The 144,179-nt window shown below is 32.2% G+C and overlaps 3 protein-coding genes and 1 long non-coding RNA gene across 8 annotated transcripts; 2 read left to right on the top strand and 2 right to left on the bottom strand.

Moving 5' to 3' along the window:
* The first annotated feature begins 28,422 nt into the window (after positions 1 to 28,422).
* LOC141902299 (transmembrane protein 42-like) lies at positions 28,423 to 83,804 on the top strand. Of its 5 annotated transcripts, none has more exons than XM_074789960.1 (4): positions 28,423 to 28,561; positions 39,797 to 40,001; positions 62,287 to 62,433; positions 80,402 to 83,804. In XM_074789960.1, the coding sequence occupies exons 2-4, from the start codon at positions 39,825 to 39,827 to the stop codon at positions 80,573 to 80,575; spliced, it is 498 nt and encodes a 165-aa protein (XP_074646061.1). In that variant the 5' UTR covers positions 28,423 to 28,561; positions 39,797 to 39,824; the 3' UTR covers positions 80,576 to 83,804. The 5 variants fall into 5 exon arrangements, with proteins under 5 accessions (XP_074646061.1, XP_074646062.1, XP_074646063.1 ...); XM_074789961.1 differs by lacking the exon at positions 28,423 to 28,561 and adding an exon at positions 28,682 to 28,721; XM_074789962.1 differs by lacking the exon at positions 28,423 to 28,561 and adding an exon at positions 30,203 to 30,222.
* LOC141902301 (uncharacterized) lies at positions 82,517 to 83,092 on the bottom strand. The gene is made up of 2 exons (XM_074789966.1): positions 82,789 to 83,092; positions 82,517 to 82,647 (listed from the first exon to the last, which is right to left on the bottom strand). The coding sequence occupies exons 1-2, from the start codon at positions 83,090 to 83,092 to the stop codon at positions 82,610 to 82,612; spliced, it is 342 nt and encodes a 113-aa protein (XP_074646067.1). The 3' UTR covers positions 82,517 to 82,609.
* Positions 83,805 to 87,938: 4,134 nt separating the features above from the next.
* LOC141902120 (uncharacterized) lies at positions 87,939 to 91,231 on the top strand. The gene is made up of 3 exons (XM_074789760.1): positions 87,939 to 87,995; positions 88,977 to 89,171; positions 90,476 to 91,231. The coding sequence occupies exons 1-3, from the start codon at positions 87,939 to 87,941 to the stop codon at positions 91,229 to 91,231; spliced, it is 1,008 nt and encodes a 335-aa protein (XP_074645861.1).
* Positions 91,232 to 121,382: 30,151 nt separating this feature from the next.
* On the bottom strand, positions 121,383 to 122,671 carry LOC141901208 (uncharacterized). Its single transcript, XR_012618815.1, has 3 exons — positions 122,594 to 122,671; positions 121,526 to 121,595; positions 121,383 to 121,450 (listed from the first exon to the last, which is right to left on the bottom strand). It is a non-coding gene; the product is annotated as an uncharacterized LOC141901208 (long non-coding RNA).
* Between the last annotated feature and the right edge of the window lie 21,508 nt (positions 122,672 to 144,179).

The following is a 144,179-nucleotide window of genomic DNA, read 5'->3' on the forward strand; positions in this document are numbered from 1 at the left end:
TATCTAATATTCACAGCTATTCACTCGGAAAATATCACGAGATTTCAATTTAATTACAAAAGGAAAACGCCGATTATCTGAAGCGTGACGAATGAGGACATGGGAATGATTGACAGGGTTACGTCACATTCATAAACAACTCGCACGTGGCATTCGGTTCGGCGCAACCTGATACTAAATGATACTAGACTCCACAAATCAGCACTCCCCAAATCCGACCCGACGCATAGGAGAATGGGTGAGAATGCCACGAATCGCACGTCTACTAACTCGATTTTCCTCATGACTCCGAAAAAGAAGGCAACTCACTGTTTATTGTCAAGGTAGGGATTTCAGGTTGAAAATTTCTATGTGTCCTATGTGTCTTTCTAATAGCTTAAAATGTAGAAGGGGATAGCATAAGCATACAGCACTTTACAGAATCAAAATTGGTCAAGCGGTTCAAAAGTTATAAGCAATCTAAGCGTGGAAATTTGGGGTATTTTTGTCATTCGAATACACTTTAGTTCATTTCCAATGAAAGTATCAGACAGGAAGTGTCTAGTTTTTGCTGCTTTTTAGCCAGATAAAGGAATTAAATTCGACATTAAAACCAATATAACTCCGAGAATTTGTATCTGTTTAAAACCAAACTTGTTGGTCAGTATGTTGTCTATACAAAGTTTGTTTAGATTCATGTAAGTAATTGCACAAATATGTAAATTAGGCTAATTTGCATACTTATTATCTAATCAATACCCACTTCTATAACCATTAACACGCAATACTATAGTTTATTTCTCAAGATAAATGATACTTAAGACATGGAATATCAATTTTGAGATAATACACCGAAGATATCACGCATCAGGGTGATACCGATTACCACAGTAACCATAAGGTAAGTATCAAGGCGGCCATCTTGAATCTAATTAACTACATCTTTAATGTATTTAGTTGATTCGATATGGCCTTATAGACCTTTATTATTTGAAATAACTAATCTTAGTGGATGAGTTCAATGTTTTAAAGCCTTCTGAATTAAAAGATACTAATAATATCATTATATTTCAGATACTCACTTGCCGCAGAAGAATAGGATAAAGCATTGAAGAGATTACTACATGGTTTTCCGAAATTAAATCAAATTGAAATGAAAAAGCCTTTGTTTTTCTTTAGATCCCTAGGCCCTAACAGATTTACCCATGAAATATCTATATCATGATATCTCAAATTGAGGCTCGAGGAATGGCGGCCATCTTGTTTTGCGTCGATATTTCATCGGAAAGTCAATTTTAAAAAAGTATGTCATGTTTGGTATCTAATTAAAGGTCTTTCTTTCTTGGCAAGTCATTCGAATGAAAAAGAAATATAATCCTATATAATCCTCTAGATAATATAATCCTCTAGAATCTATTTGATTAACCATTGGTTGGTGGGTATTTTAGGCCTAGCAGCGGCAGTTATTTAGCGAAAGGGTCAATTGGAATTGAAAAATCATGAACAAATGAATAACAACTGCTTTTCAGAGGGATATCCTAGTATTCAAGATGAGATGATTACCTAAAGGTGAAGCAGATAGGAAAAATAAAATTTCTTTTTAGCAAAAAATGAGCTAAAATTTAGACAAAACTTGGATTCTTGTGCAAAAAACTCAAATTTTTAAATTGGGTAGGCCTAACCATTATTCGTCTTATATATTGCCGATTTCGTAATAAAGTATGAGTTTATTGAGTGAAAGTAGTGTTTTACTTGCTAAATTGACATTTAGAGTGGTAGAAATGAACCAGGAAGTGTTTTGATTGATCAGCTGACAGCCGGTGTGGAGCCGGTAGTGACCCGGATGTAAACAATTTGAAGCGCTTGCCGACTTTAGGTCAAAATCCGCGAAAGACTACTAAATCAATCTTAAAAGTAATAATTGAAAACAATATATAAAGTATCTTATTTTATTATGTAGTAGTGTGCAAGTTGTTAAAATTATTAATTTTAGCGTATGAGCACTTTGAATTATGTTCACGAGTTTTTCCGAGTGATACAGGGCCTACCAAAACTTGCACGCACCGACATGCTCTACTTGAAACATGTTCTTATAATATTCTGAGGTCAAATATCCAGCCAATCAGCAGCCGGCTCGCGGATTTGACCCAAAAAATTGCATGCGTTTTTCACGTGTTTGAAAAATGCATGAACAAACATGGCCGCCATCTTGCGTCCTAGAAATGAACTACGACTTATTGCTCCGTAACTGTAGCGTTTCGTAGTTAGTATACATTAAAACTCTGGCATGTCTCTGCATCTACATGGTACCTGAAAAATACTCACCGGACGAGCGTGTGCACTCGCTCGTACCAGGTTTAATCATCGTGGTAGCGTGATCCTCTTTTGTATCCTCAGAGTATATATGTGTAAACGTGTACGTATGTAATAATGTATATAAAATGGCGTCGCTACTAAGGGTTCGCCTGCGTCGCGTAAACAACGGGAAAGATATTTATGAAGGGGTATACGACCACCACAGGAAGATATGTTAGTGTGTAGAATAACAAATGGCTCTCAGGCTTAACTCGACCTAGCACACGAGTAAGCATTTCCCGCAACCCCGGGTGTAGATTGCTGATAGATCCAAGAACGCAACGACTGGGCCGACTCGAAAACTACCCTCCGGGAACTAAGGATCGGGCCCAACCCTATATTAGAACCTACAGATAGCGATGCGCACCCTTCTGTCCACCCAATAACTCACGATCTCGTGGTTATACATGGACCCGAGTCGACCGTAAAACACACCACGTCACCCACCCCCCGACGTGGAATTTCCTCGCTTGAGCCTAGATTGGATAGCGGAATAAACGGACACCGCCCGTCACCCGAACGGGATTGCACTACGTTCCGCTGGACTCTATCCGTTCCGAGAGCGAGCCTCTACGCAGACCATGGACGCTCAGACCAAATCCACGGTTTTACTAGTTGACATACTCGTACGAAATCGTTAATATAATTTCACGTACTGCGACAGCAGCTTTTATTTAACCACAAGAAATCAACATACGTCATGCTCAAAGACAAGATAGGTTCATACTCTGCAAATTCTTACATACTTACAAAAAGGGAAAAGACTATGCGATTGACACTTGCTATTAAACTTTAACCTCACGCAACGAACACATATAGACCGCGGACATTACATAACCTTAAGGGTTGCCTATATGAATTTCATTTAAACTTAAGTACGCGCACATAGAAACCGGCCTTAGAGGCCTATAATAAAAACGACAACGAAGACGATAATAGCTTATAATGATATCAAAAGCAATAAATATTAGACCCGTGTTAAATACTTAAGTATGAACGGGGAGAGAAGATAAGACTTAATACATAACGATACGAATCAATCCGTCTCTAATACATGGTTGTAACTGACTAAAACAAAGCTATTTGTCACGTGACTTGTGATGCCCTTAAGAATATTTGCTAAACCACATCTCAGTTGCTGTCGATGTGTGCGCTATGGACCTAGCGACCGGCATGAGCCACGCAGTTGCTGGTTTTTACTAAATTTTCGATGTGCGCGGGGTACTCGCTCACTAGCAACTAGTTGTCTCCAGTCGCTTTGTCGATGTGCGCTAGGCTTAAAGCTTATATACGGCCATATATATACACAATAAACAGTAATTGAATTCGCCGTAATACATAAGTATTAGCGAATAATAACGCGTAGGCCAACAACGTATTTACAACAGGAGGGATTCTGTGGGCTTAAGGCCCTTGATTTTCAACTCGGAAAGAAGGAATAGAGACGAACGGGTGCAAGAACCGAAACGCCGCCAGGCAGCGCTGTCCCCGGCCCGACTTCCATCCATCGTTAAAGGATGATCTCCGAGTAACTGACTAAACTAAAAAACCGCACGTCTTATATTCACGCATTGCCGACTCCGATGTGTTGCATCACTCCGCGTCGCTTCGCTGGTCGCTCAACAATGGCCGTCGAGGTAGATGTGCTTCTTCGCATTCTTCCATGTCGCTCTGCTGCCGGACTACGTCGTCTACTTGTCGATGCCGTATATCATTAAAAAGCTTAGAACTTTTCTAACGGTGTGAAATGTGTGCAGGATCGTCCATTCGTAAAGATTAATAAGGTCTCGAAGGCGGTCGTCATGCGTGACCGCGTTCAGGACCGTCGATTCAATCGTCGAATTCTCGGTATTTTTAGGATATGAAGGTGCCGAAATCATCTACTGGATTTGTAATATTGAGGATTATATAAGGACGTTAACTTCGTGACTAGAAATTAGGGTGATAACTTATAATGATAGCCGTAAGACGTCGGTGTAGAAACTTAAACTCTCCCGCTAGTCGAGCGGGCCATGTGCTCGTACCGGAAGTAAACAAACCGGCGAAATCGTCTCAACTAATAAACTACAGCTCGTGTCGCCTAAAAATGATGAAATTCGTAGATGCTTTCACCGAGTCAAGACTTTATAATCCTCTTTCAAACGGTATCGTACATGATAGCTTTCGATAATTATTTCGTGTGTAAAAGGCGAGATAAATGCTGCGGCGGTACTATTTACCACCGGGAACAATTTCGGGATTAAGGAGTCGCGGGTTATCGTCGGCGCCGGAGTAAGGGGAAGGTATCTTCTGCAAGGTCGCTAATAAACAAGGGGAAGGAGGTCTTGAGAAATGAAATTTTGTTACATAACTATGCAAGATACACTCATGAAATTTACACCACAACAAATAACCGGTAAATTGAGTATACTGAGCAAGTTTGGCTTTAATCGGATATAGACTACGTTTTTTATGAGCGATTGAAGATTTGAAGCGTGGAAAACGCTAATTATGACACATTTTGATCACGTGACCTGAAATCCCTAGTCAAGGCACTGTTTATTTTGAGCCGTATTCCCGGTACTCGAGATTCCCGGAGGATCAGAAACAAATAAATATTTTTCGCAAGAGAAATCAATTTTTGTATTGACATATCGATTTATTTCTGGCAGAAAAAAATTGTTCGATTGATGTTCAACGCGTTCCATTTTTCACGGTACCGTAATTAGAAAATTCGTAGTAATCTTCTCGTCTTCCAATTTTTCAAATGGAGCTAATCTCTAAATTAACAACCAGGTCAAAATTGTTCAATCTTGCAAAATTACCGTACCGGTATCAGTTTCACCATGTCCATAAGGTCGAAGGGTCGAGTACACTCTCCCCTTCAACCTTTGACTTGAACCCCTATTATCCCTATTACTCTTAAAATATTCATATAAATGAACATTATTTACATGAATTTCATATATTTTAAAATCATTTATATGTTAATTACAAAAGTGTGAGTAAAGTGTGAGTAATAATTCATATTTTAACAGATTTCGAATAAAAATATAAGTAAAATAAATGGATAACTAAAAGAATATAAAAGTGTGAGTAAAGTGTGAGTGAAATAGTTTATATTTTAAACATATTTCAATATTTACATTTGAATGAGTTTTAATGGAAGTTTTGTTATAAAAATGAAAACAGAAGAAGAAGAACCCAAATTCAAAATCGAAATAAAAGAAACCAATAAATTATTTTCACAGTTTAACATTAAAAATTATATATCAGCAACAAATTTAGTGTCCGCAAGATATTATAAAATTGTAAATATTACTGGAATTAATCAAATATCATCAAATGAAACATATTTAATTACTGAACTAATTGATACTTTTGATAATGGCGTTAAAAATCCTAAACTGTTGAATACAGTTTTAAAATTAAAAGGAACTTTAGATGAAAACATAATTAATATTCTTCCAATTCCTTGCAATGAAAGAAAAAGTGATATAATACTTTCTAAAGATTACAATGATTTGATTAACTTAAGAATTGAAAAAAGACAATTATATTATTTCAATTTTGATAATAAACAAATCATCTATAATGAAAATTCATCAAATATTGGTATTCAATGTGAATTAGATAATGAAAAATCATTCAAAGATGTTGCAGTTCAATGTTATTTAGATGATGAATTTAGAAAATTCAATCCTAATGAGAAAGTGTATTGTTATTGTGGTGGCAAATATTTAAAATCACATAAATCAAAGCATTATCAAACAGTTAAACATATCAATTATGAAAAGAATAATAATTCTATATTGAAATAAGATTAAACTGTATGAGTAATTGGAAAATTTCAAGTATCATAACTCAAAAATAATAATTCAACTCTAAATATTCATATTCAAAATAAGATATTTCAAATTACTTTTAATTTTTTTCTTTAAATAAATGGACGATTTCAGCATTCCAACTGGGAAAAGTGATTTGAAGCATTATCTTGTAGCAGGAGGTTTAATATTGGCAGCATTATATTTTTACTATGAAATTATCAGTAAGGATCTAATGAATGAAAATAATAAATTGAGCAAGAAATTAAAGAAGCTAAATGGGAACAATCACAGAAAGAATAACAATAAAAAAGTTAATGATTTAAAAGAATTAGAGGATTTAAACAGCACCTTTTAATTTAATTTATTCTATATTTTTTGACTATAAAAATGAGTGAAAATAAGGTATTAGAAATATTACATCTAATATATAAAATTCAACAGAATATTAAATCAATTATTATGATTTCAGTTTTATTTTCATTCTCAGTTTATACTATAAAACAGTTGTTTTATGATAGCTGTAAAATTAGATATACAGAATTAAAAGATAACATAAATTATATTTCAGATAGAATTAATAATATTAAGTGTTGTGAAATATGTAATAAAAGATATAAAAGTAAAAAGAGTTTGAGAAATCACATGTTTATTCATGAACTTGATGAAAAATCATATGAATCAAAATAAGAAATCGACTGTTAAATTAGCTGAAAATGTAAGGCAACAAAAAGATGTCTTGTTTCTCATGATTTTGAAATCCCGCCCGCATCGGAAAAATCATCGGCAAATTAGCGATACAAATAAAGTCCGCCCTCCCGCATCATAGCTCGAAAATAAATTTGTTTTTTTTTCTTAAATTAAAATCTGCCCGCCCGCATTGATATATAACGCATATCGTCATCTTTTTATCATTTTATTTCTCTATGAACGTATCAAGAAAAGTTGATCGTATAAATATCATCGGCACCACACTGGTGACTCGAACCCATATCAACGGAGTCGGTTACCGTAGGCCTAAATGTCAAATGCCAAGGTCGCTGTGGTGCTTGATTTCTGGCGTGATTCTTATTTCGAAGCGATTTCTCTTGGTAAAATGTGGTGCTAATAGCGTCCAAGATGTTGCTATTTGTTCAAATAATATTCCAAAAGAAGCCAATACTACGTTGGCCAATTCTACAAGTATCTCCAGAGTCAACAGTGATGGAGTTGGCCGGTTCTTACTCAAACTTGACAGTTAGTAAAGAAATGCGTGACGTTCACGAGAAGTATATAGAGTGTCCAGATTTACTGAAAGCCGATATTTCTAGGACCGTAGGAGGTCACTTTCAGTCAATACCTGTGACATCTGTAATCAGTGATTTAAAAGACATCGGTATATATGTAAAATATACTTTGGAGACAAAAAAGGCCAGTAGCAGTACAGTACCAGAGCGGAATGCATTCCAGACGTTAATGGCTGCAGCTGCAAGAAAATCCTGGCCCCCGATAATTGATCCAATAAGAAACAAAAAAGATGAACTGTTTAATCATGTGTTGCTAGTCTTTAAAACCATGGGTGGACCAGGCTGGCCAGCATCATCATTGACGATTGGGAATAACTTCGTCACATTATTGACCGATGTCATGTGGATGTTAGACGGCAATCATGTAAGTAGCTGACTTATACATGTCTGTTTTTCCTTAAAACTTGCTGATTTTTATTTAAGGCCAAAACAAAAACGTGTGGTTACGGTCTCCCAATCGATTCAAATGAATTACGCCAAGTCATTTTATTTTATTGACTTAATTTTCGTCATCTAAAATTTTGGAGTAACCGTTTTTCATTGTTCATGTTCAAACATCCGGAAAATGCACAACACATATAAAAGTCAGCGATAAAACTTTTTCAAAATCGACATTTAATATGAATATTGCAAGTTAATTTTCTTGCTATAGTATGTCGTAAGTTTACCCCATTAGCGCGTTCCCAATTCATTTTCAAATAAAAGGTTTTTGAAAAAATAAAACAATTTTCCTACCTACCTACCCAAAAAAAAAATTGGAGGCGATAGTAACCACACATATATTTTGTTTTGGCCTAAGCTGTACATAAAATTCTACAAGGTCAGAGAATACATGTTGTTATATGCCTATTAACCAAAATGTTGCTCAATTTAGAATTGACGGCTGTCTGCCCAGTACCCCCTCCCCATTTTAGGAATTTTTCAATCAACGAGAAATTGTATTAAATCGTCTTCCAGCATCTCATTTTTAGCACACTTGGGACTTTAGTCCCAGCGGGCTATTGCGTTCACTTTTCGTCCGTCGTCCGTTCGTTCGTCCGTCCGCCCGTAGACGGAATCCAGTTATTTTGGAAAGTTTTGAAGACGCTTCAATGGATTGTCTTCGATCTTTAATTTATACATGTATCTACCCTAGATACACCTTCTGCCCGAAAACTGGTCCGATTAGAATAAAGAGTGCTGACTGGCGGCCATTATTGTTCGCCAAAATCAGCACTTACACATTTTTGAAGTTTTCAAGGGAAATTTTAAAGATGCTTTGATCAATTATCTTGATCTTTCGTATGTATTTGTATCCCCCAAGGGCCTATCAGCATAAGACAAATTGGGTCGATCACACTCAAGATGGCCGTCCTGTGACCTTTTTTGTGCCCAAAAATGTCAATTTTCCTGTAGCTTCCTACTGGTAGCTGAGTCCTGTAGCTTCCTACTGGTTTGCCATTTTTCATTGAAATTTGCGATGGCTATTCTCTGAAAAGGAATCTTTAATATCTAGACAGGTATTTCTGATCAGCCAATTATCATGCAATTGGCGGTTATCTTGGTGTCATCAGTACTCATTCCTAGGTGGAAAATACCTAAGCATATTTTGTTACCACAATCAATTGGAAAGTTGTAGCTCATAACATGTTCTATGATTGTGGTGAGTTTCAAGGTCATTGGTTTTTGTATATGGCCACCAGGGGTGCTGAATTATACAATAACTTAGTATTTCTATATTATATTCATACCTATGCATATTTTGTTACCACCATCTATTGCAAAGTTGTAGCTCATGACATGTTCTATGATTGTGGTGAGTTTCAAGGTCATTAGTTTTTCTATATGGTCACCAGGGGCGTTGAATAGTAGAATAACTTAGTATTTCCTTATTATATTGGTACCTAGGCATATTTTGTTACCATAATCAATTGCAAAATTGTAGGTCATGACATGTTCTATGATTGTGGGGAGTTTCAAGGTCATTGGTTTTTGTATATGGTCACCAGCAGGCGTTGAATATTGAAATTGTTAGATTGTTGAGCATTTGAAACCACTTCCCAAGAGGGCATGGTGTCCCTGGACCCCTATTTGTTTCTCTTCGGATATTAAAATTCATTGTGATCAATTTGCGGAAAATGTTTTAATGCGTTTTTTCCGGAAAGCATAAAATTTCCACTAACTTTTCGCACAAGACTTTGAATGGAAGCTATATGCATGTTTAAAATGTTTCATATCTATTTTCAGGATAAATTAGCTACTCGGAGCTGCGAAATCCCAACAGCACTCAAGCCACTAAATGGGTATAATCGCCCGGAGCTCCACAAACATAAACGTACGCAACTATCTGAAACGGAGATGTCATCATTTAGAGATATGTTATTTACTGTTTTACAACAGGTAAGCCCCCTTGAATTTTCATACTTTAAAATTATGTTTTACCGAGTTAGAGAAAATTAATTATACTTTAGCGAATATATTCACAAACAAGATTGTAAATGTAAAATATATTCTACACAAGAACACGTCATGGGCATTATTTCAAGGATGTCTGTATTGCATTTTTATTTTCTTTAACTGACTATGAACTATATCAATAGTTTAAATTCAATGGTGGACAGCAGACTTTGTATTTCTATGTATTACTTTGACGGACTGATCTGTGGGCAAGTCATGTATTCCACAAACAAAATTTTGACAAGGGATTATCAAATGCAAATACTTTTATATTCTAGAAATGGATTTCTACAGATGACCAATGGAAGCACATGAAGGAGATGGTAAAGAACCTAGCTATGGCATTAGACAAGTATATCGATTATCTGAATAAGAAAACAGCAGAAATGAATCGGATACACAGTTTACAGGAACCAGTACGGAGTGTTGATGACGCTTATAGTACTATAGACTTGCCATATGGTATGCCATTTCCCAAAATCCATGCTGAATATATGACATACATTTATGAAGCTTTAACTGTATTGGGTGACAATGAACCTCTATTTCTGAACCAATACCTACCTGAAAATCCTCAACAAAGGTACAAAGTTATAAATAGCATAAAAATTATGGTGTTGGATTTAGGTCTGTCTTGTACACTTACAGTACTGGAAACAACCTTGGTTCCTTGCATTTTGTATGGAAATGGTCAGAAAATGAAGATACAATAGATTCAAATAGCCATGTTATCCTTAAACTGTCGGCCGACATGCCAAAATTCCATACACGTGAAATGCGCTAAGTTGTTGAAAAAATGGTCGGTTCTGTAGTAAAATTAAAACCTCTGGTATTCAGAAATATCAATAAACTTATTTCGGGTGATATGTCTGTTGGAGAAACTGCAGAGCAGGCCATAATTGATTCACGTGTCAGGCTTATTATGGAATCTGGGGACGTAGATCTGGTGGCAGATATGAGAACCTTAAATCAAGGCCGGGAAGCCAAGTTTGAGCCGTTTTGGGTTGAGGTGGAGAAGTATTTAAATGAAATTTGTGGCGAGGTTATAGATGATCGTCGTCATGATGCTGTGTGCCATATTGCCATGTCCATCCACCACCTACACAAAGAAGTTTCCAGCCGTTGTCCAGAATGGCTTAGACTTCAATTTTGGCCGAAGGACCCATATTCAAAATCTGCCTACCAATACACGGGTAGGTTAAAATTGAAGTATATGGTGCAGAAAAGGCAGGCGAGGCACTCACACATTGATTCTCACTATGTATCAGCATTGTACAAGTACGAACGTGAGATGGCCATTAGGTTTAGAGATAAATGTGTCTTTATTTCAATAGATGATAAACATAAAATCAAATTAGGTGAACCGGGATATCCTGTGGCAGCGTGTGATCATGGTAAGCAGGTAATTGTAGACAATGATAAGCTATTTTCAGTTTGCGATCGTGATTTCACAGTTTGGGTTGACTCCAAGTGTGACATTGCTCATTGATGTGCCAGACTCAATCACTGGGAGTTTCTATTCTGGGCAAGTCTTTGTAAATCTCAAAGATAGTATATTAGAACCGTCTAGCCCAATTCGACATGCCACTGAAATTATCAAGATATTGGATACTCAGGTTAGAAAGCCAATTCTGTTTATTTATTCCTGTGGGCAGACTGGTCAATACAGTTTCTGCCATAAAAAATGTGGTGCATTCGATTGCCAGCTCTGCTCCCTTTCAACTATACCGGCAGACGACTTCAAGGAAATACATTTCCTCCCATTGCCTGTGGTGGATGATTCTGGGGAACATTACAAACCATTTACTGAGGTTTATGGTACAAAAACCACCGACAAGCCCCCATCTAGCACCCGGAAAACAGGTGGGCATGAAATTCCCTTCAATCCTACAGCACAAACTGCTAAAAATGTTGGTGAAATTGCTATTTGTAGCGAGTGTGACAAATCCCGTGTTTTATATTCGGCTAAAATGCTATCGCCTAAAGAACGGGAAAATCTTATGGTCTTGATGGAGTCTGTGCTCTATGTGTGTGGTACCACTATAAAAGAAATAGTGTTTGAATCTGAAAATGAAGATGGGAAGTTGTTAGGCGATGAGGTATACATACGCAAAAATCTAAACTGCTTATCGCCTATTGAAGTCCCGTATTACTCCAGTCAACTGTTTGTCAATATCTGCACCAATTGTGGGGGTCAGGAGGATTTTCCACTGCAGCTGGTTCGGTTGACTTGTACCCCATCTGTGAACCCTGCTTTGACACAAAATTAGGTCGTGTTCTCAAGCGTAAAAGGAAAGTATTTGACAAGTAAATTTTGGCACACTTCATATGTACGTATTGCCTTGAATTAGATTCTAATTTGCAGCCTGTAGAACATTGGGCTTCAAGTAAATTTGCATTTTTACATATTGTATTTTTATACATTTTTGTTGGTTGAAAAGTTTATACTCCATATTGGGCTTTGGCTCTAGATGGTCTCAAATCATATGAACATTATTATGTTAAAATTCTGTAATTCATTTTTATCAAGTTTGTAATTTCATTTTATAAACCAAGCCAATGTCTAGTATAAATTCCGACAAGGTCCCTTAAGTGTAAGGCCAAATTGTATGTTTCCCATCAATATTGGGCGTTGCTTCTCGATGGTCTCAAATCGTATCTATATTAATATTACGTTAAAACTGTAATTCATTTTTATTAAGTTTGTAATTTCATTTTATAAATCAAGTTTGTTAATCATTCAATTAAGTTTTGTAACATTTTATGGTTAATAGAATGTTTTTATTGTTTAATTTTGAAGTTTACTCTTTTTTTATTTGATGTGTTGCAATGGATTTTCAGGATTCACCAATCATTTTCAGGATTAAGCAGTGATTTTCCAGTTAAATAAAAATAAAAAACTACCTCCCGCATCTGTAGAGAATATGTCAGAAGGGATATTTTTATTGATATAATAAAAATAAAAAAACACCTCCCGCATCTCCAAAAAAAATTCAAACAGTTCTTTTTATTTCTACTTTTTTTAAGTACATAAAAATAAAAACCGCCCGCCCTCGTCATGGTAAAAAACAAAAGTGTGATGAGAAACAGGGCATCTTTTTTTTTTTAAATATATTAGTTGAAATGTATGAAAATGAGAAAAAAAATAAAAACATATATAATAAATCTGTGAGATGAATAAATATTATTACTGAAAAAGTAATATGTAATAAATCTATGATATTTATCATTATTGAAACAGTAATATATAATAAATCTGTGAGATAAATAAATATTATATTTATCATTACTGAATCAAATTTATATAATAAATCTATGATATTTATTACTGAATCAAATATATATGATGACTCTATGTGTGTTGGTTGGTTGTGTCTTTATTGTCCTTAGTAGTTTTAGTACTTTTAGTACATAAAGAATAAATATTTATATTATTCTTACTGAATAAAATTATTTTTAAAACTACTAAACTACTAAAGACAATAAAGACACAGATTTATCATTACTGAAACAGTAATATTTAATAAATCTATGATATTTATTATTTTGAAACAGTAATATATAATAAATCTATGTGATAAATAAATATTATTATTGAAACTGGGTCTTTATCTCCTTAGTAGTTTAGTAGTTCTATTTTATTTTTCAACTACTAATAAAATAAATATTTATTCTTTATGTACTAAAAGTACTAAGACAATAAAGACATAAGGGGTATTATTTGAAATATCATATATCTTAATTTGAATTATACAGTTTATTGTTAAGCTCATGAATAAAAAAGTGATTCCTTAATGATTTTTTATTTTTATATCTTTTATTGCATATTTCACTGCATTTGATATTATTTATTCGATCTGATGGATAATTTACGTTATCTTTTAATTCTGTATATTTAATTTTACAGCTATCATAGAATTCTAACAACTGTTTTATAGTATAAACTGAGAATGAAAATAAACCTGAAATCATAATAATTGATTGAATATTCTGTTGATTTTTATATATTAGATGTAATATTTCTAATACCTTATTTTCACTCATTTTTATAGTTAAAATATATAGAATGAATTAAATTAAAAGATGCTGTTTTAATCCTCTAATTCTTTTAAATCATTAACTTTTTTATTGTTATTCTTTCTGTGATTGTTCCCATTTAGCTTCTTTAATTTCTTGCTCAATTTATTATTTTCATTCATTAGATCCTTACTGATATTTTCATAGTAAAAATATAATGCTGCCAATATTAAACCTCCTGCTACAAGATAATGCTTCAAATCACTTTTCCCAGTTGGAATGCTGAAATCATCCATTTATTTAAAGAAAAAAAATTAAAAGTAATTTGTAATATCTTATTTTGAATATGAATATTTAGAGTTGAATTTTTATTTTTGAGTTATGATACTTGAAATTTTCCAATTACTCATACAGCTTAATCTTATTTCAATATAGAATTATTATTCTTTTCATAATTGATATGTTTAACTGTTTGATAATGCTTTGATTAATGTGATTTTAAATATTTGCCACCACAATAACAATACACTTTCTCATTAGGATTGAATTTTCTAAATTCATCATCTAAATTACATTGAACTGCAACATCTTTGAATGATTTTTCATTATCTAATTCGCATTGAATACCAATATTTGATGAATTTTCAATTTTAGATGATTTGTTTATTATCAAAATTGAAATAATATAATTGTCTTTTTTCAATTCTTAAGTTAATCAAATCATTGTAATCTTTAGAAAGTATTATATCACTTTTTCTTTCATTGAAAGGAATTTGAAGAATATTAATTATGTTTTCATCTAAAGTTCCTTTTTTAAAACTGTATTGAACATTTTAGGATTTTTAACGCCATTATCAAAAGTATCAATTAGTTCAATAATTAAATATGTTTCATTTGATGATATTTGATTAATAACAGTAATATTTTCAATTTTATAATGTCTTGGGGACACTAAATCTGTTGCTGAAATATAATTTTTAATGTTAAACTGTGAAAATAATTTATTGGTTTCTTTTATTTCGATTTTGAATTTGAGTTCTTCTTCTTCTGTCTTCATTTTAATAACAAAACTTCCATTAAAACTCATTCAAATATAAATATTGAAATATGTTTAAAATATAAACTATTTCACTCACACTTTACTCACACTTTTATATTATTTTAGTTATCCATTTATTTTACTTATATTTTTATTCGAAATCTGTTAAAATATGAATTATTACTCACACTTTAGTAATTAACATATAAATGATTTTAAAATATATGAAATTCGTGTAAATAATGTTCATTTATATGAATATTTTAAGAGTAATAGGGATAATAGGGGTTCAAGTCAAAGGGGAGAGTGTGCTCGACCCTTCGACCCTTGGCTTGAACCCCTATTATCCCTACTACTTCCATAGTACATTATGGTTTTACAAAGTTTAAACCATAAAAAATTCTTGCAGAAAATCTAATTTCATTTGATCTGTTTCCTCATAATTTTCGAATCTTATGAGCCCAAATTTCAGGTATGAATCAAACCTTAGAGTTACAGTTTTATTTTCTTTCCATCCTTCCCTTAACTCTGTGGCATAAGTTTTCAATTTTCTAAGTTTTAACTAAACATTGATTTAATTTCTTCATTAATTTAATGCTTTGGGCCCAAATCTACAGTACGATTTCAATATGAAACAAAATTGGAGTTATTTTCTATCCTGTTTCATTGACAACATTAAATGTGTTCCCGGTCACCGACAATATTTTGAGTGTTTTCGTTACACCCGTTAGTGTCCAGTGTCACATTCAGAATAATCAATCAATCATCTTCAGTGAACAGACAAATTGCCGGTGTCGTGGCCTCTGTTGCATGGCTGTCAGTGGAGATTGGTTTTTCCATCTCAAGTTCGTTGTTGTTGTCGATTGACGACCGTTCATTTACAGAACAAAGTAATATTTCGAAACCAAAACTATCAGGTAACGCTTCTGCGGGCACCTGTACTACGTGTGGCTTCGAAAATATCGATATACAATTCAAGATGTCTCCGTTACAGCGCCGTCAAAATCTACCCTGCTCGAAGGAACGGTCGTCAATCGACAACAACAACGAACTTGATGAGACGGAAAAACCAATCTCCACTGTCTGACGTACTGAAATGAACCAGCCATGCAGCAGAGGCCACGACACCGGCAATTTGTCAGTTCACTTAAGATGATTGATTGATTATTCTGAATGTGACACTGGACATTAGCAGTCAATTTCAGTGTCCCCCAGTTGACAGTGAGTAATTAGGAAATGGCGTTTTCATACCAGAGGTCGAGAGGTCGAGACACCACTCATCACAGCTAGGCTCTAGTGAGAACGGACGATTGCTCTGTGATACACATATACAGTGAGTGCGCGTAACAACAACTGCGCGTGGATAGATAGATACAGTGAGTCGCTACTGAGAACGGTTATTAACGCGTGTGCTATTACTGTAGTACAGTGATTGCGTGTCAACTGTGCCCGGATAAATAGATGCTGTGAGGCTTGGGTGAGAACGGTTAATAGCGTGCTTGTTATATACAAGGGGAAGTACTCCCCACTCATTACCACAAGTAATTTGTTTTCCTTATAAATGGGAGATTGAGTACAGAGGAATTAAAAGATTTAGAAGGATTTAAAATAATCTATCATGGAAAAAATGAAGTTGGTCATCATGATTTAGAAATTGTTGATTAAATTTTAAAAAAATAAATTAATAAAAATAATGAATATCTAGAATCCTAAATGACTTATCTGGACAATTTAATTGCTCCGCATAGATAGACAAAAGTAGTGAGATATTCAATTAATTTAGAAAAATTATTTTTTTGCTTTTTTTCTAAAATATTAATCCATTTTTTTATTATCAATTTTGGAATTTCAGAAGTATTTTCATTTTTGATAGCAGTTGTTTAAGATTTATAAATATCATGAATTTTATTTGATTTCTTATACCAATTACACCCAATCAAAGTGAATACAATTACAAATCCAACTGTAAAATATAGACATTTATCAAATATTCTATTATTAGAAGGAGTAGAAATAACAATATTTTACCATTTTTATTAACATTTTTATTACTTATTTTTTCTTTTACAGCTTTTTTATATTCTTGTGATTTAATTCCTAATTGCCGAGACCATTCAATTTGTTTCGGACTTCTCGGTTTTTTCTTCACTTCTTCCACCTCGCTCATTTAATATAGAAATATTTTTACTTTCAATATTTGAAAATGTTATAACTCCAGTTGATAATAATGTCATAAATCCACCTAATTGAAATGATAAATATCCAATCCATTTATTTAATTCGGTCATAACTAAATAATCATTTTTTAAATCAGCATATAATCTATTTTCATCTTGAATTGGCAGCATATAATTACATAATTTACTATAACCTTTTACTACATTTTCTGATATCGCGTCATTAATTCTAGCTGTTCTCGCGGTTTCATAAATCTTAAATAATCTAATAATTTCATCTGATTTCATTGTATCTAATTCATTATAAGTTAAATTTTTACCGATAAAATTTTTACATTTTCCAGATGCTATTAATATTTCTAATTGATGTTTACAATAAAGATAATATTCATAATTATTATGTGTTGTAACATAATTTAAAGCACCATCATCTGGAGTTAATTTTGTTTCTGTTATTCCTAAATCATCTAAAGTTTTTTCAATTGGAACATCACCATTTTTAGATTTTATTTTCTTTTCACCCGCCATTTATATAACAAAAAAATTAGTTCTGTTGTTGCAACTAGAATTCAACTAGAATGTAACTAGAATTCAACTAGATTAACAAGCTAGTTGAAATATTGTTGTTTTTATTTATTTCTTATTGAATTTTATTTGATTTTTGTTTCAACTACCAATAACTAGAATTCAACTAGAATGTAACTAAAAATATACTAGATTAACAAGCTAGTAAAATATTGTTGAATTTTATTTGATTTTTGTTTCAAATACCAATAACTAGAATTCAACTAGAATGTAACTAAAAATATACTAGAGTAACAAGCTAGTTGAATTTAAATAAATTCATATTTAAATGGGTGTTGTAATCTAAATAGTAATTTTGATCTTTTAATATTTTTCAATTTATCCATATATTCATTATGTAAATCATGCGGAATAATATCATTTTCCTCAAGCGCATTTTTCATAGATTTTCTATCTTTATTGTAGAATAAAACTAAAAATCTAATGTTTTCTCTAAAATCTTTAATAATTGAATTATATTTTTGATTCAAAACCCATGTTGTTATCCCGAAATGTCTACCAGAAAAAGCTAAATAACATAACTCACTCTCTCTAATTTTTGAATCATGTAAATTTGCACAATCATCTATGATAAATAATGTATTTGATCCTTTATAAATATCTATTGCTATTTTTATACAATTATCTAAATTTTCTTTTACTGTTTTAGGATCTAATATAATAAATTTATTATTTCTAGTAATATTTCTGTCATAAGTTTGATTAAATTCATATGTTGGACAAAATAATACTATATTATCAAAATAGTTTTTATAAACAGTTTCTAATAAATTTCATATGAAATAAGTTTTTCCACAATTTGTTACGCCAGAAATTAACATATTATGAGGCTCAAATATAAATAATTCCTTATTCATTTATATATTTTTAATTTTACTTGATAATATCCATTCATTGAATTTATCTGGCCATCCAACCCATTTTACTAAAGAATATTTTTTTCTTTTAACAGTTTTTGTTTTTAATCCTTTTTCAATTTTATATTCTTGTTCTAGATTTTCAGTAGTTAAACTTAATTCTTCTTCGTAAAAGTAGCCATCAACTTCTTCACCATCTAAATCTTCTAATTTATAGACACATGGTTTTTTTGTTGTTATTACCTTTTTTATATTATATATTTCCCTAGTAAAATTTCGATCGTATCCCTTGTCAAATATCTTTTTATACTTAGAAATTCTAACATTTTGACCAATTTTAAATTTAGGTTCACCAAAATCATCTACAAGAAATGCTCCATATAAATTATTCCAAACAATTTCAGCATTTTCAGGTTTTCTAGCATCAATAGGTTTCATTCCAATAGAAGAATGATAAGAATTATTATATCCTTCTATCATTTTTGGTAAAACATCAATCCATTTAAAAGTATTATTTGCTGTAAAATATTTCCACATTCTTGTTCTTAATGTTCTATTAAATCGTTCAACAACTGCTGCTTTTTTATCCGATTTTGTTGAAAAATATTTAATATTATGATTATCTAAGAGTTCATGAACTAGTGAATTATCAAATTCTTTTCCATCATCAAATTGTATTTTTTCTGGTTTCATTATATCATCCGAAAGAAATTTTCTTAAAACATTTGATGTTTGTACAGCATATTTTCTATAAAGTGGGAAGCTCCATACATAACGACTAAAAATATCAATTATATTCAATATCCACCAATAATCATCATTATCTTTCTTAACATTTTTCATATCAATTAAATCTCCTTGCCACTGTTGATCTACATAACTTACCATAGTTTTACGAGTTTTATATTTTCTAACAATTTTTTTATGTGTTGTATATGTTGGTTGTTCTAACATAAATTCATTTATATCTTTATATTTAACTAAATTTTGTTGGATTATCTTATCTAATTTATCTTGTTTTACTTGACGCCATATATTTTTGTTAGAAAAATAAGCAACCGAACTCTCAGGGTTGTAATATAAATTTCTTAAATATTGTTCTTTAGTATTAGGGGTTTTTTTACCGCCCATTTATATATCCTTAATTTTAACTTTATATTTCTAATATTGAATACTATCTAATTGTCAATTTACAATATTTAATTGTGCGTCAGATATAATATAAATGTGCATTTTAAAATTTAAGCTTCCTTTTTTCTTTTTCATGAATAATTGTATTCCATCTTTAGTGTTCTGTAATTTTTTTCCAGAACCATGTAATGAATTATCCTCTGTTGTTCTAAAATCTAACCATAATTCATATTTATTGCCGGTATAATAATCAATTTGATTAATATTACAATTTTCAGATGATTTTACTTTTTCATTCATAAAATGTTTTCTAATTTCTGGCCATTGAAATATCATTCTCATTCCTTGACAAAATATTTTATTTGCTATTCCTTCGATAGTTATTTCTACTTTTGTTATTTCAGGATTATAATAATTATCTACCTTTATTGCGCCATTAGAATATGTTGCAATGGTAAAAAATATTAATATACCTTTAATAGATCTTCTTGGGAAGTTAATATTCTCATTAATTATTTCATCATTTGCATTAATAGTTACAGTTTTAAATTTATCAATATAAACATATAATAATGAAAATCCTTGATTGTATTGAGTTTGAATTGTATTAGCAATATTTTCATTAGTTACTGTATTATATTCTAAACATATATTCGATAATTTATAACCCATATCTTTAACAACGTTAGATAATACAATTTCATTTAAAGGAGCAAATGTTATCTCAAATATAATATCTTCTTGAATTGCATATTTATATAAAGGTGCATTATTATTTATCAATTCAAAGTCAAATGGAATTTTATATTTGCTTCCATAAATCTTTTTAATCAAATTATCTACGTCATTAGGTACTACTGCATTATTGGCTTCAGATCTTAATTTATTTTGGTTTTCCGATTGAATGCCTTGAAATATCATATTATTTCTATTTTCTTTAGTTAACCATAAATCTTTATAATGCATAAATAAATTATAATTATCTAATGAGAAAAAGGTTTCTGGTCCAATCTTTAAAGTTAATTTTTTAATCAAATACCTTCCAACATTATCAACAACATAATTATTATTATTACCAGTTACTTTTATATCGGCTGATAAATAAATACTATTTGGAACATAAAAAGTATTTTGTGTTAATCTAGGGATTCTAACATATAAAGTTTCATCGGGATTAATATTTGAAGGATTATGAGTAATTATATGATCTTTCTGCTTTAATAGCATTAGATATTCTAGAAATCTTAGAAGGACTTATATAACTCCCACTCATTTATTTAACAAAAAAATTAATTATTTATTTTTTATTATTTTTTCTTGATATCTTTTTGATATCATGTTTACTAACCCAAAAATAATTGCACTTACAACTGTAATTAAAAATTAAATAATATGTTCAGCAGCAAAGTTAATAATGTTTCCTGCAGATTTCAATATAAAACCAACAATTGATGCAATAATTCCTGGCAATGCTGCAGCAGATTTTTTAGATAGTTCCCATAAATATTTTGCTAATTTCTTTAAACCATCTTTAACTTTATCTTGTATAGAATTATTATCATTCGGGGGTTTATCCGGTTTATTGGGAGTGGGAGTAGATTTCAAATAATTTGATATTGCTAAACCAATTGTTGTAAATAACATAGTTACAGCTGTTAGAATTGAAAGAATTGTTATTCCTTCTAATTTAAATAATAACTTTATTCTATCTTTTAAGAGTAATAGGGGTAATGGGCTTTCAGGTTAAAGGTTGAATGGTCGAGTTCATTAAAAACAAATATTAAAAGTAATTTAAAACTATAATATATTTTCATAACCGTGTGTATTTCAGTTGAATAATAGAATAACTATTATTATTTGAATATATTTGATTATATGAATTTGTGTATTGTAAATAAATCAATTGGTCGCGGAGCGTAGCGGTAGCGAAGTGGAGCGACCAATTGATTTAATACAATATGCATCTAAAATTTAAATTATTGATATCTTAGAATAAATATTTAGTTATAATATAAAATGCACACGGTTATGAAAATATATTATAGTTTTAAATTACTTTTAATGTTTTGTTTTTTAATGAGCTCGACCGTTCGACCTTTGGCCTGAAAGCCCATTACCCCTATTACTATTATCATTGCTAAATAGTTCATGATCTTTGGGATAATTGCTAAAATCAAAATGATGTTTTAAGGTTTTTAAGTCTTTTGTTATGTCATTTGTCTGGATTTTTAGTATGTAACTGTCAGTATTGAAGCAAATTAATGGAAATCCACAGTTGAATGTGCCATCTTCGGTTGATAAATCATAAACATTATCTGTTGGGTTATATATGTCAAATAAATCTTTAACTTCTTCAGTTAAATCTTCTTCTGTGTGGCTTAAATTAAAGCAATTTGGTTTAGATTTAATCAATCCAATATTCATATTGAAGCCTAATGAATTACATAATATATTTAACCCTGATATTGCAACTTTTCCTTTCTGTGCAAAGGTTAACTTTTTATCCTTTGTAAATTTTTTAGCACCATCTGCTGCGTAGAATCCAATGAAGAACCATTTTCTTAAATCATTTTTTGCATTTACTACATAATCTGGAACTATCTTTTCTTTAGTTGAAGTATTACTTTTCACTATTGCATGAATATAGAATTCATCATTATATTTTATAGCAAAATCTTTAGGGTTATTAACAAGTATTCTATAAACTGCTGATGATTTCATAACATCCATGATTTTAAATGTTTTATTTGGATAAACTTCTTCACAATATTTCTTTATTCTTTCTAATAATATCAAATCTTGATTGCACAAATACCAACAATATTTATTACCCCAAACATATTTATACACACCTGCTGAACCATCTCCCATAAAAAAATCCTTTGATAAAATATTCTTTTTCTTCCAATGTTTCGGGTTCTATATTATAAATATTATCAATAATTTCATCGGATGACATAGGATTCATTCTTGGGTAAAATCTTTTATGTAATAATTCATCTCCAATTTTTATATCAGTTGGTTTTATTTCATCACCATTTTGTTTAATTAAACTATGATCTTCAGTAACATCAACAAATCCTAATTTAGTTCTAACTCTATAGAATTTCTTATTTGTTTTATGCCTAATAATATTCTTTAATTTTTTCCATCCATTTCTTGTCCAAACATCCATTAATCCATTTATTTGTATTAATTCTTTTTCACCATACGAAATATAACATTCATTTTGTTTTGGAATTATTTCTGAAATTCTTCTTATCAATATTTTATCATTACATTTTAATAATATTGGGGTGTCAGCTGTTACAGAATCAAAATATAATATTTCAATATGCTTTTCCCCAAAAAGTGGTTGTAAAACATTATAATAAAAATCATACATTAATAATTTTGATACTTCTAAAACCGTTGAACCAATGAATATAGGTTTATTAAATTTCATTGACGTTCTTTTTAATTTAACTGCTGTTAAATAATCTTCAAATCTTTTATTTCCTAAATGTCTAGGACTTGATTGTAAATGTCTTAATCGTTCAGAATTATTTACTAATTCAATATCATTTCTATTTCTAATATTTTCACATGTTTTACCATAAAAACTATTATTCATTAATTTGAAGAAATCTTTTTCAAAATCTGTTTTCGATATGGTTCTCTGTTGAGTATTAAAATCTATATATTTTTCTAACCACTTCGATTGATTAAATTTAATATATCTATGTACTTTCTTTAATTTCATTCCTTGTTTTAGATAAAATTTTAACATTCTATAATGAACAATATAATTGTATTTATTATTTTGAGTAAGTATTAATTTTTCTGTAAAAACATGATCTTTCGGTTTTATTTTCTTCTGGTATTCACTTAAATAACTATCATCTACGGTTAAATGTTCTGGGCAATAAGGTAAGTTTCTTGTTTTAAACTTTATATTTTCAGGATATTCTAAATCAACTACAAAGAAATAACCGATTGGTGCTTCATCTTTTAAACTCGCAATTGCGCTTTCCCAATCAGTTTTATCATCATTTTCAACTTCTGTTAATATAAAATTTTTATTTGGTTGAGGTTGCATCATTGCCCAACCATATAGATTATTGGCGTCAATATATAATAATTTATATTCATCATTTGCTTTAAAATACCTATCTCCCATAACACCACTAATTCCACCTCTAATTGATTTTTCAAATAATAAAACCATGTCTGGTTCTTTTAATAAATCTAATTCTACATTTGTATATTTTAAACCACATTGCCAGGTTAAACCAGGACTTGAATAACAATAACAAGGATCAACATTAAAATGATTTAAATTTACTTCTCTAAATTTTTCAAATATGTCAGCCAATATCATAACATCTGATTTTAAATATAAATCAACTAATTCACCATGATTTTTCATCTTAAAATGGTTCCAAATATTTAATGTTCTATTAAACACTTCATCTTTCACATACTCCTCTTTTAATTGATCATAAAATTGATCTTTTAATAATTCTGTTACATTAAAATCATTGTGTGTTTTATAAAATGAATAAGGAATTGCACCTTTATATCTCAATAATTTAAAATCTTGTTCATTTGGATAATAATATCGAGTTATAACAAAATCATTATCAACTAAACTTTTTGATAAATTATCTAATGAACTTGCTAGAAATCTATAAGAATCTAAAAATCTAACGCAACCAAATTGAAATGAAATATAATTTTCAGATGTTTTAGCTAATAGTTTAAAATCATATTTTCTTACATTTACACCATTCGTAGCATTATATTCTTCTATTTCTTGATTAATTGTGCCCAATTTCCTTGATAATTGTTTTATAAATAGATGGGTATCATAGCCTGATAAATTATGAAATAATATTGGTACGAAATTAACTTTCTTAGCTTGTAAATTACAATCTTCAGAGGCAGCTCCACGATATTTTGAATTTAAATGATCATGATCTCTAACTTTTTTATCAAATGAATAAAAACGTTTTTCACAATAACAACAATGAGTTGCATAATTAAAATCAATTTCATCTTCTTATGTCATAACTATTCTTTTATTTTTGTTTAATAATTTTGCAAAATCACTTTCTAATTCAATCATTTTGTCACAAAAATCATTAACTACATCTTCACCTCTAAAAGAAATATATTGACTTTCATATAATTCGGGATAATTTGATTTGATGTAAATTCCATAAGCAGCAGCTCTTTGATGAACTTTTTAAATTGTATTTATAATTGGCGGGTCTTGTGTTGTGTCTTCATTTAATTCATTTCCTTTATCCATTGATTTTAATAATTGCTTTTTTTATATATTTCTTTTCTATCTTGATCAGTTAATTCTTTATTCAACGATTCAAAATCCCCATAAATTACAAATGGAACAATATTCTTAAATTTATGATTAGTAAATTTCAATTTATAATCTTTTTCTGTTGGCATTATTAATTTACAAAAATCTTTATTATCACATAATTCTTTATGTTTTAGTAACGCATTCTCAGTTCTAGATTTAGATAAACATTTTCTACATAGATAAATTTTATGACTGTTAAAATCACTTTCTGTTCTAAAGAATGAATCAATTTGTTTTAACCACATATAATGTCCATTTTCATCTTTTTTGTAATATAACAAATCTATAGCATTTTCATCATCATAATATTCTGTTAAATATAAAGCTTCCAAAGTATAATCTTTAATATTTTCACCTTTTGTATTTGGTAATTGCATTAATTCGAATACATTTATTTTTAACTTATTAATTTTTTCTATTTTGGGTATCATTTTTATAGTTACTGGATATTGATCAATTTTATATAATTTTTCATATTTCCGGTAATTTGTTATTCTAAAACTATGCGTAATATCTTCTGTTGGGTGTAAGCAACTAATAATTGACCATAGAAAACATTTATTATCTTCATTTGAACATTTATTACTGCTTTTGTTGTAAATGGTAATTTAATATAAGACGATGCTTTAATATCCTTTTCTGTTGTAAAGTTTGAATCATTTTTAAACATTGTTTTACTTTTTGATGTTTTATTCCTTTTTGTATTATAAACATTTAAATCTAAAAATATAATTTCATTTAATGATAAACCAGAACCCTCAAAATATCTTTCTTCAATATGACGTTCAAATTCATTAAATATTTTTTCTAACTTCTCTTTTATTTGCGTTTTTTGAAATTATTTCTTCAGAGAGTGTTTGAATATTATAATCCATTTTCTCTTCTGACTTTAAAAAACTTACTTTCCCAGAGATACTATTTTTTGGATATTCAACATCTGTTATCAAATCTAGTATTTTTTCTATTATTTCATTAAATTTACTATAATCTTCTATTGTTGTACCTTTAAAAAATCTAAATATAATAGCTGCAGGACCAATTTTACTACGTAATGTTTCTAATATTTCAATTGTATCTTTTATTTCTAGTGAATCAATATAATTTCTAACATTTTCCATGTAAGGTTTATTTGAAATGGATTTAGTTTTTGAAGTTGGATTTTTTACTTTTTGAGGTTTATCATCGAAATAATCTTTTCCTAAAACATTATTACTCAAATTTTGATGGTGTTTTTGTGATTCGAGATGTCTATTATAATTCCTCTTTACTATAAATTCATTACAAACTTCACATTTTATTTCATCCACATTCATATTTTCTAATCGTTCTTTTCTTTCATTGGAATTTTCTGAAGTTTCAAAATCTATAACATTTTTTATATGATTTGAAGATTTTTCATGACGCGATTTTTGAGATTTATCAATGTATTTTTTACAATATGGACAATAATATTGATTTTCATTAACATCAATTTGTTCTGTCTTATTCTCTCCCATTTATAAGGAAAAAAAATTACTTGTGGTGATGAGTGGGGATTACTTCCCCTTGTATATAACAAGCGCGCTATTAACCGTTCTCACCCAAGCCTCAAAGCATCTATTTATCCGAGCACAGTTGACACGCAATCACTGTACTACAGTAATAGCACACGCGTTAATAACCGTTCTCAGTAGCGACTCACTGTATCGATCTATCCACGCGCAGTTGTTGTTACGCGCACTCACTGTATATGTGTATCACAGAGCAATTGTCCGTTCTCACTAGAGCCTAGCTGTGATGAGTGGTGTCTCGACCTCTCGACCTCTGGTATGAAAACGCCATTTACTAATTACTACAGTGTGGTGAAAATATTATACGACAGGTAACTTCACTTCAATGACAATGTCTTTTAAAACTTATGAACAGTAAATGAATACTTATTTACAAATATTCTGTTGATTGTCTATTTGTAGGTCATTGTGTGTGTTCTGATGAAGATTTTCTGAGATACAACTCAATATTAAATTGAATGAGCTCAACGTGCACATAATGAATTGTCGTTGTATCATGGTAAGTTTTAAAAATGGATGAGACATGAATTGAAGTCAATCCAGGTTTAATTGTTGGTGATTTGTGTATTGATTCAATTTCAGAAAGTAACGTCAATCACGAATCAAAGAGATTAACAAATCCAGCACTAATCGTCATGAAATTAGATTCCAAATAACGATGAAACTTCTTGATTCTGAGATGATGAGGTTTAAAGAGCTGGAATTTATGAATAACTACACGAGCGAGCATGGATTTAGGCCTTCTGTCTGGTTAAGACTTGGTCTTTGTGATTCGAGTTAAGTTAGAGATATCAGTGTCATTCTGTTGTCACACAATTTGCAATGTCACAAAATACGTATCGTCTTGTCAGGCTGTCTTAATGTTGAATAAGATTTTGTACTAGAAGTGGACAATAAATATAGAATGGCAGTAAAAAAGAGTTTTTCTTGGTGGATTTTATACTCAATTTCTAGCAAAAATCATTGGTCCATGAGGAGAGGAAAATATTGCGAATATCCAGATGATCTGAATCATTGGTCTTACCCAAGTCTGTCCCAACTCACTGTCTGTGTCCAGAATATAAGTAGAGATGCTGCAGTGGATCCAAATATCCGATCTCGCAAAACACTGACAAAGGAGTTCAACTATTGTCAACTTTATTCAGACTTAAGTGATTTTCACATCATAAACACAACAATTCACTGAATATATTTCACCTACGGTTTATAAAGAAAGCATGTCCCCCTTCGACCAAGTTCCTTCAGAATAACAATCGCGGCTGAGCCCTTTTTCTTACCTACAAAATGAATAAGTATCAATTCTCAGTTGTCTGTTTGAATTCCGAGTAAATATCAGCGGATTATTTCGATACTTACAGCAATTAATGCCTATTCTTCGGTCTTTGAATCTCCTTTTGTTTGCGGTTTACATTTATGATTCATAGATAATCAGCTGATTTACTGTAATCAATCATTCCAGCTCGATTTTGATATTACTCCTAGTTTCGCTTATTCGATGAGACGCCATTTTAACCCGGAAGTAACTCGATACTGACATGTTTGACATGCATGGAAAATGTAAAATGGAGGATGGGATCAACCAGGTGATCAACCGGTCTCTAACTGAGGGTAGAGACCGGCAACCAGTCTAGTTTCTTAATTTCGTAGTTTCGTACTTTAGAAGTACCCGGCTTGAGTTGATTTCTCAAATTGTGAATAAACAACATTTTAGTATTTTCAAGAGTCGTTTCAAATTTGCTTTCCTTTTCTGCCTTCAAGATTCACTCTTCATGACGGTGTCTGACGGTGTCTGGCGGCTCCTGGCGGTGTCTGACGGTTTCTGGCGGTTCCTGACGGTGTCTGACGGCTCCTGACGGTGTTTAGTATGACCGGTATTGGAAATCCCGATAGTGGCAATCAATTCAAATCAAATCAATAAATTCTCCGGTTCGCGATTTAAATCATCAAAGATTTTACTATAAAACACGTTTTCAAAGTCAACAAGGTAATTAATTTATTCATTTTAGTACAAAGGTTTGATTTGACACTAAAATCAGTTGTTGCATTGCACTTAACAGGAGTTAACCTCTAGGCCCTATATGATACTTTAGCGTCAGACAGACGTTGTTGTTGTACGGAACCGAACGACGACTGGTATTCAGACTGTAAATGTCTATTTCAACCTGACTTGAGAGCATTCCAGGTGGCCTAGCTCAGTCAGTTTAAGTAGTACATACCTGATAAAAGTCTTATTAGGACCAGAAAGCACTGGCAGCTGACCAAAAATATCGTTTTTTTATCCACTTTAATTTAAAGTGGATAATTTTAGACTAATGTCTATTTATTAATTGATGAGACCTGTTTTTCTGGGATATTTTGCTTACTTTTTGGGGTACATACCTCATTTATGTCTTAACAGAATGCCAAAAATCGCGGACAACAACTGAATATCCGATATATTTCCAGTTCTGTACCAATTAGATGGATTGGCAAAAAGACTCCTCAAGTCCAGTTGAATGAGAGAGAAAATCCTCCATTTTGTCAAATTTGTTGGTTTTGAACATTGTTACCATGCCTACGCCACCCTGATTTAGTTGTTGAGACCCCACAAGAAAAATTACTTTTCGTAGGCATGGTGACAATGTAAAAATTCAAGAAATTTCACAAAATGGAGGATTTTCTCTCTCATTCAATTGGACTTAAGGAGTCTTTTTGCCAATCCATCTAATTGGTACAGAACTGGAAATATATTGGATATTCAGTTGTTGTCCGCGATTTTTGGCATTCTGTTAAGACATAAATGAGGTATGTACCCCAAAAAGTAAGCAAAATATCCCAGAAAAACAGGTCTCATCCATTAATAAATAGACATTAAATAATCCAACGAGAATTGAGATGTTCCATTATTGTATGAATCCGACCTATAGCCCTACTACAGACGAAACGAAAAATAGGATCCTGGCTTTGAGCCATCTGAAAGAGTTAGCCTAGTTCCGGGTCTGGAGAATTCCCTTGTCAGTAGGCCTAACCTGTCTGTCGTTTAGTTTCACGATCGGTAGTCTAGTACCTAGCCGTTGTTCCGGAAACAACGTCTAGGGCAAAAGTGCTCATACAAGGTTAATTTTCGTCCCTCATTTTGAGGGACGAGGCTTTGAGTGTCTATTTCACCCCTTAAAACACTATCAACTTAGGCCTACCTCAAACTGACTGTCCTGTAATCAGATGGAAGTTAACTATTGTTTGTGCATAAATTTGTAATCCTAAGTAGCTTTTGACGATTGAAGTAGCTCAAAACTTTTGACTAGTCGCCTCAAAAAATAGTTGAAGTGAAGCAACATAACAAATATGGCGGCTTTTCGTGGTGCATGATGGGAGTGTAAATTACGGATTCGAACTTAAACTCATCGAACTTGGTGCCAATGCAGATATTATTCTTGTTTCAACTTCTTAAGGTGAAAATTGACCAAAATTTATGCGTTTTATCAACAAAAAATAACATTTAGAGTAATTTTAGAGAGATATATTGAATTTTCACATTTTATTGATTTAGTCCGTATTGGAAATCCCGATAGTGGCAATCAATTCAAATCAAATCAATAAATTCTCCGATTCGCGATTTAAATCATCAAAATCTTTATTTTAAAACACGTTTTCAAAGTCAACAAGGCAACTAATTAATTTATTTTAGTACAAAGGTTTGATTTGACACTTAAATCAATTGTTGCATTGCAATTAAGTGGAGTTAACTTCTATATGATACTTTAGCGTCAGACGTTGTACGGAACCGTAACAACGACTGGTATTCAGACTACACGATCGGATATTTTCACGTTGGTATAAGCTTATCCGATTATAAAAAGCTTACCACCAACGATTAGGTAACTAACTAGAGAATTCCCTGGTGACAACGAGACGGAACCAAAATCCAAGAATTGGATCCCAGATATTATAAGTTGAACCGCACGGGTACGGGTATGTGAAGTATAAGAATCGAAGTGGCTACTCGTACGGACCCGTACGAATAATTCCGTAGGCTATTCGTACGCACCCGTACGGATTACTCTGGTTTGTACGGGAAGGGATAGGGTTAGGGTAAGGTGAGGCTATAGGCCTATGTAGTTAAAACATTCGGTCGACTGTCAGCGAGCTCGGTGGTCTAGTGGCATGATGCTGCGCTAGTAATTTACTGGCCCGATTTCGAGTCTCGCTCGATCCGCTCTATTTTTCTCTAACTCTATTCTCCACACTTTCCTTGAATTTTCTTAGTCGCGCACCTCTGTCGCATGCGCGGCGTTCATCAGCCAATCAGCGACAGTTATTAGCGTACAGATCCTAGTTCCGTACGAATAGCCTCCAGAGTAATCCTTTTGAGTCCGTACGAGTCGCCACAGTGTATAAGAATGGCCTGGACAGGCGCCAAAAAATCACTATTATCAAAGCAATGTGGTGCAGCCAACATGGAAATGGAGCCCAAAAGATAGGCCTACCGAAACATTGCCAAAGAACACCCGGCCCCATCCCAGAATACGAAGACCGGGGTACCTAAATAGGCCTAATGAGAATAGAATGGCTTAATGCTTAAAGTCAAAGTGTAGATCAAGTGTTCTCGCTGGTTCAAAATTAAAGCATGGCAGCAGAGTCCTCCTTATTACGGAGACGACACAATTTACCGAGATGAACCAAGATGACATGAAATCCTATAGGCCTAGCAGTTGTTCTACAAACAACATCTAGGGTGAAAGTGCTCATATAAGGTTAATTTTCGTCCCTCATTTTGAGGGACTACTGTCTGTCACACCTACTCTCCGTGCGATGTTTGGTCTGTAATTTCGTTAATAATCGGTTTATCTCTAAATATTATGCATCAATTTGTTCCGTAAGGAATTTGCATTCAGAAATAAATCCTGAAGTGGCATAGATTTGTTTGTATTTTCATCTATCAGCGATAGTTTACCTAGCATAAGCTCGCGTAATGCTGAAAAACGGCTTTTATGGCCCATCACATGACTGTATTTTGATATGCTAATGAGCAGGTGATGACGTCTCTGTAACGTTTCCAAGCGTCCGCGTAGCGGATTTTTTCAGCATTACGTGAGCGTATGTTAAGTAAACTATCGCTCAAATGAAAACTAAAACAACTTCAGTAAAAATTGTTGTTTATTTCTGAATGCAAAGTCCTCACTGAACAAATTGATGCGTAATAAAGGTAGATAAACTGTTTATTCATGAAATTACGGACCAAAACGTCGCACGCAGAGCATGTGTGACAGCCAGTAGGCTTTGAGCGTCTATTTCACCCCTTAAAACACCATCAACCTACCTCAAATTGACTGTTCTGTAATCAGATGGAAGTTAACTATTGTTTGTGCTTAAATTAGTTATCCTAAGTAGCTTTTGACGATCGTAGTAGCTTAAAACTTTTGACTAGACGCCTCAAAAAATAGTTGAAATGAAGCAACATAACAAATATGGCGGCATTTCGTGGTGCATGATGGGAGTGTAAATTACGGATTGGGACTTGAACTTGGACTGACATTGATGCCAATGCAGATATTATTCTGGTTTCAAATTCTTAAGGTTAAATTGATCAAAAGTTATGCATTTTATCAACAAAAAAATAACATTTAGAGTCATTTAAGAGAGACGTATTGAATTTTTATTAATTTAGTCCGTAGGCCTACTTGAAATCCTGATTGTGGCAATCAAATCAAATCAATAAATTCTCCGGTTCGCGATTTAAATCATCAAAAATATTATTATAAAACACGTTTTCGAATGGGTGAGTGCAAAAAATGGCCTGGCCCTTTGGCTTGGCCTGGCCCTTCTATTTGTTTGTTTTGGCCTACGGATTATAACCTTGGCCTTCAATCGGGAGTTCAAAACATGGCCTGGCCAAAATATTTGGGTTCGAATCCCAAATTATCAGGTCTGCTACCGTTTTTCTATGAGGCAAGTGAGGCGGCCACTTCCAAGGCATCTGCTCGGGTTTTAACGACAAAACAGAATAAACGCCCATTTATTGGAATCGATTTCAAAATATTAGGCCTATTTGTTGTTTACTTTTGTCATAATTACAAATGTAAATAGGCCTACATGTAATTATTTTTAATAGAAACCATCAGTAAAGCATCCAGGTCTTAAAGCCACGTTATTTCAAATTCAAATTTATTCATAGTAAATTTTGCTCAAATCTCAGTAATCACAACAATTATACTATGCTTCCTTGAAACAGTAAAGCTCAGTAGGCCTACAGGTCGCGTCCAACTCAATAAACACTTCAAGCGACCTAGGAAGGATCTCCTATCCACTGCGGCATCCGAGACGCTCACTCCGAATATGAAGCTTGAGTCCAGCTTACGTATAAGAATGTGTAATAAACAGGCATTTAGTGAATATCCCGTGGATTTGGTAAAGATCGGTATGTACTGTAGGAAAAATAGAATATTGATAAATGGTTGGGACCAGCAGCCGAATCACTGGTAATAGTAATAAATCTATTTATTGATACCTCGTCACCACAACAGCTTTTCTCCGCTGCATCAGTTTGGCATGTTTAGTTCAGGCCTATACGACTCGGTACTCTAATGATTTATCATAGTTAATATCCGATAAAGAAACTAACCCGCGGCCAGATCACTGGCAGTAATAAATTTATTTTTGTACCTGCTTTCATTCTCATGGCGAGGAGAACTCGCAGTGGATCCGCAGAACGATATAGACACAAGTTGATTCATCGATCTTTACCGCTCCACAGTGCTTGTAATATTAAGAGTAGTAAATTATATCCTGTGGATCGGTAAATGTACTGATGAAGAAAATGGGTAATTGTTAGAATTTACTGTTTGAAGACCGCTGCTGAATGTGACGTCTTGCGGCAATAAATTTGTTTATTTACACTTGAATTGGTAATCGAAGTGACAAGCAGCCTCCGATGGATTTCAGGATGACAACTCAGAAAAACATGTTGCCTCATGGAATGGGGCCCAATTTTCGATGTTTACGGCCCGGCCCGACAGTTCTTTTGTAACGTTGATTCATGATAATGCGAGTATTTGTAGATCGAAGTGGGCTGAAGGATATCATACGGTGTCACACCCCTCTAACTATCAATTGGTATACTGGTGTGTTCCTTCAACCAAAATGTTTAATCTACTGTAACGTCATGTATATATGAAATACTGTAACACAAATTCAGTTCTCAAACTGCTGAATAAAGCATACGAATGTCTGTACTCTGCTGCTCAGTCTTTGGTATATTTCGCTGTGGATCTCAACTGGTCATTTCTGTCCAAGCCATAACATACGGATTGTATCAGCAACAGTGGCAAGGTAATGAAGCCTATGTTTTTTTAGTGAAAATAGTGTGACATAAAATAATGATAATAAGAAACATGCGAATCTCAATAGGGCTTTCTGTGAAGTAACAGAAAACCCTAATAATGATAGGCCTAATGCGAATATCAATAGGGTTTTCTGTGAAGAAACAGAAAACCCAAATAATCAGTGCAATTGCAATAGGGTTTCTGCTTGCAGCAGAAACCCTAATAATAAATAAACAGAAGACCTAACATTATGTTCAAACATTACACACATGGCATTTGTTTTGTAAATAGACTGTATTGGCCAATCGCGGAACAGGAATAGGGTCACGTGATCTAATCAACATTTTCTCATTCTGTCTGCCTCGTTTTCATCACATTTTTATCTGCAATCATCGGCCCATATTGGCACCTAGGCATATTTTGTTACTATGATCAATTGAAAAGTTGTAGCTCATGACGTGTTCTATGATTATGGTTAGTTTCAAAGTCATTGGGCTTTGCATACGGTCACCAGGGGGCATTGTAGAGTAGAATAACTTTGTATTTCCATATTATAGTGGTAACTTGGCATATGTTGTTAGCACAATCGATTTCAAAATGCTGCTGACATCTTCTACAATTGTGGTGAGTTTCAAGGTCATTGAATTTTTCAAGGTCATTGGATAGGGGCGTTGAATATTGAAATTGTTAGATTGTTGAGCATTTGAAACCATTTCCAAGTGGGCATGGTGTCCCTGGACCCCTAGTTTTCGTAGTTGATAGAATGCCATGACATTTCACAAACTACACATTAAGATGTAGGAGAATATGCCACATGATGGAGTCTGTCACCTGAATAGTCACAGTGACAGTCTACTGAAAAGCTGCAATTCTGCTGAAATAACTTTCTTATTCGGAATGCTTTGAAAGATGTGTGTTATCCTTTTACTATGACTTTTCTCATATTAACCGATTAGCACTCGGGAATTGCACTAGGTAGTGTCAATTACTCCTCAGAAATTTCAAGGTAAAATCTAAGTTCATCGCGATACCAGATACCAAATAGGAGGATGTTGATTTCTGGTTGGTATTTGGTATTTCGAGGACTTGGGTGTGTAGTTTATCATAAGCTATTGGGTTCGAATCCCACTATAACCGTTTTTGTGCAGCATACGAAAAAAGTGCCAGGGCGGATTCGGGCGGCTTGAGGAGTAATAGGCAGGGCGGATACGGGCGGCTTGAGTGCTAATGGGTAAAGAAGTTCAAGATGATATTCTCTATCAAGATGATATTCTCTATGTCAACGGTCTGGCTGATCAATTATCATTCGTATCCTTAATAGCCTACACTATGCTCAAATCTATTTTTAGCACACTCAAATGCAATTTCAGTAGCCTGTAATTTCACTACTATTAGGCGAATTGAACGGATTAAGCAAAAATATATTGTTTTTCTTTATGGTGTGCAAAGTTGATAGCCGTGGGTTTCATAGAAATTTACCAAAAAGTTTCAAAAATTCGATTTATTTGAGCACGTTTTTTTATGCAGCATCTTTAACTTTCCAAAATAACACATGTGAAAATTCAATGCTATTTACGTCGGAAGAACTTTATATCGCCAAGATCCGATGCTTTTTTCGGTAGTTATGGGCTTTCAAAGACGAAACCCCTCGAAATCTTGGTTATATAAAATTTGTGTTGACCCGGTTTTGACTTCAATCATGACGTCATAACATTGAAAGAGGTGGATCAGCTGGTGCGTGTTATTTCACAAACAAAATGGCGGCACGATTGATTAGGTTGATATTCATCATTTCTAGCTCGAATACTGATACTCGAGGTGTATGATAAAACGATTTATTGTGTGCGATGTGTTCAATGATTCATCTAGTTTTTATTCCTGTGCGTGAGGTAACGTTGCATCAAGATATCTGACGAAAATGTGGTTCCAAAATAGGGAAATTTACTTCCGTGTTCGTCACACGGCTGATTTACTGATAGCATCGGATTTTAGAGATGAGTTAGCTATATACACGACTGGAACACGACTGGAACTTGTTTTATCATCATTATTTAAAGCATAAGGGAGTGTTATGGAGTCTGATTATTAGTATTAGTTTGTTAACTGTGGCACAGAAAACAGTCGTTTTTTGTGCCGTCGTTTTCAGGCAATATAGCCTTATACTCTTGTGTTCACTGCGTGTATGTATCAGTTATAGAGTATGCATGCCACGGCATAGATCGCACATAACAACGATATGTCTGAGTGAAGATGTAAGCTACTTAAAGAAATCCTATCGTGAAATAATTAAAAACCATGTCAGTCGATAGACTTTGTTCCGTCAGTAACCGGCGCTGACTGGCCTCAAATTTGAAGAACTTCGGAGCATCTGTCCGTATTGGTCGGCATATGATAATGAAGAACCTCTGATGAAACCCAGGCTCTCACCAAGTTTGTACCGTATCTTAACAGGTCACTCATAGTTTTAAATGTTTTACATCATTCAAGGGATACATTAGAATTATGAAAATTTGTTCAGACAAAAGGCCCATAATCAATTTTTCGAAGATTTCATTCTCGTAAAGTCAGTTATCACTAAAAGTTCACACTGACCAAAATTGAGTCCTTTTCATATATTTTTTCTTGTTTAATTTTCAATGAAATTAATTTTTTGCATACCAGTAGCCTACGTCACAGAGTTTTTACTTCCCCACACCAGTTTGGCAAGCCACTAGACCATTGGTCCTTTATTGGTATTATTGAGTGAATCGCGATATTCACTGGTTTTGTTAGTTTTTATGTTTATCATATTTGTTTAGCGTGAAATCAAATGATGTAACAGTTATTTTCATGTGTTGCTACAATCAAAAGTGTAAGATATTGTCTTTCATTTGGTTTTTAGCCCACTTGGGACTTTAGTCCCAGCGGGCTATTGCGTTCACTTTTCGTCCGTCGTCCGTCCGTCCATAGACGGAATCCAGTTATTTTGGGAAGTTTTGAAGACGCTTTAATGTAATGTCTTGATATTTGGGTTACACATGTATCTACCCTAGACACATCTTCTGCCCAAAAACTGGCCCTGTCACAATCAAGATGGCCGACTGGCAGCCATTGTTGTTCGCCAAAATCGACACTTTTTACACATTTTTGAACTTTCTGAGGGAAGTTTTGAAGACGCTTTGATCTATTACCTTGATCTTTCGGATGTATGTGAATCCCCCATGGCCCATCAGCATAACAAAAATTGGGTCAATCAGACTCAAGATGACCGTCCTATGACCTTTTTTAGTGCCCAAAAATGTCAATTTTGGCCCAAATTCTAAGTCCGGTAGCTCCCTACTGGTTTGCCATTTCTCATTGCAATTTGTGATGGGTATTCTTTGAAACGGGATGTTTTATACCTGAGACAGGTATTTTTGATCAGCCAATTATGACGCAATTGGCGGCCATCTTGGTGTCATCAGTACTCATTCGTAGGTGGGAAAAAGTTTTTCCACATTGTATTGATACCTAAGCCTATTTTGTTACCACAATCAATAAGAAACTTGTAGCTCTAAACGTGTTCTATGATTGTGGTGAGTTTCAAGGTCATTGGTGTTTGTATATGGCCACCAGGGGGCGTTGAATAATACAATATCTTTGTATTTCTAAATTATATTCGTATCAATGCATATTTTGTAACCACAAACAATTGCAAAGTTGTAGCTCATGACATCATCTATGATTGTGGCAAGTTTTAAGGCCATTAGTTATTCTATATGGTCACCAGGGGGCGTTGAATAGTAGAATAACTTAGTATTTCCTTATTATATTGGTACCTAGGCATATTTTGTAACCATGATCAATTACAAAGTTATAGTTTGTGACATGTTCTATGTGGTGAGTTTCAAGATCATTGGTTTTTGTATATGGTCACCAGGGGGCGTTGAATATTGAAATTGTTAGATTGTTGAGCATTTGGAACCACTTCCCAAGTGGGCATGGTGTCCCTGGACCCCTAGTTATAGATGAAATTATTTTTGCGTATAGTTAAGGAAACAACATGTACTTATTTTTCATGAAAATTACCAGTTGAAAGGTTGGTTCCTTTCGGGAAATACTTAAAATTTCAATATGTGTTACTGTATTTTCCGGCCAATAAGCCGACTCGGCCAATAAGCCGAGGGCAGTTTTTTAGCCTAAAATACATGGATTTCATAAAGCTTCGCCCAATAAGCCGAGGCCCTTCATCAGAGATTTTAATTCACTGATTTGTCAATTAGTTTGTCTTAATTGACGATTTAAGAGGCTGACAGTAGCGCCCGAGTGCTGTGTATACTATCATCGCCGAGTGACTGTGCTATATATAGACTCACTCAGCTGATTACTATACACACAGCCATACACGCAGTACGCGGCTCACTGCTGATTTGCATATATACTAATGAATGAACTGACACGTGGTAGTACGATGAACTTGCGCGTTATATAAATGTATACCATTGCCGCTGTGCGGTGATGGAACAATCAAAGTAAAAATAAAATAGTTCAAAATAGATTATAATTGGAAGTAAATAAATATCGACCACTTTTCTTGATTTTGACGATCATTGAGAGCATTAGAGTGGCATAGATCAGGAAGTGATTTTTTATGTCAGATCGTATCCGCCCAATAAGCCGATCACGATATTTTGGGTAAAAATCTGAGGCTAGAAAATCGGCTTATTGGCCGGAAAATACGGTACTAGGGAAAAAAATTTAGGGTGATGAAATCATGATTAAAAAATTTAACAAAGTGACCTAGGTTAGAATTGTTTTCAACACACTTAGTCGATCTGTTACATCTGAAGTCCAGAAATTGGTCCACCTTATTCGAAAATTGTGGTCAGTGCCAGGTTGGCCATCCATTTTGAATTTCTTATCAGCATGATACAGCCTTCTATTTTCGATGGATTTTTTTTAGTCCACTTGGGACTTAAGTCCCAGCAGGATATTGCGTTCACTTTTCATCAGTCGTCTGTCTGTTCGTCCGTAGACAGAATCCAGTTGTTTTGAGAAGTTTTAAAGACACTTGAATGTAATCTACACTAGACTCATCTTCAACCCAAAAACTGGCCAGGTCAGATTCAAGATTGCCGAATTTGAAGACATTAAATGATCTTGATCTTTCTTATGTATTTGCATCCCTCAAGATGACCATCCTGTCACCTTTTTTGTACCCAAAAATGTCAACTTCTGTCAATATTTTCATCTGAGTTCTGTACCTTTCTACTGGTTTGCCATTTCCATTGAAATTCATGATGACTATATTCTTTAGAAAGGGTTCTTCAATAATGTGACAGGTATTTTTGATCAGCCAATTATCATGCAATTGTTGGCCATCTTGGTGTCATCAGTACTCATTCGTAGGTGGAAAAGTTTTTCCACATTAAATTGATACCTAAGCATATTTTGTTAACACAATCAATTGAAAAAATGTAGTTCATGACATGATTTGATGATTGAGGTGAGTTTCAAGGGCATCGGTTTTGTAGGCCGATATGGCTACTAGGGGTCGAATAATACAATACATTTAGTATTTCTTTATTATACTCATACCTATGCATATTTTGTTACCACAATCAATTGCAGAGTTGTAGCTCATAACATGGTCTATGATTTTGGCGAGTTTTGTGGTCATTAGTTATTCTACATGGTCACCAGGAGGCGTTGAATATTGAAATTGTTAGATTGTTGAGCATTTGAAACTACTTTCTGAGTGGGCATGGTGTCCCTAAACCCCTAGTTTAACTTAATGTGAGGCTTTGGGCAGGTGTCCACCTGTGTAAAAAATAGAGGTTATCGACCATGAAATAAGGTGCCAGGTCAGCTAATTGAATTCCTTGTTAGCACGAAACAACCTGCAATTGATGGATTTTGTCAAAACCATGTTTAATTGTTTTAACTGATGTATCTTGTAGGAATGTAAAAAAGACGAAGTAAATAACTATGGTTGTTGGGCAAGGACTGTCTATATTAGCTGGAACTTTTGCTGCACTATCTGCTCTCTTTGGAAAACTTGCAGTTGCTGGACAATTGACAAATCAAGTATGCATGGCTTTTGGTTATTATATGCAAGAAGAATGGTCCTGGACAGGATTTCTCAGCAAAACTAAGTGCAATTCGGTAAGTTTTCTTATTAACTGGACGATACGTTATCAAATAAGATAAAAAATCATTGTTGCATATGACAAAAGAAGTCGAAATTTCTCATTTATGCGTTAATTTTCTTTGAAACCACGACACGATAACGGCGAATATTTACACGTTTCTACAAAATACAAGTATTATAAGGGTAGGAAATATTCTAATGAAGTAGATTTGTATATAGCGCACTGACCAAGCACTGATACTCCGAAGAGCTCCAACGACCAAGTGCCAAAAATATAACAAAAAAGCGGGCGTAAACTGGAAACGGATAAGCCAATAAACTTTGAGGCAGGAAAATAATAATAGGGGCCTACCAGAATACAACACAAACTACATAGAATACTGACAACAGAACAAACAAAAGAACAACCATCAACCGGTTTACGTCATATAAACAAATAACTTAACATTTAACTTGACTTCACAATCATTTTATCATGGACTTTCGCTTTAACGAAGTCCATTTTTGCGATGCATATGATACTTGTTTTCTTAGATACAAAATAACTTGCAAAAAGGCTTTGTTTCTCTTAGTAACTTCCGAAACAGTCGATGTAGTTATAAAATCTCTAACCGTATTAAATTGCGTTGGAAAGCGTTGATTATTTGTTGATTTAGTTAAATTTATTTGTGATTACTACTACATTTCTTTTTCGTAAGAACATATAGGTTGTTATTTATATTCATGCACCACATAAATGTGCGTCATTCAGACTCACTGTTATTGTAGCTATGTACATGCATATGAAAAGCATGCCTCGCGTGTGGATTAGTTAAAGTTTTCCAAGGAACTGCAAATGATTTTAGAAAGCAGCCAGTATATTCTAGCACTTACGCCCCACCGTGGTAAATACTAATGACAAGCGCGCATATTCTAAATCTTTAAAGTAACGGGTAATGAAATCTTTCTAAATCATAAAGGTCCAGTCTGTGAACAGCTTTAAAAAGATTTAGTGTTGACAATCAGAAAGCAACAGACATGAGAATTCCCCATAGATCAGTATTGAAAAAAAACAACCTTTTTTCCAAACATTCCAAAAATGATATAAAAGTATAGGGGGAGGGGGGTGATGATGGTCTCACCCAGCTGGTCCGGCGTGATTGGTAATCGGGTGAAACGTAAAAGCGTTCAGTGCCTGTCACAGCATAGTGATCTTCTTAGCGTTTCAATGCGTATTCATTGCAACACTGATTTTGTATCTACTACGATGTGTACATATTTTATCGATTGGTTGCAGGCACGCGTGACTGTAGTCATGTATATATGATATATAAAGGTGCTAGAAATTTAATAAGCGATTTAAAAATTTTAAAAGGTAAATATTATTATCATTTGGATGGTGATTATTATATTGATATAACTATTAAAAGTACAAAACTAAATAAACTATTAGCAGAGTCATCTTTGAGAAAATTAGAAACATTTAGAATTAAAAGAATTAGTAATAGTAATGAAATAAAAAACAGATACATAGTACTTTAGATACATCTCGTACTGGAACAAATCAAATGTAACTTTTATCAGAAAAAGGATTTCTTGGTTTATCTGATGAAGATTTAGAAACATTTCCTGAACGAGCATGTAGAGAAATTAAAGGTGTACAAATATCAGCTGATAAATTTGCACATGATATAATGATTAGAGATTTAAAAATTAATACTTTAGAAAAAGAAAAAACTGATAAAATGAAGAATTAAAACAATTAATGTCTGATTAAGCTCAGCAAGTTATTGATGAAATTGAATATAGACAAAAAGAATTACGTTTAGAAAATGAAATTAATGATTTAAAGGATAATCTAGAAAAAGAGAAAAAAAGAAAAAACAATGAACAAATATGCTAATAATATTAAAAGATTAAAAGTTATTTTTAAAGAATTATTAATAAAACCAGATTCTAAACTATCGTTAAAAGATAGAATAAAATTATTATTTAAATTAGAAGGTATCACAATTCCTTCAATTCTAACAGCTGTTCCTATGGTATTTACCACAATAGGTTTAGCTTTATCAAATTCACTAAATTCTACACCAAATCCTAAACCATGATAATCCACCGAGTAATAATTCAATACAAGATAAAGTGAAGGAAGGTATAACGAAATTAGCAAAATATCTATGGGAACTATCTAAAACATCTGCTGCAGCCTTACCCGGAGTTGTAGCATAATTGTTGGTTTTGTTTTAAAATCTGCTGGAAATATTCTCAACTTTGCCGCTGAACATATAATTTTATTGATGGGTTTCGTCGTCAGACGAACCCATCTATGGCATCGTCGTCATGTCTGTCTGTCTGTCTGTCTGTCCGTCTGTGGATGTTTCTTTATGACACGATTTAAGCTGTTTGTGTGGACCGACAATTCTGTAATTTCACACAGGTATTCTCTACTTGATGTAGATGGTGCAGCTTGGTTTATATTTGATTCTGATGGTTATAAGTGCTCTAATTTGGTTAAAAGATAATTAACGTTACTCGCTAGTTCAAGCCGCTGTATAGCGCGTTGCTACGACGACGCTCGATCAACATACTGGTACTCGCTGTGTAATACTGAACACGTATATACCTGTAGTTATTGATCGTACTAGCACCGGTTTTAGATAGCGCGCGCGCTGATCGGTCTTAACACTTCTCGGAACAACTGTGCTAAATGCTGAGAGGCCGAATCTATGCGCAATCATTTATTGGGCTCGTCACATTTGATAGTGAATGGATAAATAACCGGTGTCAATGACGGTCGCTACTCCCCATCAGTATAACTCATCAGTATAAGAAATAATTCTTTCGAGTTTTTTTTTCAATCCCCGAAGTTGTTGTTACTATGTTGACCTCGCCGTTTTATAAGCTTACCGATGATTCTTCTAGTATTTTCAGGGTCACAAGACATGACGAAGTCGCAAAGTTTTGTACAAATTTCACGAAACAAACAATTATTTAGGCGGCACCTGATCTATTGATTAATTATGATAAATAATGTTTATTTCATTAAAAATTTGTTTTATTCAAACACTACTTTCATCGCACTAGCGTGATCGGTAGGCCCTACTATTCTACGGTAGGCCATGGACTCTTTCATGTGGTAGGCCTATTACAAATGATACAATCCGCGTGTCCGTGAATAAGTGTGAGGAGCATCGAAACTAATCTGTCACAAATAATAGATAGAAAACAATACCTTAAGAGGTTAACTTTTATTAACATCATTACCAAATCAAAACCTGCACATCCTATCATAAATAGAAATTCTAAGAATTTATTTCAAAGAATAATGAATTACGTCTAAATATTGGGATTCGAACTCGTAGCATCGATTCAGGTGCCTTTCCCAAAGCGGTTATCCCGCGGGGAAAACCCATTACTATTAATATCGAGAATCGCCTTTTTGACAGCGAGTTCGGTGAATGAAACAGAAACAATTACACAGAAACCCATCATGGAAAGTTTCTTTCTGGTTTTTAATAACAGTTGTTAGTGCTATTATTTTTGGGTTAGTAAACATAATCCAAAATGAATAATTAATTTTTCTCTTAAATAAATGAGTGGGAGTTATATAAATCCTTCTAAGAATTCTAGAATATCAAATGCTATAAAAGCAGAGAGATCTCATCATATAATTACTCATAATCCTTCTAATATTAATCCCGATGAAACTTTATAAGTTAGAATCCCTCGATTAACACAAAATACATTTTATGTTCCAGATAGTATTTATTTATCAGCTGATATAAAAGTAACTGGCCATGATAATAATTATGTTGTCGATAATGTTGGAAGATATTTAATTAAAAAAATTAACTATAAAGATTGGTCCGGAGACTATTTTTTCATTAGATGATTATAATTTATTTATGCATTATAAAGATTTATGGTTAACTAAAGAAAATAGAAAAAATATGATATTTCAAGGCATCCAATCCTTAAATCAAAATGAATTAAGATCAGACGCTAATGATAAAATAGATAATGCTGCAGATAATTTGATTAAAAAGATTTATGGAAGCAAATATAAAATTCCATTAGACTTTGAATTGATAAATAATAATGCACCTTTATATAAATATGCTATACAAGAAGATATTATATTCGAAATAACATTTGCTCCTGTTAATGAAATTGTATTATCAAGTGTAGTTAAAGATATGGGCTATAAATTGTCAAATATATGTTTAGAATATGATACAGTAACTGATGAAAATATTTCAAGTATAGTTCAAACTCAATATAATTAAGGATTTTCATTATAATATGATTATATTGATAAATTTAAAATGATGAAATATTTATGAGAATATTAACTTCCCAATAAGATCTATTAAAGGTATATTAATATTTTTTACCATTGCAACATATTCTAATGGTGCAATAAATGTTGATAATTATTATGATCCTGCAATATCAAAAGTAGAAATAACTATCAAAGGTATAGCAAATACAATATTTTGTCAGGGAATGAGAATGATTGATCAGTGGCCAGAAATTAAAAAACATTTTATGAATGAAAAAAATAAACTCTGAAGATTGTAATATTAATCAAGCAATAAATATGCATTATGGTTAGATTTTAGAACAACGGAGGATAACTTATTACATGGATCTGGGAAAAAATTACAAAACACAAAAGATGGAATACAATTATTCATGAAAAAGAAAAAGGGCTTAAATTATAAAATGTAAATTTTATTATATCTGACGCGCAATTAATTATTTTGAATTCTCAATTAGATAGTGTTATGTATTAAAATTTTAATTTTAATAAAACTTTTTATAATAAATAGAAGGTGGAATATATGAAATACAAACTCCAAGTGAAATGATATCGGATATATATTATGTAATACCTTATGTATAAAGTAAGTATTTTGGAGAATTCTTTAATCAACTCAAATATAGAATAAGTAAAATAGAAAAGAATATTGAAACTGAAATAGAAGATACTAATAAAATTGAATCTAATAATTATGAAAATATAGATGTTATTCCTTCTACATCAAATAATGATAATTATAATACAAGGATCGAACCTGATAACAAAACCAAAAAGACAAATGAAAATATTGTGACGTATGTAAAGAATATAAAAGTTATAAGAATTGGGCAACTTATGTTAATTCACTCAAGCATAAGAAAAATAAGAATATAAATGAATTGAATAATAATATGATTCAATTGAATGATAATTATGATAATGCTAAAGAAGATAATAATAATGATAAATATTGTGAAGAATGTGATAAATATATAAGTCGTAGTATTTTTTCAAAACATAAATTAACTCCAATACATTTAGATAATGTAGAAAGAAATATATGTGAAAAGTGTAATGTTGTTGTATTACCTAAAGATAAAATTAAACATGATAATTCTATTGAACATAAAATAAAAGCGATTGCTTCAAAACACCTTTATAGAGTACCATCTGTATTTTTTCATATCGAAAATAATAATCATAGGAAATTATATAGATTAATTTCTAATCGATTTTGTAAGAAATAATCAAAATGTAGTATTATCAGATATTACATCTGATAATACTACATTTGGATTATTTCTTACAAAATCGATTAAAAATTAATCTATATAATCGTTGGACAAATGTAAATAAATATCCAGATGATTGTTCAGGTATACTTTATTTAATCAAATTTGAAAAGAGAGATTTTTTAACAGAATTGAAAAAAGTTGCTGCTAATGATGATAAAAGTGATAACTTTGATAACATAATTCAATATTACAGTTATGAAGATTTTTCACAAGATTTTATAAATGAAATTAAAAATGATGCAAAAAATGAATATAAAAATATAAGTGAAGATCAATTAAATCAATATATCTATTTAAATTATGAATTGTTTGCTAAAGGTTTGATGGCTACCGATAGTTATCATACCAAACAATTAGGTGAAGTTGAAGGCAATAGAAAATAAGAAGAATTAAGAGATGCATGGCACAAATTGTGGTTAGAATTAGAATCAGAAAAGTAATTTAAAGGGCACATGCCCACTAAATAGAATATCATATAAAAGTTATTCTTTAAAGTAATATGTTCACAAATTATAAATATGCTACTGATTTCAATTTTAGTTTAGCCTTCTCTGAGAAATAAGACTTTTAAATCGGCAACTTCAGCACATGCACACTGTTATTGTTTATGTGTGCAGGTGCGTGTTTCTGACGTCATCTTTGTTGAACGCTAACTGTTTCCAGTCATTTCACTAGACATTGCAAAGGTCATTTTATCGTCTCGGAAGATTTTTAGAATTAATGAATTCTAAACTATTGTATATGTTGGTGCCGTCATATATGACATGATTAACATATATTAGTGGGTGTACTATATAGCTGTGATTAAAGCAAACAAATGATGTTGATTTTATAGATTTTATATAGGCTACTGCGCACTGTGAGCATACACGTGCTTTTGTTTATAACAAAGATACCGTCAAAAATAGCGCCAACTGCGGGATGTAGGTGAACTACGTAAACAAAGTCAAGAATAATTAAATGTCTAATTTAGAGCTAATCTGTCATCTTTTTTCGATCAGTCACATCTCAGGTTGTTATTTGTATACAAAAGTAGCATTTGGTTTACTAATCACGAAAGTACAATTTATTGGGCATGTGCCCTTTAAAATATGAATATAATACCCTTCTATGTCTTTATGTCTTTAGTTCTTTTAGTACATAAACAATAAATCTTTATATTATTAGTACTTTTGGGTTAGTAAACAAGATCCAAAATGAATAATTAATTTTTCTCTTAAATCAATGAGTGGGAGTTATATAAATCCTTCTAAGAATTCTAGAATATTTAATGCTATAAAAGCAGAGAGATCTCATCATATAATTACTCATAATCCTTCTAATATTAATCCCGATGAAACTTTATAAGTTAGAATCCCTCGATTAACACAAATTGATAATTATTATAATCCTGCAATATCAAAAGTAGAAATAACTATCGAAGGTATAGCAAATAAAATATTTTGTCAGGGAATGAGAATGATTGATCAGTGGCCAGAAATTAAAAAACATTTATGAATGAAAAAAATAAACTCTGAAGATTGTAATATTAATCAAGCAATAAATATGCATTATGGTTAGATTTTAGAACAACGGAGGATAACTTATTACATGGATCTGGGAAAAAATTACAAAACACAAAAGATGGAATACAATTATTCATCAGGGATGAGAATTCCCCGCGGATCCGCGGTTTCCCGCGGATTTCAGTATTGAAAAATATCAATTTTCCAAATAGTCCAAAAATGATGTAAAAGTATGGGGGGGGGGGGTGATGATCTCACTCAATTGGTCCGGCGCGATCGGTAATCAGGTGAACCGTAAAAGCGTTCAGTGCCTGTTTTACTTATCGTCACGTAAAAGTATCGCATTTCAATGCATATTCATTGCAACACAGTGATTTTGTATGTACATTTGTACTACGATGAGTGTGTATGTATTTTATCGATCGGTTGCAGACACGCACGCACAGCAACAGTAGTAACGTATATAGGTCTACTTACTGTTGCTGCGTGTGTGTGGCGAACGCTTTCGGATATTATACACTACTTGGTGATGATTTTTAGTGAGCATTCATCGGCGCATTTTTACTGCAATAATTCAGGGCTCGACCCGTAATGCATGAGATGCTGAATGTCATCAAATGAGGATGTACCACATTGGAACTAGCCATTACCTTCCAAAATATAATAGTCGTTCATGGGTTCAAGATCGCTCTAAGTGCTCGGAAAACGTATTTAATTTCTAAAATTTTCTTGGGGCAGGGCCCCCAAACCCCCCCGAAATAGCTTCGCGCCTTCGGCGCTCGCTAGTGCTGACGGCTACGCCGTCAGCTTGTTCGCGTATGTCACTCAAGAAAAATAACCCGCGGATTTTACAGGTCGGCGTTCTCATCCCTGATTCATGAAAAAGAAAAAGGGTTTAAATTATAAAATGTAAATTTTATCATATCTGACGCGCAATTAATTATTTTAAATTCTCAATCAGATAGTGTTATGTATTAAAATTTTAATTTTAATAAAACTTTATAATAAATAGAAGGTGGAATATATGAAATACAAACTCCAAAACGTTGTTTTTCAATTCTGTTAAATTCTGTTATTAGTAAAATGAAATAGAACTACTAAACTACTAAGGAGATAAAGACACACACACATATATATATATATATTACTGTTTCAATAATAATATTTATTCTTCTGATAGATTTATTTTATATTAATCATCAATAATATTTATTTATATCACAGATTTATTATATATATTTGATTCAGTAATGATAAATCTATGTGTCTTTATTGTCTTCAGTAGTTTTGTAGTTTTAAAAATAATTTAAATCAGGATGAATAAAATTAAGATTCATTCTTTATGTACTAAAAGTACTAACGACATAAAGACACAAGGGGGTATTAATTTAAATTATGTAATATTTATTCATATATTGGTTGAAAATTGTATAAATAATATTTATTTAAAAAAGAGGGTTTTAAGTATTGAGGTATCTAATACGTATCTAATACATAAATGCTTAAATTATGATTTTATTTTATAAATTTATATTCATATGGAAAATGAAGCCTCACCCTTATGATTTAGAACCTTTATTACTTTTTAATTTATTCATATATTCATCATGTGTTTCGTAGGTATAATTTGATTTTCTTCCAATGATTTTTGCATAGATTTTCTAGTTTTATTGTAGAATAATACTAAAAATTTTATATTCTCCCTAAAATCTTTAACAATTGAATTATATTTTTGATTTAAAACCCATGTTGTTATCCCAAAATATCTCCCAGAAAAATCTAGATAACATAATTCACTTGCTCTAACTTGTAAATTTGCACAATCATCTATAATGAATAATGTATTTGAACCTTTATAAATATCTAATGCAATTTTAATACGATTAGCTAAATTTTCTTTTACTGTTTTAGGATCTAATATAATAAACTTTTTTATCTTAACTATCCCTATTATACGTTTTATTCATTTCATAAGTAGGGCAGAATAATATTATATTATCAAAATGATTCTTATAAACAGTTTCTAACAAATCTAATATAAAATGTGTTTTACCACGGTTTGTTACTCCAGTTACTAACATATTACGTGGTTCAAATATAAATAAATCTTTATTCATTTATTCTTTTAATTTTACTAGATAAAATCCATTCATTAGATTTATGATGGAACAGAAATACCAATAAAAAAACCAAAACATTCGACCTATTCGACCTATAAAAACAGGAATACTGTTAAAATTCTAGTTGGTGTGACACCAGGTGGACTCGTTAGTTATTTATCTGATGCGTAGGGAGGCTCGGCAAGTGACCGTCAAATCTGTGAAAGAAGCAACCTGGCAAATATGTGTGACCCAGGTGTTCAATTATGTCCGATAAAGGATTTAATGTCCAAGACTTGTCCATACCTTCAAATGTTACTATAAATATACCCAAATTTTTCAAGAAAAAAAATAGGATGTCTGCCAAGTCTGTAGTTAGTGATAGAAGAATAGCAAGCAAACGTGTCCATGTTGAAAGGATTATTGGACTAGCCAAAACCTTCAAAATTTTAACTACTCCTCTTAACAATACTGAATCAGGATTGGCTGATGCAATAGTAACTGTGTTTTTCTTTTTGTGCAATTTCAAAAAATCTTTTGTTCCTCTGGATGCATAATTAAAGATATAAATAAATTTGAAATGCAAAATGTATGTCACTAAAGAGTTTATAGAGTTTAAAGAGTTTATATAAAGTTTATTCAAAAATTGTACATTCTTGTGTTCTTGTAAAAATATTTTTTTATAAGAGCATTTCGGAAATATTTGAGATAAAATCGATCGATATGGGACATCTATGAACTGGATGTCTTTGAATGTGTATACAACAAATTTCGTCAGCGTTTTGTCAGAGCAATACATTTGTCCTTGTACCTGATAGTAATACGGATGAGTTTTACTCAGGTTGAAAAAAGTTCCTGACTTCGAAAGATACGGCACTGTTGTTTCATCGATGTGATAATTGCGAGCTGAGTATGGACATTTCACCTCGATTAGAGTGTCCCCATCAATAACGCCATCCGGACTAGCTGCAAGCATCGGTTTCTGTTTCGATACAAACAAGCCACATTTATCAACATTGAGTCCGGTCATTTTTTCGAATTTCCGAATAGCTATTTTTTCAAATTTCTTTCCATGCTGTAAAGCATTGCTATTTATATCAGTTGAAGACATCATATTTTTCAATAATGCCTCCACGTCTCTCCGCTCAGTAATCTTACAAATAGTTCCGAAATTCGACGCAGTAATCCTCTTTTGGTGCTTGGCTTTCCATAATTTAGAATCACTCTGAGCCCTTGTATTCGTTTCGATTTCTGCAATTTCACAGTCCGTGATGGATGAAACCTGAAAAAAAACAAAATTATGTTACATGTGCATGTTCAATGTTTTAACAATGAAAAGCTGTAATTGAATGAAATATCACCTTGGATTTAACAAGAAAGTCTTCTTCCATTGATAATTTGGAGTAGTCGTGATCCATCGTTATAGATTCGATATCAGCTGGTGGAAAAAGTTGCATTATAGGCCTCCTAGTTCCATCCTGAAATCAACAAAAGGATTAACGTAAAAACAAACCTGAATATTTATAACCAAATTTCTCAATCGGTCAGTTTTTCCTGGAATACTTCTCCGTTTAATGGGGCATGGGTCATATATCAGGGTTTTCGACTTTCCTCTGACTTCTCCCAACTGTCTTGTTTTCACTGGACTGCCTTTATGCGGTTTAGACTGATGAAATTTCTGAAGCACCTTGAACATAATAAATGATAATTAGATTTCAAAACTCATAAGGCACACACTGTTTCAGGGTATCTATGTCTGAACTCACTTGAGAACAGGTTACTTCAGTCAATATAGTCCCAGTTTTCTTAAAGGACGCTACACCGTATAAAACAGTCACAACATGTTTACAGTGTGCTGTAGGGCCTTGGCCTACAGCACACTCACATTGGTACTCCAATATCACACCGTCACTATTCAGACTGATGTCCACAACATAGGATGTAGCTTTCCCCATTTCCGCCCAAATGTTGCCTTTCACAAAGTTCTGGTTTCATCATTATCATCGGCAGACCTGACATAGCCTAAATATCTGAAATATAATATGTAACCTTTTACATATGATATCACTTATTTCAATACTTTCTTTTGGCCTCGGCCTATCATAGATACTAACATTCAACATTACCTTTCGTTGTACAATTGTTCAACCTTTTCATCAATAACTTTGTCCCAGCAGGTTAAGTAATCGGTCAGTCGCTCAGTTGAAATCGGAGGGAATTTAACTCTTATTCCATCGTGAATATCCTTAAACTCCGATACATCAGGAATCTGCATATGGTATTCCACGGCAGGTTCAGCTGGCCTTGAATTTCTATCAGCAAATATCAAACTGAAATATTAAATACGAATATTAATTCAACATAAAAGGCTACATGCAGTTTTATTTACTGTATTGAAAGAACGAGGAACGGCCTGGCTCTGTCTGGCGCAGAGCCAAGACAATTTTGCTTCCAATATACTCTGATATACTACACGTATTAATTCGAACAAGTTTGTTTTTTCTAATCATTCATGTAGAAATAGGCCTTTCACGTGATACATAATTCCTAATCATGAACATCATAGTCATTAACGAGCAATATCGGACCCGATATTAACCTCAAAGCAAACCCGGAAGTAAATTCAAAACTTAAAATATTACCGATCAACGAGACTTTTTTTCTTGCCTGACACCATCAATCCTCTCTCACGACATTTATTTTTCAATTCTTGAAGTGTTAATGAACTATGTGGTGAAGTTTGACCACTTTCCATTGCTATTTAGCGTAGTTTTAGTGTAATTTAATTTGCCTTTGAACTAGTGATAACTCGCTAGACAAAGCAACCGGATGTCTCCCTTGACAGTGGCGCCGCGAGTGGTAGTAGTTCTACTGGTTCCTCATTCCGCTGCTACTAAAATAATTAAGGGAAAGCCATAGAATGGCGTACGTTTCATTGGACTAGGTGCCATATACGTGCCGATTTCAAATGCTCATTGCTGGTGAGGATGTAATTATTTCACTCATCCGCCATAATTATTGTTTCATTTTAATACCTGGTAATTGTTTTGATTGACATTGATTGAGGTGTAAGCGAATATTCACTTACACGAGGCCTCCATGTGCGCGTGGAGTGCAACACACACGCACACAAGCTCGTGCAGTACACTACTAATAAGGTTGATGCTGTAACGCGTGCACGTTTGACATGAAAATAGGCTGAATAATCGTAGCAGATGAGCGCTGTGTTTTCTGTTCGATATAATTTGTAATAAATTGTAATTTCTTGTGACCTGAAATACTAAGCAGCAACGTATAAGGTCTGTCGAGGTAAATTTCTGTATAACCCGACCAACCTTGAAAACCTTTTTCTGGGATTCATTGAAATAAATTTTATTATTGATATAAACGGCCGACCGACCCACTGCTGACTATGAGCCACGTATGTTTGAATTCAAGTGTGCATCGTGTGAAAACATGCCTTGACATGTGGCCTAGTTTAAGTTTTCCAGGGAACTGGCAGTGTTCCAATAAGCTGCCATTCATTCTAATAGTGACTATGTTAAAGCTGGTAACGTAAAAGCGCGCACATATTCAATGTAATGTTTCAATTTTAACTCAGAGATGACGCTCTGGACGAAGTTATAATTTTAGAATAATTCTTGAAATCTACGCTATTAGACAAATTTCCCGTGCACAACCTAAATGAATTTATTTTTGCGATTTTGTTTCCATGTAAAAAAGCCCAAAGGTGAAAATTTTTTTTTTTGCCCAAAAATTTGGCAAAAAAAATTTCTACCTACCTACCGACTCATCCTGACAAGTTCAGTCGGTGGTGCGGCAAAAAGACAATTATTTTAGGATGGCCTTATTTGAATATTTTTTCATTTTGTGAAACATATTTTTTTGAAAATATAAGATAGTTTCCCTGCTGCGCCTACCTGTACCCTACAAAATTTTGGACGTGGACCGTAAACAAATGTATATCTTTGGTCTTATTTGACTACAAAATAATTCTTTAAGAAAGATAACATACAATATAAACTTGTGGAACTTTGAAGTCATGAATTAAAAAGATTTTCCAAGCAATGCCCTTATTCCAAACAACCTCTAGCTTTCAAGGTAAACCACACTTTGCCCATGGGCAATTTATTTTAATTCTGCAGATCTTTTTCCCAACTCCTTTGCCCACTGTATTTGTTTTTCGGATCTAGGCTTCTTCTTAACATCATCACTCATTTAATTTACCTAATTTTTGTTCTGATTCAATATCTGTTTCGATATCTGATTTTATATCTTTATATACTATAGTTTTGATATTAGAAAATGTTATTACTCCAGTAGAAATTAATGTCATTATTCCGCCTAATTGAAATGAAGCATATCCAACCCATTTTTGCAGTTCTGTCATAACTAATATAATTTATGATTTATATAATTTATTTTCATCATCAACTGGTACTACCCGGTAACTTAATTTAGAATAACATTTTATAATACCATCCCAAATAGAGTCATTTATTCTAGCTAATCTTGCTTCTTCATATATTTTGAAATGTTTGATTACTTTATCTGGTTTCATACTACTTTTGTCTATATAGGAGCAATTAAATTGTCCAGATAAGTCATTTCGGATCCTCGATAATAAATCCTCAAACTGAAAATTAATCTAACAAAAAAAAACCAGTTGATTTCATAAACACATATATTTATTATGCAAATTGTAGCGATCGAAGATATATTAATTGAGAACAATAGAAAAGCGGTCCAGTAGGACCGCTTATTGCGCAATACAGTTATATATTTATTCTGAAAACTACAACATTCAAACACAGAACTGTAACCAATCAATACAGAACAGTCGTTTCCATCAACAACGACCAAAGATAGAATAATTGAGAACAATAGAAAAGCTGTCCTATAAGACCGCTTACTGCGCAATACACAGTTAACAGTAACCAATCAATACAGTATAGCTGCCACCATTAACAACGACCGAACGACGAATGTACGTGCAACTGCAATTCCGGCAAATATCATACATTGGAAGTCTATACAGTATGAGAAAACAGCTTCATTCTCTTGAGATGAAACATCCATAATTTCTGATTCCACATCCATCTTCACTATCTTGATTCAATGGTCTTCATTTTTTTATCTAAAAGATATCTAGCGTAGAATATAATTAACTTGAAGTTGAACCAGGTTTATGCTTAAATTTAGCACGAGTCAAATCATTGCTCGTGAGTTTGAGAAGTGGCTCCACTTTATAACAGCTCGGAGTACTCCAAACTCACAGCGTTTTTGTTAAATATAGATTAATACACTTAAACTTATTTAAAGTAACCCCTTTCGGATTTCTTATACTCACAGCGTTGTTGTTAAATATGAATTACTGCATTTAAACATATTTGAAGGTTTTATATTTAGTAACCCCCCTTTCCCTACTTCATAATATCAACAAAAAACGGTACTTACATTTAGAACTGTAAACTGTTACTCCTAATTGTGTTTCGAGAGAGAAATCCTATGCGTCCTGTATATGCCGTCTGTTCGGTGTGGGTGCCGCGATCCAGTATGATGTAATGCGTCCGCGGTGTTTCATTATGTCTCAATACATCCAGGCACTGTCTGGTGCTATGGCAACGCTGGCAACAGGCGTTCTTTTATAATGAAATCAATTAATTCTTTACAATTGAATGCAAGCATCTGACAGATGTTTCGGTAAACAAACTACAGCTATGCAATTGTATACAGGGAGTTATAGGCCAAGTGTTATCGGGCTCTTAATCTAAGCGCTTAAGATTCAACGTATTTTTCATTCTGTGTTGAATTCCGTAATTCAACAAATGTCTTTGCTTTACACAGCTGATCTTAATATAACTGTAAATCTCATTTTTCAGATTTAATCATATTTTCCTTCTTTTCAAGAGGTCTTAAATTCTTCCAATTCCAAATTAACTTTTTATTTTAATCATCATCCATATCAAATTTAGATATTGGTAACACATGATCAATGTGAAAATAATCACTGTAATTATTTAGATTCATTTTATCGTCAAACTGATATACAATCCATGATTTTAAGAATTCATCTGAACAACCCAACAAATTAGATAGTGTTTCTGAGTGTTTATCTTAACTGAATAAATGTGATAATCTAGAACCTATACATTTTCTCATTTTGATAATTTTTGTTATACTCATTATAATATTCTCTATTATTTGCTTGATATTGCTTAACCCTTTCACACTTTCATACATAATAATACGTACCATTTTTATTTTCTGTTCATGCTTTCATACGTGATATTACGTACCTACACAGGGAAGCGAGGTTTTTGGTGGTAAAGTGTCATATCTACCTCGCGCGATGTTTCAAGGTCGTTGTTTTTATAAGATTGACATTTTTTCGTTTCTTCGGAGTTTACAGCGAGGTTACGAGTAGTTTTTTGTGAAAATAATGTCGAAAAGAACAGTTTCCCAAATACTGAACGATTCTATGTTTTGGGACGATTCTTCTTGTGATGACAATCAGGCTAGAAGCAGTGACGACGATGGTTTTTCTGATGAAAATGTGAGTGAAACTGATAAACATTCTGTCAGTTCTGCTATTTCTGCTGCTGATGATACTTTGGAAGATGATGATGATGATGGGGACCAGAACAGTGATGATGGGTTTTCGTCAAGTGATGATGAACCATTACGTAGACTCGTTCCTGCAGTTAGGCCTAGGGCTAGAAACAACAAGCAATATCTTGCAAATATAGTCTGGGGAACAGACCTTCATGACCCTAAAGACATAAATTTTACAGTACCACAGCCAGGTGTTTAAACGCAGCAACTGTTTCACGAAATACAGCTGTTGAAATCTTTCAACTGTTTTTCACGGAGTATTTGCTTGGTAATATTGTTACGGAAACTAATCGATATGCTACCCAGTGTATGGCAAAGCCCCCCAAAGGTCAGAAACATTGCGAATGGCACGATCTTACTATTCCAGGACTCAAAACCTGGCTTGGACTATTGTTGAATATGGGTATTGTACAAAAAAGAGGTCAACTGAAAACGTACTGGTCGAGTGAATTTGTTACAATGATCCCTATGTTCTCAAAAACAATGTCTGGTAAGCGTTTTATGAATATTCTCCGCTTCCTACACTTAGTCAATAATGAATCGGTTGAAATAGACAAAACAAATAAATTGTGGAAATGTGAACCTTTATTGAAATACCTGGTGAAACAATTCCAGAAAGCGTATATCCCACGTCGGGAGTTGGCAATGGATGAAACTATGGTCAAATTCAAAGGGAGATTAGGAATAAAACAATATATAAAAAATAAACCAACAAAATGGGGAATGAAGTTTTTCACCTTGGCTGAATCTACTAATGCATATGTATTGAATGTTGTACCGTACAGTGGTCAACGGGACGAGACTGATGTTGGGAAAACTACACAAGCTGTAATCGACGTATATGAACCATACTGGCATAAAGGGTATTGGTTGTTTACTGACAATTACTAAACCAGTATTGAGCTTATGCTTGAACTAGAACCAAAAAGAATACTGTTATGTGGCACAGTGAATGCCAATAGAAAGGGTTTGCCTATAAATATGTCAAAAACGTGTGCCGCAGTAAAAAAACTTGATCGTGGGGAAAGCATTACCCGTATGAGTGGTGAAATGATAGTTATTACCTGGAAGGACAAACGAGTTGTAAACCTATTATCAAATATCCCTGGCAGTAATGACAATACTAACATAGAGAGGGTGGGAAAAGGTGGAGATGCGAAAAATATTACCAAACCAAATGCCATCATTTTGTACAACAAATTCATGGGCGGGGTGGATCTCTCAGATCAACGGGATCTCTCAAATCATTGACGTGGTACCTGCAAATATTCTATCACATGTTTAGGCTGTCAGCAGTTCAGGCCTTTATTATTCATAGAGAATTGCACCCTGATTCAAAGAAATCACAACTTGAATTCTTTATTGAACTTGTCAAGGTTTGGTTGATGGACGTACTTATACTGGCAGGCAAGGTCGTCCATCCCAACAGTTCGAGGCTGCTAGATTCAATAGAAATCTTGTTCATGCCCCACTACGCCTAAACTCACAGTCAAAATGCAAGGTACATGTACGTCGGGTTAACACCCAGTTCATCTGCGAGGCTTGTGAAGTTAGAATGTGTCCATTCTCTTGTTTTCATAGATATCACTACATGGGCAAATATGAGTTTGATGATCCTGATAAAGTAGGTGCCAAAGTAGCAAGAAAGAAGCAGAGAAAGGTTTAGATATATATAAGTACATATATTTAGGTTTTTATTCAGTAATACAAGTATGTGAACAAGAATTTTCAACATATTCTAATGTTTAAGCTTTTTACTACAGTTTCACTATTCTGAGGTAGCACCCGCTACAGCCTGATAAAATCTGAATATATATTGAATTGATATATTATGTAATTGTATGTGTTATTTGAGGTTATAAGTCGAATAAAAAACAATAAACTTGTAAATTAAATGAATTCATACATTCAAAATAAACATTTTCAAATATGATCAAATATTTTGTTAAAAATTTTGATATTTTCACTTGGTTTCCATGGTAACTGAGGTGACTTTATTCCAAAATAAAACGGCTGAACCAAATATTCTGAGATGCATCTTGTAATTATCGACCAGAAAATATGTACTTTTATGGGACTATCTCTTCAAAGTTGTGAGTTATCCAACTTTTCCTATCAGTGGTTTTAATTATTATCGCATACAAAAAACAATAGGAATCACAAAGGGGTCATTATGAAAAAAATATTTGAGTGAGAAAGGGTTAATCTTATCTTTGCGTGTTTCAGTATTATTTCTATAATTTTTTTTGTCACTTGTTTACTACAAGTTTTACAATAACTTTGCTTACCATCTTTCTGAGTTTTATGATTTTTATGATATATTCTGATAATGATTTATTTATTTTACACTTCCAACATTTCTTATAGTATATATTTATCGTTTGTGATTGTTCCTCCATTTATTATACATATTTTTATTAAAATTGTTTAACATATTTCCCTTTCTCTAAGTGAGATTTAGTTTTATTATGTCTTGCTTTTTTAGATTTATCTATAATGATTTTACATGTTGGACAGTAGTACTTCTTATTTGCTTCCATTTTAATATCAAATTTTTTATTAAAATTGATTTTACGTATTTTATTCATATAGAAAATATTCATTTATAAAAATATTTAAGTAATTGGGAATGTGTTTGTTCAGGTCAAAGGGTCGAAAAAATAAATTCGAGCGTGCCTGAACAAACACATTCCCGATTACTCCCGCTTAAAATGTGTGGCACTTGGTGACTGGTGATCAGAATTGCCTAGCATATAAATAACATTCAATAAGCTCTTTGGTTTACCTTTGTCAGCGATATGATGTTGGCATTGAGCCAATTCATGTAAAATCGCGGTACGTTTTTTTATGTGAGCATTTGTTTCATTGGTTCTTGGCTTAAAAGACGTATAATCGATGCGATTGAAGACATGGCGAACCTCCGTCGATGACATGGTCAACTGAGTTAAAATTCTACGAAAAACTGTTTTTGGCGGGAAAATTCTTAGCTCTCGCGTATAAAATTGCAATGACCTCGATTGGGGGGGCGTTGTCTCTACGAACAAATGGGATTGTTTTTTGGATATACGGGGAATTCCGGCGCTACTAAAATTATGGGAAAGCCATAGAATGGTGTACGTTTCATTGGACTAGGTGCCGTATACGTGCCGATTTCAAATGCTCATTGCTGGTGAGGATGTAATTATTTCACTCATCTGCCATAGGTATTGTTTCATTTTAATACCCGGTGATTGTTTTGATTGACATTGAGGTGTAAGCGAATATTCACTTACACGAGGCCTCCACATGCACGCGGAGTGCTACACCACACACACACACACACACACAAGCTCGTACAGTACACTACGGTGATGCTGTAACGCGTGAACGTTTGATATGAAAATAGGCTGAATAATCATAGCAGAAGATGAGCGCTGTGTTTTCTGTTCGATAGAATTTGTAATAAATTGTAATTTCTTGTGACCTGAAAATACTAAGCAGCAAACTAAAAGGTCTGTCGAGGTCTGAATATTGTCACTTTCCAAAAACGGCTTATTCTGCCAATTTCGGCGTTTTCCGCCAATTATGGCAGAATCAGCCGTTTATGGATCACTCAGTTTTGAAACTTTCACAGTCGTTTATGGCTTAATCAGCCAGTTTCAGCTCACTGAGTTTCGAGTTTTGCTTTAAAGTTTTTTGCGCACTTCCGGTTCAATTAGCGCATGTTGCCGATGACGTCATAATCTCGAGCAGACGATTAGCTTTCATATGACGCTAGGATGGAAATTTTTGAGCTAGGTAAAGTGGTCAAATTTACGTTTTTCTAAATGATTACGTCATATGAAGCCCAAAAACTCCGGGAAAACTCTCAAAACTACTACAGCATGAAACAAGTTTATTAATCATGATTTTTGTTAAAAATAAATTTGGGAACTAGTTTTAAAAACTATTATAAAGTTTTCAAGTAAACGTTGCCATGGGTACACATAAAAACATTCGCCATTTCTGGCGTATTCCGCCGTTTTTGGCGTAGTTAGTTTTATAATCATAAACTATTAAGCCATTATTGGCAGTCCCCTTGTTACATATGAGGATTCCCCCACCCACTTAGACGTTTCCCCTAGTGTCTACGCGGTACTTTTTTCGGAATAAAATAATTAATTTGCTGAGGTGAACGGATGTGTAAATATTATATGTTAAAAATAAAAATAAAATTATTATTATTATAATTATCATTCTCATAAGACAAATCAATCATGGATGTATAAACTAGTGTATCAAAAATCTAGTTTTAAGTTTTGCCCATGGTCTTATCTTGCCTAATAAAGCATAGAATGGTTGAGGGATATATTGGACTGCATATGATGTTGGTTAATTGAAGGTAATTAACATCTTCGATGCCTCCAAGCTAATTGATGGATTCTTGTGATGGATAGTGATTGAATGAATTGGTGGCCGATGACGTTACAACTCAAAATCGATACAGCTGTATCTAGACTCATTTCAAAATACAACAAACATTTTCGAAACAATTTGGGATACATGTATGTATATATTTATTTCATAGAATACAGGTATACAGAAAGAACAGAATTCAAATACATTTGCCATCGGAAACCCATACATTTATATTTAATTCTTTCTTGAAGCCTGGAACGGATCAATGAGATTAATTTTTCGGCGCAAATATACAAATGTATGCCAGCAGAAAAGCGATGATGTCATAATAGGGACTCCCATCGAACTAAGCATTATAAATAGCACCTGTAAAACTATCTAAGCTAAAAACGCCGTTTCTGGCGATGTAGTTTTAAAAACTGTAACAGCTGAAAACGGCGGAAATGGCGTTTTTTAAGAACAAGCCAAAAATGGCAGAAAACGCCGATTTCGGCTAAATTGGCAGAAGCAGTTTAAAACTGAGTAATCCATAAATGGCTGATTCTGCCGTTATTGGCGGAAAACGCCGAAATTGGCAGAATAAGCCGTTTTTGGAAAGTGTTCCTGACTGGTAGTGGTAAATTCCAGGACTTAAAACGATCTAATAGCCGATTTCTTCTGTACCACCGATATTTTAGCTTCCGTGGCCAACATTGGAAGAGGTTTCCAAGACCCAATATTCAGCCACCCTCTGATATGTGATGAATTTTAGGCCATCCCAAAATAATGGTCTGTTTGCCGTAACCCGACCAACCTGACTTCAGAGGTACCGAGTGAAAACTTTTTTCTAGGATTCATTGAAATAAATTTTATTTTTGATAAAAACAGCCGACCGACTATGAGCTACGTATGTTTGAATTCTAGTGTGCATGGTGTGAAAACATGCCTTGACATGTGGCCTAGTTTAAGTTTCCAGGAAACTGGCAGTGTTCCAATAAGCTGCCATTCATTCTAATAGTGACTAAAGTGACTGAATAGCTGGTAACGTGAAAGCGCGCACATATTCAATGTACCGTTTCATTTTTAAGACAGAGATGACGCTCTGGACGAAGTTATAATTTTAGAATAATTCTTGAAATCTACGCTATTAGACAAATTTCCTGTGCGCAACGTAGATGATTTTTTGCGATATTGTTTCCATGTAAAAAAGCCCAAAGGTGAAAAATTTGGTTTTTTTTTGCCCAAAAATTTTGCAAAAAAAAAATTCTACCTACCTACCGACTCATCCTGAAAAGTTGAGTCGGTGTTGCAGCAAACAGACAATTATTTTGGGATGGCCTTATTTGAATATTTTTTCATATATTAAACATATTTTTTTGAAAATATAAAATAGTTTCCCTGCCGTGCCTACCTGTACCCTACAAACTTTTAGACGTGGACCGCAAACAAATGTATATCTTTGGTCTTATTTGACTACAAAATAATTCTTTAGGAAAGATAAAATACAATATAAACTGTGGATCTTTGAAGTCACGAATTAAAAAGATTTTTCAAGCAATGCCCTTACTCCAAACAACCTCTAGCTTTCAAGGTAAACCACACTTTGCCCATGGGCAATTTATTTGTATCTACATCCATACCGTCGAAATGCCAGGTCTTCGTCACGTATACAGTGAATGCCATAGAATGGTATTGTGTTCAGTGTTGCCATCTTCCTGATTTTACTACTTATAGTAATATTTTCTAATGAGAAAATCTGATTTGATTTTTTGGATGCGTACAGCAATATGATAGATGTTACTGTGAGTGTAACTGTTGATTACTGATTAATTTGAATATAATACAAAGGTATACAAACAGACAAATCAGATGTATGCCGGATGCTACATGTATATCATTAGCTAGCAACTTCTCATTTGCCATCTACCAGTTAAGTTTGGGGTACAGGCGGAAGGCTTCTGCTTGCCATCTGTATCCTCGATCACGTGCATCAATGATGGTCTAGCATCACTCACCTTGATGTTGTTAAATCTATAAATCACAAAATTTAGAGTAGGCCTTTAGGAACATATTTGTATTCGAAAAAATATTTGCAACATGCATTTAAGAATATCTTTTTAGTTGTACTGTTATGCTGTTTTTTGTAGTTTGTGACTTATGCTCGAGTTGGGAGTTTTTTCGCTGTACTTTTGTGTAATACGATTATGTGGACGTGCTTTGTGAAAGCATTGCGACGTTGTACTTCAACTGCAGAGGCAACAATTGTTAACACAGCTACAAACTTTCTTCTCACGGTAAGTGTATCGACTTCTTTCTCCTTTAGATTTCAAGGATTAAAGAGTCCATAGACGAATTTGTGACCTTTGCTTTATTTCCATCACTCTAGAGAAAAGTTTTAATCTAAATAAATTTTCAAATTTTTTTAGGGTTATTTAAACTTGGTTCACATAATTTGAAGTGTTCATAAAAGGCGTTCATAAAAGCGTTCATAAAGCGTTCATTGTATGTTTTTTCCCGATCTCCTTTGTACGTATAACACAGGAAAATCCAGTGTCCAGTATAGATGGGCGGTTGCTACTGCAACCCCGGTGTCCGAAGTCTGGGCAGGGCTGTGGCTGTATTCAGATGGTACCAGTATATTATCACGAAATAGCATACATGGTCTGTGTAGCTTACCTTCTTAAGTGTGATGTTTTTTTTGCTCAACCCATTAGACCGCAGAACATATGTTGACAATGTCCACTGTATAATACCGCCACCTATATGAAAAGTAGTGAAGGACATTGCCTCGGATTGTGTCAGCATAGAGAGATGAACTGCTGCAACCTATCAGACATTCCAAAAATGGGTATTCCTATTCCACATATCGGAGTTACAACAACCAGAAGTTTGTGAGCTGCATTTTTCTGTCCGTGGTTTAGTGGCTAGCTCAGAACACTTAATGCACTTATCATGACAATGAATTCTCCTCCTCACTGAGTGAATGTGGATCAAGCTAAACAGCTTTTACTCGGGTCTCATGGCGGAGAAAGTGATCGGGATGATAATGCATCGGACATCGCCGTGAATGAGCAGGTATGAGTAAAAATATCTGATGAATAAAATGTGGCCCGGCTAATTGGTTTTTTTTGTTTACATCGGTGTTCTATTCTGACTCGTGCTGGAGATCTGTGTTTTCGCTGTCACTGATTATGATCTCCTATCTACTGATATTTCTAGAGTCAGAGAGACTTCTCTGAACCTGCATTGTTAACATAGTGAGATACACATTTTTAACTTAAAAGTTATGATCGGCCTGTGAAAATTGTCTAATAAAGTAGTAAGTTGTAGTACTGTAAAAGAATGGCTGACTGGTAGTTACTGTTTCTGGCGATGTGGCAATATCTGTCTCCATAGAGGAAGCTAGGATGGCTCGGCAATCAACAGGTTTTGGGCCCAGGACAGGAGTGAGAGTGTTTGACGAAATGTTTGACGGGGACAAAAGAATTCGAGATATGGCTGACGAAATTTATGGGATACATACGTATTCAGAAACTTATTTATGTTTTTACGGAAAATGAAGTAACCACGCCCACAGAATATAAAGTAACCAGAGTGACAGGAGTAGAAAAGCAGAAGCCTACATGGAACTTGCGGTGCCCGGACGATCAGTCCATAAGCCGTGTAATGAGACACGCTTCGGATGACGGTCCAGCTGCATTGGGTATTTCGAAGTCACATTATCTGTCAAGAGGTAAGCCAAAAGAAATTAGCCCATATAGCAAATTAACGACAATCAGTAAAAGGGACAACAAAAATGTTACAGATTGCACGATTCGTGGAGAAAAGGTGGCTGCCGTGCTAAAAAGTGCCGGAGAAAGCGTGAGTGATAGCCTACTAGTAGCCATGTTGATTGAAGGGCTCCCGGAGATGTACAAGCCATTCTCAACTGTCATCAATAGAGAGATATAATGTCATTTAGCAACTTAAAAATAGCTCTTAGGAACTACAATGAAACTTACAGAAGCATTACGACTGAGGGTAACGATGACACAGTTGAGAACATTGATTATAGGGTTGATCGTGGACTGGGTAGAGCCTGTTTCCATAATGGCAACAGTGGTGGTTGGATTGATAGCAACAGCCGCAATCATGGAAGTTACACTCAACCTACTATGAATAATGGTAGTAGGTCATCAATAATACATTGAGTGTCGAGATTCAATGAATCATATTCAGGATCGAGGCAAAGGCGAGGAATCGTCATTCTTCTTCAAAGTCAATTCCGGCAGTGCAAATGATATGCACAACAAAACACTCAACACTGATCAGTCGACTGTGGAACAACAGCCTATATAATCACTGACGAGTCGAAGTTTATCTCGTTCGATGGAACATTTGATAGTTCACAGCATTATATCGAACTAGCAGATGGTTCAAGGAGAATTAATCTAGCCTTAAACGGTGGCGATGCAGTGGTTCGTTTACCCAACTCTAATGGGATTATACATAATATTACCCTGACAAAAACTCTGTACGTTCCGTCGTTCAAACAGGATATAGTTTCCGTTCAAGCCGGTACCGTACAAGGTGTTGAAGTCGAATTTCTAAGTGATCGCGGTAGCATAACCACACTGAGGGGCCATACGTTTAATTTTCACAGACACTACAGATTGTACTACATGTGCAACTTAATATCCAAGAATAAAGAAGGCCAGTCATTGGAAGACTGGCATAGAATTCTAGGGCACTGCAACCAAGAGGATGTTCTGAAATTGGAGTCTGCCACTAAAAGGATCAAAATAACATACATTTCAACACAAAATTTCAAGCGTGAACCTGATACCTGAGCTTAAGCTCCATTCGATCTTGTGCACTGCGATTTGGCAGTCTGTCAATGCAAGTAATAGGGATAATAGGCTTTCATACCAAAGGTCGAAGGGTCGAGCTCGTAAAAAAATGAAAATAATAATTTACAGTTGAATTAGTCGCGCACACTCCTAATTCAACTGTAAATTATTATTATTTTCATTTTTTTACTCACTCGCCCCTTCAACCTTTGATACGAAAGCCTATTATCCCTATTACTCTTAAAATATTCACATAAATGAATAACATTTAAATCATTGAACTTCTAAAATCAATTTTAATAAAAAATATAGTATTAAAATGGAAGCAAATAAATACTACTGCCCAACATGTAATATCGATATAGATAAATCCCAAAAAGCAAGACACAATAAAACTAGAACACATTTAGAGAATAAATTGAAACTAGAGTATGAAGATGATATATTAGAAACTAAATTAGAAGAATTAAAGAATGAAAAAGAAACATATAAATGTGATATATGTAATCAATCATTCAGTGATAAAAGATATTATAAAGAACATTTAAAATCTATAAGTCATATTAGAAATAAGAATAATGATATTTTAGGTGAAGATTATTTTGATAATGATAACGATAAGAAACAGAAGACAATTAAAAGAATAAAAAATAAATTAAACAATAAAAGACCATACATGGAAGATGTAAGAAATTATATTAATTCATTAGATAAAAAAAAAGATATAGAGATAACCGAAGCATTTAAAAGTGATATTGGTCCAGCAGCTATCGAGTTTAAATTTCATAAAGGTAAAACATTAGAAGAAAATAAAAAACATTTAGAAAATATGAAAGAAATAATAAAAATAATTACAGATGTTGAATATCCTAAAATTAGTATATCAGTTAAAGTAAAGTTTATAAAATCTGAAGATAAACCAATATATAATATAAATTCTCATTCACAACATATTATATCTAAACAACATATAGATGATAAATTAGAAAAATGTTATAATGAAATAAAAACTAAAATAGAAGAAAAATATTTTGAAGGATCTGGTTTAATATTTGATGAGATAATATTTATAACTTTACATGTTTATAACACAAAATATAATAAGTTAACTAAATCAAAACCAATTGATGAAAATAATTTATCATATTATAAAGATGATAGTATAAATGGAACAAGTTATATTAAACTACCATTTAAAACTAATGCTGTAATAAATATACAAAATGAAGACGAAAAATGTTTTCTATGGGCTATAATAAGTTGTTTACATCCAACAGAAGATATTACACATAGTTTTAGATTAACTCATTATAAACCATTTGAAAATAATTATAAGATAGATAAGTATCCTGTTAGAATTAAAAACATCCCCAAAATAGAAAGAGATAATAATCTTAAAATAAATGTATTTGATTTAATTAAATTACCAAATACAAAAGGAAATAATATTAAACATTATACATTAGAACCTTTATACCTATCAAAAGATTATGATTCAAACGATGTTATAGATATATTATATTATGAGAATCATTATATGTGGATTAAACAAATAGATTTATTTTTTAGAACAGAAAGTGATCACCATAATAAAATATATCTATGTAGAAAATGTTTACATAGATTTAGTAATGAAAGTACATTATTAAATCATAAACAACTATGTGATAATCATGATTATTGTAAATTAGTTTTACCAAATGAAAAAGATAAAATATTAGAATTCAAAAAATATGATTACAAAAATAAAGTACCATTTGTAATATATGGAGATTTTGAATCATTAAATAAAGAATTAACAGATAAAGATAGAAAAGATATATATTATAAAAGAAAGAAATTAAATTCTAATGAAAGTGATTATTCAGATGAACCACCAATAACAAATACAATTAAAAAGATTCATCAATCAGCTGCTGCTTTCGGGTTATATATTAAATCTAATTATCCAGAACTAATCGAAAGTGAATATTATAATTATAGAAATGAAAATGTTATCAATCATTTTTGTGACTTATTAATTGAATATGAAATAAGATTTAATGAAAAGTTAAATAAAAATATAGAAATTATAATGACAGAAGAAGATAAAGAAGAATTTGAGTTTGCAGATAAATGTTATTATTGTGAAAAGATATTTAATTGTAAAGATAAAAAAGTAAGAGACCATGATCATTTGAATGGAAAGTTTAGAGGCGCAGCGCATGAGAATTGTAACTTACAAGCTAAGAAAATTAACTTTGTACCAGTTATATTTCATAATCTATCAGGATATGATGCACATTTATTTATCAAACAGTTATGTCATAAAATAGAAGAAATCAATAATGAAATAGAAATATTAAATTCAAATAGATCAAAAGATAAAATACCAACTTATAAATTTAGAATGTTAGCTAAAACATCTGAGAATTATATATCATTCCAATTTGGTTGTCTAAGATTTATAGATTCATATAGATTTTTAAGTAGTTCATTAGACAATCTATCAAAATCATTAGTTGATTATGAATTAAAGATATTAAAAGAATATTACCCAAATTATGATGATTTTAAATTAATGAGATATAAAGGAGCGATTCCATATTCTTTCTATAAAAATCATAATGATTTTAATATAACTGAATTATTAAAAGAACAATTTTATGATGAATTAAAAAATGAATATGTTAAAGATGAAGTTTATAATAGAACATTGAATATTTGGAATCATTTCAAAATAGAAAATCATGGTCAATTAGTAGATTTATATTTAAAATCAGATGTATTATTATTAACCGATATATTCGAAAGGTTTAGAGATGTAAACCTAAAATATTTTAACATTGATCCTTGTCATTGTTATTCATCACCAGGATTAACATGGGATTGTGGATTAAAATTTACAGATATAAAAATGGATTTGTTAACAAATATAGATCAATTACTATTATTTGAAAAATCTATAAGAGGAGGTGTTTCAGGTGTATTGGGTGATAGATATTTCAATGTAAATGATAATCCTGGATATAAATTATTATACATAGATGCAAATAATCTTTATGGTTGGGCAATGATGGAACCACAACCTTATGGGATGTTTGAAATAACTGAAGTTTTACAAATTGATAAATTTGATTGGAAGAAAAGAATCCTAGATATTGCAGATGATTCAGATACTGGTTACTTCTTTGTTGTAGACTTGGAATACCCTGAAAACATTAAATTCAAATCTAGAAATCTAGCATATTGTCCCGAACATAAAACTGTTAAACATGAAGAATTATCAAATTATCAAAAAAGAATTAAACCCGATAATCATATTCATACTGAAAAGTTAATGGTAACTCAAGAAGATAAATATAATTACGTTGTGCATTATAGAATGTTGAAGTTTTATTTGAATCAAGGAATGATATTAAAAAAAGTACATAGATATATTTCATTTAATCAATCTAAATGGTTAGAAAAATATATAGATTTTAATACTACACAGAGAACTAAATCTAAAACTGATTTTGAAAAAGATTTCTTCAAGTTAATGAATAATGCATTCTATGGTAAGACTTGTGAAAATATTAGAAATAGAAATGATATTGAGTTAGTTAGTAATGGTAAAAGAATTAGGCATTTACAATCATATCCTAAGTTTATAGGTAACAGAATATTTGATGAAAATTTAGCAGCAGTTAAAATGAAAAGAACTTCAATGAAGTTCAATAAACCTATTTATGTTGGTGCATCAGTTCTAGAAATTTCAAAGTTATTAATGTATCAATTTTATTATAACATATTACAACCTCATTTTGGAGAAAAACATATAGAAATCTTATATTTTGATACAGATTCTTACATATTAAAGATAAAAACTGATAACATAACAGATGATTTAAAAACATTAAAACATCATTTTGATTTTAGTAACTATCCTAAAGATCATGAATTGTTTAGCAATGATAATAAAAAAGTTCCAGGGAAGTTTAAGGATGAATTAGGTGGTGAAGAAATGATAGAGTTTATTGGTATTAGATCTAAAATGTATTCATATAAAACTAAAGAACATGAAGCTAAAAAGTTAAAAGGAATAACCAAAAGCGTTGTTGAAAAGAATATTCATTTTAAAGATTACATCAATTGTATATTTAATGAAGAAGTTAGAAAACATAAGATGAAATGTTTAAGATCTGAGTACCACGAAATGTTTATTGAAGAGATAGAGAAGATAAGTCTAAACCCATTTGATGATAAAAGATATATTTTAGATGATGGAATCCACACAGTCGCCTATGGTTGCAATTTAGATGAATATATAAAATTCAAAAGAGAAGAAACAAAAGAAAATGAAATTATGAAAAGGATTCTAACGTGTTAATCAATTTCAATAAAAATTTGTATAATAAATGGAGAGTAAACAAGTACACAGTGAATTCTTAGATAGAATTAAAGATACCACAAATGTAAAATCTGTAGATTATAAATTCAAAAAGTTAACAGAATTAACAATTCACAAGAAATATTTAATTACAAATATTGTTACAGTTACTAACAAATATGGAGATAAATTAGTAATTCATTTAGAATATGAAGGATTAAAAGGAAATAAATATAAATTCAGAACTTATTTACCAGATAGATTTCATAGATTATCAAGTGAAGATCTAGAAGAATTATGTTCTGGAGATTTCTATTTCGTATACAAAGGTAAGAATGAAAAAGGGCACCATGAAATAGATTTCGAATGAGAAAATATGTAAAATAAATGGTGGAATTAAAAGAATACAGAATATTTGTTGATTCTAGAAAACTTACAAATTATAAATCTCATAATTTATTAGTACAATTAGATAGAGAATTTAAGAATTGTGTAGATTTAAAATTAGTAAATATAAGTTTATGTAATTCTTTTTATAATATATCGGATAAAACTATTGAACATAGATTGTTTATGATTTTTGATAGAAATACTGATAAATGGTATCATATATTTATAAGACCAGGATTATATAATTTAGAAACATTAGCGCAGGAAATTAATAGAAGAGCTAGGGCAAAAATAGGCGCTGCTGCTGGATTTGTAATTAAATTTTTAAAAAGTGATATCAATAATAAAGTAAGAATAAAGTTAGATAAAAGTGAACAATATAAATTTTTAGTTAAAAAACCTATGGCTAAACTGTTAGGAATTAATCTAGATAAACTTTATTCAAATGTTGACATTACACCAAACTTAATACCTTACACACATTTTTATATTTATTGCAATTTAATTGACCCAACAAAAACATTTGAAGCAACTAAAGATACAACATGTAATTCTAGTATATTAAATATTTTACCATTGAAGAATGTTAAAGAATTTGGAACGCAAATAAATTATAATTTAACAGAATGTGATTTCAAACCTTGCATTCCTCATTTTAATAATTTTAGATTAGAAATTAGAAATCATAATGGATACTTAATTGATTTAAATAATTTTCCTGTAATTTATGAATTAGTTATAAGATGTAAAGAGTAATTTTTTCATTATATAAATGAATATAACTGTTGGACCGAGTATATGTTTTGGGTTTGATTTTAAACATGGTAAAGAAATGAGAATTAAACTAAATGATGTAATTACTGATATAAAAAGTAAATCATTTAACAATGCATCAATGATTGATAAAGAAAAGTATAATATAGAAAAAGTAATTGATTTAATTAAATCACCTTTAGAATATTATGAATTAAATGAAGATGGAATTATTGAAGATATTAAAAACATATTATCCAAAATATATGATAATCATAAAACTAGTAATGAAATAAATGTTGAATTAATCATAAATAAGTTAACTAAATATTTTGATGATAGTAATTTACTATCAGTAACTTACAGTTATTACTATCAGTTGGAACTGTTGGTTATTCAATGGTATTAAAAAAAGTATTCAAAATGGGAAGTGTTAATGTTGATAGATTTGATATAAATGATATTTTAAAGTTAACATTAGCAGTTACTTTATCTAATTTAACAATTGATTATTTGGAAAAACAAAAATATATTCCTCCCATATAAATGCATAATTTTTTTGCTAAATAAATGGCTTCTGCAATTATAACTATTATAGGATCGGCAATTGTTAAGTTAGATAAATTTAAAACTGTAACTATTAATGCAAATGATGAAATAATAAATGAGAATATTAACTTCCCAAGAAGATCTATTAAAGGTATATTAATATTTTTTACCATTGGAACGTATACTAATGGTGCAATAAATGTTGATAATTATTATAATCCTGAAATAACAAAAGTAGAAATAACTATCGAAGGAATAGCAAATAAAATATTTTGTCAAGGAATGAGAATGATAGATCAATGGGTAGAAATTAAAAAACATTTTATGAATGAAAAAGTAAAATCATTTGAAAATTGTAACATTAATCAAATTGATTATTATACCGGCAATAAATATGCATTATGGTTAGATTTTAGAACAACTGAAGATAACTTATTACATGGTTCTGGAAAAAAACTACAGAACACTAAAGATGGAATACAATTATTCATGACAAAGAAAAAGGGAATCAAAAATTTTAAAATGCATATTTATATTATATCTGACGCACAATTAAATATTATAAATTCACAATTAGATAGTGTTATGTATTAAAATTTTAACTTTAATAAAAATGTATATAATAAATGGAAGGAGGTAAAGTATATAAACATATTCCATACATCGATACACATGAAAATAATGATGGTTTATATTATGTAATACCTTGTAATATAGCTTTGATATTTGATCCTATTTTTAAAAATTATAAAACTAAACTGATAGAAATCGATAATAATAAAAGTGGTGTTGTTGATAATTTAAGTAATGTAATTGATAATAATGAAATACCTTCTACATCAAATAATATAATACCTTCTACATCTGTAATACCTTCTACATCTAATAACGTAATACCTTCTACATCAAATAATATAATACCTTCTACATCTAATAACATAATACCTTCTACATCTAATAATGCAATAATATTAAATGTTAGTGAAAATAGAAATTATTGTGGTTATTGTAATGGTGAATTTTCAAACGCTCCATCAAATTGGAATAAACATATGAATACAAATTCACATATTACTAATGTTATAGAACGTGTTGGTAAAAAAGAATTTATAGAACACCCATTTAGATATGTTACAAAGTTTGTTTCAAATAAAAAAGTAAATGGTGAAAAAATGTATGAAGATTTATTATCAGCAACACCTAATAAAGATGAATTAGATTTAACCAATGCTAATGAAATATTAGGATCAAACACTGTAAATGAAATATTAGGAGCAAACACTAATAAAGATGATAATGAAAATGATGCCATAAAGCACCCACATGATGATATAGTTACAGTTAAACATATTGATATTAAAGATTCTATGAAACATAAAGTAGAAACTTTTGATGATATGATAGAAAGGATAAAAAAGGAAAAAAAGGCGAAAAAGGTGAAAAAGGTGAAAAAAAATTATAAAGATGTTAATGTAGATTCGGTAGAGCATTTAAATATGTTGTTAGAGTCATCTGATAGTGAAAGTGATTCAGAAATTGATTATCTAACACTCAAAAAGTAATAAAGGTTAAAAATTGTATAAAATAATAGTAAATAAAAAAAGGGTTTAAATTATTTAAGGTATCTAATAGGGTAACAGGTATTAGGGTATCAGGTATTAGGGTATCAGGTATTAGGGTATCTAATACATAGGTATACAAATAGTTATTTTATAAATTTGTATTCATATGGAAATTGTAATCTCAGTAATAATTTTGAACCTTTATTATTCTTTAATTTATTCATATATTCATCATGTAATTCAGTAGGTATAATTTGATTTTCTTCCAATGATTGTTGCATAGATTTTCTATCTTTGTTATAAAATAAAACTAGAAATCTTATATTCTCTCTAAAATCTTTCACAATTGAATTATATTTCTGATTTAAAACCCAAGTTGTTATCCCAAAATGTCTACCAGAGAAAGCTAAATAACATAACTCACTTTCTCTCACTTTTGAATCATGTAAATTTGCGCAATCATCTACAATGAATAATGTATTTGATCCTTTATAAGTATCAATCGCTATTTTTATACAATTATCTAAATTTTCTTTTACTGTTTTAGGATTTAATATAATAAACTTTTTTATCTTAACTATATCTCTATTATATGTTTTATTCATTTCATAAGTAGGACAGAATAATATTATATTATCAAAATGATTTTTATAAATAGTTTCTAATAAATATAATATGAAGTGTGTTTTACCACAATTTGTAACTCCAGTAACTAACATATTATGTGGTTCAAATATAAATAAATCTTTATTCATTTATTCTTTTAATTTTACTAGATAAAATCCATTCATTAAATTTATCATCATATCCTTTATATTTCACCAAAGAATACTTTTTTCCTTTAAGAGTTTTAGTTTTTAATACCTTTTCTATTTTGTATTCTATTTCATCTGGATTTGGTACTAATGATAATTCTTGTTCATAAAAATAACCTAATATTTCTTCATCTTTTAAATCAAACAATTTATAAACAAATGGTTTAGTTAATATTATCTTTTTAATTTTAAATATTTCTTCTGTAAAATTAGGGGTATAACCTTTATAAAATGTTTTTCTATATTTAGAAATTCTAACATGTTGTCCAATTTTAAATTTAGGTTCTCCAAAATCATGTGTAACAAACGCTCCATATAAATTATTCCAAACTATTTCTGAATTTTCTTCTTTTCTAGCTTGTATAGGTTTCATATTTATAGAACTATGTTTAGAATTATTATAACCTTTAACTAAATCATCTAACACATTGATATATTTGTATGTTTCATTAGCGGTGAAATATTTCCACATTCTAGTTTTCAATGTTTTATTAAATCTTTCTATAACGGATGCTTTTTTATCTGAATGTGTTGAAAAATATTCTACATCGTTATCAGATAATAGTTTTTTGAAATGTTTGTTATAAAATTCCTTACCTTCATCAAATTGTATCTTATCTGGAATAGCTTCTTTAAATATTAATTTGAAAGAATTTGTAACTTCTATACCAGTTTTATTTTTAATCGGGATACTCCATGCGTATCTACTGAATATATCTATAACATTTAATATCCAAAAATATCCTTTGTTATATTCTTCTAAGTTTTTCATATCAATTAAATCAGCTTGCCATTGTTGGTCAATATATGAAACCATTACTTTTCTTGTTAAATATTTTTTATCCATCTTTTTATGAATTTGATATGTGGGTTGATTTTGTAACCATGATTTTAATTCACCATATTTTATACCACCATGTGGGTGCCATACGGCACCATCACTATTATCAGATTTAATTTTATTCCATAATTCTGAAACGTTAGAATATGATACTTCACTTTCTGGGTTATAATATAACGCTCTTAAATATTGTTCTTTTTTCATCATATTTTAATCCATTAATAATATTTTAGATTTATTTTCATTTGATTTATGATTTGACTTATTTTCTGGTATAATAGGTTTATTGTCTGTACACGGATAACTAAGTTTCCGTTCATCATTGGAATCATCTTTATCATCAGATTTGAATTTTGATTTATATATTACACCGGATAATATAATAACTGTTACTAATCCAATTGTAATATATAATTTATAATTACTTCCAGCATTAGAAGAATTAGATGGATTATTATTTGAATCAATACCACCGTGTGGGTGCCGTACGGCATCATCAGGTGATTCATTTATATCAGTTAATTTCTTTTTCTTAGCTTTTTTTAATTCTGAAGATCTTTTACCTAATTCTCTTGCCCATTTAATTTGTTTCTCGGATCTAGCCTTTTTCTTAACTCCATCACTCATTTATTTTAGTTAATTTTTGTTCTGATTCATTTTCTGTTTCAACGTTTTGTTGTAGTACATCTGTTTCGTTCTTACCTGATTTATATTCCATAGGTTTGATATTCGAAAATGTTATAACTCCAGTAGAAATTAATGTCATAACCGATCCTAATTGAAATGAAGCATAACCAACCCATTTTTGTAATTCAGTCATAACTAAATAGTCATTTTTCAAATCATTATATAGTTTATTTTCATCATCAATTGGTATTAACTGGTTACATAATTTTGAATAACATTTAACAATACCATCTGAAATAGAATCATTTATTCTAGCTAATCGAGCTTCTTCATAAATCTTAAAATATTTTATTACTTTATCGGGTTTCATAGAGTCTAGTTCTTTAAAAGTTATTATTTTTCCTAAGAAGTCCTTAGATTTCCCGCCAGCAATTAATAATTCAAGATGATGCTTACAATATAAGTAGTATTCATAATCTATATTGTTATTAACTTGAGCACAATTAGTTGCAACTGTATCTTTATTATCACTAATACCTAAATCATCTAATGTCTTTTCAATATCAATATTATTCTTATTAGATTTCTTTGACATTTATATTAGAGAAAAAAAGCAAAAAAAATATTATAAGTATTCTTCAAATGATACTAGATAGTTAAAGTTAAAGAACTCTAGTATTGACTACTGATACTAGCTATTTGAATTTAAAGAATTTCTATTTGAATCTATTCAAAATATAAAGTATTCTCTTTTTGAAAAGAAAATATTAAAAATATAACAGAATTCACTAGCAGTTGAAGTTATTGTTTTTTTAATATATTTTATTTGAATTCTATTTGATATCACCATGTGGGTGCCGTACGGCACCATCTCACTACTTTTGTTTATCTATTAGGAGCAGTAGTTATAACTGTCCAGATAAGTCATTTCGGATCCTTGATATCAAATTCCTCAACATATTGTTCATTCTGTGGGTTACTATTCCACCAATCAATAAATTTCCTTGCTTTATTCAACTGTTCCAAATATAATTGTAAATCTAGATTATTAGATTTGGTTTGATTTTCTTTCTTTTCTAAAGGCCTTAAATTTTTCCAACCCCAAATAAGTTTTTTATTGTATTCATCATTCATGTTAAATTTAGATATTGGTAACACGTGATCAATATGGTAATAATCCCCATAATTATCTATATTCATTTTATCATCGAATTGAAATATTATCCATGATTTGAGAAATTCATCTGAACAACCCAATAAATTAGATAGTGTTTCTGAATGTGTTTCTTTGTTGAATAATTGTGTTAATCTAGACCGTAAACATTGTTTCAATCTAAAATTAAGATCTGTTTGATATCTTTCTCTCATATATTCTGTCATATAATCATTATAAGATTCTCTATTATCTTCTCGGTATTGTTTGGTATATAGTTTAAAACAAGTTTTGCAGCAATATTGAAAACCATCTTTGCTAATCTTACGCTTACTAAATTCTGTTAATGATTTATCTAATTCACATTTAGAACACTTTTTGTAATATATGTTTATAACGCCAGTGTTATTTGTAATATTGATAGTTTGTGGTTGTTCTGGTTCCATTTATTATACGTATTTTTTTACTAAATTGGTTAACATTTTAGAATCCTCTTCCATTTCTCCGACTAACGTCATCCTTTTTCATTCCTCGCTGCTTTTGATAAGTTGTTTCGATTCCTTGATATCTAAATAATACCACTGGGCAAAACCGCTCTTATAGGAGCGCTTTTGCTTAATGCGCATGCGCTAATTATAATTATATATTCATTCTGTAAATTCTGTAAAATAGAAACGACTGACATAAAATATCAAAACGTGTTCGCACTAAGCAAAACCGCTCTTATAGGAGCGTTTTTGATCAATGCGCATGCGCTAATCATAATTATATTTACATAATGAATATATAATTATGTAAATAGAAACAACTGAACATAGAAAATTCAAACACATATGCATGAGGCAAAACCGCTCTTATAGGAGCGCTTTTGCTTAATGCGCATGCGCTAATTATAATTATATATTCATTCTAGAAATAGAAACGACCGAACATAAAAATTCATCAATCAGATTTACACAATATATTATACAAGTTGTTCGGTCGTTTCTTCCAATACATCATTTGATTTCTATAAATACAATTTATAATTACAAACATTTTTTCAATTGCTGGTAAATATTTAACTACATCAACAAATGTTAAACTTAATCATTGGAGTCTTAATGTTTTTGAAATTCTTATATAGTTTCTTCAACGATCTTTGGTGATTCTTGTGTTTCTTGTGCTAATTTCTATTGGTTTGATATCCATTGCTGTTGATTCCTCAGTCAGAAAGAGTATCTTGAGTTTCTCTATCACTTCTTGATGCGTATGGCGTTTTATTAATCTAAAAGATATTAGCGGTAACTCTAGCAATCTAAAAGATATTCTAAATACGCTTAAATATATCTAAAGGTTTCATATTTAATAGCTCTAATAACTACAACAAACAGTACTTACATTTAGATTTATAATTGTAAACTATAAACTCCTTATTTCGTTTCGAAAGATAGAATATCCTGAGCACAATATTACTGCGTATATCCATTTCCGGGGCGATTTCTAGAATGAACACGTTGATTATGCCACGTCATCTAGTTCCGGTTCTAGAGTGTTCTCTCTCTACACCTGAATGATGAGTCATAATGTCTCGTTGTTATAGTAACAACTGTAACAGCTGTGAATTTATAGATTTATTCTATAGCGGCTCTGTACATTGAATGTATATAGGCGGCTCAAATAGAATCATGTTCTAGTATAAACATCTAGAACAAGCGTGTTGAGACTTGTAAATTATGAGATTTGTGATTCACTACGTTCACTGTATACACAACGTGTTGAAGTTGAAAAAAACAATAATAAAAGCATTTAGATTAATGAAATTAATTAACTCTTTACAATTGAAATATAAGCTGGTAACATATGTTTATTAGAGCTAATACAACCAACTATATAGCTGAGTATTATCAGGTGTTTATAACGATTCAACATATTTTTCACTATGTGTTGAGTTCCTTAATTCGATAAATGTCTTTGCTTTAACCAACTGGACTAAAAACAAATGTGTTCTAGTTTTATTGTGTCTTGCTTTTTGGGATTTATCTATATCGATATTACATGTTGGGCAGTAGTATTTATTTGCTTCCATTTTAATACTATATTTTTTATTAAAATTGATTTTAGAAGTTCAATGATTTAAATGTTATTCATTTATGTGAATATTTTAAGAGTAATAGGGATAATAGGCTTTCGTATCAAAGGTTGAAGGGGCGAGTGAGTAAAAAAATGAAAATAATAATAATTTACAGTTGAATTAGGAGTGTGCGCGACTAATTCAACTGTAAATTATTATTTTCATTTTTTTACGAGCTCGACCCTTCGACCTTTGGTATGAAAGCCTATTATCCCTATTACTAATGCATTTTATTCTATGTATAGGTATTTAAATTTTCTACAATTCCCATCACCCTGAATGGCTTTGCAGAAAACCTGTCATCGCTGCTTTGCAGCTCTATTTTTACCTTCATGACGTAGTCATGAAGGTTATAAGATGGTAGTGAGTCAATGACGTCATTTTTGTGTCGCCGCTTATAACTTGTTGGTTGGAGTTCAGAGGATGATTTTTCAAACGAATAAATACTTCAATCTTATTAATGCAGAGTGTGAAATTTCGCTTTTTTAAGATATTTCCCTAAATTATTAGCAAATGCCGATAGTAAGACCGTGGGAAAGTTTTTATCGTTGAATGGGCGAATCACGGCGGCAGAGTGCACGTGTGATAAGGTGGAAATATTTCCATGTGAAGGCGAAGCTTTTAAATGATTAGACAGTCGGAGGTGGTTTATCAACTTTTTTCAACTATAGTGCTGCTATTTTCCCAATCAACTTGCTAGATTTTGATCGTTTCTCACAAGTCAACACTTGTAATTCAAGTGTGATTTTGATGTGTGTAGAGATACATCGTAACTAGTGTATTGAATGGCGGCGCCATGTTTAAGCTGCGCGTCGTATGTCGATCGTTGAATAGTGGAATTATAGGGTGGAATTATCTTGATTGTACCCATACGAAGCTTATTAAAGGTTAGTGTCAACAAATGGTCCATTACACTCCCTCTAATTTATGTGGAGAGACTCTTAACCGGCAAAACCGTGGTCTGTTTCGTATTATCGTTGGCCTACGTGACTGACCTTGCTTGAGCGTTCGCTGCCGGCGCGCCGCTTCAAAATTATGAATAAAGAACTGTATAACTGATTGTTAATGACATACAACAAATAAACCTTTAAAGAAAGGTACCTAGCGTCTGACATTCTACTGAAAAATCCCGGATTGATCCACCGCATAGTTTTTTGATAGTGAGCATTTTAGTATATGAATCAATTTAGATGATTGACAGACACGGGTGCGGTCGTATCAGCTGTTGAAGACGTTCGATGTAAACAATAATTTTAAGCACGTGCGCGATGAAAACAGGGACATCAAACTAAGAAGCACTTTTTAATTACATGTGATTTCAATAGGCATCTGTGCTATTTTAAAAAAAAAGTTGAATCTTAATTGACTCCTATTACATAGGCCTAAGCCAGGACCTCTGGAATTAAATTGAATTCGACACAGTAATTTGCCTGTAATTTGCGATGAATCTTTTTGAAAACTAGCATGAAGATTGGGTCTGGCGAGATGTCCACTCATATTGTAAAAAAAGGTCATTGGTGATCAAATATGGCTGCCATTGGGGTGGCCATGTTAAATTTCTTGTTTGCACGATGCAGCCCGTAATTCTTGATGGATTTCCACAAAATTTGGTGTGAGGATCAGGGTCAAGCTGTCCATGCCTTTTGTATATGGAGGTCATCGGCCTTCAAATATGGTCGCCAAGTCAGCCATCTTGAATTGCTAGCACGAAACGGCCTGCAATTCTTGATGCATTTACAAGATACTAGGTGTAAGAATTTTGGTAGGTGAAATGTCTACCCCTTGTGTCCACCAGGGTTGCCATCCATCTTGGATTCATTTTTTCAGCACGATGCCTACACCAATTCTTGATGCATTTTTTCATGTAGTGTGATCTTTGGGGCAGCTAAAATGGGCTTATCTTTTCATGTAAGGATATATTAACAGAAAATGAACATAATCGCCACATAGCCTATACCTCTTAACTATTTTAAAACTAGTTAAATCGTTACAATGTAAATGATTCTGTAAAACTTTGAATACTGAATCATTCTTCTTCTACTGCGTCATGAAGGTACAAGGCCCGTGGGCCTCTTGTTCTATGATTCCTTTAATTTCGGCCGCATAGACGGTCAGAAAACCGGTTTTCGCTGCTTTGCAGCTATATTATGCTTTTATTATTTGTAGGAAATCATATTGTCGTGGACGAAGTGAATGTTCATTCCACTAGGCACTACACATTGGTTGGGGCCAATGATGCCACCTTACTTTACCTAACCTTGTGATCTTTCTAATTTTAGGCTGTGTTTGGTCAAATAGTGTATGGAGAGACGTTATCAGTGTTATGGTGGCTAGGTGTTTGTCTTATTTTATCGGGACTGGTTGTCATTAGCCTTGGTGGCACTGATCTTGTGGACCAGGAAAAAGTTGAGGAAAATGAGAACAGCTATATCCGCTTTAAGAAAGAACAATAGTTCTGAGCAATTTATTTTCATCCGCGTGAATAAGTACTTCAGAATGTGTTTGTGATTCAGGTGCACATGTGTTGAGTAATGAAATGACAATCTCATGCAGTCCAATTTCCTCTAATTAATTAAAAAGAGTGTTTAACCCTTTGTTGCATGAAGCACTTTTAGTACTCATATTGGCTTGCCTTTGCATGAGTGGGGTTGTTAGGAGTCCTTTAGGCAATATATCACAATTTTTTTTCCAAATTTGCCAAATTCTACTCTGTGGCCCATGGTTACTCTAGTAACCATCATGCATCAGTAATGTTTGGCAACTTGAGTAACCAAAATAGGATACATGCATTCACAACAATTTTTCTCCTTTTTTTCAGTTAGAATAGCTCCATAAAAGATATAAAGGAAATAAAACTAACTTTTTTCTAAATGAACTCAACAAATTCTTTTATTTCTTATTAGAAAATTTCACGAAACAGTAATTTCACATTTTACAGGACATTCTGATGCTCACAAATTTACTCTCCATAACAGTGGTCCCTTGAACATTTTTATTTCCCATGAAAATTATAGAAACAGTTAGTCAGTCTGTCAATGCATAAATAGATTCTACATTTCATGCACAAATACTTTGTACGTCTGTGGCAACCAGGAAATTTGCACCGTTTTGGGATTGAAGCTTCCTGTTTGGGAAGGTGCATTCCGTGAAAGCGTACATAATCGGGGATATCAATAGCCCTAACAGAAGCGGTGCGGTGTCAGCAGGATTATCAGGACCTTGATTTCCATTCTCCTCATTCAAATTACATGTACCTTCATCAGAAGTCATCAGGCAATTAGCTACATCTATTTTGAAGTACGCCAGCTGGTTTACTTTTGGGACTTTAGCTCGAAGCAATGTCCAGGCATTACAAATACAGGGATCTACTAGATGGAATATAATCCTCTTATACCACTTTCTTGTTTTGAGTTTCGTCCTATACAATGACATGAGCATATCACATTGATCAACCCCACCCATACATTTGTTGTAAGCTTTTATTATTTTAGGACAGGGTATTTCAATATACTTCTTGTTCTTCTTATCCCATCTCTTAGAAACTTTCATCACCTCTACAGAATGTTTGTTTGAGCCAACTGTTACCACTTTATTATCAAACCACTTGCAAATTATAACTCCATCACTGCTTTTATAATCTACAGAGCCATGACCTTATTTTCGTAATTCTTTCTCAGATTTCAAAGGGCATTTCCCATCTCTACCTTTTCTGAGAGTACATGTACCATATGCGTTATGCGAACTCAACTCTAAAAGTAATTGCCGAGACGCAAAGTAGTTGTCAAATTAGAAATAGGTTTCTGCTGGTAACCCATTCACCAGATACAATACCACAGCTCCGCTTTTACCTACACCAGGTTGTGTCTCTAATTCAGGTACCTGATTATCCCCATAAAAGTAGAACTTATGTATGAAACCGGATTGCCCGGCCAGGGCCCAGAATTTGTAACCTTATTTATTTGGTTTGTTGTTATTGTATGTCTTCAATGTGCTTTGGCCCTTGAAGGGTACAACCTGCTCATCTATCGTATAATGTGCCTCAAATTTTGCATATCTAGCAAATGATTTTGAACAAATGTCAAGTAATGGCCGCACTTTGTAAAGCCTATCGTAACCTCGCTCACCTTTTTGCTTCTGCAGCTCGTCGTCGCTGACATGTAAAAGATACATTATCTGGTCAAACCTGTTTACGGACATTGAATTTGAAACTACGGGTTGTTTGGTGTTTTTGGACCAATACATCCTCCTAGGGGGGAGGTGAACCACGGACATATATAAAACTATTCCAAAAAATCTTTTCATTTCTATTGGTGTAATACTTTTTATTTTCTGTTTGTCTAACTGAAACTTCAGACGGTTTGCCTCCTGAGCCAACAGTTCAAATGTTTTATCACCGCCGACCATCAATAAGAACATTTCAATGGCCGTAACTGTAGTTGCTGCTTCATTTCTCGGTTCTAATTTGTTCTCAGTTGACACGTGTACACTCAAGTCAGCGTGCACCCATTTCCATTCTTTTCTACCACTGAAATCCATAAAAAAAGACATTTAGTATTTGGTCAACCCCTTCAGTCTATGGGAGAAGCATCTACACAAGTTTCCAATACTTTTGCCAGCAACAGTAATTCATGGAGCCACTCAAATCCTGAAACCTGTAATATCTTACCTTTTTTCGGAGTTTGTCTTTGCTTTTCCTTTCTTATCATTAGGGCGACTCTTTTATTTTGTGGCGGCCCGTCTCCATGACTGTCGGGATCAATTTCATCCTCCGAGTCTGTTTCAGGTGCGTCCTCTGATTCTGTTCCATTACCACTAGCGGCGCCTGGTTCATACTCTGACTCATCATCACCGTCTGATGCTGAAAATCTATTATCGTCACTTCCAGAAGGATAGTTGTCATCTTCCATATCGTCACCAGAAACACTTTCAATCTCAAATAATTCATTATCATCCTCTAGAACCCTCTCCATCACCTCAGAAACATTTAGGAGTGTTCTTTTACTCCTGAAATAAAAATGACATTTCATCCGTGAATGCATGACGGTTACTCAAGTGACCAGACAAGATTTACCATTGATGCGCGATGTTCACTTGAGTTCACTTTTCCATGACAACTCTTTGATGTTAGCATGTTCTATGCAACATATATCATATATCTAACACTTAGTTTCATGAATGCAAGGCCTCACTGAGGTATACTGACTGTCTTTCTAAAAAAAATTGAAAACTCACCTTGCTGGCCTGGAGGCCGCCATCTTGGAACTATGAAACTCTCACGTAGAGCCACCTATCCAACATATATTGTACTAAGCTAGGTAAATAAAGTGTACATCTATGCATTGGTGGAAAATATTAAGCCATTGGTTATTAAGGCTAGATTTATCCTATGGTTACTTCAGTAACCAATATGCAACATAGGGTTTTAAGAGAGACATGGGATCTTTATATACAGTTACTAAAACTTGCTTCCTTTCGTAGACTAGTAATATTGGTCACTTAGTCTTTAAAGAAATTGTAACATCACTTTTGAGCTGAAATGACCAATAAATCATTGGCCAATGTGTATTTGTATCAATGTCTTTGCTGTCAAATACCACTTGACTGTTAGAATGAATTTTTTAATGTGGGATTTAACGTGTTATGTAAGAATTTTATGAGGAATTACAGCGCAATGTTTATGGATATTGATTTAGTTGTTGATCTACTGTCGTGAAATTTCCAATTAATTATGCTACGAGGTCTGGATCTGACTATGCCAAATCTGCACAGTGAGTGGAAGATAAGATTACTTCTGTTAAATACAATTCTGCAACTTTGGACCTAATGTGATCCTTATTCGTCAATCCTAGGTTATACATGTACATGTATCATACATTTGTAACGTGTAACGACTGAAACTCATGAGTGTAGAGCAAAGCAGGGATTCTCATAGTGTCAAATTACCACGATAAAACTGGAAATTTTTCATTTTATTGCCACGTTAAAACGAAAAATTGCGCGATAAAACAAAAATTACCGCTATAAAACGAGAAAAGTCATTTTATCGCGTAATGAAACGAGAAAAAGTTGTTTTATTGCGTGATAAAACTTTCTCGTATTAAATTATTAAAAAAATTAGCGCGATAAAATGAGAAAACTATCGCAATGAAATGATTTTTGTATTCGGTTTACATCATGATAAAAGGAAAGAACATATTCCGTTTTTTCCACCTTTCGTTTTTTCGCCTAAATCAGGGGGTCAAAGGATTTGGGGGTTTTCTGGCACACACTCCCCACCATGAACAATAAAGGGGGACTCTTTTTGTTTCTACCCCACCATGAAACATTTCTGGAAGTCAGCGATATGGACCCCCTTCAAAGTATTAATTGACATAAGATTGTTAAAAATGAGTAACCATTAAAAGCTGATCTAGCCTTTTTTTTTGGGGGGGGGGGTAGGTAAATACCCCTAGTACCCTTATCCCCTTGGGGTACCTGCCAGAAATGGGTTTCCATAACCCAGGCCATATTGGCCTTTGTATGGTTATACTAGAAATTGGTAGCCTTCCCAGCTACCCTCATGCCCCAGGGCTTTTGGTCTATGGTAAGGCCTTGATAACGAGTGAACCAGAAGGCACACTTAATGTGTATGATCCGGTCAGTAACGCCCTACATGTTAAAGATTGTTTCATTTAGAGCCTTTTTAATACTTTCTTCTGTTCTCGAATACGGTACAACAGATTAAATAGCTCGTGGTTTGATAACAACATGATGTTCCTCGCTTTCAAATTTATATGAAATAAAAACAATTGGAATCTGATTATGGTTATCATATTAAGTGCTAATACGCCTAGTAAGATCTCGACTGGAGGAATTATATTTGGCATCGTGATGAAGTAAGTCAAAGCATATAGACGATCTCTGTCCAACCTCAGAAGGAACAATCGGCAAGTTCTTGTTTCCATGCAAATATCTTATACCATGTTGAGTAGAACTGGAACACTGAAAAAAATTAACGTTTGCACATGTCCTATTCATATTGAGTTATTATTAAGAAAACTGATAACAAATCTGTCACATATGTTTTAGATCCTTATGGTATGGCCTGCCTACCCATCACAAATTCCAAAGCTACGGGTCTCGGAGTGCAGTGCAAAAATAACTATTTTGGCGCAAAAAAAAGGTCACACGACTGCCATCTTGTGTCCAAATGACTCAATTTTTGGTTCGAAGAATGAGAACCTAGGCTATCGTCAAGTTGCAGTCATGAAGTCACGTGACAGGATCGGAAGATTTTTTTTTTAGATTGCGTGATACGCCTCAATGAAATAGGTCCACAGACGTAATTCGCTTGTCTTAAGAATATTATAATTATTGTGATAAGAATATTTAAATAAATAATAAATATCATTTTTTTAAAGCATGCGTTATGAACGCCGATTTAGCGGTTAAAACAAATCATTACATCTACTCGCGCATAAAAACACCATCAATGCTGGCTGTTCGAATATCACGGATACCGGATACCGGACACCTAAATACCGGATACCGGATACTCGAGATTGCGGAGTATATAGCGCATCGGGTCTAAGGAGTCGTTTCCATGCTGTTGTAAGTAGTACTGCCGCGACATACAATTTATTTATGTCAAATTGTTACAGCGGCTAACCACTTATTTGTCTTAATGCTAGCCTGATTACAGCCTCCTTTCACGTTTTTAGTGTCATCATCGATCTCAATCTTCATTTTCCGGCAAGTAGGCCGTTAAAGTCAATACTATGCAACAGATCAAATATATGTTGGCCTATTCAACGACGAAGCAGCCGCGACTGCTGAGAGAAAGTTATGAGTGGGTTTTTTAAGAGTAGAGTGAGCGAGGGAGCGGCTCACTTCTTTTTGACGGACAGACAAGTACCACCGGTACTAACAGTTACTAACAGGCTAACTAATAGTAGAGCTAATACTAAGTATTAGCCCTACTATTAGTTAGCCTATCGTCGTCGGCCTATCGTATCTCGTAATAATATTAAATGCTGATCTGATTAGGCCTTTAAACATAGGCCTAGTAGACCTATCTCATAACAATTGATAAACAAATGCTGCTATTTGGATAGGCCTACCGCTGCTTATATTTGAGCAATACATCTTTTGTTATTATGAAGGTTTAACTATGGTGCCTTCCGGTCTGCCTAACTTAAACCACAGTTGCTGTTATTTGAATGTTGTCGTTCAAGTGCTGAAATCGGTGCCAGATTTTTTATCAAAAATCGAACAACATGCCACAACAGTCGAATGTAAGTATTTCAGCTGGAAAAATATGATTCTGAGTGAAAGGGAAGAGTTATGCCCACAGGGGTTTGGCGATAGGCTTGGATTTTATTTCTGGGTTGTTGATAATCTCACGAGAATGGCGCTAAATATGAACTGCGAATAAACTCAAAATATCACGGAAATACCTTGTGTTTATATTGTTTATTTATCCGCTATGAAGTTTCGATAAACAATTGGTCGTTAAGAATCATTATCAGACGGTCGTCGCGTTTTACTATATAGAATAACAAGGGATGAAACGCAGTTCAAGTCGTGCCAGCCAGAAAGTTGGGACAGTCACGTGACTTAAACGCTTCTTATTTGACTGAATGCAAACCCGAAGCATCTAAGATGGAAACTATAATACGAAAAATATTTGAGAATAAGTCACATTCAAATGCATTTTTTTACTATGAATTATTTATTTCATCATAATTTATTCTTTATATGTTATTTATTTCACATGAATCATAATCTGACAATTGATATCGGTCTGTGAATATCTTAACTTTTCATGTTGAAGTTTTAAATCCGATGATGTCATCAGAATGTCACGTGACTGTCCCAACTTTCTGGCTGGCACGACTTGAACTGCGTTTCATCCCTTGTTATTTTATATACATAGTAAAGGTTGTTTATATGGTAAAGCGTTGTGAAGTACGCTTAGCCGTCTTCCGAAACCATAAAGGATTACAGGTAAAGCGTTGTGAAGTACGCTTAGTCGTTTTCCGAAATTGTAAAAGATTACAGGTAAAGCGTTATGAGGTACGCCTAACCTTCCGAAATCTTAGGTAGGCGTTAACAAGCCTAACTACATCTTTCATCAGAAACTCGGGGTACACTGAAAATAACCACCCAGATAATTCTGGAAAATGCCAGGACGGAATTTGGTAGAACTGTATTTCAAACGTATTTCATTATTTTCTGATATAATTCTAATTGAAGGTTATAACAAATCAATACGCAAATATATAAAAATAATATAATATATGTTAATACGTCATCATGTTACATCCCAAAATTTTTACAGTTTTGAGTTAGTGTAATAAGCTTTGAATTAATGTTCTAAAATTCTGTCCTGGCATTATTTAGGTCTGGGATTTTCATGGCTGTTATTTTCTAGCGACCTGCACTACACTGTAAAAAAAAGTTCGGAGAGTCCCGTTTTTTAGCGGCAAATTCTGACAATAAACGGTAAATTACCGATAAATCACGGACTTAATGAAATTTTTCTGTCGGCACATTTTCGAATTTGATCAAATCATTAATCGGACAAAATTCCGTCACACGACGGAAATTTTGCGATCTGATACGGAATTAAGACGCAAAATAACGGACGTGATACCGATTTTCAAAACGTCGGCGCGTGCTCCACTTTTTTAGGGGATCTGAATGAAAATCTCGGTAAATCACCGGCACTTGACGGAACGCTCCGACTATCTACGGCGAGTCGCCGGCTTTTAGCCTCGTTTTGAAATTTTGGTCTAGCACGCATGCGCAAGGCCTATAGATTGCTCGTGTGTCAAGATGGCGGACGCAGATAGAGAAATCGGAGACGCTGCAAGAAATCCTAATAGTTTTGAGGTAAGAGGGTTCAATTGAACTAGGTCTAATAAATCCTTATGCAAAGGCCTCACAGAAGAAGTGAAGGCCGAATCCCCTATTACTAAAGGCCTACGTCGACTTGTATTTGTGGTGGCTGGTTACTCTGGATCCTCGCCTCGCTTGCCAGGGTTTGATTGATTGCCGCCCGTTGACACAAACCCTGGCCGCAAACCCTTCATTGGTCTATTATTATTACATCGCCCAAGATTTGAACAGGTTAACCCTCAGTGCCCACCAGTCTATTATAGCGAATCAGATGCATTGATTTTACCGGCACATTGATTGGCACTCTATAATCACCACGCATCTGATTGGTTAGACAAACTGGTGGGCGCTGACCGGGAACCCGTAATTCTGGGCGATGTAATAGACCAATGAACGGTTTGAGGCTAGGGTTTGTGTTGGCGTGAGATCCAGCGGGTGGTAATCAAACCCTGGCAAGTGAGGATGTGGTTACTTACTGTTTTTACTACTAACTATATAAATAAACCATCATCTCGGGAGTTTTCGGGTGGTTGGGTGATTTTCTTTGACCATTAGAAAGGTGCATCATCTAAAATTAGCCTACATTTGAAAATCATCTCACTATAGGGGCCTAGTTGCGATGCTTTTTGGTATTATTTTCCTCGGCTGCATTTGTCGATCGCTAATGGAATCTTTCTTCCAGGAAAACTCTAATGGACTTGGTGCAAAATACCTCTGTAAATTGTGTAGAGTTCAAGTGACATCTTTAAAATCATATGTAAGACACCGCTCACCGTAAGACAAGCTCAGCACAGAAACAGGCCTAACTCAGATTTCGATTGCCCCCTTCAAAATTGTCTCGTGACTTGTCGTACATATGAAGCATTGAATATGCATTTTAGTCGTTTCCATAAAATTGAACGAACTGCCGTAAGACTGTCAAGATTGCCAACTTTACTCACAAATGTGAAATGTTCAGTGGATTCATGTACTCAGGAATTTGATAGTTTGAATGATCTTATTGTGCATTTGAAAAACCACATCAATTTCGGCACAGAAATTATGTGTCCATTTAATAATTGCGCGCAGATATATAGCAACAAATCGTCTTTTAGCAGTCATATGTCGAGAAAACATACACGTCCATGGGGCCTTGATGCAGGGAGATCCGATTTGATGACATCAGTTAATGTGAATAGTTTTGACTCGGGTAGTTTTGAGCAGAATATAACTTTAGATAGTTCTCCAAATGAAGAGGAAGATATGGATATGGATATTGATGAATCAATACAAAATGATTTTTTGACGCCTTATAAAACGTTACCATTATGAAACCTAAACAATGCTAACCATTCAGCGTCATTTTACAAACGACAGCCGTAAATCGATGTGCAAAACGTCACAGGTTTATGTGTACACAAACAAGCTATCTGGCAAAATATTATTGACATAGATGTAGAATGGCTTCCTGTGATTATATAATGACCTATATTTGAACGTCGAAATGTTATATTGCATTGAATATCATTAGAAGACGTATTGTAATAGTAAAGGATGTATGATTATATCAGAAGCAGGCATAAATAGAAATGATAAGTAAATCGGATTATTCGGTTAAATGGCGGATGTATACACGATGCGGAAGTCTGATATAAAAGTCAGACCCTGACGTGGGCATGCCGGTGGAATGACGAAGCTATCTACGATGTGTGTAGGGCCGGCGTGAATTTCATCAGCGGCTACAAGCGGTTAATATGAAAATGTGTAAACATATAATTTCAATATTTAATCGTTTGTGAAAATATGTTTGATATTAGGAGTATGCAAGTTTCGTGAGATTAGCAATTTATAATAGCATAGCTGTCATATACGGCTCCGTGTCCTCTGATGGCATGTGTATTAGGTGACAATTCAATTCAATTCTTTATTGATCCTTATTACATTGAAATTCCGGGATAAAATTCCCAAATTCAATAAATACAAATTTTAAAATAAATTAATACAACATACATGACACACGGGTAATTCATACAGAACAACATAAGCATGTTATTTTAAATGACAATGTCTACTTCAACCCACCCAGACTCAAGACTCTAGGAAATCGAGTTGCAGCCAAACGCGTGGCCCGGGCCTGGGGACCGGGCCGGCTGGCTAGGCCACACGATATGCTCGAAGTCATAATGAAGCAGACATCAGAAGAGCTCTTTCTTCATCCATGGAGGCAATGAAGTTGCAGACCAGCTTAGAGGCATAAGTAAATGAAGTCGGTCGCAAGTTCGCGATCAATTATTGAGAATTTTCAATAAAAAAATTCAAACCACTACTAGAGTCGAAGACCTGTATCATCTACCCAATCGCCAAATCTCATCATTCCCCAAATTTCTTAAAACTTCGATTTCAAATTTGCAATTCCACATTAGCTTAGCCCAGAAATTCTACATTTTTTTCCCAGGCGTCAAATAATTTTCTAAAATTAATTTTCTTGTTCTCAGTGTTTTGATGCCAAAGTATTTGAAACAGACTTGGCATTACTTTATCTAAGATTACAGAGTAAACTTCTTGTTCCAGCTTCTACCATTCAGATTATAGTTGAAGAACTTGCTAATTTATTTGATATTGAAAAGAAGTTTATCAAGGCATACTTATTAGAAAAATTTAAAAACCATGGTTTGGATGATAATGTTTCAGAAAGAATAGTTGAAGAGTTGGAACGTGATAATGTATTGTATGATATTGTCGATAAAGATAAGGGAATTTTCCGGTCAATTTATTCAAGAAATAAGTATTACAAAGACAGGATGAATTATGTAGCCCCAGAGAAGATTTTGATTGGGAACTATGGTGATATTCAACACTACATGTATTATGTGCCTATTCAGAAAGTCATCTCTGGTTTAGTTAATGATTCCACATTTGCTTCTCAGATAATGAATGCTATTCCTGTTAATGAATCTATACTTGATGATATACATGGTAGTTCTATTTATAGAGAATTGAAAATTCAGATGGAAAATGACAGATTTCTTGAACTGATATTTTATCAAGACGAGTTTGAAATTGTCAATCCTCTGGGAAGCGCTAAAAAAACTCACAAAATTTTAGCATGTTATTATACATTTGGTAATATATATCCTTGGCATAGGTCAAAAATAGATCAGATTCAGTTAGCATTTGTGTGTAAAAGTGATAGTGTAAAAAAATTTGGAATACAATGTGTTTTCAAGAAGATTTCTGCCACTTATTCTTGAGAATGATATTTCTGACCCAGACGACTATGTTTGGAAATTAGTTGTTTTACTAAGAGAACTGATTGAAATTGTATGTGCCCCACGATTCAACCGAGGAATGATATCAGTCATGGATTCCCTAATTGTTGAATACCTCCAGCTGCGATGCAAGTTTTTTCCTAATGATTCCTTGAAGCCAAAACACCATTTTTTGACTCACTACCCTGCTCTGACTTTAGATTTCGGACCACTTATTAGATTGTGGACAATGCGAATGGAAAGTAAGCATTCGTATTTTTAAAAAGGGTGGTTCGAAGTATTCAAAACTTTAAAAATATTCTGCTATCCCTTGCGGAAAAACACCAATACTTGCAAGCATATTACTCCTCGGGTCATCTGTATGGGCCTGACTTGGTTTATGATAAGGAAAAAACTGTAAAATATAATGAAAACTTGTATTGTAAAGAAATTATTGACTGCATTCAAAGTTCTATTGGCAACACATCAAAATGCTTTACTGTAAATGTTATCACCTTAAGAAACATTGCTTATAAAAGTAACTGTGATACGTTTGTTGTAATAAGAGACTGCGAAGAAGGCTTAGTTTTAGGAAAAATTATCCTTTTGATTATTTACGAAGAAAAACCGTTTTGTGTAACTGAAAATTTTAATGCGGTGTATGATCGGGACTATGGAGTCTGGAAACTGTTGGGCACAAATGAGAAAAGATGTCTACCATTCTCATCTTTACTGGACATTTATCCATTGTATCCATACAAAATGGTCGAGGCATCATTATTATTATTCACATGAGAGAATTGAATTGAATAATACTCGAGTTGTGCAAATGAAGAAAATCACTGAGTATCGAAAGGTGTTGGGTTTATGTAGGTGCACACTTTCACAGTATCTATTGGATACTATCCGGATACAGCGCTCTTGATTCTGTCTCAATAAAGCTCAACCAATGACCATTGTTCATCAGTCGAGCTTTTCGGGACTACCAGGTATCGGTAGTAGAAACATGGTCTATGATACCTATATAGTTCGTGCAAAAACATATTAGAAAAATATGTTGGCGAAAAACTGGAAGGCGAAATGAGAAGTTTCGGTTTTTGTGGACTCTATGAAAGGAGTTGATTTCGAAGTGTGAAAAAAAGGGAAAAAGCCTGGACTACCAGGTAGCGGTAGTAAAAATATGATCTTATGGTCTACGATACCTATATAGTTCGTTCAAAAACATATTAGATAATGGTGAATAACTGGAAGGCGAAACGAGAAGTTTCGGTTTTTGTGGACTCTATGAAAGGAGTTGATTTTGAAGTGTGAAAAAAAGGGAAAAAGCCTGGACTACCAGGTAGCAGTAGTAAAAATATGATCTCATGGTCTACGATACCTATATAGTTCGTTCAAAAACATATTAGATAATGGTGAAAAACTGGAAGGCGAAATGAGAAGTTTCGGTTTTTGTTGACTCTATGAAAGGAGTTGATTTCGAAGTGTGAAATAAAGGGAAAAAGCCTGGTGGCGATGAATTTCATTTGGTAGCCACAAATTTGGTTACAAGGTCTCATTGTTCATAGGGTTCCTCCGGATCAGGCGATTTTCTCATGGATATCGGAATATCATTTTTTGGTTTTTCAGGGGGGTCAAAAGGGGTGGGGTGAATACGGAGGCTTCCCAATTTTTGCAGGATCGTGGACGTAAAAAAGCGGAGGATCTCCGATTTTTGCCGGGACCTTCCCGATTAAAAGGAACCGAGGTGCCGTTATTTATCGTCGATATTCCGACATTTATCGGGAGTTGGCCGTTTATCTACGGCTCGTTTACGAAGGTGACCTTCGGAAATTTTCCGTACACAATCGGTGAATATCCGGCTATTTTCGGATACGGATTTTTCGGAATTTATTTTCGGAAATCGCGCCGGTTCAACTGCTGCCGGAAATTTTCCGTGATTTTTCGGAATTATTTTTTACAGTGTAGATTTCATGCACTGTTGTACTTCATACTTTCTCAATATTATACATATTTCTTTCTGAATACTGTTTTCTTTGGTTAGTTCAAATTATTTGAAACATTTTTGATCCGATTAACACCAAATAAACCTTTAAAGCAAGGTATTTAGCATCGGATATTGTGCCGAAAATTCCAGATTGATACACAACATAGTTTTTCAAGTAAGCGCATTTTTAGTGTAAACCAATTATGTTGATTGACAGGCAGGCTCAGCTGCGTACCTCATTTTATCGATGACGTCAGATGTAAACAATAACATTACCACGTGCGCAATGCAAACGGCAAACAAATTGAATTTTTTCAAGCAAACTTATCTAATGGAATATTAATTTCTTTTTCATAATTTGCCTTTCTTTTATGTGGTTTATAATTTATACATCATACTTTGCTTCTTCGAACCTCAGGACTTTCAAGTCCTCTTGTTCTTATGCTGATACCCAAGGGCGATACAAACGTAAAGGATCAAGATTGAAGACTGAAGCAGTTTCCCTTGAAAAATTGTAAAAAGCAGTTCCTTTGGCAAATAGAAATGGTGGCCAATTGTCCCTGACACTAACTACAAAAAGAAACTATTATCTGCGGATGTAATAATTACACGATACCAAAAATACATAGAGAGGAAAAATGTACGACTTTTAAAAGCCTGTAATTCACCCATCTTCGGTGGCAAATAGCTCACAAACAAATAGTCGTAAAAATGTGATCTTGGTATCACTGGTTTCAGCTAGCCTTCCTTTATTGAATGAATAAGTTCAGAAAACCTGTTATGCGATATTATTCCACCAGATGGCGAATGAGTTTGAGTATTTTCTGGCCAGCCGTGGGCTGAGCCTATTTCTATACAAATGGAGCGAATTTAAATGACATGGTTTCCAGAGCAAAGGCTCTTTTACTGTGCAACTGAGCATATATTCATACAAATCATTCATTAAATCATTATCCATTCTCCAAACTCGACGTAGCTGAATTCTGAAAGAGGGTCTCGTTAAAATTTATATGAGCTTTTTTGCGAATATCTGATCGCAAAAATATTGGTTTTGAAAAGACAATCAGAAAGCAAAGACCGCAGAAATGAGGTGTTCACGTGAACCCGCTGTATCGTCTACCGTTTTACTTCCGGGTTTTATTTTAAGATCTAAAACTGTATTTCAAGATCGATTTCTGTGAAAGCTTTAGTTGATTTGGTTTTTGGGAGGAATATTTTTATTAGCACTACAGAAAATATCATTGACCATTGTGCAAAGTCCGGAAAAAATAGCTTTTTCTTAAATGAATCGTATAGATGACCTTGATATGATAATTAGCCATGTGCTCAAACTACAAATTCAAATTTTATTCCGCAAAAAACATCAATTCAATTTTACTTTATTGAACAAATACAAACATCAACTCCAATTCAATTTGTTTTATTGAGCAAAGTTCAGAAAATTCAATTCTATTCCGCATTAAAATCAATAAGACCAATGGAAAAGATTTATCTGAGGTATTTGTTCCTGCCAGATCCAGTCGCTGTCTGCTACTTTTGTATTCTACGATTGTATTGTGTAAATTATTAGGTATTGACTCTGAGCTGGGAGTGTATTTTGACGAATTTAACCCACAGAATGCATCATCATTTGCCATTTTATGAAAAGCTGACAGGCTGGCCATAGTGCACGTTGGGGCTCTTGTTCACTCTCGAGGGGTGTTCACATGCATTGTAGTGGGCTCTTTGGTTGTTCACAGATGGCTCTGGTAGTAGCACCCATCGTATTAGCATATGGATGCAAGAGGTTACAGCACAACAGAGGATTGGCTGATAAATTAAGACTCACGATATCGCTATTTCAGCATGACCTGAATTTTGGTAATGCGACACTCAATACATGAGCATAGGGCAAAGGCAAATTAGAGGGAACATATTCGGATTTGTTCTACAAACATGATCGCACTCCGATTGGAGTATACCAAATGGAAATAGAAAATTTAAGATTTTGCTGGTTTCACTGAAATCTCATTTCACTTTCTTTTCGATAATATGAATTTGAGAGTCTGAAGTTAAATAAATTCTGAAATTATAAATAAATTTTTAAGCCATAACAGGCCTGAAAACTAAAGGGTAGATATTGAAAAAAATGAAATATATACAGACATTATGATAATAATCTCTTACTTCAGATTAAAGATTTGTATTGTTCGTGGCAATCTTAGAACATTATTGAAAAACCCATATGAATAACATCATAAATTGATAAAGACTTTTTTAGTTTATTGAAAAATATAAACCCAACACCAGGTTTTTAGGGAATTCATGTTGCCGTCGATAAATAAACATCTAGCAATTTATTTTCTCAATCCTAACAACATGAAATTCTGTCACACTATGATAACCAACAAGAGTTCACAAATCATTGATCGATTAGTTACATCACAGACTCTTGAGCATTTTGTGGTTACATTATGGATGTATAAATGAGTCAGAAATACGTAAGGATAATCCATTTATTTTGCTAGAGTGTATAGGTCCATGGTTACAATTGTGGTGTCACTCAAAGGTCACCTCAAAAAGGCCTAACCCCAATAAAAGAATGGCAATTACCGTCTATAAAGATGACACATTACAGATGGGAGGCCTATCTTGTAGGAATATAAACCCAGGAGTTCATACATTTCTTTGCATTTGCTCGACAAAGTCACAAAGCTTACAACTGAATCTTATTTGAAAATGTCATTGCCTGTACCGTATGTTCCGATAGTAATTCAGAAGGAAAGTTCTGATAACTCGTCACAAACCGGCGGTACCAAAGTTTTTGTTAATACTGGATCAACAATTCTGACTGAAATTTTGAACTACATTAATCGAGTTCATCCTCTGATTCAATCGCGAATTTATCTTGTGGAAAAGATATATTTCTAGAATTGAGTCGTGGAATGTGATTGGTATCAACCGTGGCGGACCGCTAACTGTGTCGCGGACGGTGATATATTCATCTGGGGACGAAAGTTCTTTAGAAAATGGCAATGGATTTGAGTGGAATGAAATAGAAAAAGCTTTATCAAGATTGTCAACAGACTACGCGTTTTGTTCTGGAATTTCGAAAAGCAATAGCGATATTTGTAGTTCGGTCCATTATAAACCATCATGAAAAATGAAAAATAAATTCTCGCACACTCGAATTTATTTTTCATTTTTTACTCACTCGACCTCTCAAGCTTTAATCTAGAACAACTTATTCCATATTACTCTTAAAATATTCATCGAATAACTTCTAAAATCAATTTTAATAAAAAAATATGTTATTAAAATGGAGAATAAACAAATACACAGTGAATTCTTAGATAGAATAAAAGATACTACAAATGTCAAATCTGTAGATTATAAATTTAAGAAGTTAACAGAATTAACAATTCATAAGAAATATTTAATTACAAATATTGATACAGTTACTAACAAATATGGAGATAAATTAGTTATTCACTTAGAATATGAAGGATTAAAAGGAAATAAATATAAATTCAGAACATATTTACCAGATAGATTTCATAGATTATCAAGTGAAGATCTAGAAGAATTATGTTCAGGTGATTTCTATTTCATATATAAAGGTAAAAATGAAAAAGGGCACCATGAAATAGATTTCGAATAACTTCTAAAATCAATTTTAATAAAAAATTGGATATTAAAATGGAAGCAAATAAGTACTACTGTTCAAAACTGTAAAATTGATATAGATAAATCTCAAAAAGCAAGACATAATAAAACTAAAACACATTTAGAGAATAAATTGAAATTAGAATATAAAGATGATATATTAGAAACTAAATTAGATGAATTGAAGAATGAAAAAGAAACATACAAATGTGACACATGTAATCAATCATTCAGTAACAAAAGATATTATAAAGAACATTTAAAATCTAAAAGTCATATTAGAAATATGAATAATGATATTTTAGGTGAAGATTATTTTGATAATGATAATGATAAGAAACAGAAGACAATTAAAAGAATAAGAAATAAAATAAACAATAAAAGGCCATACAAGGAAGATGTAAGAAATTATATTAATTCATTAGATAATTAAAAAGAAATAGAAATAACCGAAGCATTTAAAAGCGATATTGGACCAGCTGCTATTGAATTTAAATTTCATAAAGGTAAAACATTAGAAGAAAATAAAGAAACATTTAGAAAATATGAAAAGTATCATAAAAATAATTACTGGTGTTGAATACCCTAAGATTAGTATATCAGTTAAAGTTAAATTTTTAAAATCTGAAGATAAACCAATATATAATATAAGTTCTCATTCACAACATATTATTTCAAAACAACACATAGATGATAATAGATGATTAGATAAATATTATAATGAAATAAAAAGTAAAATAGAAGAGAAATATTTTGAAGGATCTGGTTTAATATTCGATGAAATAATATGACTTTACATGTTTATAACACAAAATATAATAAGCTAACTAAATCAAAACCAATTGATGAAAATAATTTATCATATTATAAAGATGATAATATTAATAGATCAAGTTATATCAAATTACCATTTAAAACTAATGCTGTTATAAATGTACAAAATTCTGATGATAAATGTTTTCTATGGTCAATAATTAGTTGCTTACATCCTGCAACTGATAATATTTGTAGAGTATCAAATTATAAACCATTTGAAAATAATTATAAGATAATTATCCTGTTGGAATTAAAAATATCCCAAAAATAGAAAGAGATAATAATATAAAGATAAATGTATTTGATTTGGTCAAATTACCAAGAACAAAAGGTAATAATATTAAACATTATACATTAGAACCTCTATACTTATCAAAAGATTATGATTCAAATGATGTTATAGATATATTATATTATGAGAATCATTATATGTGGATTAAAAGAATTGATTTATTTTTCAAATCAGAAAATGATTTTGATAATAAAATATATCTATGTAGAAAATATATAACTAAATTCAGAACCGAAAGTGCATTATTAAATCATAAACAATTATGTGAAAATCATGATTATTGTAAAATAGTTTTACCAAATGAAAAGGATAAAGTATTAGAATTCAAATAGTATGATTACAAGAATAAAGTGCCATTTGTAATATATGGAGATTTTGAATCACTCATTAAAGAATTAACTGATCAAGATAGAAAAGAAATATATTAGTTGACGATGAATTAAAGATATTAAAACAACATTATCCAAACAAAAATCAGTTAATGCTGCACGCTGCAGTACAGCCCATTCTATGTGTTGTTATTCCAGGGAGATTAATGTTAAATTTTTTCTACTATGAATTATCATTTGTTTAAAAAACCAGTGCCAATATGAAAGGTCAACATGTGCTGAAGAGAACTGTGAAATAAAATTTCTGATTGGCCCACTACTTTTCCCGTAATTTGCTAATTACTTTACCTATAAATCCGAATAGAATCGACAAAATCCACGCCCACCATTAAAAACTTGCATACATGAATATTAACATGGCTTACTATAGGTTAGTATTTAACTGAAAAGTATATGGTTATAGCTTGGGTCTGTCTATTTGGTCTGCTTGGTCAACTTTTACGATTTTTTGGTACCAAAAACCGTAATCAAAAACCGTATATCATGTATACACATTTTTATAAAATGGAATAACTACTTGAAGATGACCATATACTCTGCTATTAAGCCTAGCGCACATCGACACTGCGATTGGAGACAACTAGTTGCCAGGCAGTTTTCGGCGCATGAGAGCAACTGGCTGGATACAATCAGTTGCTCGAATTTGTCGATGTGAGCGAGCTTACGACTGGTTAGCGTCCATCTATCTCCAGTTCCACCCAGTTGCTCATGTTCTACTTTTGAGCAACTAGGTACTCAGTTGCTCTCATATCCGTTGATGTGAGCGCTCCATAATCAACAACACATGGTTGTAACTGACTAAAACAAAGCTATTTGTCACGTGACGTGTGATGCCCTCAAGAATATTTGCTTAACCACATCTCAGTTGCTGTCGATGTGTGCGCTATGGACCTAGCGACCGGCATGAGCCACGCAGTTGCTGGTTTTTACTAAATTTTCGATGTGCGTGGGGTACTCGCTCACTAGCAACTAGTTGTCTCCAGTCGCTTTGTCGATGTGCGCTAGGCTTTAGGTTGATATGTTAGCCATCGTTTTCCGTTATATGTTTATTCATATCATTAATGGTGGGCGTAGATTTTAGGTTTCAGTAAAAGATTTGTGACGTATGCTAAAAATAGTACAGCAGTGTAACACTGCTAGGAAGGATGGCGTTAATCACTATACACATAGCGCTTGCTGTACACATGTGATGCGTAAAGTTCAGACAGAATTAAAGTTCACAAGACAATTATATTTGTTGTATTACCTACAACTTTAAATTTGATACAACTACTTGGGTCTGTCTATTTGGTCTGCTAGGTCAACTTTTACGATTTTTGGGTACCAAAAACCGACTGACCTATATCATGTATACACATTTTTGTAAAATGGAATAACTACTTGAAGATGACCATATACTGTGCTATTAGGTTGATATGTTAGCCATCGTTTTCCGTTATATGTTTATTCATATCATTAATGGTGGGCGTAGATTTTAGGTTTCAGTAAAAGATTTGTGACGTATGCTAAAAATACTACAGCAGTGTAATAATTCTAAATATAAATTAATTCAAAGTTTATTTAGATTTCATAATTACTTTCAAATAAGATTAATATTAAATGAATTAGAGACCCCTTTGCCAGGATCTAGGAATTTTAAAGAATTAGATAATAATATTAATTTATCAAAGTTTTATAAAGTTTGTAATGAATTAAATATAAATATAAATAATTCTGATTTTAGAACAAAAATTGGAACAATAAGATCACTTCCTTGCCATAAAAAAATTGCAGAATATTGTACACTTCCTCTACCAATTAATAGTTTTTACAATATATATAGTCAAAAAATAGGTTATGGTAAAATAGAAACTATGGATTTAAAAACATTTAATTTCAATAAATTACCGGAATTTTATGATAATTTAAAGCAAGAAAACAATAATGGTTGGGTTTATTTAATTTTAGAAAATAGTGAAGGTTTTACAAAATCAGGTATACAAAGAATAAATCAATCAATTAGAACTTATTTGATATGTATTCTAGGTACACAAGTTGAAACAAGTTCCCCGATAATTGGAAATTTAAATACATCATTCGATACACAAAAACAATTAAAAAGAAATATCAAAATTATTTAGATAAATCACATGTAAGGCACTGACCTTGTATTAAATGAAATACTGAAAGCTGGAAACTACATTCTTTTGCCAGCACTTAAGAAAGCGTTCAATTAAATCCTTTATAGCGGAAAATTCCCTGCTGCTTGGAGATGCAATTCTTTAACCCCTTTACATAAAAAAGGTGATGCCTCAAACCCTGAAAATTATAGGGGTATAGCAGTTGGGAGCAATATTGCTAAACTTTTTTGTACTATATTGTATAACAGATTATCAGTGTATGTAGAAAAAAACAACCTTATCCTAAACTTATGTCAGATTGGCTTCAAGAAAGGTGCTCGTACTTCAGATCATATACTTACTCTAAAAACAATAATTGATTGATATGTTAACAAACTTTGCAGAACTAGTGTATATTGTTGTTTCGTTGATTTCAAGTCAGCATTTGACTTGCTTGCGTTGATTTCAAGTCAGCTTTAATTTTTAAGCTCCTCAATATGGGTATCGACGGGAATATATTATCAGTTATTGAAAGTATGTACTCGGAAGTGAAATATGCTGTAAAACTACAGGAAGGTATAACCTCTAGCTTTTCCTCGAAAGTAGGAGTAAAACAAGGTTGTGTGTTAAGTCCGTTACTCTTCAACCTTTTTATATCAGATTTACCCAAACTTTTTAACGATAGTTGTCAACCTGTTATGTTGTACAATAACCCCATCAGCTGTCTTCTTTATGCAGACGATCTAGTTATTATATCAAAATCCAAAGTAGGTCTACAAAATGCACTAAATAACCTTGGAACTAACTGTGGAAAATGGCAACTAACCTTTAATCTTTCAAAAACAAAAGTGATCATTTTTAATATGCTTGGACGTACGATAGACAATCACATCTTCAAATATGAAAATACACCTATCGAAGTAGTCGACAATTACTATTACCTTGGAATAATTTTCACTGCCAAGGGTAATTTTAAGAACGCGTGTGATCACCTAACTGACCAAGCCCGTAAGGCACTTTTAAAGATTAAAACTTTTGACCTGAGAGATAATGTTGCCACGGCTTTGAAACTGTTCAATATCTTTGTGGTACCAATTCCAACGTACTGCTGTGAAGTTTGGGGTCCCTTCTACACTGAGAATTTCAATAATACAAATTTTATGTCTATTTGCAATACTCTACCAGCCGGGAAAATTAATGTAAACTTTTGTAAATATTTGTTAGGTGTGCATAAGAATGCTACCCACGCAGCAATTATGGGTGAGCTCGGGCAATACCCTATTCTCATCCCTGTCATATATCTTATGTCATATAGCTCAAAATTTTGGTTTCGAGTGTGTTCGTCTGACATCAATTCCCTGGTTAGGATGTCGTATTTGGACTGCCTTTCCTCTATACATTTATCACCTAACTGTTATAACTGGGGATTAGCAATGAAGAAATTGATGTTGAATTTTGGCTTCAGTGAAACCTGGGAGAATCAAGGCTCAATTAATTTTTGTAAAACCGCACGTGAACTCAAATTATACACCCAGGCTTTATATAAATATAATTGGACGTCCTTTGTGTTCTCCAATGATCTCGGTGGGGAGAAATCTAAATTAAGAACATACAAATTTTTCAAATATAATTTCTCCCTCGAAAGGTATCTTTTATATATCAAAAATTTTTTTAAACGCAAGGTTCTTGCAAGGTTACGAACAAGCGCGCACCAACTAAGAATAGAGGCTGACAGATATAAAAAGCCTTTTGTTCCTGCTAAGGACAGAATTTGTAGGTTATATGCTTCTTCCAGTTTTCTCATGACGGAGCCCTGGAGTGTGTCTTCTAAATCATCATGCTAGTTCCGTAAATGTGTTATCCTGTTTATTTTAAATTGTAATTTTCTACTCTGTAAAATTAATTGTCCTTTTTTTTCCTTTATTGCATTATATACTTGTATGTTTTACTGTAAAACTTTTAAGTTGTAATAAAGTATTGAATTGAATTGTAAGATAAAATTATGGTATAGGCCCTAATTTATTGATTATTTCTAATGATTTAGTATTAAAAATGGGAAATATAATTGGTTGTAATAATCTAATTAAAACTGCAACAATAAATAATAAGTTTGGATTAAATGATATAGATAAAAAGATTATTACTGCTCCAAAACTAATGGAAGGTGACAAAATATAAAAACATATTCAATCGACAAAAACTAAAACGCAGAATATTAAATTTAATAATGATTCTAAAATAAAAGATTACAATACTACAGAAAATATAAAAACTGATATTATTCAACATGAAATGATTAAAAGTAATAATGATAATAAATCACATGAAAATACTAAATTAGCTTTTACTTGTATAGGAATTGTAATAGGAGGAATATTTTATTGTAAATCTTAATTTTTTTATTATATAAATAGATGTAGAAGGTGGAGAAGATATTGGAATGGATACTTTTGATGAACCCGGCATAACTGAAGAATCTTCGCTCGCTGACAACGCTTTCCCTATTCAAGTCTTTTATCAAACATCAAGTTTCGACTACTGTTCCAACCTACTTGATTAAGGACATAAACCGAGATGAAGAAATTTCACTTAACCGATTACGCGCCGACCTCCTTTTAAAATCTCAATTTTATGTTCACAACTTTATTAATGTCCGTAATCCTACATGCAACTTGTTTAACAAACCAGCTAACACTAAACACTTTATGCTTAAATGCCAGTCACTTGGTCACAAAACAAAAATCGACGCTCTGTTTTCCTCATTCGACAATAAAATAACTGATCACATCTCAAATCTCACTGAAACCAATAAGATAAACTTCCTACTTAACGGCAACATCTCCCTTTTCGACCTTCGTACTAACACTCAAATGCTAAAAAATGTTTCAAAATTTATTCTTAGTAACTACCAACGATTCCAACATTAGACACCTACACTTGTACAGTACCTGCTCTGTTAGCCATTTCATATAAACCATCGTGCTACATTTCTAAATTTATGTCTGGTTTACGCCGAATTTGTAACTTGTAAATGTTTAACTTAACCCTTTTGCCTATAATGTACTTGTACCTTGGCACTGGAACTTATATTATAATGTATATTAATATTCTGAATAAACATCTTTATATACTACCGTAACTGAAGAACAACCACCTGATTTTAATGAAACAAGTTTTAATGACGGTAATGAGCCAGAATATGATAATAATTTAAATATGCCTGATTATATTAAAAATGCAAAATCACAATTAGATCCTGAAAATTTAGATCCAGATTTAGTAAAACAAGATTTAGATAATTTAAACAAAATACCTAAATTAGAACGTATAATTGAAAATTCTAAACTTAACATAAATGATGGAGACGTTGGACCTTTAGCAGATAAATTGAAATTTTTAGATAATGGTAAATGGTATTATCATTTGAAAGGTGATTATTATATTGATATCACTTATAAAAATAATAAAAATAAAATATTAACAAAATCAACTTTGAGTGATTTAGATCCAGATAGAATTAAAAGAATTAGTAATAGTAATGTAATAACTGATGTTTTAAAACAAGAATTAACTGATAATGATATAGACGTATTTAAACAAAGAATTAATGAATTATTTGAAATAATCAAAAAGAAATCAGAAACAGAAACGACTTCTGAACAGAATATAACTTCCAAAACTAGTAAACTTAAATCAAATAAAGTTCCAATTGAAAAACTTTTACCGAATGGATTAATTGATGCAACAGATCAATAATTAGAAGATTTAAATATATTTTCTAATAAAGCAATTAGAGAAATTATTAGTATAAGAAATGAAGCTGATAAATTTGCATGAAGCTAACATTTTAAATCTAAGTTGGTATTTTATCTTTTGATCTATTTGAATTCAATCTTTCTATTTCATTATTGATTTCTTCTATATCATGACATAACTGTTTGATAAATAAATGTGCATCATACCCTGATAAATTATGAAATACAACTCGAGCAAAATTGATTTTCTTTGCTTGCAAATTACAATTCTCATGCGCTGCGCCTCTAAACTTTCCATACAAATGATCATGATCTCTAACTTTTTTATCTTTGAAATTAAATTGTTTTTCACAATAAAAACATTTATCTGAAAACTCAAATTCTTCTTTATCTTCTTCTGTCATTATAATTTCTTTATTTTCATTTAACAATTTATTAAATTTTATTTCATATTCAATTAATAAATCACAAAAATCATTGATAACATTTTCATTTCTATAATTATAATATACACTTTTAATTAGTTCTGGATAATCAGATTTAATATATAACCCGAAAGCTGCAGCCTATTGATAAACCTTTTTAATAATATTTGTTTTTGGTGGTTCTTCTGAAAAATCATTTGATTAAATCGAATACATTTATTTTTACATTATTATCTCTTTCTGTTTTTGGAATATTTTCAATTCTAACAGGATAACTGTCTATCTTATAATTATTTTCAAATTGTTTATAATTTGTTAATCTAAAACTATGTGTAATATCTTCTGTTGGATGTAAGCAACTAATTATTTCCCATAGAAAACATTTTTCATCAAAATTTTGTACATTTATAACAGCATTAGTTTTAAATGGTAATTTGATATAACTTGATCCATTTATATTATCATCTTTATAATATGATAAATTACGTTCATCAATTGGTTTTGATTTAGTTAACTTATTATATTTTGTGTTATAAACATGTAAAGTCATAAATATTATTTCATCAAATATTAAAACAGATCCTTCAAAATATTTCTCTTCTATTTTACTTTTTATTTGATTATAACATTTATCTAATCTATCAATAATATCTTGTGAATGGGAATTTAGATTATATATTGGTTTATCTTCAGATTTTATAAATCTTACTTCAACTGATATACTAATTTTAGGATATTCTTCGTCTGTAATTATTCTTATGATATTTTTCATATTTTCCAAATGTTTTTTATTTTCTTCTAACGTTTGACCTTTATAAAATTTAAACTCGATAGCTGCTGGACCAATATCACTTTTAAATGCTTCAGTTATCTCTATTTCTTTTTTATTATCGAATGAATTAATATAATTTCTAACATCTTCCATGTATGGTCTTTTATCTTTTAATTTATGTTTTATTCTTTTAATTGTCTCCTGTTTCTTATCATTATCTTAATCAAAATAATCTTCACCTAAAATATCATTATTTATATTTCTAATATGACTTTTAGATTTTAAATGTACTTTATAATATCTTTTGTTACTGAATGATTGATTACATTTATATATTTCTTTTTCATTCTTTAATTCCTCTAATTTAGTTTCTAATATATCATCATTATATTCTAATTTCAATTTATTTTCTAAATGTGTTTTAGTTTTATTATGCCTTGCTTTTTGAGATTTATCTATATTGATTTTACATGTTGGACAGTAGTACTTCTTATTTGCTTCCATTTTAATATCAAATTTTCTATTAAAATTGATTTTAGAAGTTATTCAAATATAAAATATTCATTTATATATGTTATTCATATTCATATATATGAATATTATTGGAGTAATAGGGAATAAGTTGTTTCATATCAAAGGTTGAAGGGGCGAGTGAATAAAAAATAAAAGATAAATTCGAGCATGCGAGAATTCATTTTTTATTTTTCATGAGCTCGACCCTTCGACCTTTGGTATGAAACAACTTATTCCCTATTACTTGCATCATCGCACAATTCGAACCGTTCACTTGTGTTAGAGAGTGTCTGATCCAAATCCTTCTCTTGTTGTAGCAGAATTTCCGAGAACACCTTTGTCGAAAATTCCACTTTTGTGAGTGGACGTTCTTTGTTGCCAATGTAATTCTTCTTAAATGGTGACATCTTTTTATTCATGGATTCGGATTGGTTTGTAAAGCAACGTCGTGGTACACCATTGTCCAATGGCATTCCGGCATCCTTTCTAACAAAAGGTAAAATACAACTCACGATCATGTCTGAATGTGCATGTAGGTACTTCCAAAATTTTGGAACATAGCTCTCACGTTTACCAGTCTTCTCCATTTCATCAAAATACGTTTTCAGTTTTTGTAGTTCACCAATGAATTCTTCTTCACTGTTGCTGTCCAAGAGACAACTCTTTTTACCAGGTATGCCGAAAATGTGAACAATAAATTCATGCTGTGACTTCCTACCACAGATTCCAAGTGCAGACAATTTCTCCATGCAGTTGCCTTGGAAATGTCTCTAACAACGCAGCGATTTAGCATTTGGCATTTCTGATGCAAATGCATTAATGATTGCCAGCTCCCCATCGGTTATGAAGCCAGCAGCAGTTCTCAAACCGGGACAGTGAGCAGTACAGACAGATGAAAATATCTTAAATGTTTGGATGTCCTTAAAATGGTGCACCATCGTAGGACCAAGGAATACCATCGTAGGACTTTTCAAATACACATGACGATTTGTCATTAGGCACAGACGAAGACGAGAATGAAAGTGAAGCGGAACTAAGTGATTCAGTCAAACATACAGAAATTGTAAATTCAAGTGATGATATTAGTAGTTGTGAAGGAGAAACAAAATATTGGAATGATGATAAAGATCTCCCTATATTTCAAACAACAAAAGACCGATACTCCCCATTAGATGCTATGGATATTATATTTGATAACAAAGGGCCTAGGTGTAAAAGTCTACCGCTGCGAGTCAAAGAGAATGCCAGCTTTTTGATAGATACGTCACTCTTTAAGGATCCAAATGATGTTAAATTTGACATGAATGGTGTCTATGACAAGTATATCCGATGCGCTATCTGGACCTTGAAGAGAACAAACAAGACAAACATTGTTTCAAGATAAATTGCCCATTGGCAAAGTGTGGTTTACCTTGAAAGCTAGACGTTGTTTGGAATAAGGGCATTGCTTGAAAAATCTTTTTAATTTGTGACTTCCAAAAGTTTATATGAAGTTTATATTGTATTTTATCTTTCTTAAAGAATTATTTTGTAGTCAAATAAGACCAAAGATATACAATTGGTTACGGTCCACGTCCAAAATTTTGTAGGGTACAGGTAGGCGTGGCAGGGAAACTATTTTATATTTTCAAAAAAATGTGTTTCACAAAATGAAAAAAATATTTAAATGAGGCCATCCCAAAATAATTGTCTGTGTGCCGTAACACCGAGTCCAACGCAGTCTCAAATGTTTTGTGACTTTCTCAAAATGTATCAAAAATTAAAGTAATTTTTAGTTCATAAGTCTTCAAATATTCAAAAATGAACAGTTAAAAATTGTTGAAACATGTCGACTCAGCCGTAAAATCAACCCATTCACAGTCCCGAATGTGGGATAATGTCGGGCTTTAGAGAAAATAATGCCCCCGAGGTCTTCACATTTTCAGATAAGATTATGTAAGCGTGTCGCGCGTTACACCGGATAGGCACACAATAGAAATATGAGCCGCACGTTCATTGATCATCATCAATTAAGAGGACCGCTATTGTGAAAATTGACTGCGGGAGGAATATTCCTCCAAAAGTCAATCGATGGAAACTTGACCAAGGGGTCTGATATTCAAACAATTTGGGAGGAATATTCCTCCCAAGGTCAAATGAAGAGAATTTGACCTTCAGTTCTGATATTCAAAGTATCGACTTCGGGAGGAATATTCCTCCGACTGTCAAATGAAGGAAAATGGACCTAGGTCTGATAATTCGAAATATTGACTTTGGGATGAATATTCGTCCAAACCTCTAACGCTAAAAACCTGAGCTTTTAGAATGATAGGTCTACGTAAATGATATTGATGTAATTGTTTTTAATAAATAGTATACTATAGCGACGAAACCAGACATATTTAGGCAATTTGATTGTTAATATACACTGTATTTGAGGGTCTGCGACAAATAATTTTAGAAAGTTAAATAGCTGTAGTACAGGTTCTAATAATGAGCCTAGTCTTCACATCGCAATCAGTTGTTAGAATGCATCTTCCTTTTTCTTGTTTTGGTCTGAGACGACTAGTTAAATTTTTTTCTTGATTGATTCACGCTGGGAGGTCTACATCAAATTATAGTGTTGATCAAATCAATTATGTTTCAACTGCGAATTCACATTTGATATTGATATTAATAATCAATATTACTCATCATTATATAGCGCACTGCTGCAAATTGTAACCAGTGTGCTTTTCATGGGTATAAAATCAACACAAGTTGAAGAAATCGAATTTGAAATTCGTGGATAATAAAAAATAAGTTGAAGGTAGGGCGGAGAGATCTGACGAAAAGAAACAACAAACGATATGGGCGCCAAATTGACCCATGCCTAATTGCCCGACCAAATAGTCCGACCAGACCTGAGTCAAATTAAGCCGAGTCAAATTAGAGCGTGTTGATTTAAACTGGTTCTGGAAGTCAGTCACTTCGCTTTGCTTAAGTATGGACTCGTTTTAGAGTCTCTTCAAGCATTGTTTAGTATCGAATGAATGGGTTTGCATTTGAATGTGAAATAAATTTGAACATGAAAATCAGCGCGCTCTTTGGTAAGCCATGAAAACAATTAAAGTCGGACCCTGATTCGAGCCAATTTGTTTGCAAATTAGCCATTGTCCTAGTTTTAACTTCTGATTTGTACCCTGTAAAGGCCGGTTTATATTTCTGTTTGTACTCTTTCATAGAAATTCGACAGATATCAAATGGCATCTTTGATTATAGACAGTTGACCGGTACACACCAATATGTCCATCCATCAGACATACGAGCAATTATCTCATTAATGAGACAATTGCTCGTAGATCCGACAGCTACGTTTTACAACTAGAAGCGCATTAAATCGGATTCCTAATGATATTACATGTATTACTATTAAGAATAAGCTATTAATTATGAATAAATTCAAAAGGAATTGAGAAAATATCTTGCTTTGAATGGCTTTTAATTAAATATTGGAAAGGGCGATTTTGAAGGGGGAATTTTATCTGCGGTGTCACTGCTAATCGAGTAATCATGAAGCACAAACTTCCTAAGGTGATAAAGTGTTTTAAGCAGATCTTTTCCGATTGTGATCCCAATATATGAATTGCACATGGAACTATTATGTATAAACACCTCTCACAATTTACATAATGACTGAGTGGCGTCCTGTTGCACAAGCTATATTACACCATGATGAAAAGCCTTTTATAGTTTAGAGTTGGATTTCTCGATGTATAAATGCAAGGAGGGTCAGAAGCTTAGGCGACAATTCAATATTTTGGTTTTATCGCCCGCGACAATTCAATATTTTGGTTTTATCGCCCGAGATAATTCATTATTTTGGTTTTATCGCCCGCGACAATTCATTATTTTGGTTTTGTCGCCCCGACAATTCTTTTTTTGGTTTTGTCGCCCGCGACAATCCATTAGTTTGGTTTTGTCGCCCGCGACAATTCAGTATTTTGGTTTTGTCGCCCGCGACAATTCAATATTTTGGTTTTATCGCCCGCGACAATTCATTACTTTGGTTTTATCTCCAGCGACAATTCATTATTTTGGTTTTGTCGCCCGCGACAATTCAATATTTTGGTTTTATCGCCCGCGATAATTCATTATTTTCGTTTTATCGCCCACGACAATTCATTATTTTGGTTTTGTCGCATGAGACAATTCATTATTTTGGTTTTATCGCCCGCAACAATTCATTATTTTGGTATTGTTGCCCGCGACAATTCATTATTTTGGTTTTGTGGCACGTGACAATTCAATATTTTGTTTTTGTCGCCCCAGACAATTCATTATTTTGGTTTTATCGCCCATGACAATTCATTATTTTGGTTTTGTCGCCCGCGGCAATTCATTTTTTTGGTTTTGTCGCCCGCGGCAATTCACCATTTTGGTTTTGTCGCCCGCGACAATTCACCATTTTGGTTTTGTCGCCCGCGACAATTCATTATTTTGGTTTTATCGCCCGCGATAATTCATTATTTTGGTTTTGTCGCCTGAGACAATTCATTATTTCGGTTTTATATTTTGTTTTTGTCGTCCGCGACAATTTTTTTTGGTTTTGTTTCCCGAGACAATTCATTATTTCGGTTTTATATTTTGTTTTTGTCGTCCGCGACAATTTTTTTTTTTGGTTTTGTCGCCCGCGATATTTCATTATTTTGGTTTTGTCGCACGTGACAATTCAATATATTGTTTTTGTCGCCCACGACAATTCATTATTTTGGTTTTGTCGCATGAGACAATTCATTATTTTGGTTTTATCGCCCGCAACAATTCATTATTTTGGTATTGTTGCCCGCGACAATTCATTATTTTGGTTTTGTGGCACGTGACAATTCAATATTTTGTTTTTGTCGCCCCAGACAATTCATTATTTTGGTTTTATCGCCCATGACAATTCATTATTTTGGTTTTGTCGCCCGCGGCAATTCATTTTTTTGGTTTTGTCGCCCGCGGCAATTCACCATTTTGGTTTTGTCGCCCGCGACAATTCACCATTTTGGTTTTGTCGCCCGCGACAATTCATTATTTTGGTTTTATCGCCCGCGATAATTCATTATTTTGGTTTTGTCGCCTGAGACAATTCATTATTTCGGTTTTATATTTTGTTTTTGTCGTCCGCGACAATTTTTTTTGGTTTTGTTTCCCGAGACAATTCATTATTTCGGTTTTATATTTTGTTTTTGTCGTCCGCGACAATTTTTTTTTTTTGGTTTTGTCGCCCGCGATATTTCATTATTTTGGTTTTGTCGCACGTGACAATTCAATATATTGTTTTTGTCGCCCGAGAAAATTCATTATTTTGGTTTTATCGCCCGCGACAATTCATTATTTTGGTTTTGTCGCCCGCGATAATTCTTCTTTTTGGTTTTGTCGCCCGAGACAATTCATTATTTTGGTTTTATCTTTTGTTTTTGACGCCCGTGACAATTTTTTTTTTGGTTTTGTCGCCCGCGAGAATTCAATATTTTGGTTTTATCGCCTGCGATAATTCATTATTTTGGTTTTGTCGCCCGCGACAATTCTTTTTCAGTCCACTTGGGACTTTAGTCCCAGTGGGCTATTGCGTTCACTTTTCGTCCGTCCGTCCATCCATAGACGGAATCCAGTTACTTCGTGAAGTTTTGAAGACGCTTCAAGGTAATGTCTTGATATTTGGTTTATACATGTATCTACCCTAGACACATCGTCAGCCCAAAAACTGGCCCTGTCAGATTCAAGATGGTCGACTGGCAGCCATTGTTGTTTGCCAAAATCAGTACTTTTTAAACATTTTCGAAGTTTTCGTGGGAAATTTTGAAGACGCTTTGATCAATTACCTTGATCTTTCGTTTATATTTGAATCTACCATCAGCCTAAGAAAATTGGGTCGATCTGACTCAAGATGGCCGTCCTATGACCTTTTTAGTGCCCAAAAATGTCAATTTGGTTTGCCATTTCTCATTGCAATTGCTGATGGGTATTCTTTAGAGAGGGATGTTTTATACCTGGGACAGGTATTTTGATCAGCCAATTATGACGAAATGGGCGGCCATCTTGGTGTCATCAGTACTCATTCGTAGGTGGGAAAAAGTTTTTCCACATTAAATTGATACCTAAGCATATTGTGTTACTATATTCAATTGGAAAGTTGTAGCCCATAACGTATTTTATGATTTTGGTGAGTTTCAAGGTCATTGGTTTTTGTATGTGGCCATCAGGGGGCGTTGAATAATACAATAACTTAGTATCGCTATATTATATTTGTACCAAGGCATATTTTGTTACCATGATCAATTGCAAAGTTGTAGTTCATGACATCTTCTATGATTATGGTGAGTTTTTGAGGACATTAGTTATTCCATATAGACACCAGGGGGCGTTGAATAGTAGAAAAGCTTAGTTTTTCCTTATTAGATTGGTACCTAGGCATAGTTTGTTACCATGATCCATTGCAAAGTTGTAGTTCATGACATCGTCTATGATTGTGGTGAGTTTTTAAGGACATAAGTTATTCCATATAGTCACCAGGGGGCGCTGAATAGTAGAATGGCTTAGTATTTCCTTATTAGATTGGTATCTAGGCATATTTTGTTACTATGATCAATTGCAAAGTTGTATTTCATGACATGTACTACGATTGTGGTGAGTTTTAAGGTCATTGGGTTTTGCATATGGTCACCAGGGGGCGTTGAATAGTAGAATAACTTAGTATTTCCATATTAAATTGGTAACGAGGCATATTTTGTTATCACAATCAATTACAAAATCAAAGCTGCTCACATGTTCTATGATTGTTGTGGGTTTCAAGGTCATTGGTTTTTGTATATGGTCACTAGAGGGCGTTATGTATTGAAATTGTTAGATTGTTGAGCATTTGAAACCACTTCCCAAGTGAGCATGGTGTCCCTGGACCCCTAGTTTGGTTTTGTCGCCCGCGACAATTCAATATTTTGGTTTTGTCGCACGCAACAATTCAATATTCTGTTTTTGCCGTCTGCGACAATTCCTTATTTTGGTTTTATCGCCCGCGTTAGACCGTCTCATTCCAAGATGAGGCGTTCCGTTGATTTCGGATACAAGTTTCCGTTCAGAGATAACTGCTGAGCCATTTGGGCGACCTATCATTGATACTGTTTCCTAATAGCCTGTTTAGTAATGGCTGATGTTGAGCTTATCAAATGCTTTGTTGAAATCCACCGTTGAACAGGATTCTAAGACTGTGCAGAAAACCCGTTATCGCTGCTTTGCAGCTATATTTATTATTATTATTATTTTTTTCCACACATTTTTTGTCAAAAGTACATAGGCTTTTTTACATTACCGATGTTGCCGATACAATCCGTCTGATATCATTCAGCTCAGTTCGATCTACAAATACTCCGTGCGAATTTTGAAGAATCAACGTTACAAAAGCACTGTCGGGCCGTAAACATCGAAAATTGAGCCCCATTCAAAGAGCCGACATGTTTTTCTAAGTCGTCTTTCCGAAATCTACCGCACGTTTCTTGTCACATCGATTATCAATTCAAGCATAAATTAACAAATTTATTACCGAAAGATTGCACATTCTGTCGCGGTTTTTAAAAACTAATTTTAACAATAACCCATTTTCCTCATCAAATTATAATACCAATACACAGGAAATTTACTACTTTAGATTTTAAAAGCACTGTCGAGCCGTAAACATCGACAAATCGACGTGTGTCACTACATCGTCGTTCCGGGAATCAGCTGCGAGTTTCTCCTCATTCTGAGAATCAAATCGAGTACAAATTAATTTATTACTACCAGTGATTTGGCTGCGGGCGTCAAGCAGATAATTTAGCAATACCAAATTTACCGTGTTTTTACTAAGATAAATCATAATGTACCGGGGAGTCGTAGGCCTAAACTAAACACGCCGAAGAGATTATAGCGGAGAAAAGCTGTTATGTCGACGAGGTATCAAAATAAAAGAATATATTACTTTATTCGGCCGCGGGCCTCCATATCAATACCATCAATACTCTATATTTCCTACAGTACATACCGATCATTGTCAAATCCACAAGGTATTTACTAAATACAAGTATAAAACACACTCCTATCCGTATGCTGGACTTACACTTGACATTCGGAGTAAGCGTTCGCTGTGGGGGTAAGGAGATCGTTCGCTGTGTCGCTTGAAGTGTTTATGGAGTTTTACGCGACCTTAAAGCTTTAGTATGGTGGCTGATAAGAAAACAAAACACGAATATGCAAATGAGGGCGACATTACGACAAAACGACAAAATTAAAATAACGCGAGAAAACAATGATTTTGATTTTGTCGCCCGCGACAATTCATTATTTTGGTTTTGTCGCCCACGACAATTCATTATTTTGGTTTTATATTTTGTTTTTGTCGCCCGCGACAATTTTCTTTTTTGGTTTTGTCGCCCGCGACAATTCAATATTTTGGTTTTATCGCCTGCGACAATTCAATATTTTGGTTTTATCGCCCGCGATAATTCATTATTTTGGTTTTGTCGCCTGAGAAAATTCATTATTTTGGTTTTATCGCCCGCGACAATTCATTATTACGGTTTTATCGCCCGCGACAATTCATTATTTTGGTTTTATCGCCCGCGACAATTCATTATTTTGGTTTTATCGCCAGCGACAATTCATTATTTTGGTTTTGTCGCCCCGACAATTCTTTTTTTGGTTTTGTCGCCCGCGACGATTCATTAGTTTGGTTTTGTCGCCCGCGACAATTCAATATTTTTGTTTTGGCGCCCGCGACAATTCAATATTTTGGTTTTGTCGCCCGCGACAATTCATTATTTTGGTTTAATCGCCCGCGACAATTCAATATTTTGGTTTTATCGCCCGCGATAATTCATTATTTTGGTTTTATCGCCCGCGACAATTCATTATTTTAGTTTTATCGCCCGCGAAAATCCATTATTTTGGTTTTATCGCCCGCGACGATTCATTATTTTGCTTTTGTCGCCCGCGACAATTCACCATTTTGGTTTTGTCGCCTGGACAATTCACCATTTTGGTTTTGTCGCCCGCGACAATTCATTATTTTGGTTTTGTCGCCCCGACAATTCTTTTTTTGGTTTTGTCGCCCGCGACAATTCATTAGTTTGGTTTTGTCGACGGCGACAATTCAATATTTTGGTTTTATTGCCCTCGACAATTCATTACTTTGGTTTTCTCTCCAGCGACAATTCATTATTTTGGTTTTGTCGCCCGTGACAATTCTTGTTTTTGGTTTTGACGCCCGCGACAATTCATTATTTTGGTTTTATACTTTGTTTTTGTCGCCCACGACAATTTTTTTTTTGGTTTTGTCACCCGCAACAATTCAATATTTTGGTTTTGTCGCCCGCGACAATTCAATATTTTAGTTTTATCGCCCGCGATAATTCATTATTTTGGTTTTATCGCCCGCGACAATTCAATATTTTGTTTTTATCGTCCGCGACAATTCATTATTTTGGTTTTGTCGCTCGAGACAATTCATTATTTTGGTTTTATCGTCCGCGACGATTCATTATTTTGGTTTTGTCGCTCGAGACAATTCATTATTTTGGTTTTATCGCCCGCGAACAATTCATTAGTTTGGTTCTGTCGCCCGCGACAATTCAATATTTTGGTTTTATCACCCGCGACAATATATTAGTTTGGTTTTGTCGCCCGCGACAATTCTTTTTCAGTCCACTTGGGACTTTAGTCCCAGTGGGCTATTGTGTTCACTTTTCGTCCGTCCGTCCGTCCATAGACGGAATCCAGTTATTTTGGGAAGTTTTGAAGATGCTTCAAGGTCATTGGTTTTAGTATGTGGCCATCAGGGGGCGTTGAATAATACAATAACTTAGTATTGCTATATTATATTTGTACCAAGGCATATTTTGTTACCATGATCAATTGCAAAGTTGTAGTTCATGACATCGTCTATGATTGTGGTGAGTTTTTAAGGACATTAGTTATTCCATATAGTTACCAGGGGGCGTTGAATAGTAGAAAAGCTTAGTTTTTCCTTATTAGATTGGTACCTAGGCATAGTTTGTTACCATGATCCATTGCAAAGTTGTAGATCATGACATCGTCTATGATTGTGGTGAGTTTTTAAGGACATTAGTTATTCCATATAGTCACCAGGGGGCGTTGAATAGTAGAATGGCTTAGTATTTCCTTATTAGATTGGTACCTAGGCATATTTTGCTACTATGATCAATTGCAAAGTTGTATTTCATGAAATGTACTACGATTGTGGTGAGATAAATGAAGAAATCCCACACTTCGAATTTGAAATTATACTATCAAATTTATTATTACGAAACCACAACGTTTCGGCTGTTGACTAACAGCCATCATCATCATCATTCCACCTGATTTTGGTCGAACAGTGTGTTAAGGTCGTTTTGGAAATTTACTCGGTCTGGTATATTTTGGATTACTGTGTATGTCATTTGTCAGGACATTAAACAGAAGACGACTTAGGATACTACCTTGCGTGACTCCACTAGTTAGACCGTCTCATTCCAAGATGAGGCGTTCCGTTGATTTCGGTTACAAGTTTCCGTTCAGAGATAACTGCTGAGCCAATTTAACGACCTATCATTGATACTGTTTCCTAATAGCCTGTTTAGTAATGGCTGATGTTGAGCCTTATCAAATGCTTTGTTGAAATCCACCGTTGAACAGGATTCTAAGACTGGGCAGATAACCCGTTATCGCTGCTTTGCAGCTATATTTATTATTATTATTTTTTTCTACACATTTTTTGTCAAAAGTACATAGGCTTTTTTACATTACCGCTGTTGCCGATACAATCCGTCTGATATCATTCAGCTCAGTTCGATCTACAAATACTTCGTGCGAATTTTGAAGAATCAACGTTACAAAAGCACAGTCGGGCCGTAAACATCGAAAATTGAGCCCCATTCAAAGAGCCGACATGTTTTTCTAAGTCGTCTTTCCGAAATCTACCGCACGTTTCTTGTCACGTCGATTATCAATTCAAGCATAAATTAACAAATTTATTACCCAATGATTAAACATTCTGTCGCGGTTTTTAAAAACTAATTGTAACAATAGCCCAATTTCCTCATCAAATCATATTACCGATACACAGGAAATTTACTATTTTAGATTTTAAAAGCACTGTCGAGCCGTAAACATCGACAAATCGACGTGTGTCACTACATCGTCGTTCCAGGGATCAGCTGCGAGTTTCTCCTCATCATGAGAATCAAATCGAGTACAAATTAATTTATAACTACCAGTGATTTGGCTGCGGGCGTCAAGCAGTTAATTTAGCAATACCTATTTTTCTTTACCAAATTAACCGTGTATTTACTAAGATAAATCATAAGTGTACCGGGGAGTCGATATATTTTGTATATTTTGGATTACTGTGTATGTCATTTGTCAGGACATTAAACAGAAGACGACTTAGGATACTACCTTGCGTGACTCCACTAGTTAGACCGTCTCATTCCAAGATGAGGCGTCCCGTTGATTTCGGTTACAAGTTTCCGTTCAGAGATAACTGCTGAGCCATTTGGGCGACCTATCATTGATACTGTTTCCTAATAGCCTCATTAGTAATGGCTGATGTTGAGCCTTATCAAATGCTTTGTTGAAATCCACCGTTGAACAGGATTCTAAGACTGTGCAGAAAACCCGTTATCGCTGCTTTGCAGCTATATTTATTAGGGTTTTCTGACTTTCGTCGAAAACCCTTTTGTAATTCTGTTGATTGTTATTATTATTATTTACATATTTTCCACTTTCTTTTCGCACGTAAAATTCATCTTCTATCAGATTCGACAACTAACTGCTTCTAATTGAAATGTAGAATTCTGATAGTAATATAACACGCATTCGCTCCGCGTAGATTATACCTATGCACTCTCCGTCCTATTTTAAACTTAAAATTACTTACTGAAAGATAACACCGGATGATAGTAGCAATCGCGACTCGCCCTGTCGGGTACTCCCAGTAACGATAAAAATAGCGTCCTGTCCTGTGGCATGGTGGATAAGGTGTTTGACTCCCAACCGAGAGGTCGAGGGTTCGAATCCTAGTGAAACCATGCAATATCACAGGGCAGCGCCGGCGCGCAACAATTGTTTTATTAATGAAACAACATGGTGGATGGTTGAAATCATTTTCGGCTTAAATTTATCGCGAGTTTTAGGACTTTAATGAATTTCACGAAACCATGATTTCTAAAATGAGTCAATTGATTAATTCTATTCGTAAATCAATTTACGTTGGCTACATTTCCTGAAGATTTCGGGGTCAAATCAACGCGATATGGACAGAAATTGTAGGAATTTTCACACGGAATTTTACTACCGCGTTCAGTTGACGACTCGGATCGATGACAACGACAGCGGAGTTTATGTATTTTAAGGTGAGAATCCGTTAACCAGGGAATGTATTAAATGATTTCTTTAATAATATGAGTATGCTAGCGAATGAGTAGGCCTACTCGGTGAAGCAATGATCATTGTTGGCTACTTACTTAATGCCTAGCTTTTTTGGGGGATGCGCCTAGAATAGATTTAGGCCCTAAATATAATGGGTAGAGCCAGTCAGTGGAATGCCTTAATAGCAGCTAGTTATGGCCTGGTTTACACTGAATGTGCATGACAATTTATTTTGATTACTTTGTTTCCAGCTATTATTCGTGGAATGAACTGGGCACTACGGTCTTCAATTCCTTTGCGGATTCTTGCAGGAATATTAAACCACAGTGCGCAAATGTATGTTTCAAATTAGGCTTTTTCGACATTGACAGCCAAAGACGTAACTTAACACGCTAACTTAAGCGCAACTGTCAGATGCTGTAAGTACTTGACGTTTTGCGTATTTATTTTTTTTTGTAATGCAATATTTGGATTAGTAATCAGTCGTGCTAACGTACATGCAGAATTGGATTCATTGTAATTATGGGATGATAATTCATGGGCGTCACGAGTCCTGCGACATACCCTTGATATGAAGCTTTTTTAATGTTAATCATTGACTTGTTTTGGAGTAAACTGAATAGCCCTAAAAATACCAATGCCACGTGGCTTGGTGTCTATGCTCTACGAGACTGTAGTAATAGATTTTCACAACAAACTCATGATTTCAAATAGTCTCCTAAGATATCTATATATTATTTCGCTCCTTACCTAAGTAATTCTTACATTTGATTGCTTAATTACAGATGGAAAGAGGTCAGATGGCATGAAAATCGTCTGTGGCTGACTAATTGGCGCGAGTAACCAAAATGCTTCAATCATCAGGGGTAGACAAATTAGCCGAAGATGAATGAAAACTTCACCTTGATGATCATCAGTTGATTTTGCTATAATTATTTGCCTGAATATATCCTTCATTTCAAAATCTGTCTTCAGTAGGATTTCTTTCAATAAAATATTTTGAAGATTGAATTTGAATTGATCTTAAAACCAGAGAAAGCATTCAGAAATTTAGAAAATCCTTGACTCATAATCAAATTCTGTGAAGTCAGTTAAGATCTTTTTGGTCGAATCAAGCCGAGGGCTCAGGTGACTAAAACTCAATTCCTCACTGTCTTATAATGCCGAGTACGACGGAGTTTACACACTGAAACACGTTGGGCTGTGTAAGTGTTATTTGGATAAGTCCACAATATAATGACCGCCCTGCCCCGCTGCATCTGAGACGTCAACAAGTTAGACTGTATTGCTTCGATGACAAACTGACTCCTACCAGGGGCGGATCCAGACCGTATTAGCCGTATTGCCCAATACGGTCTAGAATTTTTAAGTGCCCTTCGAAATTTCACCGGCAATATTTTTGACGGCATTATTTCAGCAACCGCTAATTCCGTGTCCGTAATCCGGGCATAATTATAAAATTAATCGGTATATACTGCTGCCAAGAAAGTGAGGAGAGATAATCATATTTGTAAAGCCTTTAATCATGATAAATTAAAAAGGGCACTTTCCTTTTGCAAGGGGCACTCATGCTTTAGATGAGGGCACCTTGTCCTTCCTTGCCTTTTCAGGGAGGGCTAAAGGGGCACTCGTACTCTAGAATAGGGCACTATACGCGGAAAATGTTGAAGAAAAGGGCACTTTTTTGCCTAATTTTTAAAATTTTAGGGGCACTTTTGGTTTGGAAGATGGCACACGACATAAGGATAAATGTGAAGACGAGGCAATTTTTGCCGATTGTTAACAATGAAGGGGCACATAGCCGTATTCTGTATAATTGTTAAGGGGCACTTTTAAAGATTATAGGGGCACTAGGCGAAGTTGGCGACAACCATTCTTTCATGGGTTCGCCAGCTTCATTTTTTATCCGCATGTGTTGAAATCTTGTCTCGAATTCGTTTATTCTGGATTGCTCTGCTAGCCTCTAGAAGCCCTCTAAAAGCCTTTAAATGGTACCATATTTTCAATTTTTTTTTTTGGGGGGGGGCCCAAACCCCCCTCTAAGGACTTCGCGCCTTCGGCGCTCGCATTGACCTGGATACTGGGTGTGCCCTAAGATCAGAAAGGTGCCCTTAAATTTCCTTCCAATACTGTCTACCCATCCCCCTGGATCCGCCCCTGCCTACGCAAGATGACCATCCAATTCAAATGTAAATTAAGAAAGAAAACAACAAAACTAGTTGCGTTGATCAACAAAAATAAATCAATAGTTTATTACAATACTTCAATTTCAAAATAAGGATAGGAAAAAGTGAAAAAGTGAACAATAAGTCATGCCATGCGTCTTTAAATATTTCCCAAGAATATGTCTTTGTCTGGCCACCACCTGCCTCGACCTCAGACTTTTTCGAGATTTTCGCTAAAAATACGAAACAAGACAAAATTGATGGATGGGAATCATACATGCTACATTCACTTTTACTGCGAACATTGGAATGAGCTAAAGCAATTTTCTAGGAGGAAAAATTGAGTCAAATGATGTTTCAAAATCTGGACGGGAAAAGTTTTACTGAATTGTATGGCTAATGGCAAATACATGTTTATATTGATAAGGTAAATATCTGTATAAAAGGTTGTATAGCAACTTGAATTGAAGGATTAATGCAATAGGTCTCTTATTCTAAAAGACGAGTGAGCCATACTTACTAGATTGGTCATGTGAATCAACATCAAATTTAGAACTATCATCCATTTTTAGTTTTCAATCAAAGACTAACCTATGAAATAAAGTACATATTTTTCTGATAACAACCTGGAATAAATTAAAATAAATCTGAGGAATTCACCAAATTTCTGTATCGAACCCCTAATAGGGCCTATATAACCTATAGATTGATACTTACATACGACAAATTGACGAAGAAACTTCATTTGACAGTATACAAACTCGCGGACAAACTCCCAAAATGAATCATGTCCTATTCACCTAGAATCAAACAAAATACAACTAAAAAAATTCACAATACAGATTTCGGTTTCGAATCCTTCAAATAGCTGTTTACTTACATGAAACGAATTATCAAACTACTTCTGCCGACAGCATACCAACTCACTGACAAACCCCCGAAATGAAACATGTCATGATAAACATCTGGAATTAAACGTAATAAAGCTACAAAATTTACAAAATGTCGGTTTCGAATCCCTCAAATAGCCTTACACTTACAAATAATGGATTATCAAACAACCATGAACTCCCACAACGCCACATGTCTTTCATAATCTACAGTGAAAACCTGGAATTAAATGAAATAAATCTTAAAATTCCGATTTGAACCCAACGTAGGCCCTCTCTCTACTTGTAGGCCTAGGATCTTGAAATAGGATAAATAATGTTATGATGAAAGAGGCATAATGGTTCGGAAAAAATTGAATTCAATATGGCTCTTGGCCCGGCAAAGTTTGCTTTTGAAATATCCTTGTGATTAGGCCTAGTTACACATTTTAAAAGCAAATTTCATTTTGCATCAAACTAAAAGCGGCTATGTTGAGGAAAAGATTCGTTTGAGTCGTAAAATTTATAGCCTAGAACCAATTTCTTGGTCAAAGCGTGATTCACAATTTTGACTGGGTCTTATTATTTCCACGTGGTAGTGGACAGAAAATTTGAATAGGCCAAAATAATAGAATAATCTTTCTTAGGTTTCATGATAAAGATGCAGCATTCACATAGATTAATGCTTATCTTTTACAATTAGGCTTATGTTTCAAAGGAAAACGCCCACAGTTGGTCGAACAGGGGTTAGGCATTGATGGTAGAGGGGCTGTGTGTGTGCTGAAACCACACGTAAAATCGGAAAATTCGCATTTTCAAAGCTGGAAGATCGTATGGATTAACGAAACAACCGCAATATTTAGGAAATATAGAGTGTTCTGCGATTTTGAAGTCCTCGATCATCAAAATCGGTGAAGGATTTCGTGTCGAACTCAACGTTTTAAATTTCGAAATCGACAAAAACCGGCGTCATAGCATTTTCGGTCCAGGCGATTTCGGCCCTAATTTCGCGTCCAAAGACATATAATTCACGAACTATTCATCGGAAATTAACGGGATTAGTTCCGTTAGAAGCAGGAAGGTATTAGCTTTCATATCATGCCTGGATTATCAAAATTGGATGAAAAATAACGAAATAGTAAGCGACTGAAGTTGAGTAGTTTGTGAGCGTCGTTTGCCCCCTTGTTATTTTATATATACTATATACATTGGATTAACAGATTTTCGTTTTTACATTACCTACAACTCTGATACGAGCCCCTGTGGCTGAGACAGATAAAAATGCACGAGAACGAGTTTGTCGAGTGGAGCTTATTATTCCATCAGGGATAGTGTACTATAGTCATGTTATATATCAAAATGTTCCTTATTAGTTCCGCTGCATCGCTAAAAACTAATTGAGATAGGTTTCCCTGCATTTTTTACATATTACATCACTTAGAACGATAAACGTCCGTCGCCGACTGAAAAATTCACAAAAACTTCCGCATTGAGAGCGCCACCGCACCAATTCAAATTGGATCGGAAACCCTCCAGCGATGCACTCTATGATCTTTAGAACCTGTCTTTGCTGACTGGGAATAAGATATTTCTCAGCGCGAAGGGGGCGGGGCGCAGCGTCACCAGGTCCCGCTCCGCGAGGAAGCTAGATTTTCAAAGAAATGAGTGCACGCGACGGCCGTGACCACTTGTTAGTGACGTCATCAAGAATGATGGCTCCGAGAATCGCCACATCACAGGTTACTGTGAATAAATGGGATTCGACCATTCAAAAGTTCAAAATGTACTTTCTTGTTTTGTAAAACAAGTTTATTCATGTCGTTATATAAAGCATTTTGTTTGAAACATTCTTTAATAATGTTTGTTGAGTTTTAAGCCAATTGTCGTTGTGTAATTCCATACTACTGGTCACTGACATCAAAGTTTTAGTTTCTGTTCACATGTTTCGACTTATAAATATCCAATTTGTATGTTCTATCTTTTAATACAGGCCATGTGATTAATTGCGTATCACTCCATTAGTTTAAGAGAGCACATATTTCGATATTGTTAAATAATTAACTACATTTTTTTCTGTCACACGTTGATTTTTTACCCATCACTTATAAAATTCAAATGTACGTGATGTATTCGGTAAGCTATGTAAGCTTGTTCTTAAAAATACACTATGAATTTTCAATTTGTTCTGAACATAGTAGTTTATTTTTCGTAAATAAAATTTATATTTTAATTAAATAATTTCAAAATCTTTTCTGTGCCCTCTGCAACAGAAAGTTACTAAGGACTATTACATATTCAGATGTACGTTGATAATTGATTTCAATCGTCCCTTCAAATAATTATATGAACATTATTTCGGAAAATGCAGGTGGCGCACAATCATAATACATACAACTCATCAAGCTGACGAGTCGTCTCCCTAACCAATGTTACAGACGGGTAAACAATCTACTCGACTCCACAGACAACTAAACGACCCGAGAGTAATTGGGAAAGTAGGCTTTCAGATCAGAGGACGAGAGGACGAGACACCACTCATCACCACAAATAATTTTTTTTCTAACACTCATCACCACAAGTAATTTTTTTTCCTAATAAATGGGGGAGAATGAACACCAACTAGAAAACAATAATGTCAATAAAAATCAATATTATTGTCAATATTGTAAAAAATACATCGATACATCTAATAAAACACGACATGAAAAAACTGCAAATCATATAAAAAATGTAATAGATTTTGAAACTACAGAAAATTCCAATGAAAGAAAAGAACGATTAGAAAATATGAATGTGAATGAAATAAAATGTGAAGTTTGTGATGAATTTATAACAAAAAGGAATTATAATAGACATCTCGAAACAGAAAAACACCGTCAAAATTTGAGAAATAATGTTTTAGGAATAGATTATTTTGATGATAAACCTCAACAAGTAAAAGAATCAACTTCAAAAACTAAATCCATTTCAAATAAACCTTACATGGAAAATGTTAGAATTTATATTGATTCACTAGAAATAAAAGATACAATTGAAATCTTAGAAACATTACATAGTAAAATTGGTCCTGCAGCTATTATATTTAGATTTTTTAAAGGTACAACAATAGAAGATTATAGTAAATTTAATGAAATAATAGAAAAAATACTAGATTTGATAACAGATGTTGAATATCCAAAAATTAGTATCTCTGGGAAAGTAAGTTTTATAAAGTCAGAAGAAAAAATGAATTATAATATTCAAACACACTCTGAAGAAATAATTTCAAAAACACAAATAAAAGAGAAGTTAGATAAAATATTAAATGAATTTAAACGTCATATTGAAGAAAGATATTTTGAGGGTTCTGGCTTAACATTGAATGAAATTATATATTTAGATTTAAATGTTTATAATACAAAAAGGAATAAAACATCAAAAAGTAATAAAATGTTTAAAAATGATTCAAACTTTACAACAGAAAAGGATATGAAAGCATCAAGTTATATCAAATTACCGTTTACAACAAAAGCAGTAATAAATATTCAAAATGAAGATAATAAATGTTTTCTATGGTCAATTATTAGTTGCTTACATCCAACACAGGAAAATGTTTGTAGAATAACAGATTATCGGAAATATGAAACATTATATAAAATTGATCAATATCCAGTAACTATAAAAATGATACCCAAAATAGAAAAAATTAATAATTTAAAAATAAATGTATTCGAATTAATGCAATTACCAAAGACAAAAGGTGAAAATATTAAAGATTATACATTGGAAGCTTTATATTTAACAGAATATTATGATGATGAAAATGCTATAGATTTGTTATATTACAAAAAAGATGAAAATGAACATTATATGTGGTTAAAACAAATTGATTTATTCTTTAGAACAGAAAGTGATCATCATAATAAAATTTATCTATGTAGAAAATGTTTATCCAAATTTATGACTGAGAATACATTATTAAAACATAAAGAATTATGTGATAATAAAGATTTTTGTAAATTAATAATGCCAACAGAAAAAGATTATAAATTGAAATTTACTAATCATAAATTTAAAAATATTGTTCCATTTGTAATTTATGGGGATTTTGAATCGTTGAATAAAGAATTAACTGATCAAGATAGAAAAGAAATATATAACAAAAAGCAATTATTAAAATCAATGGATAAAGGAAATGAATTAAATGAAGACACAATACAAGACCCACCAATTATAAATACAATTTAAAAAGTTCATCAAAGAGCTGCTGCTTATGGAATTTACATCAAATCAAATTATCCCGAATTATATGAAAGTCAATATATTTCTTTTAGAGGTGAAAATGTAGTTAATGATTTTTGTGATAAAATGATTGAATTAGAAAGTGATTTTACAAAATTATTAAACAAAAATAAAAGAATAGTTATGACAAAAGAAGATGAAATTGATTTTAATTATGCAACTCATTGTTGTTATTGTGAAAAACGTTTTTATTCATTTGATAAAAGAGTTAGAGATCATGATCATTTGAATTCAAAATATCGTGGAGCTGCTCATGAAGATTGCAATTTACAAGCTAAGAAAGTTAATTTCGTACCAATATTATTTCATAATTTATCAGGCTATGATACCCATCTATTTATAAAACAATTATCAGGAAAATTGGGCGCAATTAATCAAGAAATAGAAGAATATAATGCTATGAATGAAGCAAATGTAAGAAAATATGATTTTAAACTATTAGCTAAAACATCTGAAAATTATATTTCATTTCAATTTGGTTGCATTAGATTTTTAGATTCTTATAGATTTCTAGCAAGTTCATTAGATAATTTATCAAAAAGTTTAGTTGATAATGATTTTGTTATAACTCCATATTATTATCCAAATGAACAAGATTTTAAATTATTGAGATATAAAGGCGCAATTCCTTATTCATTTTATAAAACACACGATGATTTTAATGTAACAGAATTATTAAAAGATCAATTTTATGATAAATTAAAAGAGGAGTATGTGAAAGACGAAGTTTTTGATAGAACATTAAATATTTGGAACCATTTTAATATGAAAAATCATGGCGAATTAGTTGATTTATATTTAAAATCAGATGTTATGATATTAGCTGACATATTTGAAAAATTTAGAGAAGTTAATTTGAATCATTTTAATGTTGATCCTTGTTATTGCTACTCTAGTCCTGGTTTAACCTGGCAATGTGGTTTAAAATATACAAATGTAGAATTAGATTTATTAAAAGAACCAGATATGGTTTTATTATTTGAAAAATCAATTAGAGGTGGAATTAGTGGTGTTATGGGAGATAGGTATTTTAAAGCAAATGATGAATATAAATTATTATATATTGACGCCAATAATTTATATGGTTGGGCAATGATGCAACCTCAACCATATAAAAATTTTATATTAACAGAAGTTGAAAATGATGATAAAACTGATTGGGAAAGCGCAATTGCGAGTTTAAAAGATGAAGCACCAATTGGTTATTTCTTTGTAGTTGATTTAGAATATCCTGAAAATATAAAGTTTAAAACAAGAAACTTACCTTATTGCCCAGAACATTTAACTGTAGATGATAGTTATTTAAGTGAATACCAGAAGAAAGTAAAACCGAAAGATCATGTTTTTACAGAAAAATTAATACTTACTCAAAATAATAAATACAATTATATTGTTCATTATAGAATGTTAAAATTTTATCTAAAACAAGGAATGAAATTAAAGAAAGTACATAGATATATTGAATTTAATCAATCAAAGTGGTTAGAAAAATATATAGATTTCAATACTCAACAGAGAACCATATCAAAAACAGATTTTGAAAAAGATTTCTTCAAATTAATGAACAATAGTTTTTATGGTAAAACATGTGAAAATATTAGAAATAGAAATGATATTGAATTAGTAAATAATTCTGAACGATTGAGACACCTACAATCAAGTCCTAGACATTTAGGAAATAAAAGATTTGAAGATTATTTAACAGCAGTAAAATTAAAAAGAACGTCAATGAAATTTAATAAACCCATTTTCATTGGTTCAACAGTTTTAGAAATATCAAAATTATTAATGTATGATTTTTATTACAATGTATTACAACCATTGTTTGGGGAAAAACATATAGAAATTCTGTACTTCGATTCTGTAACGGCCGACACCCCAATATTATTAAAATGTAATAATAAAATATTAGTAAGAAGAATTTCAGAAATAATTCCAAAACAAAATGAATGTTATATTTCATATGGAGAAAAAGAATTAATACAAATAAATGGTTTAATAGATGTTTGGACAAGAAATGGATGGAAAAAATTAAAGAATATTATTAGACATAAAACAAATAAGAAAATCTATAGAGTTAGAACTAAATTAGGGTTTGTAGATGTTACTGAAGACCACAGTTTAATTAAACAAAATGGTGATGAAATAAAACCAACTGATATAAAAATTGGAGATGAATTATTACATAAAAGATTTTTCCCAAGAATGAATCATATGTCATTTGATGAAATAATTAATAATATTTATAATATAGAACCTGAAACATTGGAAGAAAAAGAATATTTTATCAAAGGATTTTTCATGGGTGATGGTTCAGCAGGTGTGTATAAATATGTTTGGGGTAATAAATATTGTTGGTATTTATGCAATCAAGACTTAAAATTATTAGAAAGAATTAAGAAATTCTGTGAAGAAGTTTATTCACATAAAACATTTAGAATCATGGATGTTATGAAATCATCAGCAGTTTATAGAATACTTGTAAATAATCCTAAAGATTTTGCTATAGAATATAATGATGAATTCTATATTCATGCAATAGTGAAAAGTAATACTTCAACTAAAGAAAAAATAGTACCAGATTATATATTAAATTCAGAATATAATCTTAGAAAATGGTTCTTCATTGGGTTCTACGCAGCCGATGGTACTAAAAAATTTATAAAGGATAAAACGATAACCTTTGCACAGAAAGGAAAATGTGCAATAAGTGGGTTAAATGTGTTATGCAGTTCATTAGGCTTCAATATGAATATTGGATTGATTAAATCTAAACCAAATTGCTTTAATTTAAGGCATGTAGAAAAAGATTTAACTGAAGAAGTTAAAGATTTATTTGAAATATATAACCCAACTGACTATGTTTATGATTTATCAACAGATGATGGAACATTCAATTCTGGGTTCCCATTAATCCAAAAAAATACGGATGCGTACATACTAAAAATCAAGACAAATGACATAACAAAAGACTTAAAAACATTAAAACATCATTTTGATTTTAGCAATTATCCTAAAGATCATGAACTATTTAGCAATGATAATAAAAAGATTCCTGGTAAATTTAAAGATGAATTAGGAGGTGATGAAATGATTGAATTTGTTGGGATAAGAAGTAAAATGTATAGTTACAGAACAAAAGATCATGAAGCTAAAAAGTTAAAAGGAATAACAAAACATGTGGTTGATAAACATATAGAATTTCAAGATTATATAAAGTGTTTATATAAATCAATTGTAATGAAACACAAGATGAATTGTTTAAGATCAGAAAATCATGAGATGTACATTAATGAAGTTGAAAAAACTAGTTTAAATCCATTTGATGATAAAAGGCATATTTCAGATGATGGTATAAAAACATTACCTTATGGTTATTAAAATGGATCTATATCATCAAACTCGAAATCACTATTGGCTTCTTCATTTTCATTTAATTGTTCAGGTTCTTCTTCCATTCCATTTTTCTCATTTAAATAAAGTTCTATCTTGTTCCACATTTCATCTCGCTCTCTTTGTTTCTTTTTGTTTGTTAATTCATCAAATGGAATTATAATATCTAGGTTTAAATAATTTACAATCTTATTTAAAAAGAATTCATAATTTATTGAATCTGTTATTCTATTTTCCAAATGATACATTAATATTTGTTTAAATATTTTTTTTATATTTTCCATATCTTCTTCTGTTAATTTAGGTTTTTCATAATAATCGTTAAATAATAAATATAAATACATTTTCTTTTGTTTTGTGTTAAATGTTGGTGGAATAATTGTTTTTATAATATCTTTTTTAGTTATTTCACCATTTTTATTTTCTATTATTTTTATTTTTTCAAGCCATTGCATATATTCTGGTGTATGATCTTCTATAGAAAATATTTTAAAAATTTCATCTAGATAATTTAATTTTGGTTCTATGAGAAAATCTCTATTTTTTTCTTCACCCCATAAATTCTTTTGCCATCCACATTCAACACAAAATAACACAGTACCTTCTTGCCTTAAGGTCGCATAACTACATTGTGGGCATTTTTGTTTATAATTTCTTGGTAATAGATCTTCATTAAGCTCTTGGTATTTTCTTACGTTTTCTTTATGTTTTATTGTTCTATTATGTAGATTTGAATTACTTGTTGTAATAATCAATTTACAATATTTACAATAATATGTTTTTCTTGTTAATTCATTATATTGTTTTTCTAACTTTTCAACTGTTTCTTTATTATCTGGTAACGTTTTCTCATATTTTATTTTTTCTAATAAATTATTTTTTCTTTCATTGAATTCAGTTTCAAATTTATTAGAAATTTTATCTATATGTGCTTTACGAAATTGATGATTCTCCCAATCTTCTATATTTTCAGGGCTATATTTTACTTGACAAGGCTCACAGAAATGATCTTTTATATTATCCTTATCATAGAATAAGAAAGGTCTTTTCCAAATAACTTCAGGTTCAACTTCAGCAGAATTACTATCAACATTAGCTGTTGCGCCATTAATTCTACACTTCTCTGAATGTTTTTTAACATAATTTCTTGAGAATAATTTATTACATTTTGGACAGTTTATTTTAGGGGGTTTATAATTTTCATCATGTTTTTTCATATGTCGAGCCATATTACTTTTTCTTAGAAGTTCACCACAAATTTCGCATGCTATCTTCTCATCCATTTATTAAGGAAAAATTTTATTAAAATTAATTTTTAGTGATGAGCGGTAATTTTTTTTATGTTATAAATAATGGTAGAATTAAAAGAATACAGAATATTTGTTGATTCTAGAAAACTTACAAATTATAAATCTCATAATTTACTAGTACAATTAGATAGAGAATTTAAGAATTGTGTAGATTTAAAATTAGTTAATATAAGTTTATGTAATTCTTTTTACAATGTATCGGATAAGTCTATTGAACATAGAATCTTTTTAATTAATATTAGAAATAAAAATGAATGGGTCTATATATATTTAAAACCAGGGTTATATAATTTAGATACATTAGCACAAGAAATTAATAGAAAAGCCTGGCACAAATTAGGTAGTAGTTCTGGGTTTAGTATTAGATTTTTAAAAAGTGAGAGTTCTGATAGAATAAAGATAAGGTTGTCTAATAGTGAAAAACATAAAATTATGGTAAAAAAACCTATAGCTAAACTGTTAGGAATTCTTCCAGATAGATCTTTTACAAATATTGACGCTACTACACCAAACTTAATACCTTACACACATTTTTATATTTATTGCAATTTAATCGATCCTACAAAAACATTCGAAGCAACTAAAGATATAACTTGTAATTCTGGTTTACTAAACATTTTACCATTGAAGAATGTTAAAGAATTTGGAACGCAAATAAATTATAATTTAACAGAATGTGATTTCAAACCATGCATTCCTAGTTTTAATAATTTTAGATTAGAAATAAGAAATCATAATGGATACTTAATTGATTTGAATAACTTTCCTGTAATTTATGAATTAGTTATAAGATGTAAAGAGTAATTTTTCTCACTATATAAATGAATATAACTGTTGGACCGAGTATATGTTTTGGGTTTGATTTTAAACATGGTAAAGAAATGAGAATTAAACTAAATGATGTAATTACTGATATAAAAAGTAAATCATTTAACAATGCATCAATGATTGATAAAGAAAAGTATAATATAGAAAAAGTAATTGATTTAATTAAATCACCTTTAGAATATTATGGATTAAATGAAGATGGAATTATTGAAGATATTAAAAACATATTATCCAAAATATATGATAATCATAAAACTAGTAATGAAATAAATGTTGAATTAATCATAAATAAGTTAACTAAATATTTTGAAGATAGTAATTTTTTTGATAAATAAATGAGTGATAATAAGTGGATAATAACTGGATTATATAATGGCGCATTACTATCAGTTGGAACTGTTGGTTATTCAATGGTATTAAAAAAAGTATTCAAAATGGGAAGTGTTAATGTTGATAGATTTGATATAAATGATATTTTGAAATTAACGTTAGCAGTTACTTTATCTAATTTAACTATTGATTATTTGGAAAAACAAAAATATATTCCTCCCATATAAATGCATAATTTTTTTGCTAAATAAATGGCTTCTGCAATTATAACTATTATAGGATCGGCAATTGTTAACGCTTTAGCATTTACTGGTGGTGGTTATTTATTTAAACATATTGATAAAAATAGTTCATTAGGAGAACAAAGAAGACATAACTTAGCGTTAGAGAAATACAATAAAGCAGCGGAAGAATATAGAGAAAAGAGGCAAAACTATATGGATTACATCAATAAAGAATTATATGATCAGAAGATTTCACATAGAGATTTTCAATCAGTTGATGATGCAATGAGTTTATATAACGCAGTAACAAATAAAGAAAAATTACATCTATACAAACCTAAATTATCAGATTATTATACCCCAAGTAAAGAACAACAGAAATATGAAATAATATGGATTTTAGGTGGAACTGTTATTGTTATATTTGTTGCTTATAAGTTTACTAATTAGTAATTTTTATTCTAAATAAATGGAAGATAAAGTTGATAATATTGATATTATTCCTCATGATATAAATAAAACTAAATTAAAAACATATTTAGAAAAACAAATATTAGAATTTGAAAGTGACTTAAAGATAAAAAAGAAAAAATATTTAAAAAGTAAAATTATATATTATTTGATTATAAGTGGTTCGGTTACAATTAGTTCTGTAATAACATTTTTAGCAATATTCAGTCCATTAACACCTTTAGCTATATCAATTGGTGTATTAGGATTAAGTTCAAGTGTTTTAACTGGTATAAGTTCAAAATTAAATATAAAAAGTAATAAAGAAAAAATTAAAACTAATATAAAAGAAATTAATAAATTAAAGAACACACTAGATTATATAATAAGTTTAAATGGTCATATAACAGTTGAAGAACAAGATAAATTATTAAAAGAATTAATAAATTATTAATTTTTTAATTATATAAATGGTAGATAGTTTTCCAAAAGCTTTCCGATATAATAAATCAATTAAATATAATATTCCAGCAATAGATTTTAATAAAGATATTACATATAGAAATGAAGTTTTAGATTCATTAATTGATTTATATATTTATGTTACTGAAACTAATAATTTTAATGCAAAGATGGAAAATATATTTCATATATATTTAATTAATTTTAAAAAATTGAAAGATGAAAAACAATGGTTATTAAAATCTAATATGAAGTATTGGCAGAATCAATTAAATTTTGCTGTTTATTGTGCAACAACAGGATGTGGAATTAGTTGGAATGATCATTTGAATAATTCTAAATATAAACTAATTCAAAGTTTATTTAGATTTCATACATACTTTCAAATCAGAATGATATTAAATGAATTAGAGTGCGCTTTACCAGGATCTAGGTATTTCAAAGAATTAGATAATAATATTAATTTATCAAAGTTTTATAAGATTTGTAATGAATTTAATATAGATATAAATAATTCTGATTTTAGAACAAAAATTGGAACAATAAGATCACTTCCATGCCCTAAAAAGATTGCAGAATATTGTGCACTTCCCATACCATCTAATAGTTTTTATAATATCTATAATAATAAATTAGGTTATGGTAAAATAGAAACAAAAGATTTAGAAACATTAAATTTCAATAAATTACCGAAATTTTATGATCATTTAAAACAAGAAAACAATAATGGTTGGGTATATTTTATTTTAGAGAATAGTGAAGGTTTTACTAAATCAGGTATAGAAAGAATAAATCAATCTATTAGAACTTATTTGATTTGTATTTTAGGTGCGCAAGTTGAAACAAGATCACCGATAATTGGAAATTTGAATACATCATTCGATACACAAAAACAATTTAAAGTTTTATTTGAAGATTCAATTCATAATGATAAAAATAGATCTATTCCAGAAAACATTATAAGATATCAAAATTATTTAGATAAATCTCATGTAAGACTTAATTATTGTATAGGCCCTAATCTATTAATTATTTCTAATGATTTAGTATTGAAGATGGGAAATATAATTGGTTATAATAATCTAATTAAAACTGCAACAATAAATAATTCATTTGGATTGAATGATATAAATAAAAAGATTATTACTGCTCCAAAATTAATGGAGGGTGAAAAAAATAAAAAACACATTCAATCAACAGAAACTAAAACTAATAATATTAAATTGGTTAATGATTCCAAAATAAAAGATTACAATACATCAGAAAATATAAAAACTGATAATATTCAACATGATATAATTAAACTAAATGATGATAATAAATCCCATGAAAATACTAAATTAGCTATAACTTGTATAGGAATTGTAATCGGAGGAATATTATATTTTAAATTTTAATTTTTTTATTATGTAAATGGATGTAGAAGGTGGAGAAGATTATGAAATGGGAGAAATGGGAAATAATAATGAAGGATATATTGATGATGAACCACAACCTGATTTTAATGAAACTAATATTGATAATGATGATGAATCAGCATATAATTCTAATTTAGCAGATAGTGGTTCTAAAGGTCAATCAACAGATGAATTTGATAGAAGAACTAGATCGAGAATAAATCCTGAAAATGAAAATCCAGATTTAGTAAAACAAAATTTAGAATATAATGAATATATTTATAATTTCAAACCTATATTTGAAAAATCTGGATATAATATCAATACCAGAGGCGCTAGACTTTTAGTACAAGAATTAAAGTTTTTAGATGGTGAATATTATTATCGTTTGAAAGATGATTATTATATTGATATCTCTTATAAAAAACAAGAAAAAATATTAGCAGAATCAACTTTGCTTAAGTTAGACCTATCTAGAATTAAAAGAATAAGAAATAGTAATGAACCAGAAGATGTAACACAAGAAGAAATTATTAAAAATGAAAGAGTATTTAAACAAAGAATTAATGAATTATTTGAAACAATCGATAATAATTTAGAAACAGAAACAACTTCTGAACAGAATATAACTTCCAAAACTAGTAAACTTAAATCAAATAAAGTTCAAATTGAAAAACTTTTACCGAATGGGTTACTTGATGCAACAGATCAAGAATTAGAAGATTTAGATATATTTTCTGATAAAGCAATTAGAGAAATTATTAGTATAAGACTTGCATCTGATAAAATTGCGCATGATAAAAGTATAAGAGATTTTAAAATTAGAACTTTAGAAAAAGAAAGAACTGATAAAAATAAAGAAATAGAACAATTAAAATTAGATAGAGATAATAAAGTTATTGAAGAAATTGAATTTAAAAACAGAAATGCATATTTAGAAAAAGAAATTGATGATTTAGAATATAACATAGAATTACAAAAAGAAGAAATTAAATTATTATTAAAATCATATGATTATAATATAAATAGATTAAAAGTTATTTTTAAAGATTTGTTGATAAAACCAAATTCTGAAATATCATTGAAAGACAGAATAAAATTATTATTTAAACTAGAAGGTATAACAATTCTTTCAATTCTAACAACTCTAACTATGGTATTTACAACAATAGGTTTAGCAATATCAAATGCTTTGAAATCTACTCCTACTCCAAATAAACCAGATAAACCTCCAGGTAATAATTCTATACAAGATAAAGTTAAAGATGGTTTAAAGAAATTAGCAAAATATTTATGGGAACTATCTAAAAAATCTGCTGCAGCTTTACCAGGAGTTATTGCTTCAATTGTTGGTTTTATATTGAAATCTGCAGGAAACATTATTAACTTTGCTGCTGAACATATTATTTTATTTTTAATTACGGTTGTAAGTGCTATTATTTTTGGGTTAGTGAATATGATATCAAAAAATATCAAGTAAACCATGATAAAAAATAAATAATTAATTTTTTTGTTAAATAAATGAGTGGGAGTTATATAAGTCCTATAAAGATTTCTAGAATATCTAACGCTATTAAAGCAGAAAGATCACATCATATAATTACTCATAACCCTTCAAATATTAATCCCGATGAAACTTTATATGTTAGAATTCCTAGATTAACACAAAATACTTTTTATGTTCCAAATAGTGTTTATTTATCAGCTGATATAAAAGTAATCGGTAATAATAATAATTATGTTGTTGATAATGTTGGAAGATATTTGATTAAAAAGTTAACAATAAAGATTGGTCCGGAAACAGTTTTCTCATTAGATGATTATAATTTATTTATGCATTATAAAGATTTATGGTTAACTAAAGAAAATAGAAATAATATGATATTTCAAGGAATTCAATCAGAAAACCAAAATAAATTAAGATCAGAAGCTAATAGCGCAATATTAACAAATGATGTAGATAAATTGATAAAAAGTATATATGGAAGCAAATATAAAATTCCATTAGACTTTGAATTGATAAATAATAATGCACCTTTATATAAATACGCAATTCAAGAAGATATTATATTTGAGATAACATTTGCTCCTGTAAATGAAATTGTATTATCTAGCGTTAATAAAGATATGAGTTATAAATTATCGAATATATGTTTAGAATATGACACAGTAACTGATGAAAATATTTCAAGTATAATTCAAACTCAATACAATCAAGGGTTTTCATTATTATATGATTATATTGATAAATTTAAAACTGTAACTATTAATGCAAATGATGAAATAATTAATGAGAATATTAACTTCCCAAGAAGATCTATTAAAGGTATATTAATATTTTTTACCATTGGAACGTATACTAATGGTGCAATAAATGTTGATAATTATTATAATCCTGAAATAACAAAAGTAGAAATAACTATCGAAGGAATAGCAAATAAAATATTTTGTCAAGGAATGAGAATGATAGATCAATGGGTAGAAATTAAAAAACATTTTATGAATGAAAAAGTAAAATCATTTGAAAATTGTAACATTAATCAAATTGATTATTATACCGGCAATAAATATGCATTATGGTTAGATTTTAGAACAACTGAAGATAACTTATTACATGGTTCTGGGAAAAAATTACAAAATACAAAAGATGGGATCCAATTATTCATGAAAAAGAATAAAGGAATCAAAAATTTTAAAATGCACATTTATATTATATCTGATGCACAATTAAATATTGTAAATTCACAATTAGATAGTATTCAATATTAGAAATATAAAGTTAAAATTAAGGATATATAAATGGGTGGTAAAAAAACTCCTAATACTAAAGAACAATATTTAAGAAATTTATATTACAACCCTGAGAGTTCGGTTGCTTATTCTTCTACCAAAAATATATGGAGTAAAGTAAAACAAGATAAATTAGATAAGATAATCCCACAAAATGTAGTTAAATATAAAGATATAAATGAATTTATGTTAGAACAACCAACATATACAACACATAAAAAAATTGTTAGAAAATATAAAACTCGTAAAACTATGGTAAGTTATGTAGATCAACAGTGGCAAGGAGATTTAATTGATATGAAAAATGTTAAGAAAGCTAATGATGATTATTGGTGGTTATTGAATATAATTGATATTTTTAGTCGTTATGTATGGAGTTTCCCACTTTATAGAAAAGATGCTGTACAAACATCAAATGTTTTAAGAAAATTTCTTTCAGGTGGTAAACTAAAACCAGAAAAAATACAATTTGATGATGGAAAAGAATTTGATAATTCATTAGTTCATGGACTTTTAGATTTTCATAATATTAAATATTTTTCGACAAAATCGGATAAAAAAGCAGCAGTTGTTGAACGATTTAATAGAACATTGAGAACAAGAATGTCAAAATATTTCACAGCAAATAATACTTATAAATGGATTGATGTTTTACCAAAATTTATAGAAGGATATAATAATTCTTATCATTCTTCTATTGGAATGAAACCTATTGATGCTAGAAAACCTGAAAATGCTGAAATTGTTTGGAATAATTTATATGGAGCATTTCTTGTTGTTGATTTTGGTGAACCTAAATTTAAAGTTGGTCAAAATGTTAGAATTTCTAAGTATAAAAAGATATTTGACAAAGGATACGATCGAAATTTTACTAGAGAAATATACAAAATAAAAAAGGTAATAACAACAAAACCATATGTCTATAAATTAGAAGATTTAGATGGTGAAGAAGTTGATGGCTACTTTTACGAAGAAGAATTAAGTTTAACTACTGAAAATCTAGAACAAGAATATAAAATTGAAAAAGTACTAAAAACAAAAACTGTTAAAAGAAAAAAATATTCTTTAGTAAAATGGGTTGGATGGCCAGATAAATTCAATGAATGGATATTATCAAGTAAAATTAAAAATATATAAATGAATAAGGAATTATTTATATTTGAGCCTCATAATATGTTAATTTCTGGTGTAACAAATTGTGGAAAAACTTATTTTATATTAAATTTATTAGAAACTGTTTATGAAAACTATTTTGATAATATAGTATTATTTTGTCCAACATATGAATTTAATCAAACTTATGATAGAAATATTACTAGAAATAATAAATTTATTATATTAAATCCTAAAACAGTAAAAGAAAATTTAGATAATTGTATAAAAATAGCAATTGATATTTATAAAGGATCAAATACATTATTTATCATAGATGATTGTGCAAATTTACATGATTCTAAAATTAGAGAAAGCGAGTTATGTTATTTAGCTTTCTCTGGAAGACATTTTGGGATAACAACTTGGGTTTTAAATCAAAAATATAATTCAATTGTTAAAGATTTTAGAGAAAACATTAGATTTCTAGTTTTATTCTACAATAAAGATAGAAAATCGATGAAAAATGCACTTGAGGAAAATGATATTATTCCACATGATTTACATAATGAATATATGGATAAGTTGAAAAATATTAAAAGATCAAAATGACTATTTAGATTACAACACCCATTTAAATATGAATTTATTTAAATTCAACTAGCTTGTTAATCTAGTTGAATTCTAGTTATTGGTAGTTGTAACAAAAATCAACTAGATTTAACAATATTTTAACTAGCTTGTCAATCTAGTCTAATTCTAGTTACATTCTAGTTGAATTCTAGTTGTTAGTAGTTGAAACAAAAATCAACTAGATTTAACAAGAAATAAACAAAAACAACAATATTTCAACTAGCTTGTTAATCTAGTTGAATTCTAGTTACATTCTAGTTGAATTCTAGTTGCAACAACACAACTAATTTATTTGTTTTATAAATGGGAGGTGAAAAGAAAATAAAATCTAAAAATGGTGATGTTCCAATTGAAAAAACTTTAGATGATTTAGGAATAACAGAAACAAAATTAACTCCAGATGATGGTGCTTTAAATAATGTTACAACAAATAATAATTATGAATATTATCTTTATTGTAAACATCAATTAGAAATATTAATAGCATCTGGAAAATGTAAAAATTTTGTCGGTAAAAATTTAACTTATAATGAATTAGATACAATGAAATCAGATGAAATTATTAGATTATTTAAGATTTATGAATCCGCGAGAACAGCTAGAATTAATGACGCGATATCAGAAAATGTAGTAAAAGGTTATAGTAAATTATGTAATTATATACTACCAATTGAAAATGAAAATAGATTATATTACGATTTAAAAAATGATTATTTAGTTATGACTGAATTAAATAAATGGATTGGATATTTATCATTTCAATTAGGTGGATTTATGACATTATTATCAACCGGGGTTATAACATTTTCAAATATTGAAAGTAAAAATATTTCTATAATAAATGAGCGAGGTGAAAGAAGTGAAGGAATTAACTGTGAAGAAAAAACCGAGAACTCAGAAACAAATTGAATGGTCTCGACAATTAGGAATTAAATCACAAGAATATAAAAAAGCTGTAAAAGAAAAAATAAGTAATAAAAATGTTAATAAAAATGGTGAAAATATTGTTATTTCTACTCCTTCTGATAGTAGAATATTTGATAAATATCTATATTTTACAGTTGGATTTGTAATTGTATTCATTTTGATTGGGTGTAATTGGTATAAGAAATCAAATAAAATTCATGATAGTAATAATTCTGAAACAACTGCTATCAAAAATGAAAATACTTCTGAAATTCCAAAATTGATAATAAAAAAAATGGATTAATATTTTAGAAAAAAGCAAAAAAATAATTTTTTTAAATTAATTGAATATCTCACTACTTTTGTCTATCACTGTGTGGGTGCTGTTTATGGCACCATCTATGTGGAGCAATTAAATTGTCCAGATAAGTCATTTCGGATTCTAGATATTCATTATTTCTATTAATTTATTTTTTTTTAAATTTAATCAACAATTTCTAAATCATGATGACCGTCTTCATTTTTCCCATGATATATTATTTTAAATCCTACTAAATCTTTCAATTCCTCCGTACTCAATGAAACCCATTTATCGGGTAAAAACACTTTAAATTCTCGCGATGTACTAACATTACAGTAGCTTAAATTAGCTGATACTTTCTCTCCATATTTAGTTTTTATCTTTTCTAATTTCAATATTTTATGTTCAATTTCTTTTGTAACATCAACTAACTTTTTTATTTCAAATTGTTTTTTTGCTGGTTTTATTCTGTTATTTATTGTTGCTAAGAATGCTTTTCTATCTCCCATTTATTAGGAAAAAAAATTACTTGTGGTGATGAGTGTTAGAAAAAAAATTATTTGTGGTGATGAGTGGTGTCTCGTCCTCTCGTCCTCTGATCTGAAAGCCTACTTTCCCAATTACTCCCGAGTAACCCCCAATTTGACTATAACTATAAATTATGTTATGTTAAACCGCATTGGTGTTACTTGACACATCAAATGCGTATCCCGTATTGATATATTTCTTTTATCCACTTTTTAAATTATGAATAGCACGCCTGCTCAGAAAACCCGTTATCGCTGCTTTGCAGCTATATTTATTATTATTATTATTTTTTTTTTCCACACATTTTTTGTTAAAAGTACATAGGCTTTTTTACATTACCGCTGTTGCCGATACAATCCGTCTGATATCATTCAGCTCATTTCGATCTACAAATACTCCGTGCGAATTTTGAAGAATCAACGTTACAAAAGCACTGTCGGGCCGTAAACATCGAAAATTGAAATGCCCCATTCAAAGAGCCGACATGTTTTTCTAAGACATCTTTCCGAAATCTACCGCACGTTTCTGGTCATATCGATTATCAATTCAAGCATAAATTAACAAATTTATTACCCAAAGATTGCACATTCTGTCGCGGTTTTTAAAAACAAATTTTAACAATAACCCATTTTCCTCATCAAATTATAATACCAATACACAGGAAATTTACTACTTCAGATTTTAAAAGCACTGTCGAGCCGTAAACATCGACGAATCGACGTGTGTCACTACATCATCGTTCCGGGAATCAGCTGCGAGTTTCTCCTCATTCTGAGAATCAAATCAAGTACAAATTAATTTATTACTACCAGTGATTTGGCTGCGGGTGTCAAGCAGTTAATTTAGCAATACCTATTTTTCTTTACCAAATTTACCGTGTTTATACTAAGATAAATCATAAGTGTACCGGGGAGTCGTAAGCCTAAACTAAACACGCCGAAGAGATATAGCGGAGAAAAGCTGTTATGTCGACGAGGTATCAAAATAAAAGAATATATTACTTTATTCGGCCGCGGGCCTCTATATCAATACCATCAATACTCTATATTTCCTACAGTACATACCGATCATTGTCAAATCCACAAGGTATTTACTAAATACAAGTATATAACACACTCAGATCCGTATGCTGGACTCGCACCTGACATTCGGAGAAAGCGTTCGCTGTGGGGGAAAGGAGATCGTTCGCTGTGTCGCTTGAAGTGTTTATCGAGTTTTACGCGGCTTTAGGCCTACCGGTACTGAGCTATACTAAAACACAGTATAATTGTTGCCTTTATTAACGGACTCATTGGATTGAACTTCAAAACAAAATTAACGATATTTAGGTGGGTTGTTATTCAATAGGCCTACGACCAATCTGTCCGGATGTTAGGCCTACGCATATACATAGGCTAGTAGCCTCTACTAGGTTAAGCGTTGGCTGTGGGGGAAAGGAGATCGTTCGCTGTGTCGCTTGAAGTGTTTATCGAGTTTTACGCGACCTTAAGGCTTTATAGTATGGTTGCTGATAAGGGCCATGCGTAAAAAAACACGTATATGCAAATGAGGGCGACATTATAACAAGACGACAAAACTAAAATAAGGCGACAAAACAATAATTTTGGTTTTGGCGCCCCCGACAATTCATTATTTTGGTTTTATCGCCTGCGACAATTTTTTTTTTGTCGCGGTTTTATCGCCTGCGACACTTCAATATTTTGGTTTTATCACCAGCGACAATTCATTATTTTGGTTTTATCGCCCGCAACAATACATTATTTTGGTTTTGTCGCCCGCGACAATTCATTATTTTGGTTTTATCGCCCGCGACAATTCATTATTTTGGTTTTATCGACCGCAACAATTCATTGGTTTGGTTTTGTCGCCCGCGACAATTCAATATTTTGGTTCTATCGCCCGCGACAATTCATTATTTTGGTTTTATCGCCCGCGACAATTTTTTTTTGTCGCGGTTTTATAGCCTGCGACAATTCAATATTTTGGTTTTATCGCCAGCGACAATTCATTATTTTGGTTTTATCGACCGCAACAATTCATTAGTTTGGTTTTGTCGCCCGCGACAATTCAATATTTTGGTTCTATCGCTCGCGACAATTCATTATTTTGGTTTTATCGCCCGCGACAATTTGTTTTTTGTCGCGGTTTTATAGCCTGCGACAATTCAATATTTTGGTTTTATCGCCAGCGACAATTCATTATTTTGGTTTTATCGCCCGCAACAATTCATTAGTTTGGTTTTGTCGCCCGCGACAATTCAATATTTTGGTTTTGTCGCCCGGGACAATTCATCATTTTGGTTTTATCGCCCGGGACAATTCATTATTTTGGTTTTATCGCCCACGACAGTTCATTATTTTGGTTTTGTAGCACGCGACAATTCATTATTTTGGTTTTATCGCCTGCAACAATTTTTTTTTTGTCGCGGTTTTATCGCCTGCGACACTTCAATATTTTGGTTTTATCACCAGCGACAATTCATTATTTTGGTTTTATCGCCCGCAACAATACATTATTTTGGTTTTGTCGCCCGCGACAATTCATTATTTTGGTTTTATCGCCCGGGACAATTCATTATTTTGGTTTTATCGCCCACGACAGTTCATTATTTTGGTTTTGTAGCACGCGACAATTCATTATTTTGGTTTTATCGCCTGCGACAATTTTTTTTTTGTCGCGGTTTTATCGCCTGCGACACTTCAATATTTTGGTTTTATCACCAGCGACAATTCATTATTTTGGTTTTATCGCCCGCAACAATACATTATTTTGGTTTTGTCGCCCGCGACAATTCATTATTTTGGTTTTATCGCCCGCGACATTTCATTATTTTGGTTTTATCGCCTGCAACAATTCATTAGCTTGGTTTTGTCGCTCGGGACAATTCATCATTTTGGTTTTATCGCCCGGGACAATTCATTATTTTGGTTTTATCGCCTGCGACAATTTTTTTTTTGTCGCGGTTTTATCGCCTGCGACACTTCAATATTTTGGTTTTATCACCAGCGACAATTCATTATTTTGGTTTTATCGCCCGCAACAATTCATTAGCTTGGTTTTGTCGCCCGCGACAATTCAATATTTTGGTTTTGTCGCTCGGGACAATTCATCATTTTGGTTTTATCGCCCGGGACAATTCATTATTTTGGTTTTATCGCCCACGACAGTTCATTATTTTGGTCTTGTAGCACGCGACAATTCATTATTTTGGTTTTATCGCCTGCGACAATTTTTTTTTTGTCGCGGTTTTATCGCCTGCGACACTTCAATATTTTGGTTTTATCACCAGCGACAATTCATTATTTTGGTTTTATCGCCCGCAACAATACATTATTTTGGTTTTGTCGCCCGCGACAATTCATTATTTTGGTTTTATCGCCCGGGACAATTCATTATTTTGGTTTTATCGCCCACGACAGTTCATTATTTTGGTTTTGTAGCACGCGACAATTCATTATTTTGGTTTTATCGTCTGCGACAATTTTTTTTTTTGTCGCGGTTTTATCGCCTGCGACACTTCAATATTTTGGTTTTATCACCAGCGACAATTCATTATTTTGGTTTTATCGCCCGCAACAATACATTATTTTGGTTTTGTCGCCCGCGACAATTCATTATTTTGGTTTTATCGCCCGCGACATTTCATTATTTTGGTTTTATCGCCTGCGACAATTCAATATTTTGGTTTTATCGCCAGCGACAATTCATTATTTTGGTTTTATCGACCGCAACAATTCATTAGTTTGGTTTTGTCGCCCGCGACAATTCAATATTTTGGTTCTATCGCCCGCGACAATTCATTATTTTGGTTTTATCGCCCGCGACAATTCATTATTTTGGTTTCGTCGCACGTGACAATTCATTATTTTGGTTTTATCGCCCGCGACAATTCATTATTTT

This window comes from Tubulanus polymorphus, chromosome 3, assembly GCF_964204645.1.
Source record: "Tubulanus polymorphus chromosome 3, tnTubPoly1.2, whole genome shotgun sequence".
Lineage (NCBI taxonomy): Eukaryota > Metazoa > Nemertea > Palaeonemertea > Tubulaniformes > Tubulanidae > Tubulanus > Tubulanus polymorphus.

Bases quoted from the DNA above. Each gene is read 5' to 3' on its own strand.
- LOC141902299 (XM_074789960.1), top strand. From the start codon at position 39,825: ATGGTTGTTGGGCAAGGACTGTCTATATTAGCTGGAACTTTTGCTGCA. The intron at 40,002-62,286 runs GTAAGTTTTCTT...TGTTTTTTGTAG, and splicing joins GCAAAACTAAGTGCAATTCG to TTTGTGACTTATGCTCGAGT. The intron at 62,434-80,401 runs GTAAGTGTATCG...TTCTAATTTTAG, and splicing joins CTACAAACTTTCTTCTCACG to GCTGTGTTTGGTCAAATAGT.
- LOC141902301 (XM_074789966.1), bottom strand. From the start codon at position 83,092: ATGGAGAGGGTTCTAGAGGATGATAATGAATTATTTGAGATTGAAAGT. The intron at 82,648-82,788 runs GTAAGATATTAC...TATGGATTTCAG, and splicing joins AAGACAAACTCCGAAAAAAG to TGGTAGAAAAGAATGGAAAT.
- LOC141902120 (XM_074789760.1), top strand. From the start codon at position 87,939: ATGGCGGACGCAGATAGAGAAATCGGAGACGCTGCAAGAAATCCTAAT. The intron at 87,996-88,976 runs GTAAGAGGGTTC...TCATGTACTCAG, and splicing joins GAAATCCTAATAGTTTTGAG to GAATTTGATAGTTTGAATGA. The intron at 89,172-90,475 runs GTGAATAGTTTT...TCTTGTTCTCAG, and splicing joins ATTTGATGACATCAGTTAAT to TGTTTTGATGCCAAAGTATT.